The 102,568-nt window shown below is 43.5% G+C and overlaps 1 protein-coding gene across 2 annotated transcripts; it reads right to left on the reverse strand.

The window, feature by feature from the left end:
- Positions 1-4,482: 4,482 nt before the first annotated feature.
- OXTR (oxytocin receptor) lies at positions 4,483-65,155 on the reverse strand. Of its 2 annotated transcripts, XM_045022872.1 has the most exons (4): positions 65,100-65,155; positions 17,649-17,705; positions 16,020-17,288; positions 4,483-6,403 (listed from the first exon to the last, which is right to left on the reverse strand). In XM_045022872.1, the coding sequence occupies exons 3-4, from the start codon at positions 16,939-16,941 to the stop codon at positions 6,156-6,158; spliced, it is 1,170 nt and encodes a 389-aa protein (XP_044878807.1). In that variant the 5' UTR covers positions 16,942-17,288; positions 17,649-17,705; positions 65,100-65,155; the 3' UTR covers positions 4,483-6,155. The 2 variants fall into 2 exon arrangements, with proteins under 2 accessions (XP_044878807.1, XP_044878806.1); XM_045022871.1 differs by lacking the exon at positions 65,100-65,155 and having other exon boundaries at positions 17,649-17,790.
- Positions 65,156-102,568: the final 37,413 nt, after the last annotated feature.

A 102,568-nucleotide genomic window follows, 5' to 3' on the forward strand; every position in this document is an offset into this window, starting at 1 on the left:
TAGCTAGACTTGTGGGGCCCCCATTAACATCAGGTATCAGAGGAGTTGCCGTGTTAGTCTGGATCTGTAAAAGCAGCAAAGAATCTTGCATCCGAAGAAGTGGGTATTCACCCACGAAAGCTCATGCTGCAAAACGTCAGTCAGTCTATAAGGTGCTACAGGATTCTTTGCTGCATTAACATCAGGGGCATTGTACTGGTGTAAACAAGAATAGATTTTAGCTCATTGGGCCTAATTTGCTCATGCAACGTTTAACACGAGACACCTGAGTGTATTTAATGCAGTTAGTTCAGATTTACCTCTGTGTAAGCAAGAGGCGAATGAGACCCTTTGTTTTCAATGGAAGTTGCACATTTCAGGTCAGAGGGGGTTTGGCCCATAAAAATTAGGGATTACAAAAGGGCATTCAGTCAAATGCAAGGGTATTTCCTACTCTGTGTTCTCAGGAAATTTGTCCAGCTCGTTTTTAATGAATCTCACAGTGAGGAACCCATCAATTCCCTAGGAAGATTATTCTGGATGTAAAACGTGAGTAATTCCATTACTATCAAGCAAGGCACTTAAGCACATGCTTAACTTTAAACATGCTTAAGTGCCTTGTTAAATCAGTGCCTGAGCTAGCTCACGTTTCAGCTATTTTTTCCTGGTAGAGTTAATGGTCCTTTTTACTCAGTTCAGTGCATTGGTTTCCCATAAGTACTAGGTCTCAGATCCTCAAAAGGTATTTAGGTGCCTAATTCCCACTGAAATTAATGGTGCGCCGCCAATGACTACTAGGAGCCAAATTCTCTACTGGCACTACTCCAATGACGTAAGGGATTTGTGCTTTCATTATTGCAAAGTAATGGCACTAAACACACTAATGTTTTAAAAGGACTAATAAGAAAAAAAAGAATGTGGTGATTGAAAAAAGAATAAGGTAAACTCTTAGACATAGATGAGCCAAACAGCTGTATTGCTGGTCTAGGCAGACATGTGAGTATGCTCCAAGCTATTCCCTGTGGGACACATTTTTAAAGAAACTTCAGCCTCACTTCTAATTGTGCAGCCAGTGCAGGCAGAAATGATGGCCATTAGGCAACCAGCTATCTGATTTTAGGGCACAGCCAGGTAGGTAGCAGTCAAAATGCTATAATTGGTGCATATATTGCAGGTGCAAAACATGAAAACGCAAAAGATGACCGAATTGCTTGAGAAGTTGCATTGGAATAGGGTGTGTCCATTGTTTTTGAGAGCAAGTTAATCCTTAAAGAAACACTCTAAATTGATTCTTTGTTCTTTGCCTCTTATGACCTGATACCCAGAGAACATCATATGGTTATGAGCAATATTTTTAGTTTTTCACTGTAATAAAAGTTATAATGAAATGTGATGTGAGGGGTTTTGTGTGCTTTTTGTTCTATTGATTACACACTCAACTCAAAAAGCTACACACACAACTCTTCCCAGCTGTAGTCTTAGGCTATTAGTACTTGTGCAGCCTTTACGGCGTTGTATCTGAGCTCATGTGCCTTTTGAATGTGTTAATGCAAAGCATTTATTCATTTTTCTCTTGTGTAAGGTATCTTGTTTCATCTTTTCAATGTTCTAAAGTTAGCCCTTTCAGAGCAGGGGGTCTGGCTGATAAAGGGCATTTCTCCTGGGCTGCCAACCCATTCATCTGCATCTTAGGTTATAAGTGCTTTGGGTCAGGGATTCTGCCGTGCAGTGTTTTAGTGAAATCCTTCCAATGGGCTTGCTGGCACCTCACAATCCAATTAGTACTGAGTAGTTGCATCATCCCAGAAGCTTCCCTGCTTCTCTCTTGCTCGGTGGAGGAAGTGGCATCAGACCTTTTCCTGGTACAGTTCACTAGGGTGACCAGACAGCAAATGTAAAAAATCAGGACAGGCAGTGGGGGGTAATAGGAGCCTAAATAAGAAAACGACCCAAAAATCAGGACTGTCCCTATAAAATCGGGACATCGGGTCACCCTACAGTTCACACACCTGTCCATGCTAGTTCGGCTGTGCTGCGTAGTACTTGGTGGGGAGGAAGTGCCAAAGCCTTGGCACCACCCACTTCAGATCTCTGCCCACCCATCACACTCACCCTGCAATGGAGGAGGAGAAGGAGTGGCTCAGTGATGGCTGTTCTTCCCCTGCATGCACACACAATACCAATAGCCTAGACAGTGCAGCAAAGTGGCTGACAATGCCGTAGGATCCAGGATCATGACCTGTCCTAAATAATAAAGGTTAAAAAATAGGTAGATGGGGGCGGGGGGACTTTATTTTTTATTATTGTGATTTGTTGTTCCCTAGGTTTAAATTATAATCAGTGATCATGTCTCAAAAACAATTTACTGAGCTTTCTGGTTGTAAACCACTTCTGCAAAGAAGCTCATCATTCACTTCCCTTAATATACAGAATGCTGATGCAGTTGCAGGACAAACTGATTAAACTACCTGACTGGATGGTGGTAAGAAGTGCAGGATTGGGCTTTAATAACAGCATGATCAAGCTCAGTGAACAAAATTCTAAGTCCTTATTCAGGCAAAACTGAAGTTCATTGACGTCAATGGGAGTTTTGCCCAAGTAAGGGTTGAGGAAGAAGGTTACGTGCTGGCCCTCTATTTCCAGCACATTGTGGAATATAATGCAGTGCACAGTAATCAGTTCCAGGAAGATCTGGAATGTACAATGGATGGTAGGAATAACACAAGGAAACAGCAATGGCCCTGGATTCTCCACTGGCTGGCACATTATGGAGTCACTTACACCTGTGCAAAGTGGCACTAAAACTTTGTCAGAGCAAAACAATAGTGTTTAACACCCACTTTCATCATCAATCAATCCTAAAGGGCCCTACCCTCCTTGCATCTGGAGCACCACCTGGCTCAGTCTCTAGGTCGGTCCTCAATTTATGACGATAATTGGCTAATGCAGGGGTAGGCAACCTATGGCACACGTGCTGAAGGTGGCATGTGAGCTGATTTTCAGTGGCACTCACACTGCCCAGGTCCTGGCCACCGGTTCAGGGAGCTCTGCATTTTAATTTAATTTTAAATTAAACTTCTTAAACATTTTAAAAATCTTATTTACTTTACATACAACAATCGTTTAGTTATACCGGTATATTATAGACTTATAGAAAGAGACCTTCTAAAAACGTTCAAATGTATTACTGGCACGGCAAACCTTAAATCAGAGTGAATAAATGAAGACTCGGCACACCACTTCCGAAAGGTTGCCGACCCCTGGGCTATTGTATTAACACCCAATTTGCCCAGATGCAAATGGGGCCCAGAGGAGAATCAGGTCTACTATGATGTATACAAAAAGGCAGCGTCATGGACAATTTGTAGAGACAGGTCCAAGCCACAAAGTTCAATCTAAATAATCCTGAGATATGAGGGCATGTGTGGGTGGGAATTAGGATTTTGGTTGGGCCTATTATATAAATAAGATTCTGACTTTTCCAAACATTTGGGAAAGATTAGATTTCGGGGTTTGGGTTTGTCCTTTCTCTAGTTTGAATAGGAAATATGTGCTTTGAAATCTTGCAATTAACTAAATCAGAATCCCACTCTGTCAGGCAGTGCACGCTTCGGCTCGGTGGGAGTTGTGCGTGATAGAACAATGCAAGATTGGACATCGTCCCACTGGAGTTGTGTGCATGCTAAGATTGCAGGACTAGCCTGGGGCTCAGCTGTTGGACTGAGTCACAGCTATGCTGGGGTGAAAGTAACGTTCAGCATTTACCAGTACGGGGACCTGGGTCTGGGCCCCGCGAAGGGGTAGGGCCTTGGGCAGAAGGGGCAGGGCTATGGGTCAGCCTCCCCCAGCCAGCCCATCTGCACTGCCTGGCCTCCGCTTCCCGGGGCTTCAGCTGTGATTTAAAAGGCCCGGGGCTCCAGCCACTGCTGTGGTAGCAGTGGTGGCAGCCGGGGGCCCCAGGCCCTTTTAAATCACTGGCCCCGTGGCAGCTGCCCCTTTTGCCCCCTCCCTCCCTGCCCTGTCAGCAGCGGTCCTGCCGGGAGAGTCCCTACTGGCAGGGCTGCCGATGGGTGGGGCGGGGAAGGGGCAACGATGTTAAAGCGCTTTAACGTCGGCTGCGTACAAGCCGGTACCGCCAGCCACTTCTTACCAGTACGCCGGACCGGCCTACTGTCACCTTTGCTACTTCTGCTTTACGCCACTGGAACTCCACTCAGGGCTGATGGAGGGGAAGAGAGACAATTGCACCAGGGCCCCCAGCCGAGGGGGCCCCGAAAGCATCTCTAACTGAGGTGAAATGGGAGCAGGGAGCAGCACACATGATGTACCAGGGTCCCAAGTTATTCTCAACAGGCCTGACTCTACTGAAATCAGTGGAGACGACTAGCATAAAACAAGAGTAAACAGTGATGAATGAGATCCTGTATTTCTAGCTGTAGATTTATTTCCATGATCACGATTAAATCATTCAAATAAAAGTACAGTCCTTTCCTTGAGGAGTGCAGAAAGGGGGAAATCTACACATTTCTCACTTTCCTTGAGTTCAAATGGATAGAGGATGGAGAAAGTGCAGAACTCCACTGTTCCACTGCTTTAGTGCATGAGAACAAGCTGGGATTTAAGCTCCAAGTTGAACCAATGAGTGACACAATGCTTAAAAGTCAGTCCCAAGCTACTATTTTAAAAAACTGCCTGAAGACCAAAACAAAATCTGTAGAACTAAAAGCTGAAAATGGATCCGATGATGATAATGAAACAGCAAAATTGATAAATATGCAGTATTTATATCCATTGCAAAAATACAATCAAATCCCTCAGCCCCTCCTTCATGTGCAGTCATAACTCATGCATGGTGTCCCATTGATTTTGGAACTACTTGTGTGAGAAAGGACGATGAACATGAGCAAAGAGTTGCCCCCCTGAGCCCGGCATGGCCTCATCTTGCTGCCATTGAATTCAGTGGGGAAATTCACACTGACTTCACTGGGAACAGGATCGTGCCCTAACTATTTGCATTTTTCCAAAGCGGTACCACAGTGGTGCTAGCTTTATGTTTACGTAATACAATGTTGTACAGGTCATAAATGTTTGGTGCATTAGTCTAGAAACAAAAGCATTCCGTACAATCTAGATATACTTGTATTTTGTGCATGAAGCATTTTTTCCTCCCAGTTTTCCTTCATATGCTTTTTTTTTCCACTGCTCCCCTCTTTTCTTCAAGTTGAATTTATAAAATTTAATTTACAAAAAAAACCCCCAATCTTTTAACAAATACTCCCTGCCATAACCAAGATCGCGTGAATTACATGGCAAGAAAATTGTACTGGTATAATACTTCATGGCCTACGGTAAACCAACGAATGAAAGCCTGGCCCTGCTGAAGTTTTGTCATTGACTTTAATGGAGCCAGAAGTTCACCCCAAGTATTTGCCTTAACTAAAGCTTTTGAACACAATCAGCGTACATGTTACTGTACCAGCACCCTGATCTCGTAGGCATTTATGCACATCCTTAAACTGAACCACGTGCATGGTCCCTCTGAAGCCAATGGGACTTACTCACGTGCTTCAAGTTAATCATGTGCATACATAGTTTCAGGATCAGGGCCAAAATCCTTACTCAGTCAAAACTTGATGCCAATGGAGCATTATTGCTGAATAAGGACATATTTGAAGGCCTTAAACAAACCTGGAGCCAAACAGAAATCAGTGGAACTGCTTCCATGAGTAATACTTTCTTACTTGAGTAAGGACAGCCCAGGTCGCTTTTACTCAGTGCCATCCCTGTGGTGCAACTCCTTAAACTCACTTACACCTGGGTAGAATTTGGCTCATCAGCTTCAGTAAGTCTACTCAGCTTTCAAGACAAGTCCCTCAGTTATTATTCAGTCGTTATGCAAAACCTCCATTGATTTGAACGAGTAAAGGATTCAGGATCTGGTCCATTGAATTGAACTCCATTAAGCTATCCATTCCGAACTGTGCTTTTGACTACAGCAGTTCTTTTCTTATTCCTGCCTCAGTTAAATAAAGAATTCAACACACACACACACATATATATACACACATATATAAATCCCTCCCCACCATATTCTGAATCACAGCTTTTTTACAAATACGTATTAAAGATGGTCAGAGTGAAGTAGTAATGCAGTCCATGGAGCGCTGGGACAGTTCTCAGGCTGTGGAAGGCTGAGTGACGCTCTTCTGACTTGAGCTCTTGAGACTCAGGACAAATGTGGAGGAGTTGCTTTTTTTGCTGACGCTCAGGTCACATCCTTGCCTGGCTTTTAAATAGCGTGTGGAGCAGCAGAGGAACCGGTGTATAAGGTCGTGGAAGAGATGGCCCGTGAAAAGCATGTAGATCCACGGGTTGCAGCAGCTGTTTAAACTTGCTAGGAGCATGGCGATGATAAATGGGGATGCTGCAAGGTAGAAAGCATAGCAGGAAAACAACGTGAAAGTGCCATTCAGTGATCTTTCGGCATTGGCAAGAAAACCTGGGCACGTCCAATGAGAAGAAATTGTGCCTTTTCATAGAATCATAGAATATTAGGGTTGAAAGAGACCTCAGGAGGTCATCTAGTCCAACCCCCTGCTCAAAGCAGGACCAACACCAACTAAATCATCCCAGCCAAGGCTTTGTCAAGCCTGACCTTAAAAACCTCTAAGGATGGAGATTCCACCACCTCCCTAGGTAACCCATTCCAGTGCTTCACCACCCTCCTAGTGAAAAAGTGGCTTTTGGAGATCCTGATCCCAGAATCCACCTACATCCTCCCCAACATCCTGGCCTGATTCCCATGTCCCCAGTTGATCAACACACAAATTTGTGAGCCCAGGTCTCGCTGATTTAATGCTACTATGACAAACCAATGGAATTTCCCCGCAAACTCTTCCATAGTCCAGTGCAGAACAAACTATGTCCCTTTGAGCAAAAACAGCTCGATTGCTGCAAGTGGCAAAAAAGAAATTGTGAAAAAATATGGGGAAAATAAATCAATTTATGTTTAAGACACATTGTTTTTAAGTCTTCCCCAGGGTAGAAGCCATTTTTCCCCATCTCAGTGAATTTCTTGGTCCTTATTTTGTGTTATGCTGAAAAGCTGAGATACTCCACTGCTCGGCAGCTTGATACCCACTTGCCATTGTCTGATTAGGAAGTGAATAAGCTCTAAAGAAGTTGTCATATCAAAGAGATAGCCGCTTCCTTGCTTTTCCATCCTTCTACCTATCTTTTTCCCTACTAGCCAAAATAGAAATTACCAGTCATTTTGTGTGTTCAGGCTGTAGCCCGAAAAGGCCTAGATTGCATTTCTAGATCATCAAGGCCATCCATAGACAGCATTTGCTCACATTCAAGCCACCTAATTAGAGCGAGTCGATTTTAGAGTGGGAAGAATCTGTCCTTTTTCTTTGACATTTAATTGAACATTTTCATACTCAAAACTTTGCCATTGGAAATTATGGTTATTTCAAATTTATGTAATGACATCTAATTGCATAACCCCGCTCCTTCAATGAACAGTTAAATCGGGGCGGGGGGAGGAGGGGAAGTGGATGCAGGTGGCATTGTACCAGACCTATATGCATCTGACTGATTGTCAGTATTGCAAGCACACAGAATACATGGCTTTCCACCCATAGGTGCGGTTTGTACATTGAAAACACAAGCTGAGTGAAGTCTGCCAGTTCAAGAGTGCAGTTTTGGGGCAGGGCAGGGAAGGTGGGGGGAGAGAACCCTTTGACAATTATTTTTTAAATGGGGTTCACGCATAGGCATGTTGCTATTAGTTACCTACAGTTGCTTGCATAATTCGTTGGTCTTCCATCCTAATTATATGCCCATACCAAGAAAGCCACTGAAACCGAATCAGTGCCAATGGAGGTAGTCAGTGGGTTCAGCTACGAATATCCTCATTGCTGATCTTGCCCTGCCACTTAATATGGAGCAGCTGACGATGATGATGATGAGAGTAAAAATGTCAATACACCACTCTTCAGTCTTCCTCAGCATGACTTACAAAGCATGTTTACCAAGGAATGCTGCTACATGGTCAGGGATCAATAAAATCACCAGTCGCGGACAGGGGCTCCAGAACAGGGTGGGTCAGCAGGCCATGGCCCCACCATTTTTTACCTGCCTTAAAGGTGAGTGACGGAGGACAGGGGGCGGGGTCTTGGGTAAGGTAGGATGAGGATGGGACCTTGCGGGGAGGGGAGGAGTGCTCCTGGTCACTGAGCATCCAGCCAGACAGTCTTCAGGACATAGCTATAGATTGATCTGGGTGACACTGGATCTGTAAGGCGGCTACATCCCTGTGGGATTTACCTTGAGAAAGATGAGACCCTACTGTGGCTGAAAGTCATTTAACCCTTATGGGGTCTCATCCAATGCCCAGTGAAGTCAGTGGAAGTCCTTGGATAAGATCAACAAAGCCCAAGCAGATGACACGCATGTGCATGAGGGATGAAATCTACCGCCCAGGCCAGGGCCTGAATATGGGACTGCACAGTAATTCAGTCTCCTTGCTCATTCACTCCCTGGCTTTTGTCCTAGATTAGCAACAAGGTTGGGGCAGGCTCCACTTTTTGTAAAGGAAACACCAAACAGAAACGGAGATTTAAAAAAAAAAAACTAGCTAAAGACGGGGGCCTGATACTGTGAGGACCTGAGCACCTTCCACTCCCAATAGTAGAGCTGGTCAAAAGCTTTGAGGAGACGTGTTCTCAAAAAGCTGTTGAAAACCGAGGAGGTTTGGTTTCATTCCAAAGTTTTCACAACTTTTTTCCATTTCTCCATGGAAAATATTTTAAATGAAGTATCAGAGGGGTAGCCGTGTTAGTCTGGATCTGTAAAAGCAGCAAAGAGTCCTGTGGCACCTTATAGACTAACATTCTCGTCTGTTAGTCTATAAGGTGCCACAGGACTCTTTGCTGCTTTTACAGATCCAGACTAACACGGCTACCCCTCTGATACTTGACACCACGCAAGGCACCGCATTCAGCCGTATGGAGTGGAAATCCATCAACCTCATGAAGAAACTTGCACAAGTACAGACAGATACCGTCTTCCTTTCCAAATGCAAGCGGATGGACATCACACCAAATGGACTGAAGGTGAAAAATCCACTGCTATCTACCTACTACACAGACCACAGTGAGAGATTATGCCATACTCTGTCAAAGAAACTGAGGAACCACCTGATCAGCATCCACGTCTGTTAGTCTATAAGGTGCCACAGGACATTTTAAATGAAAATTTTCATACTGAATTTTTGGTTCCTTTATCCCCATTTCTCACTTTTTTATTCCCCCCCTTTCTTTGGGGAAAAAAGTAATACAAAGGGAGGAGTGTAAACTATCTGGTGTAAACACAAGAGATTAAAATGGATGAATATTTTAAACATACATATAACTGCTTTTGAAAATTCCCATAAAAATATTTCTAGCCAGTGGGATTCCCAGGAGGAAGATGCAACCATGAAAAAGGACTCGAAGCTGCGGTCTGAGTGGAGCGGGGTGTCGTAACACTAGGTAATGCAAATCACAGAAAAATATAGCAAGGAGGGGAGCATATGTTCCCCTGCTGTAAAGTTAGTAAATAATATGAGTCAGGCAACAGATGTATGTACGTGTGTGGGAAGGTGGGAGGGGCGTATTTTAAGAACATCCTTATTTCACTTCTTTTTTGAAATGAAGTCAATAGTATTCCTTATGTGTGAATCATGTTTCATGTACCTAAAAGTTTGCAAGATCAGGTCCCAAATTAGTAATGTAGCAAACTAGCAAAGGACCTTTTAAATTCTTTCTTTAGCGCCCAGTCTTTCATTCCTTACACGCTCCAAACTTCCACATCATAGGGAGTTGGGTCTTTTCAAGTGACGCAGGCTCAGGCCTCTTTTAAGCCCCATGACGAATGCAATAAGACACAATGCAAAGCATAGCACACGCAGTAAAGCATAGCACACACAGTAGTTGCAGAGGAGCCAAACAGATTGCTTTGATACTGGGGTCACTCATTCCTATTCACGCTGTCAAATTATCAGCAAGGTGCTGGAGGGAAGAGTGTTGTTTGTTTAATTCAGTGTAAAGGGAAGTCAGCTGAGTTAGCGATAGAGACCCCTGAAAAGTAAAAGAAAATTCTAAACTCTTGCCTTAGACTGTAAACTCCTTGGGGAGGGCACGCTCTCTTTTTTCTGTGTTTATATAATGCCTAGCACAATGGTGTCCTGGTTCAGGACTGGGGCTCCAAGGTGCTAACGCAACACAAATAATTATTAATAATAATAATAATTGATAAAGTATTTAGCCTAGGTTTACATAGGAGAACTGCTCCATGATAAAAGGAAAATCTGACTTTAGAGGAAAAGGTTCTCCAATTTTCCTCTGGAGTACAAAGGCAGAGATTTTGACCCTGTGCATTATAGCTGGATCTTATTTATCAAAAACATGCAATTAACATATCCACTGGACAAGTTTCTAAACAAAGTAATCTGGTCACGTCCTACAGGTGGCAATATAACTCCATACGCGGCAGCCTGCTCATCGCAATAGGTTTCAGCATCATGCAAAATGACACAGAAATGTTTTGCTTCCAAGACAAAATTAAAAGTACGCTTCCGCGTCCATAGAGAGGCATGAAGGGGAAACACTAGAAGGTGACAGTGACTAGCTTACATCAATTTAGGGTAACATTGCATACTCCCTCACTGTTTAGATACGGTGCAAACACACTCAGAGAGTCAGTTGAGGATTTTTTCCTCTTCCGAGACCAATAACTCATTATCTGTTTGATAATTTCTCAGACAGACTTTTCGAACACTGCAGGTTCTGGAGCCCTGGAGTCAATTTGCAGGGGGACAATTTAGGACTAATTTGGAAAACCATTTGCTATTCATTTGTTTGTGGCCTGTTCCAGATCCCATGATGATGGCTTTCCACATGGTGGCTGATAAACATTGTGTTCATTAAGAAACAGCGCACCATGCAGCCTTTGAAAACATGTTTCCTTCCTCCCAAACATCTGGCCCCCTAATAATTGTGTGTTCAAGCAGAGGGCTTTGTTTGCTGTTTGTTAACTTCTGCAATTTACGCACATCATGTAAACCATTCCAGCTATTTGTGACTCATTCCCTTTCTTTTACTATTATGCCCAAGAAACCCAGGGACATTGCGCAATGGCACACAGTGCAGTTACATTTCGATTGATTGTTACACCTCTTTGCACACATCTCTTGAATCCTTCCTTCCAATGAGATACACTCCTTTGTGCAAAGAAACAGAAATCCAGAAAACAGTGCACACCCACACAAACCTACAGAGGCAAAACATATGGCAAAACAGACACTGAACCCTTTGGAGCCTAATTCATTCTCAAAGAGATATCAGCTAGAACAGGGATCGGCAGCCTTTGGCACGCAGCCGGTCAGGGAAATCCGCTGGCCGGCTGGGATGGTTTGTTTACTTGCAGCATCCACAGGTTTGGCCGATCACAGGTCCCACTGGCTGTGGCTCGCCATTCCAGGCCAATGGGGGCTGCGAGGAGCAGCACGGGCCGAGGGACATGCTGGCTGCCACTTCCCGCAGCTCCCATTGGCCTGGGACGGTGAACTGCACCAGTGGGAGCTGTGATCAGCCGAACCTGGGGACACTGAAGGTAAACAAACATCCTGGCCTGCCAGCGGATTTCCCTGATGGGCCGCGTGCCAAAGGTTGCCGATCCCTGAGCTAGAATCTGGGTAATTGCCAAGGACCTGGGGGAAACCACTAGTGGGCACTAGGCGAGGGAGCAGGTAGATTTTTTGAATCAGTTGGAGGTGAGCATGTGTTGGGTTTGCTGAGCCCGTCTCACCCCACCACCACCACCCTGTGAAAGCCTTACCTCTATTTTCCGCTCCTGCTGTGCCCCCCACCATTCCCCTTTGCTGACTGTCCAAACTGCTTTATCTGATTTAGAAGCAGCAGGAGCAGGGGAAAGGGGCATGAATCAGGAGCCAAGACTAGTGGCTAAGAAGTACCCCAGAAGTTTTCTATAGAGAGACAACACCAGCACTGCAACAAGTAGGTTGGAAGCATGAGGCACTCTACCCACCCAGCAGTGCTGTTTCAACTGCTGGGACTTGGCAGAGAGTTCACAGGGGTCTTGTTTTGTTTAAGGGAGAAAGCAGAGTGAAAAGGGAGGCAGGGTGCTTGCTTAGTGGTGGAAACGTTATATCCACTGGGTTCAAAGGGTTATAGGATCCCAGACTGCTAGTAAAAAATCAATTATGTGTGCTGGGTGCTGTGTCCCCCTTGAGTTACTGCCCCTCATCAAGGCTAAGAGCCTACTACTGCTGCTAGCTAAGGGAATTAGTTAGTCCTTTAGCTCAAGTGGTGGAAACGTGCACTTTGGAAAAGGAAGTCAAAGGTTCAATACACACTATTGACACTGCTAAGTGTTACCACCATTCACTGTTCCTAATATAACTCACAAGAGGTTTTCCTCCTGTGCCATTAGAGCCTATTATATACTGACAGGTTTCAGAGCAGCAGCCGTGTTAGTCTGTATCCGCAAAAAGAACAGGAGTACTTGTGTCACCTTAGAGACTAACAAATTTATTTCAGCATAAGCTTTCGTGAGCTACAGCTCACTTCTTCGGATGCATAGAATGGAACACACAGACAGGAGATATTTATACATACAGAGAACATGAAAAGATGGAAGTATGCATACCAACAGGAAAAGTCTAATCAATTGAAATGAGCTATCATCAGCTGGAGAAAAAAAAATCTTTTGAAGTGATAATTGAGATGACCTATAGAAGGTGTGAGGAGAACTTAACATAGGGAAATAGATTAAATTAGTGTAATGACCCAACCATTCCCAGTCTCTGTTTAAACCCAAGTTAATTGTATCTAATTTGCATATTAATTTGAGTTCAGCAGTCTCTCTTTTTGAAGTTTTTTTGTTGCAAAATTGCCACCTTCAAGTCTGTCACTGAGTGGTTAGAGAGGTTGAAGTGTTCTCCCACTGGTTTTTGAATGTTATGATTCCTGATGTCAGATCATCTTTAAGGATAGGTTGTAGATTAAAGATGATCCCTCACTCTCACAGATCTTGGGAGACAGGCCAGTCCTCGCTTACAGACAGCCTCCCAACCTGAAGCAAATACCAGCAACCACACACCATACAACATAAACACTAACCCAGGAACCTATCCTTGCAACAAAGCCCGATGCCAGCTCTGTCCACATATCTATTCAAGTGACACCATCATAGGACCTAATCACATCAGCCACGCCATCAGGTGCTCATTCACCTGCACATCTACCAACGTGATATATGCCATCATGTGCCAGCAATGCCCCTGTCATGTACATTGGCCAAACCGGACAGTCTCTATGCAAAAGAATAAATGGACACAAATCTGACATCAGGAATCATAACATTCAAAAACCAGTATGTATAAATATCTCCTGTCTGTGCGTTCCATTCTATGCATCTGAAGAAGTGAGCTGTAGCTCACGAAAGCTCATGCTGAAATAAATTTGTTAGTCTCTAAGGTGTCACATGAACTCCTGTTCTTTTTATTATATACTGGATGCTCTTGCTAAAATAACATCCTTTGCTGTAGACAAAACACCTGGCTCCCATGCCCGATGAGTTGTTAACATGCTCTGCCTTCAAAGTCTGCTTCTTCTTAGGTAAAGCACCACAGTACCGATCATTTGACAGAGTAAATGAGAACGAGTGGCACAAACATGCAGGCCCGGAAAGCAATCATCGGTTCTGAATTTGAGTCCCAATCTACAATTCTATCCTGTTCTGAAAGGGAGCTCAACAGCACGACAGAGAGTTATGTTTGCGAGGGCATCATTAGCAAGCCCTTCTTAGCAGATGTTTAAAATAAGGACCCTTCTTATCCCACTAGACATCTATAAAGCAGATGCAATTACCAGTGTGAACAACCAAGACAAATGTGGTGAGCAGCTGGCCAGGACAAAGTTCCCATTGGATAATCCCTGCACCAGCAATAAGGAGAGTAGAGAGAAGACTAAAGAACTGCAGATACATACATTGAGGCACAGCCCCTGTTTCAGATTTACTGGGGACATGTAAAAATCTCCCACGGGGGGGTTCAGTTTTTATGCAAAGTAATTTATCACTGAAAGGAGCTTGCCCAAAGGAGGGAGAGGAGCATCTTGTGTGAAGGCAGGAGCTGCATTGCCCTACGGGCAGCTGTGAAGTCAGCTGCTGAGGAGCAGGCTGTCTCCAGTAGCATTAGTGTGTCCGCTTAGCAGTTATTTTTCCATCATGTTTATTTTACACCCCCAAACCAAGCAAAGGTGCTAGCCCTCAGTGAGGGCTCTGGCTGGGCCAAGTTTCTGTTGATCTGTTTAAAAACTGCCGTTCCCAAGATATATTTCTTTCACTCTCCCCTACCTCAAAAAAGGACTGAAAAGATTTTCCTCAAACTTTCCGACTCCGATTCAGAGCACAGAGTGAGAATAGAAAGCGTCAGCCTGAAGGGGAAAGTGCTTTCGAAAGTACTGGGAAAATAGGGGGTTGTAATGGATTTTACTGCCTGTTATCAGCCTGAGCTACTGCAGCGTTCCTGAATGAAAAATGGCACTTCGCCCTTTCCAAAATGTTTTCGTTCCAACTAACTAATAAATCACTGGAACATTAAGGGAAACGTGCTACTTACAGCCAGCATCAAAGAGCAACGCAGTGCGTGTAGAGAATGGAGAGAAGAGAGAAAAGGAGCGGAGGGAAGAAAAGGAGGAAGGAAAGCAAAAAAGAACAGAGCAGAGAGGAGAGGAGAGAGAAGAAAGGGGCATTGAAAGGGAAGAGAAGATGCTGGGGAATGTGAGAATGAGATATCAAACCAGCTGGTTTCAGGGTCTCTCACCCTCAATTCCCCTGCCACTGAGAGCCGATGCTCTGTGTTGCTGATACATTTAACATTATTCATGGCCAGTACCTGATATTTTTAAAAACCCAGCACTCGGAAGTATATGCCTGCAAAGCACCGCAGAAATTAATGGGGAAGCCATCTCTAGGCATTATTATTAATGAAGCTTGACTCCTGTAAATGACCTTGAATTTACACTACAAAGAAGATGCCCAGTACAGGTGAGCCGGGGACGAATATTCTGTTTTGCAGCAAATTCCGAGGTTTGTATGTTTGTTCCACATTGGAATGACAACCAAACCTCTCAATTTTTTTGTTTGCAAAAACAGATTTGTGTTGGAACATCCGGCTTTGCATTGAAACCGGAGCTTTTCTGTTTAGGAAGGGGGTAGAGTGGTGGTTAAGGCCCTGGCCTAAGGTGTGGCAGACCTATTTTCAAGTCCCTCATCTGCCTGATTCAGAGCAGAAGTTTTCAGATCATTACCAATCAGGTGATGCTGAGACTGGAACCTGAGTCTCTGATTAGTGCCCTAATCACCAGGCCATAAAGTGCGAGAGAGTCTCTCTCTGTCTCCTTGCTAAAAACATCATCCAAACCAATGCATCTCCTCAAAATGCTTCCGCTTCAGCTAAACGAAATTTCCCCAGAAAAGTTCCACGTGCCTAACCAAGAGGGCTCCCCAGGTCCCCAGCCTGGCTCCCTGACACACCCAACTCTGCAGGGTGCCATTTCAGCAGACATGCTCAAGCTGCTATAGCTATGCCATGCTGACAGACAAAAGAGGGAAGTGCACATTGTGTGCAAATGAGAATTGTCTTGGCAAACAGGGAGGGAAACTGTTTTCCAGGTCCAGGTTTCAGTTCAAGACCCAGAGGAGCTGATTCTGGTTTCTTAGCCCCCAGAAAACCAGGAGTGACTCCAATGAAGTGTCAGAACTGCATGCCTTGGATCAGATGCAAGTCATCAGTCTCTCTCCTTTCAGCACCCTAATGAGCCTCGATTCAGACTGAAATCTCTCTACCACCCCGATCACATCTGGAATGGTTGTTTTGCAGCCAACTGATGTGTTAATTATTAGTCACCAACACTAACTATTACATGCAAATATATATTTTCTATATATGAAATGAGGGAGAGCTTTACCTTCCTTGGGAGCATTCTTGTCCCACACGGACCACATCTGCACAAAGAAAAAAGGAGTCCAGCACACTACGAAAGCTAAGACTATGACGAAGGTCATTTTGACTGTCCGGATCTTGGCTTTAGAAATTAGCTTGATGCTGCTGACCCTGGAGAGGGCCGCACCGCTGGAGGACAGGTTCGCGTTGTTCTCGTGGGCCGTTTTTAGCTTCACGTTCTGCCAGATTTTGAAACTGATCAAGCCATAGCAGACGCTCAGCATCAGCACAGGGATAATGTAAACAGTCAGGGTTATCCAGGTGATATATGCTTTGGCTCCCCAGGGCTGGATGAAATCTGCCCAGCAGTCATACACTCCATTGCCCACGTCCCGAAGGGAAAATATGTGGATCTGGGGGATGCTGACCAGCAGGCATAGCAGCCAGGTGAGGACGACAGATACCCGGTCAGACCTCCTGTGCAATGACCTCAGAGGCTGACAGATGGCCAGGCACCGGTCGAGGGACATCAGCAGGAGCATGTAGGTGGAAGCAAACATCCCCACCACCTGCAGGTACTTGACCAGCCGGCAAAGGAAATCCGGCCCATAGAACCTGAAGGTGATGTCCCAGATGAGTTGGGGCAGAACCTGGAAAATGGCCACCACTAGGTCAGCGATGCTCAGGTGCTTCATGAAATAATACATGCGGGAGTGCTTGTGCCGGGTGGTGCGGATGGCCAGCAGCACGCACAGGTTGCCCGTCAGAGCGAGGAAGAGGATGAGGCAGAGCACCGTCACCTCCACCTTGGCCATGTCCTCATTCCTCTTCAGGGGATCAGTGGTGCTGTTGACCCCATAAGTCCGGTTCTCAAGGCTCAGGCTGGAGTTGATCAGTGAGCCGTTGATAGTCCACAGGTCGTTCCCTTCCAGGGACAACTTCTCCATGGCCAGCCCCGTCCCATGCAGCACTTTGCACCAACAAGGGTTTCGGTGGGGGTCTCCCGTGCAGTGTCTCCCCTTTACAGCCTCCCCTTGCAGGAGACCTAATGGTTTTCAGCTCTTCTCTCCCGCCTCTGGAACTCCCCTTCCCCCCGTTTCTTTTCTCTTCTCTTCCCAAGTTTTGATTCCTTTCCCTCTCTGTTGGTTTCAGTAGTGGTGACCGCTGGCCTGGGAGCTTGTCCTCTCTTCCTTCTGGATGAGCCAAGGGGAGCCAGTCTCAGTCCTCCTGAGGCAGAGACACTCCTAGCAGCCAAATCCACCTCATCCCCTCTGAAGGCACTTGGCGTGTCCCCCTCAAACAGAAACAAAGCAAGGGAGGGAGCATTACAGCAAACCAACGTCACTGTCCCATCTCAGTAGAATTGTCTCTCCCTCCCCATCCCCTTCAGAGTCACCGCAGGGCCTTCCCAGGGCATTGCTTTTTTCCTACTGAAATCCACATTTCAAGAACCTCTCAGTCATTTTCCCCCTCATTCACTTCACAGCAACAACCAGTCAGGAGGGGTCGGACACGGAATCATTGGATTTCCCTCTCCCACTTGCAGTGGGTTTTTCCATCTTCATCTGAAAAAGCCCCAAGGCAGAGCTGGGGACGTAGACCAATCAAAAATACTGATAACGTAACAGCTCAAAATAAAAAGGTGCTTTCTTACCTTCCTCCGCTCCCTCCGTTGGCAGCTCCCAGCTTTCCTTCTTGAAGTTGCTGTTTTCTGCTTAAAACACAAGACCAGGGAGTTGCATGCTCAGAAGAGTTCAGGTGAGAATCCCCCCACTGTGAGACTGCCTGGCTGCTCCACAACTTTGCTCTCAAATGAATCCAGGAGGTGAGAAAGCAGGGAAGCGGGGGAGGAGGAAAGGAGACTGGAGTCAGCCCTTCAGGAGTCACTCATCATGGATAAAATATGCTGCTGCTGGGGTATCTACATACTGTACAATTGCTGCATTTATAGTTCTATCCCCTAGGTGGCGAAAGAGGCCACTGCTTCACCTGCTCGTCTAAAGAATAGCTTAAAGAATTAGGCACTGGGTGCTGACGTCAGTTACACTGGCATAAATCTGGAGTAACTGCTCAGGGTGTTAGTCTGGATTTACAATGGGGGTAACAACGGCATTAAAGGAAATGTTAACGTTTCCCTCTTTAGTTATAGTTGCTCTGTCTTGTGCTACATTTTAATCTGTTACAAAATAAGGTTATTTCCTCCGGGAAATATTTTATTATTTTCCACTCACCGGTGGGTGCCCCCAGGTGTGTTTAATTGTTTAGCACAGGGGAACACATCAGAATGTATTATACCTGGGCACACCGTCTTCCAAATAAGTGGGTAAAAACAGTTTTAAGTAAATGATCGACTAAAATAATGAATAACATTGGCCGTAACATTTTCCCTGTTATACAGAGCCCTGGATTGATTGATCCTCAAAGCAGCACCCCTGTGACATAGATAAATCATGTTCACCACCTTTTACAGATATGTAAATAGCATCCATGCAACAGAGTTGCCCCAAAAAATAACGCTACAGGTTAAACACAAGTCAGCTGCAGTGTGTAACTTTATTTATTTATCTGCTTTAAACTGTTTGTTTCAAACGATGCCTTGAATGTTTTTGTTGCTTTACTCTTGTTTCTGTCTCTGGCTGTCTTTGTTAACTGGGCATCAGAACTGCTCCCCAGACTCCGGATGGCTGGCAACAGTGAAAAGCATATGGGAAAACTGGAAGTGAAGCGATGTTGTTTTCTTGAAGTAAAAAATTAGGGTTGTGGTGAAACCTTTGAGAAGCACCCCATCTGTTACCACAGGCTGGAGCTGCAGATTAATCATTCTCTTTTGTGTTGCTAATCAGACAACATAAACGAATGTCAAACACTAATGAACCATGCATTTCATAACTACACTGTTTACTGAATATGGGGCTAGAGGGTACACTCCAGCTCTGGGGGATTTAGAGTTGGTTTAGAAGCAGATTGCAGTTCAGCTCCCAGACCGGCTGTTTGTGGGTCTCTTTCATTTACTCTGATCTGCAACCACAAGAGGTAGAGACCAAGTTTAAACATGGAACTCAGGCGTGGACTATTTGACAATACATTAAAAAAAATCAAAAACTGGAACCCTTTCAAGCAAGACTTTTAGATTAATAACTTGCTGCTACAAAATAAGAAAGAACATTTTCTTTTTTAATGTCTGCTGGCATCACCACTGCTAGCTTCTGTCCCAGTATGAATATTTCGCAGAATGGAGGGTTTTTTCCTCCAGCAAATTAGGGCCAGATTTTTAAAGATATTTAACTACCCAGGTGCTTTTGAAACTCCCACTAGATCTTTAGGCACCTAAATATCTTTAAAAATCAGTCCCTTAGGCCCAAATCCTCCAAGATATGCAGGAACCTCACTCCCTTTGCTGATCTGGAGTTTGTAAAAGCTACCTAAGATGTTCTTTGGCTCAAAGTGAATGTTAATGACACTTGGTCAAAGTTTCTTGCTAAACTCATCTAGACACTCATTTCTTCTAACTTCTACAGCCTCTTCCCTCCAAGCACTGTTCATTACACGGAATACTCATTCCATGGGATTGCTTTTTCCTGATAAAAACATGGCGATTTCTATTTAGAATGCACTTGGAATAAACATTTTGTAGTTATCGTATAAAGAAAATCTTTTGGGGGCCTTTAAGTCCATGAGAGATGTAGAAATTCTAAGTGGGCTAGTTCTTTGGCATGCTTTTCCCTTATGTTCTTCCTCTTTATGCAATAAGCTCTCTGGCATCATGGGCGAGAGTGTTGTGAGAACCACGCCCAATGCTTTTTTCCACTGTTCTTCCTTTTTCAGGAGAGTTTTGCAAAGAAGTGACACTGGATGAAATCTTAAAGTCAATGGGACCTTTGCCATTGACTTCAGTGGGTCCAGGGTTTCATCACGTGCTTTGCTGCTTTAGCATTATTGCAAGATATAGAATGCTGGCAGTCATTGGCTGGTGATGGGACGTGGGTCATGGATGGGACTATACACTAGGAGCCCAGATTCTATGGTGATGAGGATCATATAAGTGAGATAAATTGATATATAGATACACAGGACCAGCATCTGATGCTGAGTACCCCCCGCCATGATAATGGAGGCAATAGAGACACTCAAGATTTACATCCACGTACCTGAGATTAGGGTCTGGCCCCCACAAACATGCTTTGGGATTCTCCAGGATATACACGTGTAAGCAGCTGAGATTAATGGAGGGACCAGCTCGAAGAGAAAACTGTGTTTAAAAGTCATTAAGTGACCAAATGACGGATGTTATCTACAAGCCAATAAAAGTTAATGCGCTGATCACAGAGGTAATGAGCTCAGGCCTCCCTAGTACAAAATCTAAGAACACTTATATAAATCCAAACTGCAGTCAGCTGATGGGCTGGAATTAGACAATAACAACTGGGAAGATTCAGAAAGGGAACCAGATGGGGAGCACACACAAGGAATTAGAGGTGCCAACTTTCTCATTTCCCTGGGGGTGCTCGACCCCCGCTCCATCCCAGGCTCCACCCCCACCCCACCCTGCCTCTTCCCACCCCGTTTTGCTCCATCTCTTCCTGCCCCCGCTCCTCCCTCTCCCCCCACCCAGCACCTCCTGCATGCTGCTGAACAGCTGATCACCAGGAGGTGCTGGGGGGAGGGGGAGGAGCAGATCGGTGGGGCCGCGGGTGGGTACTGAGCACCAACTATTTTTTGTCCATGGGTGCTCCAGCCCCGGAGCACCCCCGGAGTCAGAGCCTATGCAAGGAATATGTTAAAGAAGATTCCACAAAGAGTAGAGGCACATAAAACAAAAAGAAACCAACTTCACCTCTAGCTAACAGGGGAAAGGAAGAAACCGCTTCAGTGGGCAGATTAGTCCATAATTATCCACTCAGTGATTTCTGACTCTGAAGCAGCTGGTACTGGCCAGAGCCCTGGACACAGGATACTGTACCAGATGGACCCCCAGACTGGGTAATTCCTATGCTCCTAACAGCCATGGCTCTCTGTGCTAGGTACTGTACAAAGCTATAGCAAGAGAGAGTCCTTGTCCTGAGTAGCTTATTCTCTAAGTATATAAGACATAAAGGTGGGAGGGGAAACCGAGGCACAGAGAAGGACTGTGACTTCCCTAAGGTCACATAGCAAGATAGTGGCAGCGCCAGGAACAAAACCCAGGTCTGCTGAGGCCCAGTCTGGTGTCCTATCCATTGGAAGACACTACCTCTCAGAGGCTGTGATGGCCACACATTATTTATAAATGTCAAAACAAATAAAGTATCCCCTTGCTGGAAAGTCTGACATGAATCTAATCTCAAAGCAGTAATACAGGAAAGTTTCGGGATGGAATGAAGCACTGCTGCTTATTAGATCCAGCCAGCACCCAAGCTAGCACCTGGATTGTGTGTTTCTCCCTCCATATGTGTCTTTTCAGTATGTTCAGGGCTAGGGATTTTGGCAATGCCTCCGGTTAGCCCTGTTCAGACAGTAATTATCTTTTTCACAGTAAAAAGAATGAGGAGTACTTGTGCCACCTTAGAGACTAACACATTTATTTGAGCATAAGCTTTCGTGGGCTAAAATCCACTTCATCAGATTAATGTAGTGGAAAATACAGTAGGTAGATATATACACACAGAGGACATGAAAAAATGGGTGTTGCCATACTAACTCTAATGAGAATAATCAGTTAAGGTGGGCTATCATCAGCAGGCTACCACTCTGAAACTTTTTCACAGTGGAATTTCTGCTACCTGAGCCTGTCTCATGGCTACTTTGTACTCACTGGGTTTTTTGAGCTTGTTAAATCCCTAATTATGTGAGGTTCACCTCTTCTGTACATCATCCAATAACCCCATTTGAGCCAGAGCAGTCTGGGGATAACTGCATTCGATTTAACAACCAGTGACAGTTCAGGCATGAAAATAAAAGAGAAATCTCTGTAGCACTATCACGATCTGTAAACCAGGTTCCTATCAACACCGTGTGCCACCAACGCAGAATTACTTCCTTCCTGTGCGTGGTCAACCCGTGCGCCTCCACTCCTTTCAAACCTCCAACACTGAGCAAAGCTTCAACCCTGGGCTGAGAACACAGCACGGTTTATTCCTCGTGTGATGGGGGAGGGTGGGAGGGGCGTACTCATATTTCATAGTCAGACTCCTTGCCCTTAACATCGTCACTGCTTGAGAATGACATTGTCTAACCTTTTCCCCTAGCCCCAGCCAGCTCAGCAGTTTGGACTGACTTGAGGGAAGCTCTACATGAGGGCAGGCGTCCGCATGCACATGGAGCCAAATTCAGGGTTGGGATTTGGGTTATTGCCCTTTCCCAGCACCCTTAATAGGTCACTTGCCCTCTTAGCCAGTCAGCTCTGCAGCCTGGGGAGACCGATCAAGATTGTCTCCTGGCTCATAGAGGAGGGTGAGGAGGTCCGTTAAGGGTTGATAGCAGATCCCTGGTTCCCAGGGCCAGCCTCAACCAAAATACAACTTATAGCTGTACATTGCACTTAATGGATCCTATGCCAATAGAGGACTGGCATCATGGAGCCCCTCCCTGTGCTCACGTGATTCTAGCATGTCCCCTACACCTGCATGTAGAGGAGTCGTCCTGCACTAAGTAGAGTTCCCCTTTGCCAAAGGAATTCTCTGTTGCTGGGCATTGGTAGCCAGACTAGCCTAGCAGGAAGTATCAAAATACATACAGGAATTCTGATCTCATTCCAACCCAGCTAGAAGTAGGTCCCCGCAGTCTCATCTCACAAGAGTTACAGCAAATCCCAGGCTTTTTGCAGACCCTAAAAGTTTCAGATGGTTTGAATCAGCATCTAAGCTTTTGTGTGCTTATTACTCAACTGTGCTTCCAGACATGGGAGGTTCGCTCATCATCAAGTCTTGGCATTAATAGGAGAAAGTTTATTTTTCCCTTTTCCGCTTCTCGGTAGTAGCAAGAACACAGTGCACCCCTTCCAACAGGAAGAGGATGCAAAGCTCCCAATTCTCAGAGTCGTCCAAGATCTACTTGGCACAGGATCCATTGCTAAGTGGTGTGAAGGTAGTTTTATCCCAACCTTTGCAGCAGCTCAGCCCTGGGATCAGACCCTGTTTAGTAGCCACGGATTGCCAGAGCACAGAGATGCTTTTTGATGCTCAGAGTTTAAAGATAACAGAGATTGTGCATGGCCTGTAATTTACGGAGGAACAAGTCACATTCAGTACTAGGACTTCTGTTGTTAAACTCTGAGATGGCCATTGTTGCTGACGGCTATAGTCTGCACAACTGTGATTTCCCCCTTTCACCTGGTCACACTCCCTGGCCAGGATCTGTAATGGGTGAGTAGTGCCACCAAGGGATTCCCACCACTCCAGTTGACTCCTCAGCTGACTGTTTAAGGTGGCTTCATGGTCACTTGGCTGTGCCAAGGAGTCACTAAATGGGGAGGGCTCTGAGTTACTACAGAGAATTCTAACCCATGTGTCTGGCTGGTGGGTCTTTCCCACCTGCTCAGGGTCTAACTGATCACCATAGTTGGGGTCAGGAAGGAATTTCCCCCAGGTCAGATTGCCAGAGACTCTGGGGGGGAAGGGGTTTGCCTTCCTCGGCAGCATGGGGCATGGGTCACTTGCAGTTTTAAACTCATGTAAATAGTAGATTCTCTGTAACTTGAAGTCTTTAAATCATGATTTGAGGACTTCAGTAAGTCAGCCAGGGGATAGGGGTCTATTACAGGAGTGGGTGGGTGAGGTTCTGTGGCCTGCAACATACAAGAGATCAGACCAGATGATCACAATGGTCCCTTCTGACCAGAATTTGAGGGACATTTTTCCCCTTTCCATCTCTAGGAAAGGTGTCAATTAATTAGTCTTACGTCAATAACACAGACTGATGTATAATGAGGGAAAGCATTTATTTAAGCAAAAAAAAAAGAGTTCTGTACCTTTTGTTTTAATAACAAATACTGTGCTTCAGATTAGAAGATGGAAAAGCCCCATCAAGTCATCCAATCAATGCAGGATGGTTTCCTCTAGCATATTTTTTAGCATTTTGTCCAGCCCAGTTTTAAAAGTCCCAAGTAATGGCGCTTCCATCATTCTGCTTGGGGATGCTACTCCGGCAGATTCTGCATTTCTGACATTTCCCCAGATATTCACTCTGATCATGTGAAAAATCAAGGCAGGTCTGTAGAGATCCCAAAGCTGTGACCCAGCGGTGAATTATTTGTTTGCCTCAGACCAATTCACCGCTGTTGCTCTTGATCCAGCACCTTTAAGAAGCAGTTGAATAATGACCAGAAAATGGGGGCTGGCATGTATAGGAAGAGGGTAGTATCTGCTAGTGGCACTCACCCTGTTGGATATTTTATAAATAACCAGAAAACCCGTCGGAGCTGCAGTATGTAAGGAACTAGGTCTAGCATGTGTAGGTACTGTCTATCTAACCAGCTGTTTCTGTGTGCGATTTCTTCGTGTTGCACAAAGAAGCAGGAAATCACAGACATTTTTGTGATTTCCCTCCCTCCCTGCCCCCCATTTTTAGTTTTAAGTTTTGTTTCAAAGGAAAATTCCCAATCAACTCTAACAGCCACTAAATTCAATCAAAATAAACTCGCTCCATAAATGCCAGCTGCCATCATAATTAATTGCACTGGGGGCCTATAAACGTTAGCTTTGAGTAAATGAAGATGGGAGGGAAATATGTAAACCAAGAGCATACAGACAATTCATTTAATAGGATTTCTTCTTGTTCGGAGACTGAGCTGGCACATGTCAAGGCATCAGCCCTTCACCACTCCGCCAATAATCTTGACGCCAGAAACAGAGACCAGCTACAGTAAAGGGAATGGCGCGAAGGAAAGGATCCTGTTACATGGTGTGCATGAAAAACACATTTAGCTACTATTTCTGGTGGTATTGAATCTGTTAGCGAGTTTACCCTCCTGAACTGTAAATACAATACAATTGGAGCTGGGTGAAATCCAAATGCTATTTTTAATCATATTTGCTCAGTCCCACGTTATGCGTGGTATAGAAGAACAAACGGATTTGATTTGGGTTCGTTGGTTAATATTTAAAAAGAATCCAAGTTCTGGGGATTTTTAAATTAGGGACTGTCATACATGCTTGAGAAGCAGATATAAAGTTTCATCAGCTGATTCTGTTCGGCTAGGACATCAAAGTTATGGCATGAGTTATGGAGTATGAAATGTAACGCGGGTTTCATTAAAAATCAGCTCAGTCAAAATGACTTGGGTACTTGTAGATAGAACTAGATTGTGAGTGCTCAGAATTAATGATACAAGAGATTGGGTCCATGCAGACTGAAATTTACCAAGAAACAAGTGCATTTGCGGCTAAGACTGGCTATTAGATTCTGGCATTGTCACAGTTGCTGAATGCCAGAGTCTACACAGTTAAAGGATGATCAAGTGCTGGTCTCTATTCATGACATTAAAAGGCTCCCTCTAAAAGTTTCTAATTGTTGCTTTTTTTCCTATTTTCTCTGCTGAAAAAGACATTGCTGCAAATAACAAAAATCCTCACCCACCCTTTATGGCATCTCATCTCATTGAACAACATTTAACTGTTAACAGACTGAGTCAAAAGTGATGTTTGATTGTGCTCTTTTCTGCCTAGGACCGTGAATCAAATTTTGGCCTGGCATAAGCAAGTGCAATTCCAATCCTGCAACGGACATCCCAGTCTTGCAGTCCTTACTCAGGCAATCCTCCTATTTACCTCAAGTGATACTCAATCTTTTAAAAAAATAGATTTTTAAGAAAAGAATCTTGCCAGAATAAATGGATTTTATGACTCATCTTGGGCTCCTTCCAGCTTTAAAAATTCTCTGATTAAGTTGGAAACATTTTTATTTCAAAGACATATTTTAGAATAGTAAAAAACTAAATTTAATTCCATTTTAATTCAGTGCTGGATCTCAAATCGATCTTTTTTCTAATAACCATCTTGAATCCCAATTTTGTAGTCCCCATGATACAAGAGGCCTGGCAAAGTTAGCACTTCAAGCCAAGTTCCTTTATAGATGGGACCATAGCTGTATATGTGCTCCCTTATATGTATATGTGCAGTAGCAGAGGTTGCAACCTAGGACATCAGAAAGCCAAAATGTTTTTTCTGGCTGGCTTTCCATGGGAAATTATTTTATCTTGGAATCTTTTCCTAACCCCAACATCCCTCCCTTTGCAGCGAGTCTGCAAAAAGCCAAGCATCCACATTGGAATATATGTCCACACACACATTCCAATGCACACACCTCCCCATGAAAATAATTCAGAGTTGAATCAAAGGCCATTCAAGTAAATGGACAAGCTCCAGCTGACTTCAGTGGGCTTTTAATAAGGCCCTGCAAAAAGAATAATTATAGAGAAACTCATCAATATTTAGCTATTGTTGCTAGAAGTCTATATGGCTGTTATGTGTCAAATGGTAGATATGACTTATATTTCTTTGTATTATCGTAGCACCTAGGAGCCACAGTCACACACCCTATTGTACAGCACCTGGCACAAACACATAACACAAAGACTCCCTGCCCCAAAGTGCATAGATAGAAAGGAGATCTAACTGCCTACCTACCTGATCTACTTTACAGAACATACACTGGCTGTTATATAGATAAGTATGTATGTGGCAAAAATGTATTGCATTTATGCTAAGGGATTCCTGGTAACATAAGTAATACATAGAAGTATTTGGTTCAAAATATTTATTTTAAATTATCGCATAAACCTACATTCCGTTTTCAGCCTAAGCAGTAACACTATTGAGCTTAAGTATTAAAAGATTTAAAATATATTTTAAAAGATATGGGTTAAAAAGTATTGGTAATAACATTATGGGATCACCTGCCCCCAGGTAGATGCCCAATTTCCCATATTTCATAGACAATATTCTTGGAACAGAATAACCAAATAACATCCTGGAAGAATAAAATGTAAATCCGTTTCCATAGCAAAGATTTTCTTTCTATCAACACACATACAAGCTTGTTATTGTAGGGTTGTTCATATTGGGCATAGATTTTATGTTGGAATAGCATAGATTTTGTTTTTGAAAATATATCATTGGAGCATCTGCTTTGGAAAAAACAGATTAGGAAGAATCTCATTGGCTTGCAAACAGATAAAAGAGGAAGGGCAGATTGGGTTGAATATAGGAACAAGTATTTCTCAACTGAAAAAAGACGTGGACAAGCAAGTTTCATATATCAAGAACTTTTTGAAAATTAGTATTTATTTTCTTATCAAGGGAAACTTCGCTTTAACTTTGAACGTCTGCCTTTGAGAAGTTCAGACTTCTTCACATCAGGTGAATAAGAAGTGGGGTTTTTTACCCATGAAAGCTTGTGCCTAAATAAATCAGTCTTTAAGGTGCCACCGGACTCCTTACCTGTTTTATAGCTTTACATGATTCAAAAGACTTCCTTCAAAGAAATCCTATTCCATTTGAAATCTGAAACATCATCCTTAACTCACATGGTTTTGCCTCCTGATGATGCCATTGCAGAAGCCTAAACATCCACTGGCCTTCTATATGTGGAGTGTTGGCTATAACTCTGCATTTCCTGGCATTAGGTCAATACCCAAGAGATACATTTTCCAAGCATTGTGTAGAGTTTTAGCCATCTGGCTACCATTAAAGTCCATGGGAGTCATGCCGCTAAAAACTCCCACACAGTGTGTTAAAAATACACTTCTGGGTTTCTAACCAGCAAATACAGACCTATGGATGAGATTCCAAGGGCCAGAACTTCAGCTGCTGTAAATTAGCATAGCTCCACTCAAGTCAATGAAGTTGCACTTATTTACAGCAGATGAGGATCTGGATCACTTCACTGGATTTCAGGTATGCAGAAGACTGAGGGCTAAATCCTGACATCTTTAATAAAGTGAAGCTCCATTGCTTTCAATAGGAATACCCAAAAACGGTCTTCAGGAATTAGCCCCCGGCATGGAACATCAGCGATTGCGTCAAGAGCCCTACGGTGCTCAGGAGCTGAGCTGTGCACGAACAGGATTTTCCTTCTGCAAACAGTGTCAATGAAAACCTCAAATCTCCACGTTTTTCCACAAGAAGGGAAAGGACAGAAAAATGCCATGGCGGGAAGAAAGGGAATTGTTTAGTTTGCCAGCTGCCTGTCTGGAGGGCAGGCAAAACAGACTGCTCAGCTCCCCAGGGTACATAGCAGCCTGTCTCGCTCCAGTGCTGCCCATCACTGGGCCTCAGCCAGAGCCCATTGAAATCAATGAAAGAAATATCCATGGACTTTAATAGGTTTTGGATCAGGTCACCAGCATGCAAGCCCGTGCCATGTTCTATCGTGTGTTATTCAGCCTAGCACCTATGAGCAACCCTACAATAACAAACCCGTCTGTGAACATGATGTGGGGGAGGGGAGAATGATTTTGTGCTACAAGAACCGATTTCAGTTTCACGCTCCCAGCGGATTTTTAATGGCTTTGCCCTCTTTTATTTTTTATTGTACTTTAATATAACTTCATCATATTTATTTCAGTTGCCCAGCATGGTCATTCATCAACAGCAAGTAACAACCACCAAAATAAATACAGTGAGATCACATTGCCTGCCTACATACCTACCCTGAGGTTAACCTGACCTGGGAACACACTCACTCACATATATTCCCACAGCCAGTTTCCTATGGTCAATGACGTAAGGCATGATGGAAGGTTCCAGGCTGTAACCAAGCATGCAGACACTGGGCTGATTTCTTTATGGTTGGTTTTTGCAGTGGTGAGCAGTTGATGATCAGGTAACCTTAAATTTGCTAAGGATTAGGGCTAAATAGCTTAATGTGCATTGGTCATCATGATCATATTTACTCTACATACCTTCGTGGAGCAATCTAGAGGTACGATGCTCAGTCCGTCCAGGAAGTTCTTCTTTAGAAAGTAGTTTCCATAGTACTCAAACAAGCTGAGACCACATATATACTGAGCAAGATACATCTGATTCACTTTTCCATGACATTGGTCTGAATACATTAATCAATGGAGTCCAATTTATGGATCCCACATCTCTACATTTATAACCTACACCACCAAACGTGTAACACGCAATGTAAAAAAGAGCACACATGGGCTCATACACACAATGTACTGAATGTACAGATTTAAAAGAATCTTGCAAACATCTGTAAATTGATTTTTCTAAAAGACATGGCAATTTTTCCTAAATTTTGTAAATAATTTTTTTTTTGCTTCACACAATTTACATACACATATTACACACACCATATTTGTCTTACTATTTGGTTAAATCAGTAGGTGCTAGACTTTGCCCATTTGAAGGCTGCACTAGTGACTTTCCAGAAAATGCAGCATAAGACGGCTATGTTTATTTTAATTAGGTAATGTGGTCCGCAGAAACTACAGATCCCAGCATGCACTGCTCAGTCTTAATCAAAGCTATCGTCCCCTTTGGATACTACTGGTGGGATAATGTGTGATTGCAGCAAGCACTAAACAATGGGAAAAGTCATCCAAATGAACGCTCTAGGCGGGAACATTTTTAGAGATAAAAGCATCAGTGGGCTAGCGCGATACGTACATGGACAGTAAGAAGATATGAAGTCAGTCCCCTAAAAGGAATATGCATATCAGCAATCACAAATAGGAGTGGCGAACAAAGGAACATCAAGCAAAATAACATAAGTTCATCTTAAATTAACAGCACAATAAGATCTACTGTCATCCTCTTCAATCAAGTCTCTAAACTTGTCCAATTCCCTGCTAACTGTAAATGATTCAAACCTGGAATTTAATATTTAAATATTTACAGACAACTAGGTGGTAGAATTATCTTCTGATAATAAAACTATTCAGCAGGAGGTAATAGATAATTGAAAAAGTGATAACATGAGACATCAGTGAATCAGAGAGAAATATTGTTATTTTTAAAGGTGCTTTGAAATGGGTAATTATTAATTAAATGGAGCAGTAGATAAATATGGTTTGGAACGTGTATAATTGCAGGGATGTAATTACACAACCAGAATCTAAGATCTCGGGTTAAGATCCATTTGCACTACAAGCCACACAATAAGAAGCATGGAACTGAAGAGGTGCGCTTGCAAATCAGTGCCTTTTCTCTCTCTGTTCTCTAGCCACTTTTTCTTTATTTTTCATTTAATCTGTTTTAGACTCGAATGCTGGAAATTACTGACATGTCTGTCTCCAAGCCAAATGTTTAATCCCCACCCTCGTCTGCCTGCACAGTCCATGTAACTTACAAAGTTAATTACGTGGGAAGATCTTTTTGGGAGAGGAATTGGTACGTTTATGTAACATTTCTACTTCTGGGATGGGGAATGGCTTCAGAATTTTTTTTTTTTGGTTAGGCTCCCATTTCTTACACTCAACAGCCTGTATTTCCTTCTTATTTGAGCACCCTGGCAGATCTAATATTGGCATAGCCTCTCTGTTTTATTTTAATAATTTATTTGGATTTGTAAACGCACCAGTCCAAAAACTGAGGTGCTAGGCAGGTGTTGCAGTTACCATCTTTGCCAGCATAATGGGCATTGAGCCACTGCCCTTCCAAGCTAAAAGAGGGAATTACTACAGAACTAAATCTCTCGAGTTAGGGCTGTAACAGACTCATCTCTCTTCACTGGGGTCAAAGTAGATCAAAAGACAACAAAATAAATTGTTCCCCACATCCCAACACAAAATACTCCCTAAATATCCTTCCATGGTGAATTACTGAGTCTCTCTCTTTGAGAAGTAAATGGAGTACACTTTGTAGTACACTTTGCCTTCATAACTCATTTGTCTTGTATCAGTCCCCTCACCCCACCATTCCTGAGTCTTTTTATTACATTATTTCACGTTACAAAATAAGAAAATGTACTCTCTTTGATCTCGCCCTCGTGAACTCTTAAGGGCTTGATCTTGGCAAGACACTTGAAGCATTTGTGTTTAAACCTTCTGCTTTTTAATGATTCTCTTTTCATGAAACACTTAGCAGCCCAACAGGATATTTTTGATGTGGCTACTTCTCTCATCAGAAATAATTCTGTCCCGCTCCCGAGAAACTACAGAAGTTTGATCTGGGTTTTCTTTGTATTTGGGAGGGGGGGCTGGTTGTTTGGGGGGGAGTTGTTTGTTTGTTTTTTGTGCTAAATCACTTATATAAATAAGAAGCTGAGAACAATCACTCAACTGAAACAGATCTGAAAATCCTGTAATGGGTGAGATTAGATTAAAAGATGTGCATGCTGCTGTACAATGCTTTAAGTTACAGCTGTTAAGAGTTTCTCCCTGCTTCATGGGACTGTATGTCCTGATCTCTCCCTACTTACATTTTCATATACCTGGGTCACTCTCTGTTTTAAAGCTGACCTTCATTTAACCAAATTAGACTGGATTTGTCAAAGTGGAAAAATTCCACTGCATATCCTGCCAAGGGAGATTATTAGATTTGAAGAGACATTTCATCCAGGCAATTGGAAAAGATTTAAAAACATAGAAGTCTGAATCACAGTTTTAGAAGGAAAGGGAATCTCAAAATATAATTCTACTTCTCAAACACTTCTAGACAAAAAAGAATTGTTGACACTAGGCAAGCATTATTCAAAGTATCACAATGCCAATGGGCTAGACTGAGATGGTATAAATCAGGATAGCCCTTTTGACTTCAGTGAAGCCAGGCCGATTTACACCAGCTAAGAATCTGGTCTGGTATCTGTTCTCCTTGAAACAGACTGTGCCATGTAATAGTAATCTCTCAACCATACTGTCCTTCATAAAACCTCAAATTATTTGTTCTCAGGTACGTCAATTATCCAAAAAAATGGAATCTAAGATATAAAGTGTAGGCATAATAATAAAAAAATCCAGCAAGGGGCCTGCTTCTCAGTGCTTTGCACCTCATGGCGGTCATTTACATCTACGTAAAGTGAATCCAAAGTGGGAGTCAAATCCCATTTATAGTGATTATTTTACATTCACTTTGTGCAGATGTAAACAATGACACAAGATTCAAGGCAATGGAGAGTAGTCAAACTCTAGCTGTATACAATTTTTTTTTATGTAAAGAGAAAAGCCATTGGGCCAATCAGATTCATTGCTGACTTCAGTGGGATTATACCAGAGATGAATCTGACACCTTGCTTGTAAAATAATCAAGCAGATAGATAATGTTTCTGTCATAGGTGAAAACCAAGACAAAACAAGCAAAGGCAGAACAGACCAGCGAAGCAGAAAATCAAGCTGTAATTTGTCATCCATTACAGAAGTAAAGATAAACCAGCCAGCTCATTAATTAATTAAGAGCACCAAATGCAAACAGATACAAGGAATAACCTGCACTGTACACATTCTCCTGACAATGGTTTTATACCGCTACGCGGATGCAGAATACCCAGTCAGCCATGAAACAAAGAAACCAGGGGCTTAAACAGTGATGGTAGATAACACAGATACCTCAAGGAGAACCAGAGCATCAAAGTCACAGAGGCAGCTGCATGAAATTGCCGAGTTTCCTTTCTTGACGCTTGTGCAAATAAATGTGCTATAACCCCCTCCCTGAAGGGATTTAGTGAATGTATCCAAATGGCGAACAACGTGACAAAACTCTCTCACTACATAGCAGCACCTCTGAAGGAAAGCGATCAAGGTTAGATCTAGGCTCCTGACACTCCTGTTCAGATCCAAGCGGTTTCTATTTAGCAACGTATTTAACTATGGCTAGAGATTCTCATTTACACTAAGATCCCTTGCACACTTTAAAGCCCCATAATGCTGCTCTCTAGCAGACGAGGGGTCTTAGTGTAAAGGCCCTGGAACCTCCACGTGCTTTCCACTGCGCCATTAACTAGGGGGACCAGACATATCGGGACTGTCCCGATTTTGAGGAGTTTGTCCCACGCCCCGACCAGAGTACGGTCGGGACGCCATTTGTCCCAATATTTTGTTTCCTGGTCTTCGGCGGCAATTCGGCGGAGAGTCCTTCAGTCACGGATGGTCTTCGGTGGTATTTCAGCGGCGGGTAATAAACCTTGCTGCCAAAGACAAAAGCACCTGCCTCTGAAATACCACCGAAGACCATCCACGACCGAAGGACTCTCCGCCGAATTGCCGCCGAAGTAATGGCATTACTTTGCAGTCACTCTTCACCTTCCATCGGCCGATCTCAATGGATCTACGACCCCAGTCTGGCAATTTCACACCTTTGGTTTAAAACCACTGCCAACACAAACAGCAGTACTTTGCATGCTCATTTTCACTGGGGTCAGAGCCATGATTAAGTGGTTATATCTGGTAAATTCATCCAGCTCACTATTTGAATGGTCCAATTAATTGTTACTGCTGAAAAAAATCTTTAAGTTTCGATCAATGTGTGATGCAAAATGTAGTTCTGACAGAAAGCCAGATGAGTGTATTTTCCCGTTATGCATTGCACTGACTTCCTTTCTGAGCTAGCTGGAGCCTCCCAGAGAGTCAGTCTCTGGGGCAGATCCTCAACTGGTGCAAACTATCGCAACGCCACTGTTGCTAGATCTCTTCATCTACAATAAACAATGCTGGAGTTAGCTCCCATGTTAGGACTCTGTTGCCACTAGAGATGGGTGAAATTTTTTGGACAAATAGTTTATTTGCCAAAAAATGAAGTTTGGAGTCAACCTAAACTATTTGCAAATTCAAGCCGCAGCGAACCAGCTGCTTTGAAGTCTATTGCCAACTCCCGGGGGGCCACATAAACCGGTTTCACCAGGTTCAAGAGAACCAAGGCAGACAAAAATAATAAAACGGGTCTAATAAAATGTCTGCCCCTGCCGCCCTTGAAGAGCGAGAGAGCGAGCCTGGGAGAAAGCAGATTAAACCCAGTCTCTGACAGTGTGAGGGTGTCTGGATAAGCAAGGCCTAACTAAGCAATAGGTAAGATGGACATGCATGTTGACTGCTTGCTGTGTTAAAAACCCTTCGCTCTTGTGTTTTGTTTTTATTGGTGAGATTAAACGCTTTGTTTTGTTCACATACTGATCACAGCTCCCAGAAGGAAGATATGCAGGCTCAAACCTCATCAGGCCTGCTGAGAAATCAGTTACTTTACAGAAGGGGTTCTCAAACTGGGGGTCGGGACCCCTCAGGGGGTCGCGAGGTTATTACATGGGGGGTTGCGAGCTGTCAACCTCCACCCCAAACCCTGTTTTGCCTCCCGCATTTATAATGGTGTTAAATATATTTAAAAGTGCTTTAATTTATAAGGGGGGTCGCACTCAGAGGCTTGCCATGTGAAAGGGGTTACCAGTACAAAAGTTTGGGAACCCCTGCTTTACAGAGAACTGTCCGCCAGGACCTGGTCTGAGGGTTGGAGAATCGTGGGATTCCACCCTGAAAGGAGTGAGGCTGCAGAGCCTGTCACACCAAGCAGGTGCACTTGGAGAGCACTAGAGTGGGGTTAAAGGTGCAGCGAGCCCTGACCCGTGACAACAGGCATCAGAGGATAATTTATGGTCATTAGTGACTATCCTGGGTATAACTCTACACTCGAAAGGAAAATCGATTTACTTTATTGGGGAAAAAAATGTGCATTTCTGTTATTAAAAATACCTTGGGTAAAATTTTCAAAAGGGCGTGGGTGACTTCAGAATGTCAGGCCCATTTTCAAAAGAGACTTAGGTGATTAGGAGCCTTAATCCCACTGAAAGTGAATAGGATTTAGTGTCCAGGTCACTGCTAAATCACTTAGGCACTTTTGAGATTTTTACTCCTTGTGCAAATGGACAGAATTCCCACCCAGAGTGCCAGCAAGGTGTTTTGTTTTTAAATCTATGAGTGATGTGGGCATCTTAAAGGGTTTTAGTGTCAAGCAAGTTGTACAGTAGGAAAAGCAGCTCCAAAATTGGAAGCTGGGTTTGTTTGACAGAACCATTTCCATCACAACAAAAAAAGAATTTTATTATGGAACTAATACAATATGGACTAATGAGTATAATGTAAACTTTTGGGGCAGGAACTGTCTTTTTTTCCTGTGTTTGTACAGTGTGGTCCTGGGCCATGATTAGGGTTCCTAGCTGTTTCAGAAATACAAATAATAAACAATAATTTTACATTCTGTGTTACTTTTTCTCCTCACTGTGGCTCAAACATTCTAAAGGAAGGTAAGCAAAAGCCAGAATTATGTGCCAGCTTTGAAAGGTTAGAAGGGATCAGACTGATTAGAAACTTAATTAGAAACATTTCTTACTTGCATGGCAAAATGCGTAAATAATAGTACACCTTGCATGTGTCATGATTGCAGGTGCAGTCAAGGGACAGGCTTGGGTCAAATATCTGTAAATTCCAATGGTGCTAAAAATGAATTGAGTGATTACCCCATTGGCAGTGCTGCATGGTGATTAGCAAGCAAAGGGGTGGCTAATCTGATAGTGACACATTGTGTTCAGCATGAATGTTTCATTATGATGCCAGCATCAAAAATTTCCCTTTTGGCTTAATCTGCCTCCTTCACGTGATACTCCTCAGAGTTCAATGCTTCCTTTATACAACTGATGTGCAGCCCACCTTCCAAAAGGGCATTACCATTACACAACAGAGTACGAACAAACCAGCCATTACTGACACAAAAATACCCATTGGCTGCTGTCATTCTTTACTACAATAGGGAATTTTTTTGCTTAAGCAGGCGCTTTGTAAAGACTGCAGGACTTGGTCCAGGCATCATTTTGGAAGAAATGGTGCATTTATAACATTTTAGAGGACTGTAATTGCACAGAAATCTACCAGCAATGGTAGTAAATCAAAATTCAAATATATATTAACGCTCAGCCTTGCAGCTTTGCATCTAGCATCTGCAGACTATCCTTGTAGGCAGAGATGTAGCAGAAATCTTAATGTTCGGTTACAAGAGTTTTCTTGTCAAGGCTAAATTCTTCCCTCCTATCAGAGGGAACTGATTAAATTAATTCCATAATGTATCTTTACTATAATATTTATCAGAAGTCAAAGACTTGCCTGATTCTCCGGGGCACTGGAGCAGCACTTAGCACACCTAAAGGCACAAATCAGGCTTTCCACCACTTTTCCATACATCCCCAAGACACCTGCTCTAAGCTGTGACACATTATAACCATGTCCCTTTTAGCTATTTAAGGTACTTAGATGGCCACCAGCACCATGGTATCTGAGCATCTCACGATCTGTAAGGTGTTTGCCCTCTCCACACACTTGTGAGGTGGAAGTACTATTACTGCCTTTGCACAGAGATTAAGGCCCAAATCCTCTCAGGCCTAAGTGATTTGCCCAGGAAATCAGTGGGAGTTTTACAATTGACTTCAACACGTTAGAATCTGATCTTTGGACCTTCCAACATTTATAGGAAGTCAAAAAACAAACCTGATGCAGCACTGTTTTTACTAGCTTTAAAGTGATTCTATATTCTGAGTAATATTAGCCTAACATGAAAATCAAGTACCTTTTAAACCAATGCATACTCCAAATTTCGTCTGAAGACTGCTCTGAGGGGTATCACTCACCCCAGCTGAACTCCCTTTAACAGGTCAGAGCATTCTATTCTAGTGTGTTTGCTGCTATTCTGACTCCTTTCTGTCTGCATTAGAAAAAGAGTATGCTAGAGGTGCAGAAATGCACTTGGTAGCATGAAATTATCTATGAAATTTGGGAGAAAATACTCAGTGCTATAAAAGAGATAATAGGGTAGGATTCATGGCAATCCCGGTACCTCTGTGCATTAAACAACACAGAACTGATATCTGGACCTTCCTCTACAAACTGGAATTAAAGCAGCACTAATGGCAGCTAAAAATATATGAAGACATTGGAACAATGAGACAAATTCCTCTTTTACAGAATGGATATTTCCTCATAAATATGTCAGCACCACAAGCATTTAAGAAGGTATCTTACCAACTGGTTGAAATGGGATCCTGATCTGGTGTCTGTCCGAGAACAGGGGTCAGCTCACTCCTGGATGGCAAGTGGCAAGGTAAGATGCTGTGGGATTGGACAAAGCAAAACCCTGACTGAAGTCTCCCAGAACCTGGCCTCAGATACCGATTATGTGAAAAGACACCTAGTTTTGGCACAGATTGCAATTCAGCCTCAAATCAAAGTTGTGTTAGGATTTGATTTATACTGAGGCCCATTAGATCTCATCAGAGGGGTTTCCCCCCGAATATGTTGACTTTTGGTTAAAAAGAATGTAAACCACCAAAAATTGAATTTTTGGCCAGTTGAAGATTCTTGGGTTTCCAGTTACAAGTCAAACTTTTTTTGAGAAAGCGTACACTTCCTTTAACATTTTTATTTAGTCAAGCCCCCAATTTTCTGTCAAAAAAAATTTTTATAGAAATTTTCAATCCGCCTTACCCTACACTGATTTTCTGAAAATTTGAGGAAATTAAACTATTTTCAGCCTGTTCAGCCCTGAACCAACCATGAAATATGACTGCTATTGTATAGCACTGGTTTAAGGTTCCATTGTTCAACTGAGGGAATGTTTTAGTAGAACATCAAAACAAAGACAAGAATGTGATAGTCAATGAGGTTCCATTTCAAAAAGAGACTCTTTATTAGAAAAACCTATAACAACTTCAATCCATCCATTCAACTGCAAACACACTTTTCTCCCTGTTGGAAAAATAGCTAACTATGGCAAAATAAAAATGAATTCCTGATTATTTCTTTCAAAACACTAATATCTATAGAGGCCAAAAACAAGATTAGAATGATACCCAGCAACCCTCATCAGTCTTTTAATCATACAGAGTACATCTACTACATTGTATGATCCCCATATCGGATGGCTTTAGAATATAACCTACTTTCTTGGGATGAATGGTTCTCTCACTGAGGACCTGTTGTCCAAATGAAACCTCACAAAAGGTACAGAAATGAGCTCATCATGGCATTTCCTGTTGCTTCCAATGAGATGCCTTTGCCTTTTGACGAAGACTCTAACAGAAATTCCCTCTAAGACTTTTATACAAATCTCTGGAAGCTGCATTTCAACGACCATGATGTTGTTATGGGAAGAAGTACAAATTGTTTGCCCCATCATGCATTATTTCTGTTATTCCTGTCCCACTACTCCCAGAACAATATCTCCTTTCTTCTCACCTGGCACCAATCTAGGGGCTTGGGGATTTCTTTTTGTGTTTATATTTGCTCATTTTGTTTTAATGGCCTGCTGGGCCATTGCATGGCTAAATTAATTATGGCATGAAAGGATTTTTCTTCCTGCAGATGGATAAAACCACCCTGGGAGAAAAAGGAAATAATTTAAAGTAGGCCTGAGGCAGGTGTGTAAAGATTATAGACGACAAAGGGCAAGAAGCTGCAGGCAGCTGATGGAAGGTCATTGCACTAGGACATAGAACCCCAGGTAGGCCCTAAATCCATTTGTGGTTAAAGGGCCATGAGAAAGAATTTGCAACATGCCTTATAGAAGCAAGACATGTGAGTGTCAATCAGGAGTAACTCCACTGAAGTCAGAGCAGTTATACTGGTACAAATGAGAAAACAAGGCACACCATTTTGCAGCCAAGTAACACCACTTGCCAAAGACCACTTTGTGCTTTGTCTCTCTCTACAAAGCAGATTCTAATAGTCTTCCTCATGCTGGGTAGTAGCTCTTCTCAAGTAGTCCCACTGAAATCAATGGGCTATTCATGAGGAAGGATACTTCTCAAATCTCAGTGTGACTAAGGGTATCACATCTGGCCCTAGATAAGCACTATAAGAGCTGTATTTGCTTTTCCTTATTATTTGTTTGTTCCAAGGGATACCTGACACTTTTTAGCTGGGGGGCAGGCGGTTCTTTCTTGCTACCCTAATTATTTCTCAAATTACATATTGACTCAGCCATGACGGAATGGAGCTCGCCAGTCAGCTCCAAACATGTTCTAGAGGAATTGTCTCTAGGAACGAATAGGTAAGCTACTCTCTATTCTCACTGATTCATTGGTGTCCTGCTGGGCTTGCCAATAAGACAGACACTGCCAGCTGGAGCTAATGGGGTGATAGCATTTTTATTACAAAAACTATCTTAGAAACTGGAATGAGGCCCATCAACTCATTTTACATCAGCCATCAAAACCACACAGCCTTTTTCTAAGCCTTTGTCCTTCTAGGATCAGATGCTCAGCAGAGCTGAGGAGTGGGGATAAGGGAAAATGGCACTAAGTCACCTTGAGCTGCTGAAAACTTAAACAGCCCAGTGTTATTCATAACAGCCTAAGGGGTGCTCTAGATTCTGCTGTTGAAACAATGCCACGGGGACTGTTGTGCTGCCAAAGTATCAGCTATCTAGCTGTGTCCTACCTCTTACCTGCCCCAAACACAGCCCCTATGCCAGAGAGGGTTTGGTGTGGTGTAAAACTGACTGCAGCTCTACCTCAGCTGACAATTCCACTCCCTGGGAGAAACCTTCAGCAACACGGTCAGCACTGATTTAAGGTTCTGTTGATCCATTCCGGGGCCACACAGGAAACCACAGTAAGGGATGAAGATCAAGCCCCAATTTTATCATGTTAATGTTCCTGATACTTGGAAACATCAGACTCATTTATTCATGTAAATTGTTCTGGCTTTGACTCACTGCCCATTAGGAAAAAAACAACCTGGCTTACTAAATCTTAGTAAACGTACCAAGGCTTCTACTTCTCTGTGCTCATTAAGCTCACTTATGGCACAGAATAGTGAGCCCCCAGTGTCCTGTTTTAAATGTGGCTTTTCTCTCACTCCAACACACACCACGTGTTTCAGTCATGCTTAAAACATGAATTCTGAATGTCTTAGATAGTTTTCCACTATATTTTAAGCCATTATGCATGGGAGGAGGTGACATCTATCAATCTCAAGCTTTCACAAGACATCTGAAGCTAGTGCAGACTCATTAAATATGAGGAGCCACCTAATTCTACTAGAGGAGTAATTTCATAATAATTATTAGAACGCACACCCATTAAGACCTCAAAGTGCTTTTTGAATGCAGTGCTGCGTAGATATGAGCGAGGCGGCTCGTAGCAGATGAGCCAAATTAATGCACAATCTTCATCTCCAATAAAGACAGCAATATTTGGAGCTTTGAACTGTGATTTTACTAATATGCAATGTGAAAAATGAACCTAGTGAGCATACCCACAAAGCACATTGATTTATGTCTGTATTTAATGTTGTATAGTTGTTCCTGTCTCTATTCTATTACACTGAGTAATCACTTTATCATCTTAATGCTCCAATTCCGGCATTAGCCTGGCTCTTGAGCTTGTTTTCAACTACATTTTAATTCTCCATAACCAAGTAGACGCCTCCCGATCAGAGATGTTAGAAAATGGATACCCTAACTTCATCTTTTCATGCAAATTCATTTCTGGGACCGAACATTGCCAAACATTAGCAATCTGATGTATTTGCCACTGAAAGGAGGAAAAAGCCTCTGGAATATAATTTATTTTCTAAAACAAAAGGCTCGAGAGCTTGTTTCATGATGTCTGTCAGCATTATAATGTTTGAGTTTTCATTAAAAAAATCATTCATAACATGCTGGCACCTGAAGATTCAAGGCCTGATTTGTACAGTTGAATGTACAAGGCATGTTATACAGTAGGGAGGAGCTCTCCAAGGGGGAATCTTCCTTCTCTGGAAGAGTTGTTACCCATTGGCCATTGGTACATCCTATTAGATGCCATGTAACTCTTGGGAGCCAAGGTTGCTCAGCTCTTCGCAGGTCTGGATCCACTTTGAATGGCAGGTATGATAATATGCAATGCATTTGCCCCATATTCACCGAGTCCCCAGCGAAATGGGGCAACTCCGATTGGCAAGATCTACTCAGGCTCTGATCACCACCAATCAGAGGGCACAAGGCCAACTACTTAGCTTTGCCTCAGACTGAACAACAAAGAAAATCCAATATTTTTAACTTTCGATGTAAATAAATCCCCTCTGGACTACAAATCCAGGAACCAGGTTGACAGGACTCTTCTCAAGGTTGTTGCAATGTTCAGAGTTCAGCTACCTATGTAGCCATGTGTCCAAAAGGCAGTGCTTCTCTGGGATAAAAGCAAGAATCATGACCGTCAAAAACACAATGAAAGAGCATTTGAATCATGTGCTTGTACCAAAGTTACAAGACATGCAAAATGCCAGATTGATGCACCAAATGACAGTAACACAACAGACTCTTGGTAAATTGTTTCAATAATAAATGCTTAGACAGATACTTTTCATTCCAGGATCTCAAAGCATTCTGAAAAGCTGGTTAAGTATTTGCATTTCATAAATGAGGACACTAGGCACGGAGGGTGAAATTCTGTGCTGTACCTCCAAGAGGTGCAGCACAGAACTCTCAGACCAAGCAGAATGGGATCTAAGGTGGCTTTACATCTCCTGGATTCTGAGCTACTCAGGAAGCCAGATCAGGCCCTGACATAATTTAAACAACACAGGATGGCCAAGTTACAGCCTCGCTAGGTGGGTGTCTGGATGGGTATCAGGAATGCCCTGAAGTGCTATGTGCATGTCTTTTCCCTGTTCTTTGAGCCCTGCCCTCAGTACACCCCACATCAGAGCTTACAAAGAACCTTCCATAGATCCCCTTAGGGTGGCTATATGCAGTGCTGAGTGAATTCTCTCCCTACAAGGCATGGAAGCTTTTCCAGTGTACAGGCCAAGCAAAGAGAACACACACCCACACCCACACACACAGAGACAGTCTAAGAACCATTGCAGCAGCCAGAGTGACCACGGGTGATTGCATCACACCAGGCATTGTGCAGCGAAGTTCCGAGATCGGATTCAGTCCTATGAATCCATGAATCTCTGAGGTGGCCCCACAGGCAGTGCCAAGTAGGATCAGGGCATGCACCCCTTCATGCATTAATGGAGAGTGTGAGAACATGGTTTGCTGGGGTGCTTTTGTCCATCCTGCTTTTGGACATAGTGAGCAACTGAAGGGAGGCGACATCTTTGCAAGATTGTGACATTTTGCACAAAGTCAAACCACTTTATGCTCAGGAGTTGGTGTTGACTGTGCATGTGGAATGCCTCTAGGTTTTCCAAGTCTGCCTGTGGGAGGGTTCAGGTTTCTGGTCCATATGGCAATTTGATAGATCCTGAACTTTGTCTCAGTGCAAAGACATTTTTGCATCCATAGGCAAGACCTGGACTTCATGTAGGAAGAGGCAAGACATCTGGTTTGCTATGATTATTTGAACTCTGCTTGCAGCTTAGGTAGATGAACTCATCAACACTCTTCATGGTACTTGATCCTATCTGCACTGGGGGCTCTGGTGGCCCATCTCCAAAATTCTGGACCTTGGTCTTCTGCCATGAGATATTCAAACCCATAGTACAGGAGACCTCTTGGAGACCTTGGGGGTGGGGGCTGAAATTCTCTGACTTTCCCGTAAGTAAGGTGGTATGATCAGCAAACACTTCTTGACCAACCCTGGTTCTGGCATGTGGAGCAGCAAGTCCTAATATCCAGTGGATAGCTCAACAGACCAGTGCCAGGGCAAGAATGCATCCCTACTACACACCCGAGGTTGTGCAGGAATGTGGTGAGGTTGTGCAGAATCCATCCCGGAGACAGGAAATGACTTTTCAAATGTCACACAGTGAGACAGTGTCAGATAAAGGAATAGAATCCATGATACCAGCTTCCTAATCCTTTGTTCTAACCACCAGACCATGCTTCCTTAAATGCCTCATTTTCTCTGCTGCCTCCTGTATACTGAAAATCTGTGATCATTAGTGGTGATGGGTAAACAGAAAATGGTTGGGAGCTCAAACCTCAGAGAAGAGAAATTCTTCCATGTAAAGAACACCCACCAGAAACAGGCTGATCAGCTCAGCCTAAAAGATGCCCAGGCATCATACTCATAAGTAGATGCTTCTTAGGGGAATGGAAACTTGAAGGGCACTAATTAAAAACTGAATGCGGAGAAATACCCTGTGACTAGCTCAATGAATAGTGCAAGTTTTAACCTCAGTAGCTTGGTCGATGCGACTCAGCATCACTTCTACTCATGGAATAAAGCAGTGTCATGGACTAGAAACTAGCCCAGGGGTAGGTAACCTTTCAGAAGTGGTGTGCCGAGTCTTCATTTATTCACTTTAATTTAAGGCTCCGCGTGCCAGTCATACATTTTAACATTTTTAGAAGGTCTCTTTCTATAAGTCTATAATATATAACTAAACTATTGTTGTATGTAAAGTAAATAAGGTTTTAAAAATGTTTAAGAAGCTTAATTTAAAATTAAATTAAAATGCAGAGCCCCCCGGACTGGTGGCCAGGACCCAGGCAGTGTGAGTGCCACTGAAAATCAGCTTGCGTGCCGCCTTCGGCACTCGTGCCATAGGTTGACTACCCCTGAACTAGCTAAAAGATAGACACTAAACAGTAGGAATAAGTACCAAATTTTCTGCATTGTAAGAGCTCAACTACGGTGCCTTAAGTTTCTGTACCAAGTCCTAGAGTAGGATATGAACTGATAGTCTTTTCAGCTTAGTGGCAGGATTGCTGAGTACCAAGCCTTGCCATTATGGCTGACTGTAGCATCTATAGCTATGTAACCCTTATGATTTTATTTCATACACTGCAATTTGATATTACTAGAGGTTAGCTGTTTGGCTGGAGGCAGCTGCCATTTTGCAGTCAGCTCCATGAAGACTGCTGAAGGCACACACACTGCGTGTGCTCTCTCAGAGGTCCCCTTCTACCTTGTTTTGCTCTGGTCAGTCTCAAACAGAAATCATGAAGGCTGAGAGGTATTGGCTTGCTGTTCGCCTACAGAGTGATGAAGCAAAAAGTGAGTTTACTGTGACTGGGAGGCCAATCCTATCAAGGGACTACAGAGCTTGTTTGCCATTACACAATTCACCTCATGGCACCATAGGAACAAATAATCTTTAAAACTGACACAGAAGCTGCTATCCATGGTAGAAAGCTGGCAATATATATTCAAACAGGAGAACATAATGACACAGATAAGGCAGCCAGTTCCTGCCCCTAAAGGGTCGGATTTGTCCCCATATCTGCAATCAGCTAGAAGCAGCTGGTAGAAACGGAATGCCTTCAAAAGCAGCATCTCAGCAATGTGCCCTCTGGGTTTCTGAAGAGCCAACCAAGGAGTGCTCTGAGGTGGAGCAGCAAGAGAAAAACAACAGAAGGCCTTGCTTATGCATCAGGGCAAAGAGTGCTCCTTGGGAGTTGAGAAGTAGGGAATGTCCTATTCACTTCCTTTCTGCTCATAATGCACTGAGGGGGAGCTACAGTGTGGCGGCAGAGTGAGGGAACAGCAGCGGGCAGGCTGAACTGCTTCACAGCTACTCTTATAAACGTTTCCCCCCATTCTGTTCCATTCTCCATAGGTTCTTACACCCACCACCTCACGATAGTACCAGAGCACCTTTGTGCCGTGCACTAAGCAATGTGACGAACAGCTGTCATGTGTGGACCTAGTGGTTTGGTGGCTGTCCCGAATAATTGCAAAAAAAGAATTTGGTTTGGGTCAAACTGAATCTGAAATTTTTCAGAATTTTCAGGAGCTCAAAAAAGTCTGTGTTGGGTCTATCCTAGAGTGGAGAATTGAACCTCAGTTTGCTTCATCCCAAGTGAGTGCTGTAATCACTGGGGGTTATGGGAGAGGAGGAAGCAGCAGCCCCAGCAGCAGCACCACTACCACCTCCTCCTCCTCCTCTTCTGGCCATTTTATGAATGGTCAAACGTAATCATGTCCATTTCATGAATAGTTTTAGGTTGACCCAAGCTGCATTTTTCATCAAATAAACAATTAATCCAAAAATATGTCCCCCAGTTCTAGTTACATGTGGTTTATTCTCTCTCTCATCCAGGGGGACAGAATCAGAAAGCAAATACCACATGTGAGTGACACTGGCAGGAGAGTCACATGTCATATTTGGGACCAATCCTACAAGATAGTGAACAATTCCTGAGTGATGGAGGGGGCTTGCCACCTCAGCTCTGCACCTAGGACTTCAGACAGGTTTGTACACATGGACTAGCCCGTCCTACCACTTATGTCACCACAGCTACGCTTCTGCTTTCAGCTCCCTAGCTCAACTGGCGCTAGCATGGGTATGGTTGCCTGAGCTGGAAGTTAGACATACCTGCTGAGTATACGCTGCTGCAGAGTGGGGCAGATCTTTCCTAAACCCTCTTGCTACCCTCCTGGGTATGTGTGTATTGATAAACTTCCCCAATGCCGCAGCTGCATTCACACCACAGCCCATATTCAACAGGCTGCCAACCCATCTGTAACTGAAAGAATTCAAGGGCACATCAAGAAATTTAACATGGGCTTTTGGGATAAAACCTATTTCATTTGCATAAATCCTTAAGGCCTGAGCCTCAGTCACTCTGCTGGCCATGCGGAAGTGATCTTGTTGGAAAATGCAGCGTAAACTGTATAGATCCTTCTCTGAAAATAAGTCCAGAGATGGATAAGGCCAATGAGGAAGCCCTGGATAGATTATTCTCATTCCACTGAACTCCAGACCTCTCCCAAGCCTGGCAGTACATCCACCCCAAACACTGTTCATCCCAAACATTCCCAGACCCATCTTGCTAAAGCTCCCCCATGCTTCCCTCTTTCACAATCCTCTTCTTCTTCAAACTTCCTTCCTCCTGCACAGTCCCCACCATCCTCTCCTGCTCATAGGCTTCCTTCTTTTCCTTACTTGCACACATGGTGGTCATCTTGACAATCAAGATTCCAAGTTACCAAATGCAAGTCAAGAACTACATGGAACAGAAAGAGCATTAGGAAGGCAACAGCAGATCTAGCCCCTCGTGAAACCCCTTGGGAAAGGGATTCACTGGACATTATTTTATAAAAATCTGAGAAATTCTTACAGTTAAATTGTTAAAGGTATCCGGGGAAATGGAAATCTGAAACAAACTGCTCAGGACAAGATGTGAGCTGTGAAAATCCTAATCTATAAACCAAACGGGAGATCTGAAGGTGAGCTCTCTAGGCCTAACTAACTGCGAATAGAGCGGAAAATGTTGGCAACATGGTTTTAAAGCTTCTCTTACTAAAATGATGTATTGAAGCTACACCAGCTGCCACATGTACAGTATCGACATTCTGTCCTTCCCCAAACTCTTTAATTGACTAGCTATTTAAACAAGAGAGGAGAAAACAGGTAATTGGAAAGTTCCCCGCTGTGTTCTTGATTATGGCTTTGCCACGAACAAAATGAAACCCACATGCTAAAGAACAGGTTTTACATAAGACTTCATTCAGGCTTGGATTGATACTTTAGTGGTGTTGAGTCAGACTGTGCAGATACCCAGACGGTCGGGATGCAGCCAATAAATCTCTGAATTATTTCACTTGTACAATGCCAGGCTCTGTGTGGCCCAGTAAAACTGCCAGAGGAAATGTTCTGAAAAAATGAAACATTTTGATAACATCAACAATTTTTCACCCAAAACATTACTTTGAAAAAAGGCAATTATTTTTGCCAAACAAACAAACAGTGTCCTTCGAAACACGTCTACCTGCTCTACTTTTGAAGATCTAACCTTGATTGTGGGTGCTGAGCACTGGAGCTCATTGAAAATCTTACCATATATTTGAAAGCCCTTTTGTTTGGCTGAGATTTCAATGGCTCAAGCATTGGGACTTCCACCGTTTCTCTTAGAAGACTCCAATGTGGCATTCGCTGTTGAAAGGATAGCAGAATAGCCACTCTTCAGAGGAATAACCATTGCACTGATAGAGACAGATGAGCTCAATGAAGTATACTAAAGAGGTTGGAGGTGGGGAAATCAGCAAATGCCAGGGTCCCAGTGAGCTTAGCTAATGGGTTTAAGCGTATTCTGGGGAAGAACCAATGGAGTTGTTTTTAAATTAATAAATAACACCTAGCTCTTTTATAGTCCTTGTTATCCAAACACTCAAAGCACTTGGCAAAGGACGGAGGTATCCTTATCCCCATTTTACAGATGAGGAAACTGAATCACTGAGTGAGGCACTGACTTACCCAAAGCCATTTAGCAGCAGAGCCAGTAATAGAACCCATATCTCCTGAGTCCCAGACAAGTGGTCTATGCATTAGAACACACCGCCTCCCAAAAATTCTACCCGCAGTCAGGTGAACTATGACTCAAAACCATATTCCTCTAATAAACTTGCCCCTGCATTATTTTGGAGGGGAAGGGATGAAAATGAGTCTGCCAGCCATGCTGAAAATTTTGCTGATGTGGTTTACAAACATCCCTGCATGCCATTTCCCCTTCATGCAGAGTCAGCTACAGCAAAGCACAGCCCTCTATTTGCAGGGTCCCATTGTGTTGTATGGCTAGATTGCCATGATTATGATGATTAGCACAAAAGAAGGTGGAAGAGAATAGAAGGCAACCTTATAAGCGGTAAAAAGAGGATGTTGGTCCTTGATGTTCTCTATAGTAGGGAGCTTCTTAGTCCAACCAACCTGTTTTGGTTTTCCTAAATTAGATGATCACTGGAAATGTTTTTCCCCACTTCTTCTTTTCAAAAACATCATCCTTCTGCTGCCAAAGACCACAACCCGGGTAGGGGGCAAAGTTTCTAGGACTACCTCTTGAAAATAAATAAAATGACTTAAGCCCCCACCCAGAGCTGTGCTCCTATTTCTGTCTCTGGGAAATGAAATGACACTTCCCTGGTCCCACTCACAAGCCTGAAGTCCTTTGGGACCATGGGACACAAGAAAACTTTTATTTGGGGAAAGAGGGGAACACAGGCAAAGGAAACATGAAAATTCCCTATCTAAATATATATTCATATTTGAACTGGAGCAATCCAAAATTAACACATTAGGAGTTTGAGCAATCCTTCCCTGTCTGCAGCAATAAACATTGAGCTGATGGAGAAGCTTGTGTCACCAGAAACCCCACCCACCAAAAACCCCACTCACAGGTCAAGTCATGCTGAGTGGTATCCACGTGGCATCAAGGAGAGGTTCTCCTCTGCTGGTCTGCACTGGCCCTGAGATAACTGCTCAGCCAGGTCCCACTCTGGGATGCAGCCATCCACTCCAATGTGCAGTTCAGTGGTTCAACTCTGCTTGCACTAGCTGCGTGGATCGGGGCACTGTGAAATCAGCACAAACTCCACCACCGACAGATCGGTTGATCTTCACCAGGGAGTCAGCTCTGCTCTTTCATTACTGAGCTAATCCAGTCTATGTGCAGTCATCTCTGCTCCACTGCCAGTCCAGTCGGGGCTCTCCAAGGAGTCACTGCTGCTTTACTGATACTGCTGGTTTGGTCTTGGAGAAAACTATATCACTATCGGCACCTCCTCCCTCAGATTCCTCCACATAGGAATGATGATCTCCAGATTGAGAACCCCAGGACAAGAATGGGTCTGCAGAACAGAGTACTTTCTGCCTCCCTCTTTCTGCTGGATCCAAGCTTCACTAGCCACTTAAATGCCATTTCTAGTCCACCCATGGTGACCCCTGACCCAAGGCAAATCCTGCACAGTTCTTGTGCCCTTTCTTTAGACAGTAAGAATAATTATTATCTACTTTACACATCAAAACTTAAGCAGATACCAACCAAAACTACCAAACTTAGAAGGTGAAACTGTGGGTAAACAAGATATAAACAACGCTGGTTGAGCTGGCTTTTTCACTTCTCCCCAACAGCAGGAACAGAATTCCGTTCTTCATCTTCTCTGGGCATGGGTCTTACAAGAACATGGAAGTGAACTTAGTGATCATGAAAGTGGAAAACAAATAGCTCTACTTGTAGCACAGTCCAAGCTGTGTAAGCATCACACACACAGTTTAGCCTTAATTCTTACCTGCAATGACCCCTCGAGTCCAAGCAGCATAGAGATCCCAAGTTCCTTTTGTTTGGGGTTTTTATCCCTCTCCTGCCATGTGCTCTGATCTGCAAACTCAGTTGATGGGAGGAATTCACTTGCATGACTCATCTTCACAGGCAAGTGGCAGGGGGCAGCAGAACAAACAAACAAACCCCTTTTTTCTTCTTTAACACCCCACAATACTCCATCTGGTGTCAAATGACCTTTCCTAATGGGAAGGGCATAACATCTTCTGTTGGAGACCAGCCCTTCACACTAATTAATGTCTTTCTCCTGTCGGTGATTTACAGTCACAGAAGTTCACAATATAACTGCTCAAATATTACCTTACAATATGGGATATAGATGTTATGATATTAATACATGCGCAACTCACAAGCATTCAAAAAAGTCTAACACTAATACTAATACACAGGTGATCCCGACTGATTCCAGCACTATATTTATCAGTGTTCAAATGACACATGGGGACCTAGGCATGAGCTGGCACCTGGTCTGCCAGCATCACAGTGGCATGTGTGTCCAGAAAATCAGCTGAAGCAAGCCCAGAAATTCCATCAAGAGGGTGTTGGTAATAAATCACTTGTGGTTTTCAATGCAGCAGAACATAAGGAAGGAGTTATGCTCTTTATTGTAAATGGCCCGTTTGGTGCAACAGAAATAACACTTTCTTCACAGGACTGCAGAATGGGAAACTAGCTGCTTTATTTAACTGCATCATAGCAAACTGAGTGGGGGAAAACTCACCCTAACAAAACAGCAAGTAAGGGAGGGTTAGAACACGGCTCTGTCCGCTAGTACTCTGGTAAACCTCTTACCCCATGATGACCACTTTACCACAGTCTTGAATTATATGAACAGCTGTTTTCAATTACATGGTTGCTTAGAGGGGAGGAAGGATGATTGTGCTTAAGACACATGACCGGGGGGTCAGGGGTTGCCTAATTATTCCTGCCTTGGACTGTCCATGTAAGTCACTTAGGCCAAGATTTAGAAAGTCGGGTGCCTAAATTTAAGCATCCAAATTCCTGTTTAGATACCTCATTAAATGGTCTGATTTAATGGGAGCCAGAATGCTCAGAACCTCAGAAGATGAGGGTAATAATATTTCCCAACCATTCAAGGGCATAGAGAGCTCTAACTCATAAATGTTTGCAAAGAACTTTAAGAGCCATGTTTGGACGGCTGAATAGAAAAGCAAAGCATTGCTATATTTTCTTGAGTTTAGAATACTACATATTGTGTATTGTCATCGTGACATGAATGTTGGCTATCAGTATTGCATAATCATAATTATATAGAGATGTGCTCCTACTGGTCTCCAGAGATGTTAACAAAGCTCTGTCACTACATTACCTCTCTGGTCTAGAAGAAATTTTGTAACTGCCCTGCCTCAGTTTCCCTATCTGTAAAACAGGGTTAATAATTAACCCTAGTTAATTGGATTAATTAGCATTGGTACAGCACTTCATTGATAAAAAGCATTCTGAGAGTATTGTGATTACTCCATTTATTCTACACACTTATCAGATCCATAATAGATAGAAATGAAACACATTTACAAGAAGCCTCTGGAAAATACGTGCCTACTAAGTTAGAGGACATGTTGAATACGAGTTAATGCTGAACTCTGCACCATTCTTCTAGTCCACTCCGGAGCCACGCGCAGCTCTTCAGAAGTTAATATGCGACTCCTTGTATAGGCATCGACTCTGGGGCTAGAGCGACAGACGTCAATTTTCCAATGTGCTGGGGAGTGTTCACTGTTCAGTCCCTGGCTCTGCCACAGGCCCTGCCCCCACTCCATCCCTTCCCACCCCCTCTCTTGAGCCTGCCATGCCCTCGCTCCTCCCCCCCCCCCAAGCCTCCTGCATGCCACGAAACAGCTGATTGGAAGGTGCGGGGAGGGAGCAGGAGGTGCTGGGATCTGCCAGTGGGTGGGAGGCACTGGGAGTGGGGGTAGTTGATGGGGGGCTGCTGACGTATTACTGTGGCTGTTTGGCAATGTACAGTGGTAAATTCTGGCTCCTTCTGAGGCTCAGGTTGGCCACTCCTGCTCTAGCCCTACAGACCATGAGAGGCAGGTTCTAAATCAACCTGACAAACAAAGAGGCTTCACATGCTGCAAACCTCAGGTAATGAGGCCAGATGCAGAAATCTAATAAAACCTGCAGGAGAAAAGAAGCTGTTCTGTGGTGAGACACGTTCAGGGATGGTGGGTTTGCCGTTGCGGAGGCATCCTTAGTAACTACCTGCAGAAATCTTCACTTTGAAATGCAAACCCGAAGTCAAAAAATACAAACTGGCCTCTTTACAGCTCTCCTCTTTCTTCCTTCTGTAGAGCCAAATCCCTACGCCAGTACATACAGTGAGTAACCAGGGCTGTGAGCAGAGGAGTTTTATGAGGAAAAGCAATCCTACACCTTGCTTGTAGAGCTACTCCGGGCCTCTACTTAGAAGATTTCAGCCTGCAACTCAGTACCACGCCTCCCATCACTGCAGACAGCCACCCTTCTCCTGCAGTGGATTCACCCATCTCCCTGGATAAAGCAACCAGTGGTCATGCCCTGCCCCTAAAATCCCTCACCCTACTGGAGGGGTGGAAGCAGGGGAAAGAAAAAGAGAGAGAATGCGGACCCCCTAAACACGCTCCCTAAACCCTTTCACCTTGCACAGAGCAAAACGTGTTGCACCTGCAGTCGCAGAAATTGAAGGAACTGGAGTTTTTTATCCCTGAGTTATCTATCCCGGCTGCTGCTGTTTTCCTTTGCACAGAGCAAGAAAGCACAGTCATTAGCCATTTGTTCCAAAATGCTGATTTCTTTTGATACAGTCTCTTACTAGATGAAAGCAAAGGTGCCAGGCAGTTTCTTGCAGCTCAGGGTCTGAACATCTGCTGGGCAATGCTGCCAACAGCATCCCCTAAGCCAAAGCCGTGCAGAAGTCCCAGCGTGTCACTCATGCTGAGGTTCAGAGTGATAAGGCTGCTGTGAGAAGGCCCATTTAATTAGCACTTCATCCTCAAAGGAATTCTCTGCCCAGGACAAGATGGTTCTCAAGATTAGAAGAGTCAAGGGGAAAGTCAAGGATGGAGTTAGTTTGCTGTTCCAAATGAGAGGAATACAGAGAAATTTAGTGTCATTGTGAGAGTTAAAGACAGAAGGTGAGATACCCAGCAACCCTGCTGTTCTATCCCCCAATCCCGCAAGAGTTCTAAAGTAACGAATCCCACCCCAATCGAATAGAAGCTTTTCATTTATTTAGTAAATTACAATCACTGTAAAGGGAAAGAGGAAGGCGGCTTTATCATTGCTAAGATTATAAATTCCTATAGGATATGTGCTGCCATGTCAACATGAACAAATACATGGAAAACAGATACCAAAGTGAGGCACTTTAACTGGTGGAACTGAGGAATGCCTAGTATGTAATCCACTGTTCTATTATTATTGATAATTTTATTCATGTTACCTTCCTTTGCTCTTCCCTACCAGTGTTTTGGATTTTCTAATAGCCATCAGTCACCAAATGGGGGGATGGGAGGTTGTGATAACCTTAGAAATGCTGCAATACTAAGAGTCAGGAAAGAATACCAAGGTCCGTCACTATCTGTCCATACATATGCAGAAGAAACATGTCACCTTTAATCTTGATACTGACAGGTTTCAGAGCAGCAGCCGTGTTAGTCTGTATCCGCAAAAAGAACTGGAGGACTTGTGGCACCTTAGAGACTAACATTTATTTGAGCATAAGCTTTCATGGGCTACAGCTTCTTCAAAGAAGTGGGCTGTAGCCCACGAAAGCTTATGCTCAAATAAATTTGTTAGTCTCTAAGGTGCCACAAGGAATCTTGATAATATAATTCACAGCATACACCTAAGTGAATATGTTTTCCAACAAGGTTTCCCTGATTCCACTTGAAGTAGGGTGACCAGATGTCCCGATTTTATAGGGACAGTCCCGATTTTTGGGTCTTTTTCCTAAAATAGTCTCCTATAACCCCCCACCCCCTGTCCTGATTTTTCACACTTGCTGTCTGGTCACCCTAACTTGAAGTGACCTGACTCTACATAAATCATTTTCTTGGGTCATGTTGACAGATTAGTCTATAGTACAACCACTTTCGATGCAAAGAAATTTGGGCTGATTTGCTTATACACATGTATCTTCAGTACAGGACCGCCTTGTTTTTGTTTTTGTTTTTAAATAGATCTACTCCCAAAAGAATCTCCAGAACCATTTTTATTTAAACTATATAGAACTTCTACAGCTAATCTCTGATTATCATTTTTACAGCACTTTGCAAATATAAAGGGTTATGTCTGTGCTAGGCAACACTACTAATCTTGATTCGTAATTCCTACCCACACAACACAAGGCGTTTGGGTTGCTTTTCTCTGTACTTTTGCAGCCTTCTTCCAATGGTGGGAATTCTACTAATTCAAATAAGTAGATAAAGCAACTGCGTGTGGATCATTAGGATCCACTTTGTTACTGTGATTTTTTTTTCTACAGTGACTTGGATCCTGCCAGTCCTTACCAAATGTACACCAGGAAGTGCGAGCCTGTTGCACTGCATTGCAGCTTTGAGCAGGGTCTATGCATCAGTGCAAGAAAGGATAAGGGTCTTAGCACCAGGCTGTACTAAGTCTGACCCTCTTGCATGTTCACTCCCCTACTCTCAAAAGCTCAAGGTAAAAATTAATCAGGTTGGAAGTGGCAAATGAAGACCCATTGACTTACATGCTATCCTCAACGTGCAGATGAACTGCTTGGCTACATGCTCCCTTCCTTGAGCTTATTGCTGTTATTAGGCAGACATACAGTAGTCGCCCAATCTCAGCTCTCATTAAGGCAGGATGGGATTCCCTGTGGTCCTTGCTCTCTGCTCAGGACTTTTTGCTTATGTGAGCCACACTCCGTGTCTGCACTATGCGGGATAAAGCCCAGCGAACGTGCTGTATCACTACAGAAAATTTATTTCTGCCCTGTTCATTTCAGACCCTCACTTTGTCCTCTGTTCTTAAGCAGAAAGTGCTTGCTTACAAAGTAGTGCTATATAGGGTGTATCATGTCAAACAGCATTGCCATGAGCCATGGCTATGTGGAAGCAATTAAAGTGTGTGTGTGGGGGGGCTGGTCCTGAGTCCCAATTAGCTATTTCTAAGCACACTGACTCCACCAAGTATTTGTAAAAGAGCCCAATTGTAATTCTGAACACTCTTTGCCTAAGCAAAGGAGAAGAGAGGCAAGAAATCGGCTTTCCATAAAGCTCCCTGAAGGTCTAAATGGAGTTATCTGCTGTGGATGGAGAGAATAAAAATGTAGCTGCCTCCCTAAGGAGTGAGTTACTCTCAAGAGAAGCAGTCCAGCTGCTGTTCAAATGAATGATGTCAGGTTGCAATATCTCAGACACACTGAGAGCACATCATAGACTATGTCAACACCGGGAGGTGGGATGAAAGAGGAGGAAGGTGTGTTCTTAACTCAGGTTAGCTATCCCACATTAGCTAACTTGGGTTAAGATAGCAGTGAAGGCCGGCAAGTCAGCTTTTAATCTGGGTTAGCAGCTTCACTTAAAGCCCACAGAGGAGCCTGGGGTTGAACTCAAGCAGCTAACCTGCATTAAAAGCTGAGTTGCTGCATCTTCACAGCTATTTTAACTCAGTTCGCGAACAGCTGTTAGCCAACCCGAATTAAGAACACACTTGGGTTTACCCCTCACACAGTGGAAGCTCAGGAGAGAAAACTGACAATAAGAATGTGAATTATGAGCAAGCCCTTTGCCAACGGAGCTAGTCCCAACAATCCCTTTGCTGCATTTAATGATCGACTTGTCAGTATTTATCTGAAAGAAGGTGAAGTTAGAAAGGCCCAGCTTAGAGATCTGTCTGCAGCATCACTCCAAGGTACAGCAGCAAAGGTGTCTTTCTGCTAGCAAGAAACTATTAAATCTCTATTTATCCCATGGTAGAGTCCATGGTCTTAAAAACACAGCGATAACTCAGAGGGCTGATTTTAGAAGGATTGAACCAAATACAAGCTTGGATGGAAATATCCAAATTGGGGAAAAGTTTACACACATAATGGGACCCCAACTGTCCTATTCTCCAGCTCCTACAGGTGAACTGGGACATGCAGAGGGTTGAGCTATCTAATATTCTCTTTCCACTAGTCTCTCTGTTTCCTTCTAATCAGTCTCTTTCCTGCCACATTTTTTCATCTTGTTTCCTCTGCCCACCTCCCCATCTGCCCACCTTTGGTTCTTTTCAAGTCTGGCTTAGTCTGGTGATATAAGCACAGAGCCAAAAACTACAGGGTTCTTATCCAGGCTCTGACACTCACTCCTTTCAGTAACTTTGGTCAAGTCACCGAACGCTCTGTCTCATTCTAGAAAATATTTTTATAGTATCTCACAAGGCACTCAGCTACCTTGAAAACACTCAGCTACCATAGTGATCGACATGGTGCGAGAAGCTGCATGGAACAGAACAGACAGGTATATTGAAAGATAAATGGTTACAAGATACTTTTGGTTTTCAAAGTGCTATATGCAGTTAGTGCGCCATACTATTATTAGCAATAACCAATAATGAGGGCTAAATAGTGTCTCTAGCCCAAACAAAATGAAGTCAAGGAGGATGGCCAAATGTAATGATTATAGCTGGTCTAGATATCATCAATGTTTATCACTGCCACAGAATTATCATCTCCTACAAACCTTGGTTAGGGTTATACCAAATTGCAAGGCAACTAAGAATACAGATTTCACTGATTTGAGAATTCTACTAATGAAGATGCTCCGTGTAGCATAGAGTAACACTTTGAGACAGAAGGAGGTCAACACAGCCCCTCTAGGTTCATCCATCCACCATACCATCTAAGAAAACTTTAAAACAGTTTATTCAACAACATGAAAACTGTATTGACGTAGCTGCTATAATTCTGGGTTACAGATGCTCCACTGGAACCACTCCTACCACTGATTAGCAGATGAGCCCGACAACTGAAGTGCTCTCTGCATCAAAAGGCTGTGGAGTTTAATTAAAATTTGACTTGAATTTTGAGCCAGTTCCAGTAGCACATTCCAATGGCAATGGAGGATTAAATAATTTATAGTCTGAAGAATCGAACCAAAGAGCAATCTCCCCTTATCTACTGATTACTTCAGGTATTAAAGATGATCTCATGGATGGGTACAACATGTCTTAGCATCTTAGCCAACTCATTTCTTACATTTAATATAACTACAAGCTCTCTGATAACACCAGTCTTTACATGGGATCTCCACAGGAAGTATGCAGGTATTCAGACCTGTATTCAAAATGTTGTTCAGCCAGTAGGTACGAGTTGCCTACTTAACATTAGTGCACAGATAAGTAAATTTAATCTTCTGGGAAACACTCCTATAATAATACAATGAAATACAGTTTCACTTCTGGTAACTATGTGCTTAGACCCAACACGTTGCTGTGAGACAACTGCGTTTGTTTAGACTAGTACAGGTCCGAACTCACACTACATAAATCCTCCACATTTTATAAGGGCTACTTTGACTAGGGATTTAGGAACAACATACATCACAGTCTTCTACTAGAGATTGTAAAGTGATCGTCAAATTGATTTTGATTATGACTAGCAAATGACGACTATTTTCCTTTCTGGGAACCAAAGTTTCCCCAAATGTTGGTAGCTAAAGGGGACTCAAGAAGAGAGGGACTCAAATGGTTGTTGTATCTATAGTAAAGAAAAAAGAACTGATGTATTTAGCAAGGATGATGAAACTTGGGAGTTTCATAAGAAACATGGCAGAGACAGACCTCATACAGAGCATACAACATTCCGTATCTGGCCATGACAATAGGGACATGGAAACAATTTCTAACCATTGCTAGCATGGGTTCACCCCCACTGATTTTAGGAGTGTTGGGATCCCTACTGGAGGGGCTATGCCATAGGCTGCCAGCAAACGATCTCTACTCCCCGCGTTGCTGACACCAGTAGAGCCAAACTGGTTTTAGTACAGTGGAAAAATTTTCCCTAGTGCAGATAAGGTTTCTGAGGTTGAGTATCTCTCGAATATTCAACATATCCCATACTGTCTACAATTTTTCTGGAACATGAAGAAAAATAAAGTTACACCAGTCTTAGGAAGCTGTGGCATGGGAATAATTACTGCCCCTTTGATGTTTTCCTATTATAATTTTTATTGATATAAATGCCTAGGCAAGATCAGATTCTAAGAGGCTGATCAGGATTCAAAAGGCTAGATTAGCCTACATATGTAGCCAAAACAAACTGCTACCATACCAAATTAACAGCTGATTAAGCATCCCCAAACCACTAGGTTTAACCCCCTTCCCTAACCAAACACAAAACAAAAAAACAAATCTTAATAAACATTCATTGTTCCCCTGCAGGCAGGTAGGGTTTTCAGGGGACAAAAGTCACAATTAGCGCCTGGAGAATCCAAGTGCCCTAATATACCTTAGTCTATAATTGGCTTTTTCTAACCGCTTAAGGGAGATAAGGTTGATGCCCAGTGCATATTGAAATCCACTAATTGCAAGGCTGAATGATTTTCATGCTTAATTCAGAGGTAACACGCCCGTGTTTACATATTCATCTTAATGCCAGGTTTGCAGAGAGCTTTAATGGTCACTCCATCATTGTCAATACCTATCTCCCAGGGCTATGTAGAAAAGAAATGGAATTCACTGACTTTTAATGAGGTACTTAAGTATTTACATAGGAAGATTCACCTTGAGTCCTAGCAGTTCTCTTCTCATTCATGTGCAGGGTTATGCTGCAATGAGAAAAAAAATCATAGAAGGGATTTTCCTATTTACAAGCTTTATGATGTTTCACTTAGCACCATATATGAAGCTCCTAGCTGTCACCTGGGCAAAGGAACAAGATAGGAGCTTATATAAGAACAAGGTGAAAAATACAGAGCAGAACAGAAGTGCAAGAGAACACAACTCTGCGTTAATGAATATGTTGCTGCATGCACACCAAATTACTCCTTACCCTGTAGCAGCGGTAAGGTCAAAGACAGAAGCTAATAGCAAGGTGTTTCTTCTGCACACTGAGGAGCACACTTCAACCCACGGGAACTCAGACAGGCCTATTCACAACTTTTGGTTTTTTTTAACCTGAAGCTCTTGAGAGTAAAAGAGTGGACCTGCAACAAGCTTCAGAATTATTGCTGCCCAGCATGAAGGACTACACCTAGCACTCAGCACTACCTGCACCAGGCACACATACACCATTGTGCATGCTCCAGGGAACTGCAGGATGCAGGCCATTGTCCAAGGCAACATGGTGCAGTACATAAATCCCAGGATTTATGCATTAGGTGATCTGGGATTCATCCCCAATAACCCACTGTTTGCTCTTGGACAAGTTGCTTATTTCCTCAGTTCTTTAGATGTCCCATCTAGAAAAATGAGTTAATGATATTTATCGACCTTTTTGAAGTACATTGAGAGCCACTGATGAAAAGTACCACTCTGGTCAGATTAAACACAGAGCTGATCATCAGAGTCTAAAATGTCCTCTACCTTTTTTTCCCTTTGGAAGAGGGGAGGGGAGCGGAGTGGCACTTTGTAGCCAAAAAAATCAGAATGGAAAGAGAGAGAACTCAAGGGCAAGGAACCAAAATGAATTGGTCAGGAACTTCACAATGGCAGACCAGCTCTAGCAAGCTATTTCTGTCTTGCTGGGAGCCCCACAGACAAATTTGATGACGTATCCTGAGGCCACAGTGTTACCAAATGAAAGCTAATGATGAATGATGACTACTGGCCAAGCAGCTGATGTTTTCCCCCAGCCACTAAATTTCATCACACAGTGTTTAATATCCCAGGATCCTGCTAACACAGATGTTGACATTTTCCTTAGGTGCAATTAAATTCTCCTGGAAAGAGCAAATCTACCACGCAGACAGCAATTTGAACTGGAGCTTTGAGCTTGTGCAAGTGAAACATTTTCCTTTAACAGCAAAATTGCTTGCTTTAAGCTTCATCGCTTTTGCATCAAAAAACAGTAGCCCTCTCTCTCTCTCACACACACACACACAGCTTTACTGTGTTACATGAAGTTCCTGTTTTTAACTTAAAGGCATGCATTTTATTTATCCTTTCCCCTTTCATTTGAATAAATAAGAATTTAGGCACCCAACCAGATTTTGGACTTTTATAATACAAAAATGAAGGGAAAGGACTAGTAGAGATCAAAATGGGACCTGCATAAGGGCCAGATTATCCCACATCTGCATACTTTGGGGTTTCCTGTATCTTTTTTGTGAAGAATCCAGGATGCTGGCCACTATCAGAGGCAGGTGACTGAACTAGATGGACCTTGGGACTGATCTAATATAACCATTTTATGCTCCTTTGGAGGTAGTGGGTGTATGAAGCCAATTTAATACAAAGAGAATAAAGTACCATTTCCCTAATATACCACAGCAAGTCTACTAGTTATTGTGAGTGAAGAGCTAAACCAGGCACAGTTCAGAATTAGGAACTGGGAAACAAAGCAACGCCTTCTGAGCACAACACTGCGCCGGTATTTAGAGCCTTATGAGCCACCCGGAACCCAATGGGACCTAACAACATGTGTCAAGTTCGGGTCAGGTCTGAAAACAACCCAGGCGCTCAGGCTTGGGTCAGGTCTGGTTGGCTCTGATCACCGCCTCCTGCCCACAGGGTTGCAGACCTCTCACCCCGCAGCGCACACAGTGCAGCGGCCAGCAGGAGCGGGACATGCAGCTGTTGCCATGCCAGCAGGAAGCGGCCAGAGATGGATCCCGGGCACAGGATGTGGGAAGTGGGAAGGCCCCCGGCAGGCCACGCCCCCAGGACAAGGCAGTAGTGCTGACACAGGTTCGGGGGAAGGTGTCAGGTTTGGTCGGGTCTGAAAACAACTCAGCACTCTTGGGTTGGTTCATGTCTGGGTCCAGCTTTAAAATTAGGCCCGAGCAGAGCTCTGCCTGTGAGCATGTGCAATGCTCGGAGGAGGCTGACACAGACGGAGCGCTTTCCAGGAAGCTGACCTTTGCAGACGGAATCGCAGCGCAAAGCATGAAATCGGCAGTGAGCCATCTGCTCAGAGCAGCCTCTCCAGCGACAACCAGCCCTTTGAGGTGGAGCGAACTGTAAAAAGGGCCATGTAATGCCGATAAACTTTGTTCCAACAAAGGATCCGACTGCTGAAAGACATGAGTTGCAATAACCAAATTACCTACATTTGTAAGACATACGGCTGCACCAATAGCAGGTGTTTTGTGCATTCCTGCTTCACTCCCATTCCCATTCCTCACCAGCCACGACTTGAGGTCAAAGTTCATCACTCTGCAATAAGAGTCCGATGAGCCAAAGACCCTCTCTAGGCAGTGCAAAACCCCTGCTATGGCACTGCAAGTCACTGGAAGCAGAGGTGGGTACATCGTGGTCTCTGACTGCTGCGTCTTCCTCTTCATATTGGAGTAGCACTTTTTAGCCCAGAGTGGTAGGTGCTGTACAATGCCACAGTGAGAGACAGGCGCCATTGCAAACAGAGTCTAAATAGACAAAACAGTCAAAGAATGGGAGGCGAAACAGGTTGAGAGAGGCAAAGTGACTTGTCCAAGGTCACACATCAGGTCAGTGGCAGAGACAGGAGACACCTGACTATAGCTAAGCAATTTAATAAATTTATTTATTTCTCAAAACCTTTTTTCACTGAAAAATGCAGGATTTATGCTGGTCAAAACATTTTGCAAATTTGGCTCAATTTCCACTAATTGTTTTGCTTGGGGAAAAAAAATGGAACTTTCAAAATGGTTCATTCTGGCATTTTCAAGACTGAATATTTTGACATTTCCTTTTGGAAAAATGTTTCATTTCAGAATTTCCCCTTCGTTTTATCACCTCAAACTCTAAATGAAGCATTTTGTTTCAGGGCCGCCAAAATTGTACCAGTGAACCTGAACTGAAACTTTTTTGAGGGGTTCACCAAAATTTTAAAAACGTTTTCATTTTGGGTTGACCCAAAACTATTTTCATTTATTTCATTTTATTTTGGACATGCCCAGGAACCAAAGAGGCAGTTATTCGCATTGCCCTACTCCTGACTCGACCGGTGCCCTCCCGGCTGGACCACTTCACTTCAAATTCAGGCCTGCTACCTTGCCAGAACCCTACAGAGGAGGAAAGTGAGGGATAGACGGGGCCAAGGAGAAGAGGCAGATCGCAACCTTTCTTTAATCTACTTTGCAATAGTCTAGGTGGCTCTTTTCCAGACCAGACAATGAAGTCAGGACTCAGGGCACTTGAGTGTTATATAAACCCTAAAATACGCTGCTAACAAGTGTCTTGATTTGTTATTTTGAAACTATGATCATGCTGGGGCTAAGGGGTAAATTCTGCCTTAGAACGTGAACACCTTCTCAGTCTGTGGCTTAGCTGCCTGGCCAGTGTTGAAAAAAAATTGACAGAGGACACTGGAGGAAAGCTTGCATTTACCATAGCTCCTCTTGTATAAGGCTCCACAGCTGGCACTTCTGATTTTAACCCCCCTGCAGTAATCAGAACAAATATCAACTTTATGACATAGTTCTGTAGGCTGCTGAGTCCCTCCCAGGAGATCCATGGGAGCTGAGAGCACTCTCAGGAATGCTCAGAATCTTGCAGGATCAGGTTCACAAGATGCAATACTTAGGGCCGGAGATAAAAAAAAAATGTTTGGTCCATTTTATGAGCTGATTCCCATGCAAATCCGTCTCTTCAGAGCCAAGATGCCAACCACTTCCCAGACCAGAATAGCAAGCCAAAGGCCTAATGAGTCTCTGCTATATGTGTGTTCAAGTCAAGTTTTGTTTGTTTATTCTAACTGAAATGTAACACAAGATGGAGAATACATCTGAAAACCAAACTTCCTGGAGCTTTATGTTCGCTCACAATGCATAAAAAATTGAAAAGAGCAACTGCCCAGGGGCTCTTGTACTCTTTGCTCCTCTATGTAGGTAACTGAAAAGTGGATATAGAAGAAGTGGTTATGTACCATTCATACAAACATGCAAAGCTTGAGATGCACAGAAATGCCTGAAGAAAGGATTACAACATACTAGAACTGTTTTTAAAATGTCCCCATCTACTCTTCTCCCACATGGGGAATAAACTTAGAATTCCACAGCTCTCCTTTTTGGGGATTTGGGCACACAGTTTTTGTATGATGTTCACTATATCAGTTTAGAAACCCAACCTAAGTAAATAGATTGACCTTGGGTCTCATGTGTAAAGAAATAATGAACCTATTTAAGGAACCCTGATCTTCACCTGGCGATAATCAACAGAGCCCCATTGAAGTCACCAGAGTCACACTGACACCAGCTGAGGAACTGCTCTATTGTCTTTTGAAAGCCCACCTCCTGCAAGGTGAGTCTTCACAGCCCTGGGTAACACTTAAAAATGACATTGGCCTGGCTACATCAGTTAGGGCTGTGAAAAATTTTGTGCCCTGAGCGCCATAGTTATGTCATCCTAATTCTTCCTTCAACCTGGCTGCCACCTCTTGGAAAGGTAGATTAACCAGACCAACAGAACAAACCCATCTGTTGACGTAGGAAGAATATATGCTTCAGCAGCACAGCTGCAGCACTGTAGCTGTGCAGCTGTCATGTAGGTCTCAGCTCTCTTTAGTTCTCGGACTGAGTTTCTTCCTGGCTTTTCAGGCCTTTCAGTTTTAGCCAACTTTCACTTGTCCATTTATTTGTTTTTTTTCACCCAGCTTCATTTTGCTTCACTTCATTTGTCTCATTTGAATGTATAGTCTCATCTGTACTGTCTTTTCAGACACTTTTGTTCCAGCTTTTGGATGTTTACATTACATTCCGTATTGTTTCTTTCTGCAGTGTTAGTTCTCTGTATTTCTGGATGAGACGTAAAAAGGGGTTCTGACACGTAGGCGCCGACTTCCCCTCTTTCCCCTGGGTGCTCGACCCACCACTGTCCCTGGTCCCGCCCCCATTCCACACCTTCCACGAGGCCACACCCCTGCCCCGCCCCTTTCCCCAAAGTCCCCGCCCCAACTCCGCCCCCTCCCTGCCCTTATTCGAACTCCTTCCCCAAATTCCCGCCCCGGCCCCGCCTCTTCCCCACCTTCTCCGCTGAGCGCGCCACATTCCCACTCCTCCCGCCCCCCAGGAGCTTGCTAAGCGGCCGGCTGGGAAGCACTGGGAAGTAGGGAGGAGTGGGAATGTGGCGCGCTCGGGGGGGAGGAGGTGGGGTGGGGGGAAGGGGAGCCTGGCTGCCAGTGAGTGCAGAGCACCCACTAATTTTTCCCCATGGGTGCTCCATCCCCGGAGCACCCACAGAGTCGATGCCTATGTTCTGACATATTGCAGTTATCTTTGAAGTTCCCGCAGCACTTTATGCAAGAGTTAACCCTGGTGTCCTTGCCAAATTCCAGCTTGGGTAATTGCCAAACTACATTCCACCACTCCCAATGACGCAGACAGACTTTTCTTGGTGGCCAGTCTGGATCAGATCACCCGGGGACTCGTTTCCTGCCCGGCATCATTGGCAGGGTGCTGAGGTCTGGCAGCTCTGAGCTTTGGGGCTGGGGCCTGGACTTGGTTCCAGAGAACTTCCCTTTGCACCCCAGTTTGTAGTGAAACTTGGGTCCTGCTTAGCTGAGCTGGAACCAGTCGGGAACCGAAGTGCTACAGAGCAGCGTTTTCCCCCAGCCCCGCCCCGTACGAACCAGTTCCAGGACTTCAATGGCTCAGATACAGGAGTGGGTGGGAAAGATTCTGTGGCCTGCGTTGTGCAGGAGGTCAGACTAGATGATCATAATGGTCCCTTCTGACCTTAAAGTCTATGAGTCTATTTGTAGTTTCAACTGTATAGGGTTCAACTTCACTTCCCATCAAACTGTAACATAGCAATGATGCAAGCTATTGAATAGCTGCCAATTTGCACCCAAGAAGTGGCTGCATTTCATTTGCAGGTAGAAGGGCTGTAGTCAAAATGAGTTGTACTTCTTATGCAAGAGCTGAACTTGACCCAAGATTTGTAAAGCACTGTGAGGAAAGGTTACTTATAGAGCCAAGATTATGATTAAATCACTTTTTATTTTCCATTTCTTTGCATTTTTTCAGGAGACAGACAGACTGTCTCCAGGGCAAACGCCCCAGACCTGCTGTGAGGAATTTTAGTCTATGCCTGTAGACATCCTGCGGCAGTAAAAGTTTAATTTTTATAACACCTGAACTAAATTTGACTTGACAGTGTCCCTTTCATATATAGTAATACTTATTACCAATTATTATTTTACAATCCACAAAAGTGTGATAGACCTATGATATTAAATATGTCAAGAGGCATTTTTCAAGCAGGAATGGCATGTTTAGACTGTTAAGCCTGTCAAAGCCATTCAAAGCAAGCTCTGGTTTGCATAAAATGAGATCTTTCAAACAACAATTAAAAACCAAAAACAGTCACTTTTTTTCAAAACAGACTCACTGTTGACGGAGCCTGTAACAGGGCGCACTCACTTCACGCCAGGACCCCCGGTCGTGTGCATACCTGCAGTTTTTTTCCTGTCACAGTGCCCCCTCTTGGCTGCTGTGTTTGTCGGGTGGGTCTTTGATGACTCCGCCCTCCAGCCGAGTTACACACAGTCCATGTGAGAAACAAACAAACCCCTTCCAGAGTATACAGCCCAACCAGGCCTATATCGAAGCTCTCAGTACTGTCCTGCAGCTCTCCCCAGGTTCAATCCTTTACTAGTCCAACAGGGCCCATCACAGTAGCTCACCCTGGGCTCAGTCCTCAGCCAGTATGTCCATCAGGGCTCATCACGGTACCCTCAGTTGGAGTCTGGCTAGTTTGCAAAGGTTCCTGCTCTGTGGAGAAGCGCCCCCTGGGTTTCTTCCCTGGTGACTCTTTGCCTTCCCTGGAGTCCTCAGGGACCCCAACTCTCCAGCTGAGCCACTCCTCTTGAACTCAGTTCATGGTCCCCAGCTCACCTGCTGAGTCAGTCTCAGTTCAACCCCCTTCCCGGGTGTATCAAAGTCCAACAGTCAGCCCTGTCCCTGGGCCTGTTTCAGTGCCCTTTCTCAGGGCTTGGCCTCTTCCCCAGTGACTAACGGGGGACCTGGGCTTGCCCACTACTCTGGGCCACAACCCAGGGACCCTCTAAGTAGCAGCCACATCCATCTAACTAACTTAATTTCCCTGGGCCACTTCCCTTCAGTCCTTACCTTTTTCAAGTCCCAGCAGCCAGCCAGGAGCACCTTCCTTGCTCCCTCAGTCCCTGCCAGCAAACTGAATTCTTTCTGGCCCCGCAGCTCCCTTTATTCATGCCTGCTGGGCCCTGATTAAATGCTTTCCATGCAATCTCTTTCTGATTGGTTGCATCCCACTCAGCTGCTCTAGGCAGGTTGGAGGACTCTCCTCTTCTGCTCTTTCTGGGATGGGGTGTGGTAGGACCACAAGGCTTTCAGCAGGAAGCCTCGAGGCTTAATACACCCCATCACAGAGTCCCAAAAACTTTCCTTTAAAAAAAACAAACAGGATATTTATTACTGGGGGTGGAATAAGGGAAGGGAATATCACATTTCATATTTATTTTTCTATTTAATAGATTATCATCATCTGCAGTGCGGGTGGCACTATGACATGGAAACATTTATTCTGAGCAAGATCATTGATTTCTTTATTACTCCAATTCCCCTCCTCAATCAATAAACTTCCTAGCTTTTTTCCAAAGTTAAATTAGTGCAGATGTGGCTACTGAACCAACCATTCATTTAAACCATATTTAGATCAGATCATTAGCTGGTGTAAATCAGCATAGCTCCACTGATGTCAATTGAGTTTGTCATAAATAAACAGATCAGGGTTAAGGTCTCTTTTACCTATAAAGGGTTAACAAGCTCAGTAACCTGATGAACACCTGACCAGAGGACCAATCAAGGGACAGGATAATTTAAAATCTCTGTAGAGGGAAGTCTTTGTCTGTGTCCTTTGTTTGAATTGCCGTGCTCTCTTTGGATCTAAGAGAGGCCAGACGTGTCTCCAAGTTCTCCTGGAGTATTTCCTACTATCCAGTATAGTGAGTATTAGAAAGGCGAATTAGTCTTATAATTTGATTTCTACATTTGCAATTGTGTGTTTGCTGGAGAAATATCTTTATTTCTGTTTGCTGTTATTTTGATTGTTTTGAGAAAGGAGGGGGGGGGAGAGCCTCTCCAGGTTTATAAGTTAGACCCTGTATTTTTGCATCCTGGTAATACAGAGAGAATGTACTTTTTTTCCCTCTCTTTAATAAAATCTTTTCTTTTTTAGAACTTGATTGATTTCTTCCCTTGTTTGGATTTTCAGGGGAAGGGGAGGGGGAAAAAGTGAATCCCTCTTTGTTTGATTCAAGGAGTTTGAATCAAGGTATTTTTCCCAAGGACTAGGGGAAAGGGAGGGGGGGATAGGGAATCCCTCTTTGTTTGATTCAAGGAGTGTGAATCAAGGTATCTCTCCTGAGGACAAGGGGAGGGGGAAGAGGGGAGGAGGGAAATGGATTATTTCCCTTTGTGTTGAGATTCAAGGTGTTTGGATCTGTGTTCCCCAGGGGAAGTTTTTGGGGGAACAGGGAGTGTGTCAGACACTTAAAACTTGACTGGTGGCAGCGAGAACCAAATCTAAACTAGGATTTTAGTTTAGAGGAGTCCATGCAGGTCCCCATCTTGTGAACGCTAAAGTTCAAAGTGGGGAATAAACCTATGACAGAGTTACGTTAGATCAAACACGAATTCTGGCCTGTTCCTCTAAATTCAAGAGATACCCTCATCTCTTACTAGCTACCATTGCAGCATTTCTCAATACCAGATCTCAAAATCAGATCCATTCTTTGAAAGCGCTAATTTCTTGCAGCTAACGTCCGTCAGTTGTATAATGTTTATCAATATCATATCCAACAATCCACCACTAGGCTTTCAGGAGATTTTGTCAAAGTCACTGCCTGGGCAGCCGTCTCAGTGGGCTAGAACAGACGAAGTCAGAGACAGAACAGGAGTTTAGCAAAAGGGATTAAAACAGCAGTAAACAACTTAATGACGATGTTATGAGTTCTTAATTGCCCATCTCTAGCATCAAACAGTAATGAGACACCACGACCACCGGGTGGTTAGTTACCAAAAATAGAAATAAGATCAATTTGTAACTGTCATTTATTTATCAAAAGGTTTGGAATAAGCTATTTCAAATTTACCAAATGTCTACCATAAAGATCAAGGGCCTGATGCAGCTCTCATAGAAATCAATGGGAATTTTGCTACTGATTTCAGCTGGAATAAAACCAGGGCCTCTCATGGTGACAAACTGGTGGTTGTGCTTTTAGGGCAGGGTTTCTCAAACAGGGGTCACTGCTTCTGTAGGGAAAGCCCCTGGGCAGGCCGGGCAGGTGTGTTACCTGCCCCGTCCTAAGGTCCGGCCGATCGCGGCTCCCACTGGCCGCAGATCGCTGATCCGGGCCAATGGGGGCTGCTGGAGTACAGACTAGCTGCCCCTATAAATAATAAAGATATAAAACATGAATCCATATCTCAACTCCCAGAACAGGTCAGAGACAACAATGAACAAATATTACATAAGAACGTAAGAATGGCCCTACTGGGTCAGACCAAAGGTCCATCTAGCCCAGTATCCTGTCTTCCAACAGTGGCCAGTGCCAGGTGTCCCAGAGGGAATGAACAGAACAAGTAATCATCAAGTGATCCATCCCCTGTCACTCATTCCCAGCTTCTGGCAAACAGAGGCTAGGGACACCATCCCTGCCTATCCTGGCTCATAGCCATTGATGGACCTATCCTCCATGAATTTATCTAGTTTTTTTTTTAACCTTGTTAGGCATCTAGGAACCTTAACAAAAATCTGAAATCAATCACCAACCGATAATTTGTCCAAATAGCACCCACTAACACAATACCAACACTGCAGTAAGCATCAGAGCCTGGAAATGATTTTTTTTAAAAACAATCTTTAGCTGTGCTCAGAAGAATGCCATAGATTTATTCCAGTGAATACTCAGTATGAGAGCATTCCAGATTCCTGGGCTCTCAATGGAGAAAAGCCCAACTGAGAGCCTCCACTGGACCTAAGGACAGTCAGTCATTTTGTTTGTCATTTGGTTGTTGCTGTAGCGGAGCATAGAAGACAGACTTAGGTCACCCTGTGTAAGGTCCCATCTTGTGAGCCTAACCTGGCTAAGATACCACTGTAATCAATCAGGCCTTTGATGAAGTGTTACCCAACTCTCAATTATTCATGAGTTATCAATGAGAAAAATAGACTTTGTGCGCAATAGTTCTAATTCTCCACTGCACCTTGGGTAGCCATTTAGACTACACAGTGAGCGCAAAATGGACATAAAATGCAACCATATAATTTTATAACAATTTACGCCCATTTTGCCCAGGTGCAAGGCAAAAGAGAACCAGGCCCAGTATGATTACATCCCTCACATTCATGGGTAAATCCAGATGGTTTCCTCCATGTTTAAATAACCTGATTCTCACGGCTCACAACTATTCTTGAAAACTTGAATGTCACCAACTGGGAAAGATGGTGGGTTCCCTGATGTCAGCCAGTGAGGGATTCTGCTTCTAAAATTTTAATGTGTCTTGATTAACATTTCAGATAATGGCTTCATTTATACACATGCAGTTATGGCATTTTCATTAATGAGAATCAGATTTAGTGGGTCTTAGTCCAATTCTCAATGGACAGCTGTTCACATCACAAACACCCCCACAACTGATGTTAATTGGCATACTCAGAGGTTAAAAGCCTGCTGTTAATATTTAAGCTTCCATGACTCAGTCCCCACTTATTTGCAGAGTTTGGCTTGTGTACATACCTCCGTGCCTAGCTGAACTACGTGCAGGCTCAGCACAAGGCCTATGTACGCAAAAAAGTCCCCTGGATGCCCTCAAAATAAGGCCTGAGTGGGTTATCCATGGTGCACCTTCTCCTGCACAGGAATGAAAGCAGCACTGCCAGTTCCCTTGGTTATTTCAAATACTGATTTACTGCAAAATGCTTTTATCCTCATTATATTTTTCGTTCTGTAAAGCTGCTCTGTTATCAGCTAGTAGGTGCACCACTATGCTGCTGGTGTGAACATTGCAAAAAGTCCTTAGATACATGTTAAAGGTGTTATACAAAATAAGTCAAGGGAAATTCATCAGAATTCCAACAGGCATTGCTAAACCAAAGTGTGTACCAAGTTCTGCACATACTTTCTGGTGGTCACAAAAGAAGATATAAAATGCCTTATTAAAGAAATGTCACTGGCACCAGGACAGCAGTGCCATTTTGCTAATGCAGAGACAAAGCCAAATGGGGCATTTTTAAAGCAATGGAGAGAGTTCTTCTGCCAACCCTCTCTTCCACTGATGTTTTCATTATGCTGAATGTCTGGTACTTAATGAAATCATTTTGTCCCATGAATGCTGGTAGAGTGCAACAGCTCCCCCATTATAATTCTTATTTATATTACCATAGCATGTAGGAGCCCTAGTGATGGATCAGGACCTCATTGTCCTTTTGCTCTAACTATAAGAAAAGTCACACCAAATGAGCACAGACAGGCAGGAGAGTACAAAGAAACAAGAAGAGAATATTGGTCTGCATGACAGCAGTCTGTCAAGTTTCATGTCGGCTTCACTGCAAAGCAGGGATTTGAAGGGGGAGAATGAGTTAGTTTTGTAGATGTTTACAGGGAGCTTCTCCCAAGTGTGGTGGGCAGCATGGGAGAAAGCAGAAAAGTGCATGCTTGAAAATGTAACAAGTGGGTGATGGAGGCTGGCATCATGGGCCAGTCGGAAGTGGGAATTGACCTCTCAACAGCGAATGAGAGATGAGAGGTAGGCTGGGGATTGGCTGTGAAAGGCCTTGAAGACAAGTAGCTTATGTTTGATGTGATAAAGAAAGAGAAGGCAGTGGAGGGATGCAAAGAGAGGAGCGACGCGGTCAGACCGACAGGTCAGAAAAATTACCACTAGAGCAGCATTCTGAATAGGTATGAGTGGTGCAAGGCTGGTCAAGGCCAGAAAGAAGATGTTATAATTGGCCTGAGACTTATTGGGCCAGTTTCAGGAAAGCTGTAAAGTTCACCTTCCCCCTTAGCAAAGCCCTTTCCTCATGAGAAGAGATCCAACTTTTGTCTTGTCATGGGAGGGAAGGCAGCTTTAATATCTGCCAGTGCCCTCTAGGAACTCAGCCGGAGGGAGCTCTAAAATGAGGTGGTGGAATAGCACACTTTCCATCTGCAAATCCTGCAGTCCTTACTCACAGAAGCCTTCATTAAAGTCAATCAGCCAAATCCCAAGAGGTGCTGAGCGCTTCCAACTCTGTTAACTTCAGGGTGAGTTGCAAGCCCGCAGCACCTCTTTGGATTTGGCTGATTGACTTCATTGAAGGCTTCTGTGAGAACAGACTAAAGGATTTAGAATATGGATGGAACACTAACATAGGTGCTGAGTGGTTTCAACCCCCAATGGTTTATAATAGCACCCTCTGAGGACTGGGTCCATTGACAATAATAATCCAAAATACTACTCTCAAGGGTTCCAGAATCTGAATCAAAGAGTCTTTAAAGAAAGTTACTCTTGCTCTTTTTCTCAGATAACCAGGGAAATAAAAAACATTGGAAATCAGTGGCCTGGAGCTCAAGTTCTCCCCAGAGCTCAGTGAAAATCAGACCTCAAATATTTGTGGCAAGATCTTCAGCTGGGATGAATCAGAACAGCTCCATTGAAGCCAATGGTGCTACATCAGTTTATGCCAGCTGGAGATCTGGCCTATAAAATTGTGTTCCAAAGCTAGAACTTATGTTTTCTGAATAAATTCTGACTTTAGTCCCATGCTCCCTTTCCTACTTAGGCTCACAAAATTGTACAACCCTTCATAAAGGTGGCAGAGTTATTGTGTTTGCTTTAGTTCTAAATATGAAAGCAATGTGTGGTGATAAACTCAGCCAAGGATCCTTTATGCCATAACTTCTAAAATGAGTCATAGCAACAAATTAATATCACAGCAGAGCCAGAGCAGTCACAGTGAATGTGAGTTGGCTGGCGTGACTAGTGATCTGAAGCAATGCTAAGAGGGAGGAAGGGAGCAAACGGATGTTTGATCACTTGAAGTCCTTAAAAATGCAGAATTGAAGGGTAGGGGTAGAGTTAGGGTTCTTGCCAAGATCCAGAATTTGGAATCTGTGCTAGTCATGCTTCGTGCAAAGCATTGTTCCTCATATGCTTCAGAGGGGATGTCCTCAGCTCTTGTAGAGTATGTACAAACAGCCTGTTCCTTTGCAGAGCACCTGCAAGCAACATTCACCAGGCTCATAGCCCTAAACTCAGATCCTACCAGAGAAACTAAGGAACAACTAACTTTCAAATACTTTGTTTAAAATGTATCTGCAGATAAATTTAGTCTACCCATCTATTTGGTAGTGCCACATGAAACTCAGTTTCAATTTGCAAGGGTGTATTCTAATTGGACATACTAGGTACATTTAGAAGAATTAGCAGCTGCCTTCAACCTGAGTGTACAGCAGCTCAACAGATGCAACAGATACCTGGAGAATGTTTTCACCAAGGGTTTTCTACCTGCTGGTCCTGGAACGTTTGCAGCAGAGCACGTGCATTCTATCCGATGGGAGTACCTGGAACATTCAGCATCAGTCATGTAGGGGGAAGGGATCACAAGCTTTGATTCCTGGGATGTAAATGCAATGGAAAATTAAAGAGGAGAAAGGTCTGTACAATACCCTGTGCACTGAAAACCAGTACAAACAAACACTAAAAAAAAAATTAGCACATACCATTTCCAGTGCCCAAAGCTCTCCAGAGTTTTGCTGGTTACCTCTCTGTGCATCATAGAAAGGAAGCCAGACAGTCCACAGTGAAACCCAATGTGACAGGAAATGCAATGTCAACATTTAAAATACAGCACGTTGAGATCCAATGCCTCTTTGTATATTGCATTAGGAAGGGATGTGTTCATTATACTTTGTATTGTTTGCAAGCATATACTTGGTCTGGTCAATCGGAGTCTACTGTAAATTCTCAGTCATACAGTCTTGTAGCTTGCTGTGGCATATAGCAGTGATATCTACTCCACCCCCTCCTTAACGCCCTAGACAAATCTTTTCAATATGTAGAATCACGTGCCAGGAATATTCTTTGATATTATCTTCATTTAAGAGGTTTTAGTGGTTGGTTGGTTTTTCAATATGGGCAGAAGCATATTTTGTCCAAGATTCCTTCTTTGAGGCTCATTTTCAATCTTCTCCAAAACCTAGTTATCAGAGAAGTAATATATTTCAGAAGTTGGCTTTGGGTAGTAACATGCTGAGTTTAATCTATGACCGAAGCTCAAGTAGATGAAAATGCAAATCAGATAGTTCTTTATCCATTAAAAGACTCTCAGCAATTACCATCTGCTCTGCAAAACAAGACACTAGTGTGACAGTGGACTGCACAAAAGGTCTCTCTTTGACTGCCATTGCCATTACAAGACTCTGGGTCATTATAGACTCCATTCTCTCATTCCTTAGACCATCTTTGGGAGATGCTTTCCTGCAGGAGAGAAGGACTTTACTGCTGTCTAGCATCGTCCTCAGCTGTAGAAGTAGCACTGAAGCTTCGGATGAGACCAGCGCTGCTTTTAGCAGCCAGAGCACTAGGGAATAGTATATAGTCACATCTTGAGAGGGAGCTAGAAAGTGGCCCAAAATTAAAAAGATGTTGAAAACCCTCTTGTTCCCCAACCAGCCCAGTTCACCCAGCCTGCATCCCTGGTTCCCAGGTGCAGTACGGCGAGGAAGAACTTATACTTAGAGGACACAAGCTCCCACAGCAAAGTAAATAAAGCAGAAGCACAGAAACAATAGGCCCTGAGAGCCGTCCAGTGCCATCATTTTCTATTGCCAGCAGTGGATGTTCACCACTTCCAGCACTGGGCCCAACTGTTGCCAGTTTTTATTGAGTCTCGGTACAACCGAGGTTACAAACCCCTGGGTCCTGCACTGTGGTAGCAGCAGCACATAGGACAAAAGCCAAAAGGTGGGATCATTTGACACTGAATCCTTGTTTAGAAAAACTGGTTTTTAAAGCTGTTGTTATTACACCAACATAACGAACAACTGCTGTTTACGACAACTTTGCTTATCGTCTTGGGAGACAAGAAGGCTGCTTGCCTTGAAGCAGTGTTGCCTTCACAGGCACTAAAGGAAATGAGAAATCAGAGAGGGTGGGGATGATATTTAGCAGGGAAAAGTAATAAAAACATCTGCCAATTCCACACAAAACTTCCTTTGGACCCATGTGTTCATCCAGCTGAAGGAACCAAAATGGTTCATGAAAATTCAAACAGCTCATTTTTCCTAGCTCAGAAGTGCAATGCTAGCCACAGTGTGCTGTGCATGGGGCAGCAGATAATCTAGGGGTTGAAAAGCACATTGCAAAACAAGAAAAGAGTCTCAGAACTTATTGTCATCCAGCTCTACCTGGGTATTCATATGGCCCTCATCACTGCAGTACCTGTGTGCCAGTGCGGTTTCACCTGGCATTTCTTTGCATGTTGTACTGTTGTGAAACTAAGTGTGACCAGGGGATTAACAACTACCCCAAAGACTGCAGCAGCAATAGATTCTAAGGGCCTGAGGCTCAGAGATGTTAAGCATCTGTCACCCCATTAACTTCAGCTGGAACCACGTGTGCTCAATCCATTTCTGAAATCAGGCCCCAGGGACCTGAACCAAAGCCTATTGAATTCAACAGAAAAACTCCCATGGATTTCACTGAGTTTTGAATCAAGCCCCAAAGCAGGCTGTTGGAGTTTTAAATACCTGGTCTCAGTGATTAATCAAACAAATGGAACTTAAGTGGGGGGAAGTTTCTGAAAAAAAATCCAGATTTTAGGCCAACAAAGTGGGAAATCCTTCCTTCCCCATGGCTAATCCACAGCTGTGCCATACCCTTCACTCTGTTCTGAGGGCAGGGTTGGCACAATGCACCCTAGCCCCAAGGCACTGGGTGGGTCTGTGCACACTTCAGGGGCACGGGGTCCTTCTCTTCTGCTACCCGATCCTAACTGAGGGAGAGAAATATCCCAGCCTTGGCTATTGCAATGTGCCTGCCATACCAGAGAGATGTTGCCTCCTGCCCCCAAAAGTCAGGCCGACGGTTCTACCTAAGGCCTAGCCCACGCAAGACCTAGTTCTGCCACGACAGACTTTTCTCTCTATAAAAACATCATCAGTGCAAAGTCTGACACCTCACGACCCTGCAGTGTGAGAAATCAGCCAATTATACCGCTGGAGAGGGAAGATTCCCAGCGTGACCCAACCCTGGAGTCTAACACTGGAATCCAGAGAAAGGAGACTTTAAAGCCATGACATTTTGAAGAGCTATTTCAGGTGATTTTAGAGGAGGGGTGGGCAAACTTTTTGGCCTGAGGGCCACATGGGGTTTCCAAAATTGTATGGAGGGCTGGTTAGCGGAGGCTGTGCCTCCCCAAACAGCCAGGCGTGGCCTGGCCCCTATCCGACCCCCTGATGGCCCCCCCCAGGACTCCTGCTCCATCCAATCCCCCCATTCCCTGTCCCCTGACAGCCCCCCGGAACCCCCGCTCCTGACTGCCCCCCGCCACCCCATCCAACCGCTCCTCTCATTCCTGACTGACCCTCCCCCAGAGCCCCTGCCCCATCCAACCAGCTCTTCTCCCTGACCACCCCCAAACCCCTGCCCCTGACTGCCCCCCCGCAACCCCATCCAACCCCTCCTCTCGTTCCTGACTGCCCCCCCGGGACTCCTGCCCCATTCAACCCCCCCTGTTCCCCACCCTCTGACCACCCTGATCCTTATCCACACCCCCGGCCCCTGACCACCACCCCTCCCCTGTCCTCTATCCAACCCCGCCTGCTCCCTGCCCCCTTACTGCACTGCCTGGAGCACCAGTGGCTGGCAGCGCTACAGCCACGCTGCCCGATTGGAGCCAGCTCTGCCATCGCCACCGCGCAGCACAGAGCACTGGGTCAGGCCGGGCTCTGCAGCTGCGCTGCCACAGAAGCTCACAGCCCCGCCACCCAGAGCATTGCGCTGGCGGCAGAGCGAGCTGAGGCTTCAGAGGAGGGGCCGGGGGCTAGTCTCCCAGGGCAGGTGCTCAGGGGCTGGGCAGGAGGGTCCCGCAGGCTGTAGTTTGCCCACCTCTGTTTTAGAGGCTTTAATGTTTCCCTCTGAGTTCTGTACTTTTGGACTTGGGGCAACTAAGATCCTGGCTATACAGTTGGAAGGATACTAAAATGGACCCAGTAGGATTTATATTCCGACAGTATATATGGCTACCCTTCGTGATTCACACTACATGATCAAGCACTCATTTGGGATGATTTGCAAAACTCCCTGTTCCACCCAGGAGCCAAATGCATGTCAGTAAAGCCTTACCTCACATCCCCACACCATCACGTACGCTCTTGTATATTTAGACGCACAAACACAAACACACGCTATATGAATGCACAGCTTTCCCCTGGATTTTTAAAGCAATCCCGCAGCTTCCATCCTGCAATTTGACGGGTGAGTTTAAATCTTCCCCTCAGATCACTCTCTGCAATCTTGTGGTATTGCTTTAGGCCAACCGCTAGCAAATTTTATGTTGTTTCGACGTCAGCCATCCTGCTGGCATCTCATATTACTTCTTTATCCACTAAAAGGGTTTATTTTCTTTCACTTATGCAAGCTTATTCTTATTTGCAGATATTGTACTTGTTCCGCTCTAAAATGGACATTTCCTGGAAGATTCTGAATCTCTTCATGGATCTGGTTTTTTAGATGTTAACTCCAAGGGACTTTAGCTTTACATACTAACTATAATATAGATGGACAGATGTTGATGAAAGGAAGGAACAAACAAATCCTGTTCAGATGCCAGCACCACAAGAGCCAGACCTGCAGCTACTCAGCCACAAGATCAAGCACCCCACCCCAGGCCCCCCGAGGAGCTCTGCTCTGCATGAAGGGGAAAGATGCCAATTCAGCCCTAGCTTTGTGGCCATTTCACTTTGTTTTAATTTCCTACGGTGGCAGCCTATCCAGTGAAGACTGACAGAAAGCAGTAAAAGTTAACTGAACATGGCAAGACTTTTAATCTTCCACCTACCCATACAGATTTGGGAATTAGAAGAGCTTGCTGCAGAGAGCTTGGAAGAAATGTTCATGCAAATGGGCCTCTGGTCTATTATCCAATCTCTTAAAAAAAAACACTACTACAGGAGCACACATATACCCTGGCAGATAGAAGATGAGTGAATTCATCCATTTAAATCTTCCATCTATTTACACAGGAGCAGATTTAACTCAGGGAAAGTTATGCTTTGATGGAGGCATAAAATCCATAACATCTACTGCAGTGGCAAAAAAATAATAATTCTGTGTCCTTATGCAGTTTTGACTTTGGAGATAACAAAATGCAGCCCACTTCTCCGATCACAAAATAATTTAATCTCGGCACAAGCTGCAAACCTGAAAGCATCCGGATAAATAGATTTTTCTGATCTCACAGAGATGGGAACTCTTGTACCCATGGAGTTAATCAGGAATAGCTGTTCCAGAAGAGCTCCCTGTTAGACATGCCCTTCGCACTTCTGTAGAGCTTTTTCATCCCTAGATCTCACGGCTTCTTATAAAGAAGTTAAGTATCAGTATCCGCATTTTACAGAGAGGTGAAAGGACTTGCCCAGGGTCACAAACAATAGGCCCATGGAAGAGCCCAGAACAGAACTAAGGTCTCCTGAGTCCTGGTCCAGTGTTCCATCCACTGAGTTGCCCAGAGCAGTACCAGATCTCACACTGTGGTGCAACAATGATGAGCTGACATATGAAGCATGGCCAGGCTGTCTCGCTTCTGTCTACAGTCTAGTCCACAAGAGCTCAAAGACCTTCTGCTGGTAACACACTTCATGCAGTTTATTTACAGTGGTCTTTTCTACCACCTTTACAGGCTGTGCACCCTCATCTCAACCATACCAGGGAGCCCTCAGCTCCAGAGCCAAGGAAGGAAGGGCTCTCTCATGGTTCTGCCTCACTCTCTCTTTTGGGCTTCCTTCCTGTGCCTTCTGTACCATCTGGGCTAATTCATTAATTAGCCTTGTCACGCTCTCCCGCCCAGCCCAATCTATCAAGTGGGCACTGTTCCCATAGAGAGGTGTGCTCTGGGGCAACTCACTGGAGTTGCAGTGATCAGAGGGCCAGCTCAGCTCCACTGCCTAGCCCTCAGTCACTGCAAGATAAGAATCAGGTCCACTGTATGATTGTGGAGCACCTGCAGCTCCCATCGAGCGGAGGACCAGAGCATTATTTTATATTTAAAATCATTAAATAAAATTAATAATATAGAAAAAGCAATAAATACATACATTCTCCTGGGGTCAGAGCAGTTCTTATTGACAAACCTCTAGCTCCAGATGCAAGGTCTGTAGCAGATGATTTCTACCATTATTCTCTGTTGCACTGCAGTGAATAGGAGCTGCTGAATAGGCTTTAATGGGAAAGGGATCTTTCTTTATGAAAAAAAAATGCACAGGTCCAGATCTTTCTAATTTGCCCATATCATTACCATAATGGCACATGCTATCATGCCAGCTTCCGGCACATTTTTATGCCCATAGGCCCCGATCCTAGAAAGACACACGTACCTTTATAACAATTGTAAATAGTCCCATTGACTTCAAAGGGACTACTCACAAAACAAAGTTAAGCATGTGCACAAGTCTTTGCAAGATTGGGCCCATGTTCAGCAAAATGCGTGCCATAGTCTAATACTTGGATAATTTCACAATGTGGGATGCAAAACATTTACTGGGTTTTATATCCACAATAATAATCTCACAAAGCATTAGAGTAAAATATCCATCAGTTCCACATATGGCATCTCAGTGTACAACTGGGCATACTTCTCACCCATTAGAAGGATATATTTGGCCCAAAATAATTAATTCTGAGATAATAAAAAAGATGATTCAAACAGCTGTTTTCATTTCAGTACAAGACTCACTAGGATCCTTTGAACTTTCAAAAAATTATGGTATTATAACTAAATGTTCTTCAACATCTTGAAGTTGTCACATTTCACCAAACAGAACATAAAACTGCATCAGAAATGTTTCCAGCTCCAGCTTTATTCGATGATACCCCTCAGACATTTGAAAGGGACTCTTTGAATAGTCATTTTGGTGATGGACAAACTTGAAAAGGTGCCATTCAGATAAACATCCAGAAATGTGGCTGTTGTTTCCAAAAGCCTTTGGTTTTAAGGCTTTCATGAATAGCATCTCTCTGTCTCTGTCTAGATTTCTAGGGATTCCTGCTTTGAGCCAAGTCTGAAATAGACTAAGCCTCTTTCATGAGCTACAGGTATTTTATTTACTGTAGTAGCCTACACTAGGAAGTGCAAGAGAACATATAAAAGAAATTAATATAACTGAATTGTTTTGGGATTCCCAAACTGAATTCCAGAATAAAGGCTCTGTGCAAACATTAACATTTTCACTGATGTGGTTCGCCCATTCCCACTGTACATATATTAACGTGTGATGTGTTTGTAATTGAAGATGCTAATAAATTACTAATGCAAAGCAATAGCAGAGTTGAGCTGGGCAAAACCTACAAATCATTTTCTGTGTGTTTCCTCTCAGATTTCACTCTCATATTTAATTACTTGTACTTGGGCTATAAGTCATGTCCTATCATGCTCTTTCGGAGACTATGCAGGGTTCCTGTTTTTCTGACATGATGATATGTTATGCTCTGTTGTGACTACCGATGTTGTGAAATAGTGAAAAAATAATATAAAAATTAAAAAACTGAAATGAAAATTTCATTTAGAATTTTCTCCAAAATGGGGAAAAAAAAGCATTTAGAAAATACTTGTTTTCATGGAAAATTTAGTCAAAATCTATATGTTTTTGCAAAAAATCTGTTCTGTCTGAGCAGCTTTTATTTTATTTTAATTTTTTTTTTTTACGGAAAATTCTTCTGACAAAAATTTCCAACCAGTTCTAATTGTGAATTGTTTGCTCAGTTCTAATCAGAAATCATACTGAGTATTAAATAATGCAAAAATACCTTTTGGGAAGTATGTTTTCAGCTACAAATGATCCCAGCAGTTACAGTAGCTTTCCACCTTGTTCTTTAACAGCATGTTCCACTCTACTATCATTTTCATGGGAACATTATTTTTAATGGAGATCCCTTATGATTGCAGATATCTCCATTACATTCAATACGTGGGGCTTCCTAGTCCACTCATGGCACCATAAAAAAATGCCAGGGAAAGTGAAATATTTTCTTTTATTTCTAGAGTTCATGTTTAAGTTTAAACTAAATGGAAGGATAAACAAAAATAGATCTGTGACTAGGGGTTTTTTTATTTCAAAAGGGCTAACTTTAAAAAAATTAAGGAAATTAGTTAGGGAAGAGGATTGGACTGAAGAACTTGGGGATCTAAAGGTGGAGGAGGCCTGGAATTACTTCAAATCAAAGTTGCAGAAACTATCAGAAGCCTGTATCCCAAGAAAGGGGAAAAAATTCATAGGCAGGAGTTGTAGATCAAGCTGGATGAGCAAGCATCTCAGAGAGGTGATTAAGAAAAAGCAGAAAGCCTCAAGGAGTGGAAGAGTGATCAGCAAGGAAAGCTACCTTATTGAGGTCAGAACATGTAGGGATAAAGTGAGAACGGCCAAAAGCCATGTAGAGTTGGACCTTGCAAAGGGAATTAAAACCAATCGTAAAAGGTTCTATAGCCATATAAATAAGAAGAAAACAAAGAAAGAAGAAGTGGGACCACTAAACACTGAGGATGGAGTAGAAGTTAAGGATAATCTAGGCATGGCCCAATATCTAAACAAATATTTGCCTCAGTCTTTAATGAGGCTAATGAGCAGCTTAGGGATAATGGTAGGACGACAAATGGGAAAGAGGATATAGAGGTAGATATTACCACATCCCAGGTAGAAGCCAAACTCGAACAGTTTAATTGGACTAAATCGAGGGAGCTGAGATAATCTTCCTCCAAGAATATTGAAGGAACTGGCAAATTAAATTGCAAGCCCATTAGCAAGAATTTTTAATGAATTTTTAAACTCAGGGGTTGTACCGTATGACTGGAGAATTGCTTACATAGTTCCTATCTTTAAGAAAGGGAAAAAAAGTGACCAGACAACTACAGGCTGACTTCAAATTGGAACAGGTACAGAGAAGGGCTATTAGGATGATCCGAGGAATGGAAAACCTGTCTTATGAAAGGAGACTCAAAGAGCTTGGCTTGTTTAGCCTAACAAAAAGAAGGCTGAGGGGAGATATGATTGCTCTCTACAAATATATCAGAGGGATAAATACCAGGGAGGGAGAGGAATTATTTAAGCTTAGTACCAATGTGGACACAAGAACAAATGGATATAAACTGGCCATCAGGAAATTAGACAAAGGTTTCTAACCATCAGAGGAGTGAAGTTCTAGAATGGCTTTCCAAGGGGAGTAGTGGGGGCAATAGACATATCTGGCTTCAAGACTAAGCTTGATAAGTTTATGGAAGGAATGGTATAATGGGATAGCTTAATTCTGGCAATTAATTGGTCTTTGACTATTAGCAGTAAATATGCCCAATGGCCTGTGATGGAATGTTAGATGGGTGGGATTTGAGTTACTACAGAGAATTCTTTCCTGGGTGCTGGCTAGCGAGTCTTGCCCACATGCTCAGGGTTTAGCTGATTGCCATATTTGGGGTCAGCAAGGAATTTTCCTCCAGGGCAGATTGGCAGAGGCCCTGGGGGTTTTTCTTCTTCCTCTGCAGTGTGGGGCACAGGTCACTTGCTGGAAGATTCTCTGCATCTTGAAGTCTTTAAACCATGATTTGAGGACTTCAATGGCTCAGACACAGGTTTGATACAGGAGTGGGTGAGATTCTGTAGTATGCGTTGCGCAGGAGGTCAGACTAGATGATCATAATGGTCCCTTCTGACCTTAAAGTCTATGATTCTAAAAATTCTTAAAAATTTTAAAAACCTTATTTACTTTACATTCAACAATAGTTTAGTTATAAATTATAGACTTATAGAAAGAGACCTTCTAAAAACATTAAAATGTATTACCGGCATCCAAAACCTTAAATTAGAGTAAATAAATGAAGACTCGGCACACCACTTCTGAAAGGTTGCTGACCCCTGTACTAGTCTATTCTCCTGTGGGCTGCAGTACTTAGGTTTAATTTCAGTTGTTGAGTATAGTGTGTTGGGGGCCTGAGATATATAGAAGGTCAGATTAGCTGATTAGGTGGTTCCTTCTGGCCTTAAACTCTAGGACTCTAAGGAAGTTACACGTCTTGGCCATTTTCACTCCAGCTTTAATCATGTGGTTGAACCTTTGAGGCAAAGTCCTTATTCTCATTTCTGCAAACCCTCCCCTAATGAGGGGAAACTCTCATTAACTGGGAAAATGCTGTCACCATGCAACTAATTAGGGAGCAGTCAAAAATTAACAAACAAGTGCAGGATTTCTAGATGCATCTGTTTTATGAATTTTCCTGCCTCCTACAACTTAGCCACCTTTAATTCTAACCGGTCTGAGGCCACATCAGCTATTTGGGGTCACCTACAGCATTTCACAGCTGAGGACACAGAATTGTTCTTCTGGAATATGATACTCTACAGTCTGCAATAGAATTCATGTGGGAAGAGACAGATGACCATATCCAGAAATCCTGAGTCATCTTATATTGTATCCTTTTAGATAAGGATGTTAAGTTCATGCCTGATATAGCTCGATTGACTGCAGTGGACTTGCACCAACCTGGCCACATACGATCTATCAAGACCCACTTAAATCCAGGAAATACAAAACCAACATTAATGTATTTTCCAAAGACAGGACCAGCTCCCTTGAATCTGTTTCCATGACTTACTTCCATTTCTGACTTTGGCAATATTTACTGCACATCTCCATAATGATTTCAGTGTTGAAATGCTCGGATCCCCCACCTCAACTCCAGCCTTTGATTCTTTATGCTGAATTAGTCACAATTTCAGATGGAGAAACTTGTTAGTGGAAGTTTGCAGCATTGCTAATGTGTGTAGAGCACTCAGGAGATGGTTTGGCAACTGAAAGAGAGAGAGAGAAGAAATAAAAAGAAAGACAGGCAGGGGCACCACACATAGAAAAAAAACAATTATTCAGCTGTCAGCCAAGAAACATCTTGGAACAACCACATGGAAATGTCCTGAGAGCTGGCAGGCATAGATGGCTTTTAATTTTGATGACATATTATAGAGCATGTAATAATCTACCTGGCTTTAAAAGGGTGGGAATTTCACAAGTGTTGGTCTAACTGAAATGAATAGGAATTTTATCTTTGACTTCAGTGGGAGTAGTGTTAACTTGACACCAACAAATTACTTTCCTTTTAAGCCTCCCACATAGTCTATTAGGGTTTTTGTAAACCTATTTTTCCTTGTTAAGTAGCTAACCTTTCCTCAGAGCTTCTACCACAAAGAAAGTGTCTGGGACCACTTGCATTAAACAAGAGAATTTTTTTTCAGATGTTGCTCAACATGAATTTTGGCCCAACTCAATCATCATGTTTAATAGAAACAGTCCAAATGTCTTAGCAAGACTCTGTGGGAATGCATCTGCCCTTCATGTAGAACACTGAATGTGAATTACACATCCTCTCAGTACACTTGGATCACTTCAAATCCATTTAGTGTGTATAGTTTTCAGTGGTGTCCATTAGTATACATGTGGGAGTATCAGTAAGAATACAATTGGGAATGTCTCTAGATTCCTGTTGTATTTGTTTGATGGAAGAAATAGGCCCAAAGACACACAGGTGTTAACATGACCCTGTCACTATCCAACATTAAAGAGTTTTAAGCAAGGTTCAGGATTTGGTATACATGGACCTTAGTACTATGCCAAACACTCCATTAAAAATCTTTTTAACCTTTTATTAACGATACAGAAAAGAAGGAAAAACAATTAAAGCATCTGACATATAAAGTATTAAGTAAGGCTTTTATTTTACCAGCAACCTTTGTTTCTTTTCTCCTTAGCTGGAGCGAGTTTTTAGAAGGAAATCTTCCCTATTTGGCAATGTTTTAGATGGTAAAAACTGGCCTTTGCAGGGAAAAGAGACAGTAGTTGAGATGAGCTGGAGCTGTTGTACGGGGAGATTTTGGTAAACCAGTAAAGTGCCTAAAACCACTCTTGCTTATTGCTAAAAGTAGCCAAGTCAGCAGGCCGTAAATTGGTCATGCTGTGGCCTCAGCGTAACCAAGGCAGGAGGGGCGAGGGTTTTGGGTGCCAAAGACAGGGCAGCTTGACCTTCCTGCTAAGAATGTTGAAATTGCTGATCCATGTATTTTAGAAAAACAGGAAGTGTGTCTATATGTGCCCCGGGGAAGGTCTGTCAAGGCCCCAAGGCATGGACACTCGGGGGTGGGGAGCAGGGGGAAATCATATCTGGTAAATTGATGACCATAAGGAAATCTCTTGCTTGGTCTTTAAAAACTGCCTGCTTAGCCAGTTTTCTTTAAGGGCTATATCATAGTGTTACTAATGTATAAATAAGGGGGAGAAGTTTGAGGTAACTGGACTTCTCAGAAGGGGCTCTTCAGGGACGCTCCCTCTGGATACATCTTGGGACAGAAGCCTGTCCCGGTGCCACTCAAAGGCCACACTCAGCTCCAGTAATTATCGAGGGTTGAGGGTGTTTTACTAACCTGTTGCGGACGTGTGTAAGTGCTTGAGACTAAGTAAAGTTTAGCTTTAAGTGAAAGCACTCGTGTTGTCCTGTTTGTGCCAGCCATCGATCGGTCGGACGGCCGTGTCTCCCCTGATTTATTTCCCGACACCACCTCACACGGGTAAAAGTTACCAAGAGCCCTGGGTTGAAAGAACCCTGGGTAACACTGTCTTTGCTACTACTGTTGTTAAAGACTGGCCCCATTTCCTAAAAGACAAAACAAAGCAAACACACGAGGGGAGAGAAAAGAACAGCAAAGGAAGAAATTGTAGCTTCTGTCTCTGGTGTTGACTCTCACTGCTGGAAAACCACAGGCACAGCACACAATAATACCAGCCACTCCAAGACCTGGCAAACTTGTACCAGCATCAAGCTGTTTAGGGCACTGCTTTTAGCTGCCTCTTTCGGATCACAGACTTACAGCAGTGGTGCTAAACCACACTCTTTTTAAACAGAAGGCAAAGGGAAAGGAACTGGAAAGGGAAAAAATAAGGTGGGGAAGGAAAATGAAACACAGGGGGGAGAAAAGGGTGACAAAGTCTCACATCCCACTCAGATGGTATTTGGGATTTAGCCAAACCCGGTGATGGGTGGTGATGTCATCTGGGTCCCTCTTTCTCTGGGCTCTCACGACATCTGTTGGGTTCAGGACAAGGGTGGCCCAGTGGTGTCACAATGCATCCTGGGGTCCCAGGAGATCGTGTGGGTGGCGCTCATGATGATGAAGCTTGCTTCTTCCTATTCTCCCATCTTCCAAGCAGCCAGCATTTTTGGTTGTTTGTTTTTGTGTCTGCCCTAAAAAAAGTATTTGATTTAAGGACTCAAAAAGGTGAGTGATGGGTGGAATAGCCTATCCCCTCATTATTTTGCCCACCAATTAGACCTAATTTTCAACACATCAATTTTGGTCCCCTGATTTCCAGTCCCACACTTCTCTTGTTTATCAGGCATGTTTTTAACACAGCCCTTGATTTATATCAAGAGGCCTTTTTTTGTTTGGATTCTGTCTGCCTTTTGCACCTTTTCCCATTAACATTTGTAGTTATAGGTTAGTGTGACATTTTATGACCTTTCACTCACTTCTTAAAATTGAGCTCACATTTAGGGTAAATTTGCAGGCCTGGTTATTACAACCGTCCCTAGCCCATAAAGTATGACTTTAGAATATCATTAGATGATGCTGATAATTAGTTGGTAAATTGTGGAGTAAGTCAAATGACACAATCTGGCATGCTCCAAGGACAGAGAGGAGCCCACACAACATGACATTCTATTACCATAAGACTGTGTATCAGTTAATTAGAATGGTTTCAAAAATTGTCCTAGTATCTGTTTATGTCACATATTCCCATGCATCAGAAGAGCTAGTACCATCTGTTGTCTATCTAGGTACTTACATGGCTCTCATTTTCAATAATGTGTCGAGGCACATGTGTATTAGTCAGTCTTGAAAACTTTTCAGAATTGCCTTAAATAGTTAAATAAAGTTATCTCGGTATTGTTGTATTTCCCAACACTTGATAAATTGGAATATCTAGGGGATACTGCAACTGCTGGCAGGCCGCCTTCTCTAGCTATCTAATTTAAAACCAGAATGATTTTAAAGCTAAGCACTGGAGCCGACCAGAATATTTTCAACAAAATGTATATTCGTCAAAATATGTTGCTTTATGGAGATGTATCACTTTCAATGGGAAAGTTTCTGAGGCTCAGGGTCAACTCTGTGGTAACTTTGCACTCGAGAGAGAGATGGAACCAAATCAAAAACCTGACCGTTTTGATCTGAAAACAGATGTTTCACCACAATTCCGTTTCATGAAAAAGTCTGAAGGGTTGTTTGTGAGGTTTTTTTCCCATTCCCATGTGGAACAAAAACAAATTTCAAATGGTCAAAAGTTATGAAATGGAATAGTCCTCCTCTGGCCTGCTCTAGGAAGTACCGGGCAAACGGAGGCCCTGATGTGGCAATGCAATCCTGCTAGCACTGCTGCCTACGGATTTCTACAGAATCCTGCAGATTGCCAGGGCACTTTTACAAATGCTGTCAAATAAATAGGTTTTTATGGTTTCTAAGGAAATTTCAAAGCATACATTATGACTCCACACCTCTGAGGAAGGTCAATAGTACTATTTAAGCCTGTCTCTGGTAGCAGAAACTGAAATAATGAAAAGTTTAGTGACTTATCCAATCTCATGTAGCTAGGAATGGTTGAAAATGTTCTTTTGAAACTGTTTTCCTACGTAAAATTGTGTTTTGGACTAAACTAAAATTTTCATTTAAAGAGGACTTTTTTCACCAAAAATTTTGATTATTCATCAAAAACGGAATGCTTGAAAACTGAAATATTTCGATACTGAAAATGTGCCACAGTGCCTCTTGGGTGTTGTAGTTCAGGTGCCTCCTGTTCCCATTTTCTCTCTGTGGGCCAGATTCCACAGCTAGACTTCATCTCCCAGGATGAATTGTGGCCATGTGATTTCCACAATGAACAGACTCCCCTCTACAAGAGGCGAAACAACAGAGGTGAATGATGAAAGAGTTAGTCTGACTAGGGAGCCAAACCTACAGAGGATCAGGGAAGCACGAAGCATCCTAATTACAATGCCCATGAAGCATCCGGTGGCATTTCAGAATCAAACGGCTATGGTTTTGGGGTGAAGTTTTGGATTTTGATTTTTTACTGAAAACTTGACATTTCTACGTCTTTTGATGAGCTGTAGACAGCAGATCACTGACAGAGCTAGAGACAAAACAGGCATTCCAACTCCCAGTTTCTTGCAATTACTACTTTAAAAAGCACTCTATGGGCTGGCAATAGGATTTATTAACCAATGCACAAGCACGATATATGAATGATGTAAGGAGGATACAACAGGGATTTTGAAAAGCAGCATTTGCACAGAGTTGCTTCACTTGGAGTCCAACATTTCTAGCAACGACTGATACTGATCCAGCTATTCTGTAGTCTGCTCCTTGCAAACACAAAAACCTGCTTATTTACATTTTTAAGTGCTCTGACCAACATTCTCCCAGTGCATGCACAAAATATTAAAATAATGATTAAAGAAAAAAATCCACAGAATTTGCTCATTTGCAACTAGGCATTTTCCCAAGGAGCCCTAATCACGCTGGCACTCCTTGAAAAATATAGCAAGTTCGGAAAGAATTTGATGACACTTAATTTTAGATCAGCTCTGGGCACTGCTGATTGTACACAGGGTGCCTAGAAGAACGTTAGGGACTGCAAACTGCTTTGCCCCTTAAAATGCAGGGAATATGTGATGTAAATTTATTCGAAGAGACTGCAGAGTTGCACATCTTTGAGGCTTGCATTTCATGATAATTGAGATAAATATGAATTACTCTTTACACTGTTCCATTTAAAGCAATATTTTGACCATATTTCCTTTTAAAAACTCTCTCATTTCCTGTTTCACAACCTAAATCATCTCAAACAGAAATAAACTCCCTGGATTAGCAACAGAGAACAAAAGGAAACTTTTGAAGCATCTTTTAAGTGCGTTTTAGGGGTCTACACAGATCAAGTGTGGTCCATTATCAAGGCCTGCTGGGATAACACTTGTCAAACAAAGCAATTCAAATTAATCTGGACTCTTGAAATATTAGAGCCAAAACAACTAACACAGCTTTCAAGGGGAATGCAATATAATTAAAGAACCATACATGTGAAGCACCCAGGCCTGCTGCCATTATCCTCAATTATGGACCAGGATCCCATTGTACTAAGCGCTGAATAAAAATATCTTGACATATTATCTTAATATGCTTCAAACCTGATCTGCCTCCATTGGGTTCAGAATTGGGTCCTTAATATAATTATTTTCCCTTTTCTCTATTTTTCACAGCTCTTTTGTTTTAATTTGCTTTCCCTTTGGACTTCATCCCAAGAAACGCCAAGAAACCTGCAAGTCCCACTGAGTTTAAAGGCAGCAAAGAATCCTGTGGCACCTTATAGACTAACAGACGTTTTGCAGCATGAGCTTTCGTGGGTGAATACCCACTTCTTCAGATGCAAGTCTTGCATCTGAAGAAGTGGGTATTCACCCACGAAAGCTCATGCTGCAAAACGTCTGTTAGTCTATAAGGTGCCACAGGATTCTTTGCTGCTTCTACAGAACCAGACTAACACGGCTACCCCTCTGATACTTGAGTTTAAAGGACATTTCTAGGGTGACCAGACATCCCGATAAAATCAGGACTGTCCCGATTTTGAGGAGTTTGTCCCACATCCTGACCAGAGTATGGTCAGGATGCCATTTGTCCTGATATTTTGTTTCCTGGTCTTCGGTGGCAATTCGGCGGACAGTCCTTCAGTCGCGGACGGTCTTCGGCGGCAATTTGGCGGCGGATGCTTCTGTCTTTGGCAGCAAAGTTTATTACCCCCTGCCAAAATACCGCCGAAGACCATCCACGACTGAAGGGCTCTCCGCTGAATTGCTGCCGAACTACTGGACGGGTGAGTGTAAAAAAAACAACAACAACAAAAAAACGCCCATCCCTGCGACGGTCCCAATATTTTCCCCTTAACATCTGGTCACCCTAGACATTTCATCCTTTCTTCCTTAAGGGTAGATTTTGTTTTATTTCCCAGAAAATGACACTGACTTATAGCAAACAGGATCCCCCTCCTCCCTTGTTAAGGAAACATGCTTACCTATGAATGAAAGAAACATTTATCTTGCAACGTTTGTGGGTAGCCATATTTTGCTGCTCTTAGGATTATAATCAGCTATTGTCTGCACATGTCGCCAGTGGTTAAAATTCAGAAGTAGATAGATGAAATAATAGCACAGTGAAAAAGGTCAAATTTCAATATTCACAGAGAATGATCACATAAGCTGATAGGAGAACCACTCCATATTCATGAAGTACTGATTGATTTTCTATTAAAATAGAAATTTGACTAGCACACAACTCCTCGTTAACATTCAGTCTTAGGCGTTATTAAATGAAATTACATCTAAAAATCAAAATTTGAAAAATAGTTACTTCCTTAGCTCTGTGACTAACAGCACAAGTGATTCAGTGTTAACTCAGTAAACTCATCAGGTTGTAATAACAACATGTCCTCAACAGCATATCTGTCCTTAAGATTTATTTCCCGTCTGAAATTAGTTGTCATGAATGTGCCTCTTTTCATTTTTATAGATGTATTTCTATTGCTCCATGACATTGCTATGGATCTCAGAATTTGTGGTGCAATTATTCCCTTCACTCATATCATCATTATAAAATTCTTTATTATCTGTGTTCTGACTGCCACATTGTGCAGTAGATGGGTCAATATCTCCAGTCAGCTGGACTGTGCTCCTCTTTAGGCTGGTGGAAAATTTTCCACTGAAACTATTTTTTGGATGTAAAATTGGGGTTTTGCCTAACGAAATTTTTTTGTGTGAAAAGTATCTGATTGTTCATGAAAAAAATTGGTTTTTCATTAAAAAACCATAAAGCCTAAAAAACAAAATATTTTGGCCAAAGCACAAAATATTTAGATTTAGACGTGCCACTGTGGTGCCTCGTGGGAGTTGTAGTTTGGGTGCCTCATTCTCCTACATTCCTTTAGAGGCTCCACAGGTGGACTTCATCTGCCATGGATGCACTACAGCCATGGGACTCCCATGGTGCACTGCCTCCCTGCAGTGCACCATGAAGGGAAGACCATGAAGGGAAGATTTGGCACTGAAAATTCTTGTGCACATAGAAAACAAGCCCTATTTTCAACCATCAACTTGGAACAGAAAATTACTTTGGGCCTCCATTTTCACGTGTGATGATTCTAATGATTTAGAAGGGTTTTTTGTTTTGGGGTTGTTGGGTTTTTTTGTTTTGTTTTTGGACTATTTACAGTAAATTGGTCACACCATATTTTAATAATAAAGCTTTAAAGAAAACTCTTCTGGTAGGAGAATTTTGATTATCATCTCACCTTTTCTTTGTCTTCTTTTCCTATAACATGAAAATTTATATTTATTAAAACCTCTATAACTTGCTTTCTGCACTTTAAAACTTTCAGAAGCCTCCACAAAATCTCTTGTAAAGGGTTCATTGAAAAAAATGAAATCAAAGTTGTTAGCAGTCTGTGTCACTGATAGATTATTATCCGCTCTAGGTTTCAACATTTAATATCTTTAGCAATAGAAGTTTAGCATTTGAATTTTTTGATGATAAATCTTTGGCATCTGACAATTACATTGATAAATTTTGGCATCACAGAAGTTTAGATGTGAACGCTTTTGCCGGAGAAACATGCTTACAAACATTTAAGTGCTTTCAATAACAAAACTTTTTCTAGGACAATCCATCCCTGTGAATAGATTAGGGTGGAGAATGCTATCAATGTAAACAGGAAAAAAAATTCTTTTATGGTTATAAACATCCATCTATTCAGGAGCTTTTATGGCCTTATCCCTGTAGTATATGAGCACTTCTCAGTCATTATAAATGAATTTTATCCTCAAATTGCTCCTGCTGGGTAGGCAGGGCTGGCTCCAGGCACCAGCCAAGCAAGCTCGTGCTTGAGGCGGCAGATTCTAAGGGGAGGCATTCCGGCCAATCCTGGGGCGGCATGGATGCCCTTTTTTTTTTTTGTTCAGCGCTCTGGCTGCCCTGTAGGGGGCGGCAGCACAGAGGAGGGGAGCGCCCTGCTGGGAGCCAGCTGCGCGCTCCGTCTGCCCCAGCTGGTGCCAGGTGTGCAGCAAGCCCGGCTGCCGTGTCCTTTCCTCCACGCTGACCGGAGCGGTGCGGAGCCCTCCCGGCAGGCCTCTGGGCAGGAGGGGCCGAGTGGTGAGCACCCTGACTGAACGAAGCCCTGGCCGCCCCCCTTCTCTCTCTCCCCTGCTAGCCAGGGCGCGTACTCCACTGCCCAGGGCATGTCTGCAGCACAGGGAGTCCCACTAGCCGAAAGTTTGCACCCTGGCTCCAGACGCCCTGCAGGCTTTTTTTTGCTTAGGGTGGCAAAAAAGCCAGAGCCGGCCCTGCGGATAGGGAGGTGTTATCCCCATTTTACAAATGAGGAACTGAAGCACAGGATAGATTATGAGATTTACTCAAGGTCATATAGGAAGCCTGGGTTGGAATTAATCCCAAATCTCATGAATCCCAGTCCAGACCATCCCTTCCCTATTCCTGCATCATTACCCATCCCACACAGAGCATGTCATGGCATGCTGAGGACATTACAGATTTTTCACAGAAGCTGCAACCATGCTATATATTAAATCTAGAAGTGTCTTGAAAACAACAATCACATCCATTTGGGGTACTTAGTCAACAAAATTCACCATCGCTCAGTGGTGTCAAAAATCAGACAAACTCTTCTTGGTAATGTTTTGGGCTCTAGCATCAACTGAAAGAATATAGTGTCTATTTTAAATAGATTAGACAAAGAGCTAACGAGAAATACCTGTTCGCAACTCCATGAGCTGTAAGTGGAAACTCTGCATGATTCATGGCAGTGAGCTGAAAATCTTTCCTATCAATGAGCAAAGAAGTTTCCAAAAGCTTCTAAATAGGACACTGCATACACATTAGAAAATCATTTTGTTACGCCAAAAGTGAGCAGAGTTTTGGAAGTTATTTTCTCCTGCCTAAAATGTGCTTTTCATAATGTATGTTTGATGGGAGAGATATGAAGACTAACAACACTTTTGGCAGCAAAAATTAGGAGTCCAAAAATCCACCTATCGGTCAAAAACATATTATTTCAAAGATTGCTGTTCCTAATGACAGGAATCTAGGAATTTAGCAGCCTCTATGCAACAGCCAATGGTAAGCCATCATGCTATCCCTAGTCTTAGCCATTATTAAATTATGTGAGAGTATTACACATAGATCATAACTCTGATCCTTTACTATCTCTCCTGAAAAGACAGTATTGTTTCAGTTCCATTAAGACAGTCTTATATAACTCTGTCCCAGTTTCAGAGTAATATAACTTGTGTTTGTAACGAATTTAATACATAACATTGATGACAATACAGCTACACCTGATACATTAACTAAGTAGCATCTCCATCCTCAAATCCACACATGAGTCAATTACCAAAAATGCACCACAACATTTCTATCTGTGCATTTATTTTATAAGTGCAGCATCTGAAATACCTCCAAAGCAAGAGGAATAGGTTTAGACAGCATCAACAGATTAAGAGCACTGTCTCAGTTGTGTGTGTATGTCATATTTATCATACCGGTGGTTGGAAATACATTGCACACATAGCTCCAGAAAAGCTGGAAGAACTTTCCCACATAGCATGAGGAGAGATTCATTGTTTTCAGGACATCAGGAATAAAGCCTTTTCCATACTTACCACAAATCCCTCATATACAGATGGTATTGCCAGCATTCCAACACAACACACAAAGGCAACTTCAATGGAAAGAAGTTAAGATATTCAAACAATATACAATAGCTTTCTCTTTGTAAACCAATTACTTAGCATTGACAACTACTTATGGTCACCCAACAATGGCATTAAGGCCGTAGGCTGTCTCCCAGTGCTGACCAGCTAATATGTTTTAAAGGGACCCAACTGACTATACTAGTTTTCAAAAACACTAGCTAATACAGATTGGTGAAAACATGTTAGCTACCATGTTCTTAAACATTAGCTATTTTCCTAGTCTAGACATGACCTTAGTGAAAATCTCTTCATTGTACAGACTATTTAATTATTCATTTCATTTAAGCAGTAATCACTTTTGTGCACAACACTTATAACAGATGTTCTCCCTCTGTACTCTGCAATGTTTTCTTTGAATGCTGTAGTATTTAGTCACCAAAAACCACCAGAGTTTTCTCTGACAGGTCATGCTTTGAGAATGTTTTTGAAGAAGGATCTTCTTTCTAACACACTGTATAGGATCTTCTTCCAAAATACCTTCCAAATTAGCATGAGGGAGGCAGGGCTTCAGGGTTGTTTTAGTAATGATGAAAAATGGTTACAAGGCATTCCAGTGAAAAAGCTACTGGGATTTTTTTTCCCAATAGGTGAATGAAAAGGTCACCTTTCAATCAGTAAGGCTATGTCTACGCTGCAGTTAGACACCCACAGCGGGTCCCTGCCAGCTGATTTGGGCTTGCGCTGTGGGGCTGTTTAATTGCGGTGTAGATGTTCAGGCTCCGGTTCTGAGACCCTCCCTCCTCGAAGGGTCCTAGAGCTCAGGCTCCAGCCCAAGCCCAAAAGTCTACACTGCAATTAAACAGTCCCTTAGTCCAAGACCCGTGAGCCCCAGTCCACTGGCATGGGCCAGCCGCAGGCTTTTAATGGCAGTGTAGACATACCCTAAGATGTGTAGAAGAATGTGGTCCTAAGCATTCTAACTCATGCAGCTTAAACTATGCTTTGAAAAACCCACTGCCTGGCAGTAGTAGAGGCTTTCTGGGAACCGAACACTACATTCTAACATCTCCCAACATATGGATTCACCAGTAAACGTACTAACAAATGAGTTTCACAGCCTACCAGTTGATATTTTTGACTAGTACCTGTACGATACAGTGCACACTCTATCACAGCAGTTAAAAAAAAAAAAAAAGCTAAACTTTGGAAAGTGGCTCTGGCATCACAATGGTTTACCAATTATTTTAGCATTTTCTTTAAACTATTTTTATACTGCACCAAGACCATATTATGGCAGCGTCACTGTAATATTATACAATGGGGGTGTAAGAATTTTGCTTAATTTTCTTCCATTTGCTATTGGATATCTTAGGCCTTGTCTACACTACAAGACTATTTCGAATCAACTTAGTTCGAATTTGTGGATTCGACCTTATGAAGTCGAATTTGTGTATCCATACTAAATACACTAATTCGAATTTCTGAGTCCACATTCACGGGGCCAGCGTCGACTTTGGAAGCGGTGCACTGTGGGAAGCTATCCCGCAGTTCCCGCAGTCCCCGCTGCCCATGCCTGCTGGGGGGAGAAATGTGTCGAGGGTGGTTTTGGGTAAGTGTCATCATTGAACCGTCAATCACAACCTCCCTCCCTCCCTCCGTGAAAGCGCCTGCGGGCAATCTGTTCGTGCACTTTTCTGGTCAGTGACAGCGCGGACGCCACAGCACTGCAAGCACGGAGCCCGCTGCGATCATCGCCGTTTTCGCCTCCTCGCACTTTATCGTCCACGTCTTCCACAGTCAGCTGCTGAGAAATTGGGCTACTTTTCAATGGTGCTGCAAGCACTGGGGGACCATAGGGGACGTTTTACAAACATCAACGTCGGGTGGCCGGGCAAGGTTCATGATGCGTGTGTTTTCAGGAACTGTGGGCTGCTCAGACGCCTGCAGGAAGGTAGTTTCTTCCCGGACCACGAAATAACTGTTGTGGATGTGCAGATGCCTATAGTCATCCTCGGGGACCCAGCCTGCCCGCTAATGCACTTGCTCATGAAGCCCTATACAGGCGCCTGGGACAGCGACAAGGAACTCTTCAAATACCAGCGAGCAGCGAGCAGCGTGACCTGTGACTGTTCAGTTTCTTTACAGAGAAGCTGAACCTGCCCCTGTTTCTTTACCCACTGACTGTTGACTCTCCTCTTCGGTTACATACCCCGTTCACCCCGTTACCCCCACTTCCAGCACACGTGTAAAAATAAAATACATGTCCCATTATTACTTAACAAAGGTTTCTTTATTCATGACTTTTCGTGTGTGAAAGGGTTGAAACTGGGACGCAGGCTGTGCTGGGTAGGGTGTGCGGTGATGTAAAGACCGCCTCTAAACTCAAGGAATGACAGGCTCCTGCTCCTAGAGCGGTCCGCAGTGCCGGAAGGCTTCTTTCAACGGAGCCTGCCATCCCTCTTTATGGAATTCTGTGTGTGGGCGGATATGTGACCTTGTGGTGGAGGAGGACGGATACAGATTCCTCAGCTGCGTGACTCAGCGGTCCAGGACAAGGACCGCTGTATAAGATCTGTAACCGCCCTCCCCCGATGCAAAGTCACATCTCCCCCGCCCACACAGATCCTGGAAACCACCTCCAAAAACCGACCAGGTTGCCTACTGACTGCACCGTGTGTGTGACCCGCTGCTGATCCTGCCCCCGTGTCTGTACCCTGGGAAAGGTGACTGTCCTATGCAATTAACCACCCCCTTCCCCACGCCCCCCATTCGAACACAGTCTTCTTTGAAAAAACATAACGGAAACAGTAATTAACAGCAAAGCATTTTTATTAATTAAGTAGACAGTTAGGGGATGGGACTGGGATTGGGACTACTGTGAGTCTTGAAGTGAAGGACTTCGGCAAATATAGGGTATGAGAGCTTTTGGGTACTTGAGCACTGTGCTGTGGTGCAGTGACAGTATTCACGTCCCCGGCCGCCCCTCCTCCTGATTATTTTCGGTGAGGGGGGTATGGGACTTTGTGGCGGGGGAGGGCGGTTGCAGATACACTGCAGGGGGGCTCTGTCCTCCTGCGGTCCTGCAGAACATCCACAAGGCGCCTGAGCGTGTCCGTGTGCTCCCTCACTAGTCCAAGCATTGTTTCAGTCGCCTGCTTGTCTTCCTCACGCCACCTCTCCTCCCGTTCGCTGTGTGAGCACTGGCACAGAGAGACGGTCTCCCTCGACTGGCTCTGCTGGTCCGCCTCTGCTAGGTAGCAGCCCATACGTTCCTCGAACATCTTGTCCCTTGTCTTTTTCTTTCGCCGCCTAATCTTCGCCAGCCTCTGCGAGGGGGGATGCTGTGGCAGGTCTGGAGACAGTGGAAGCTGTGAGATGGGAAACAGGGAGTGAATTCCTTGCAAAGATACATTTTTGCGAACAATTAACTGAGTCTAGGCTGTCTCTGTGAATTCTGGGTTGAGACCCCTGTGCCTGCTGGGGCAGAAATCATTTTCGCGGTGGATTCTGGGTAAATGTTGCCAGTCATTCCTTCCTCCGGGAAAGCAACGGCAGACAATCATTTCAAGCCCGTTTTCCCAGAATTGCCCTGGCATACGCCATAGAGTGGCAACCAGGGACACTGTTTTGCCTTTTGTGTATGTCACCGTATGTGTACTAGATGCCGCTGACAGAGGCGGGCCAGCAGCGCTACACAGCAGCATGCTTTTGCTTTTGCATGACAGCAGCGATGGTTACCAGCCATATTGTACCATCAACCATACCATAAATTGGTAATAAGATGGTAATAAGATGGGCATGGTTACCTGTCCTTTTGCACTGCCCCATTTGGGGCTGTCATAAGTGCCCCTGGCCGAGCAGCCAGGGGCGCAAAAGCAAAAATTGGGAATGACTCCCTGAGTCAATCCCTCCTTTTTGGTACCTAAAAATAGAATCAGTCCTGCCTAGATTATGGGCAAGTGTACTAGAGAACCCACTGTATCATAGAACCAGAGAGCACAGCTGCTCTGTGTCCGATCCTGCATAAATTATGAGCTGTATGCTATTCATACAGCTGTATGCTATTCATACAGTGGGTGCTCCTGCAACAACACCACCTGTTCATTCCGTTCTTACCCCAGCCTTCCTGGGCTACCATACCATTGTCCCCCCACTTGTGTGAAGAAGTAATAAAGAATGCAGGAATAAGACACAGTGACTTGTTTGTGAGAAATGAGTGGAAGGAAGCCTCCAGCTGCAATGATAGTCCAGGCAGGACATTAAGGAGTGTGGATGAAGGAGCCCATCATCCCTGTGCTAGTCCAGGGGCAATCGAATCTTTTATTTACAATGAAGGGTGGGGGCTGATGGAGCTCAGCCCCCTGTTGCAATGATGAGGACGGTTACCAGCCATATTGCACCATCTGCCATCAAAAATTAGGGACAGGCACCCTTGATCGACCTTACTGATGCTAGTCGGCATGGTTACCAGCCCTTTTGCACTGCCCCATGTGCCAATAGGCTGATGATGAGGACGGATTTCCATCGTTTTGTACCATCAGCCATCCATAGCGTGGGGGGAGCAAGGATGTTGGTGTTGAGTGCTGCACCATCGCGTCTATCTGCAGCATTCAGTAAAGATAGGGTGACATGTAAAAGAGTCAACAGAGGATTGTTTTCACTTCTGGTGGTGGGTGGGGTGTGTGCGCAAATTGCCGAACTATGCCCTGACCCACCGCAGACACTGTGTTTGACCCTAGAAGCATTTGGAGCTCATCCAAGAATGCAAATACTTTTCGGAGACAGCAGGAACTGTGGGATACCTTGCGTCCTCATTCCCCCCTCCCTCCATGAGCGTCCATTATATTCTTTGGCTTTCCGTTACGCTCGTCACGCAGCTGCGTGCTGAGTCTGTGCTATGCCGTCTGTCCGTAGATTTTTAAAAAATACTTTAGACCAGGCGTAAAATTACAGTAATTACCCTAATTAGATGCAGGAGTCTCTGAGCGAGATCACCCTGAGGAGGGTCACTGAAGGAGATAGAGAGCGCATGCTGCGTGGAAGCTAGCACGAACCAGGGCCCGATACAGCCGTGCTCGGGGAGGCAGTGCTCCCTGAGTACCTCATGAAAGCCTTGCACGGAAAACTGTGCTACCACGGAGCACCCAATAAGGTAGCTCTCCTCAGGAACCTCCTGCTGATGCTTTTCGATTAACGCAAGGAGAGCTTCGTGGAGATCTCCAAGGATGATTTCTGTTCTATCCCCATATCTAGACAGACCTCCTTTTCACACAGTTAAGATTCCTGTTATATTAAGAATAAAAGTTAACATGGTTAAAGCACTTACCGACTGCTCCTTCCCCTGATTCAGGGTCCGGGTTAATGGCCGGGGAGGGTTGTTGGGGGATCTCCGTGACGGTGATGAATAGATCCTGGCTGTCGGGGAAACCAGCGTTGTAAGCGCTCTCGCCTGCCTCGTCCTCCACAAACCCTTCCTCATCTTCACCGTCCGCGAACATCACCGAGGAACTGGCCGTCGACACTGTCCCATCGTCAGAGTCCACGGTCACTGGTGGGGCAGTGGTGGCAGGCTCCGTAGCGTCCGTTTGCCGCTTTGATTTTTTGGTAGCCTTGTCTGGGGTCCTTGATTTTCACGCGGCGCTGCGTTGCATCCCGCCTGTATCCTCTGTCTCTCATGGCTTTGGAGACCTTCTCGTAGGTCTTCGCATTCCCTGTTTTGGAGCGCAGCTCCGAAAGCACAGACTCCTCGCCCCACACACCGATCAGATCGAAGAGTTCCCAGTCAGTCTATGCTGGGTCCCTCTTTCTATTCACAGATAACATGAACTCCTCTGCTGGAGAGCTCTGCATCGTTGCAGGTGCTGCGGAGCTCGCCCCGATGTCCAGCCAGGACGTCAGATTCAAAGTGCCCAGACAGGAAAATGAATTCAAATTTTCCCGGGTCATTTCCTGTATGGCTGGTCAGAGAATCCAAGCTCCGACTGCTGTCCAGAGCGTCAACAGAGTGGTGCACTGTGGGATAGCTCCCGGAGCTACTAAGTTCGATTTGCATCCACACCTAGCCTAATTCGAGCTAGCCATGTCGAATTTAGCGTTACTCCACCTGTCGGGGTGGAGTACCAAATTCGAACTAACGAGCCCTCTAGTTCGAATTAAATGGCTTCCTGGTGTGGACGGTTGAGCGGTTAGTTCGAATTAACGCTGCTAAATTCGAATTAAAGTCCTAGTGTAGACCAGGCCTTAATGAAGGATCTGTTTAGATTGGTGTAGTTACAGTAGGCCTCACTGGATGTTCTCTAGATAATGCAGAGGATGTGGAGGCAGCTTTTAAAATGAATTGATTTTCTTTTTTGTTGGTTCGGGTTCTGTAGTTTCCGCATCGGAAAGTTGCTCTTTTAAGACATCTGAAAGCATGCTCCACACCTAGTCCCTCTCAATTTTGGAAGGCACTTCAGATTCTTAAACTTTGGGTCGAGTGCTACATTTATCCTTAGAACAAACATGTACTGGGTCATCATCTGAGACTGCTATAACAGGATCACCCAAAAAAGCATGTTGCAATGGAAAAAGGTGGGTTGTTTCCTACTCTAGTTTAGCCATAAAAGGATGCATGAGTGTGTATAAAGAGGGAATGTGTCATGTGTGGGTCAAGATGGCAGATGACTGTGACATGCTGCTTTTAGTTCTATGGTGGGGGGGCAGGTGCGTAAATGAAATACTGTGAAAGATGCCACAATCACAAGCATAGCCAATATGACTAGAGGTACACGCTTCCACCTACACTGCCACAGCAGTGTGCCTCAGCCCTCACATGGAGGAGATAACCTCGGGAATGATGACATAGTTTCCATGTCCCGTCAATGCTTGACTTCTCTACCTAGATTGTCAACAAGAATATCCATTGGGACGGGCATGGAATTCACATAGATAACCCAAGCCATCAGACAGGAATGATTTTAGGTTTCTAAGAACCTATGCCATATATCCCATTACCAATTCCCAGAGTCAGACAGTCCCTCTAATTCTATTTTCTGGTTACTGTGTCTATGGTAACAGTTCGTAGAAAGATAAGGTTATCCTCCAAAAGCCAAAAATTAACTTAGACTTAACTTTCTAAAAGCCAAGAGTTGGGGCTAGCTTTTATTTCCACATCCACTGAAGGATGTAACTTGCATAGTTTGGATATAAAAAAAAATTGGAAGGTGTTCACCAAGATTAAGCTATTATCAGGGTAAAATTGCAATCTAATGTGCGTTTTATGAGTTTTCGGTATAAAACTAAAAGAAACCAAAAAACAATTCTTAATGGGCCTGGTGCTGTCCTAACCAACACCCTGCAAGATCATATGATGATGGAAAGCCAAACAAGTAAACTGGAAAGATGAGATTATAAACATTAGGTTGATGGGATCTCTGACGACGAGAAAGGAGCAGACCTTATTGCAGCGATTATGAATATACTGGGGAATACATTGAATTCCACCTCATCACATTGGGAAGCAACCTGTCCATCAACTGATCAATCACGCATCAACACTCTGTAGGATATATGTAGATTGTATGAGTCTTTATTGGTCTGATCCAAAATATATGGAGTATTGATTTGGGAGGATTCCCATTAATTTCAGTGGGCTTGGGATGAGGTTGGGAAAGATGAGGATCAATATTAAAATTGAAAGGTGGATAAGGAACTGGTTAAAGGGGAGACTACAACGGGTCATGCTGAAAGGTGAACTGTCAGGCTGGATGGAGGTTACTAGTGGAGTTCCTCAGGGATCGGTTTTGAGACCAATCTTATTTAACCTTTTTATTACTGACCTTGGCACAAAAAGTGGGAATGTGCTAATAAAGTTTGTGGATGACACAAAGCTGGGAGGTATTGCCAATACAGAGACGGACCGGGATATCATACAGGAAGATCTGGATGACCTTGTAAACTGGAGTAATAGTAATAGGATGAAATTTAATAGTGAAAAGTGCAAGGTCATGCATTCAGGGATTAATAACAAGAATTATTGTTATAAGATGGGGACACATTTTATAACAGAGGAGAAGGACCTCGGGGTATTGGTGGATCACAGGATGACTATGAGCTGCCAATGTGATATGGCTGTGAAAAAGCTAATGCAGTCTTGAGATGCATCACGTGAGGCATTTCCAGTAGAGATAAGGAGGTGTTAGTACCATTATACAAGGCACTGGTGAGACCTCATCTGTGCAGTTCTGGTCTCCCATGTTTAAGAAGGATGAATTCAAACTGGAACAGGTACAGAGAAGGGCTACTAGGATGATCTGAGGAATGGAAAACCTGTCTTATGAAAGGACACTCAAAGAGTTTGGCTTGTTTAGCCTAACCAAAAGAAGGCTGAGGGGAGATATGATTGCTCTTTATAAATATATCAAAGGGATAAATATCAGGGAGGGAGAGGAATTATTTAAGCTTACTACCAATGTGGACACAAGAACAAATGGATATAAACTGGACACTAGGAAGTTTGGACTTGAAATTAGATGAAGGTTTCTAACCATTAGATGAGTGAAGTTCTGGAACAGCCTTCCAAGGGGAGTAGTGGAGGCAAAAGACATATCTGGCTTCAAGACTAAGCTTGATAAGTTTATGGAGGGGATGGTATGATGGGATAGCCTAATTTTGGCAATTAATTGATCTTTGATTATTAGCAGGTAAATATGCCCAATGGTCTGTGATGGGATGTTAGATGGGGTAGGATCTGAGTTACTACAGAAAATTCTTTCCTGGGTTTCTGGCTGGTGAGTCTTGCCCACATGCTCAGGGTTTAACTGATCACCATATTTGGGGTCAGGAAGGAATTTTCCTCCAGGGAAGATTGGCAGAGGCCCTGGAGGTTTTTCGCCTTCCTCTGCAGCGTGGGGCATGGGTCACTTGCTGGAGGATTCTCTGCACCTTGAGGTCTTTAAACCATGAATTGAGGACTTCAGTAACTCAGACATAGGTTAGGGGTTTGTTACAGGAGTGGGTGGGTGAGATTCTGTGGCCTGCATTGTGCAGGTCAGACTAGATGATCATAATGATCCCTTCTGATGTTAAAGTCTATGAGGAAAAATGATGGCAAGGAAATTCCAGTCCTGTTTTCAGAGTTAAAAAATTGGAATTTCATCCATATTATAATCATGGTCTTCATAACTGGAAGGTGTTTTATGAAAGGGAAAGTAAGGCTGAAAATTTCAGATCCAATGGCAAACAAGGGACTTGGGACAAGCTGGATTCAGACACAAATAGATTGCTTTATCCTGCTGGCCAGTAGGTTCACCATGAAGATCAGAAATTGCTCGCTTTCTTTCATGATCCCTATTGAGTCGCTAAGATGATAAAAGTCAAAGACAAAAACTTCAGATCTGACAGAACCTTTGCAATGCTCCCTGAGATTTGCTTCTTTCCCATGTCTTAGAAGTTAATGTCACTGAGTTTATGGATGATATTGTGTTTCATTTGTAACTGAATTTAACTGATTTAACACTGCCCACTCTAGAAAGTTGAGTGCGTTTCTTAGTGGTAGGGATGTTACGTTTCAGCACTGGTCATAAATAATTCACTTTGACCAACAGAATAGTTAAAGGGATGGAAAGTGAAATTTGAATTAAATTAATTGAAATTGAAATTACAGTTAAATTGCCTTTTATTACAGGCAAACGGTAAGTTTAGCGTGTTCCAGAAAATGTATTAAAATCTTACTGCTCTCTGGCCTGTCCTACCAAGGGACCAATAGAAGTTGGGACCCACCTGATACTCAAGGATTTCCCTGCTCCCATTAGTGAACTATTGTAGCGAATTACAATAATCACCAGAAACACTCCATTGGAAGATGAAGGGTTGGATTTTCAAATGCACAGAACACTAGCCTAATGCAGCTGCCACTAAAGTCAATATTAAAACTCCAGTTGACTTTACTGGCAGCAGCATTAAGCCAGTGCTCAGTGCTTTTAAAAATCCCACACAATCTATGGAGCCATTACTGAATCAGACTGCTTAAAAGACAAAAATAAAGGGGCGGGGGAGGGGGCAAGAGGGTCCAGTGCATATTCTGAGTTATTGGAAAGGGGGATGGAGAGAATGTGCCAACTCCTTCACTCATTGTTTTACACTAGCTTGTTCCCCTCTGTGTTCTTTTGCACAACAGGGGAATATATGGACCCATCCCACCCAATGTTAAACCATTCTGAAAGATATACAATGTAGATGAGAGAATGCTGCACTTACCAGCAGGCAAGAATACAACTAGCATTGCTATAAATGTTATACAACACCACTGATAGTTATTACTGTATGATTAACTATGTCCACTAGATCCCCCTTGTCCACGTTTGTTGACCCCTTCAAAGAACTCTAATAGATTAGTAAGACACGATTTCCCTTTACAGAAACCATGTTGACTATTGCTCAACAGTTTATTTTATTCTTAACTATTGTTTCAACTAATTTGCCCGGTACCGACGTTAGACTTACCGGTCTGTAATTGCCGGGATCACCTCTAGAG

This window comes from Mauremys mutica, chromosome 7 (genome assembly GCF_020497125.1).
Source record: "Mauremys mutica isolate MM-2020 ecotype Southern chromosome 7, ASM2049712v1, whole genome shotgun sequence".
In the NCBI taxonomy this organism is placed as follows: Eukaryota; Metazoa; Chordata; order Testudines; family Geoemydidae; genus Mauremys; species Mauremys mutica.

What these genes read in the sequence shown, in the direction of transcription:
- OXTR (XM_045022872.1), bottom strand. Translation starts at nt 16,941, where the DNA reads ATGGAGAAGTTGTCCCTGGAAGGGAACGACCTGTGGACTATCAACGGC. An exon ending in CAAGAATGCTCCCAAGGAAG is followed by an intron (nt 6,404 to 16,019) that starts GTAAAGCTCTCC and finishes TCTACCTTGCAG; the next exon opens with CATCCCCATTTATCATCGCC.